Source organism: Xenopus tropicalis, chromosome 9, assembly GCF_000004195.4.
Source record: "Xenopus tropicalis strain Nigerian chromosome 9, UCB_Xtro_10.0, whole genome shotgun sequence".
NCBI classification, from domain to species: Eukaryota; Metazoa; Chordata; class Amphibia; order Anura; family Pipidae; genus Xenopus; species Xenopus tropicalis.
Genome location: NC_030685.2, coordinates 8,917,476 through 9,061,654, shown reverse-complemented (window position 1 = coordinate 9,061,654; position 144,179 = coordinate 8,917,476). Strand labels below are relative to the sequence as shown.

Genomic DNA, 144,179 nt, shown 5'->3' with positions numbered 1-144,179 from the left:
ACCAGTTGAAAACTGTCTCAGAATTTCAATATCTATATCATATTAAAAGTTTATACTGGGTGGTTCACAGTAATAAAGAATCTATGAATATTATAGGAACCCTCTTAATTCAGTGTGCAGATCCCTTCTTTGTCATCAGATTTCTCCTTCTCTCTAACTGGATTTACTCTCACTCTCTGCTTTTCTTCTAACTCTCTAACCTTTATTTGCATCTCCATCTCCTTTATTTGCATGTCTCGTTCATACAGAAACTTCAGCACTTTTATCTTTCTGTTCTCCCTCAGCGCCACTGGGTCCCCCATTCTCTCCATACGGAACTGGATCTCAGTCAGAACCTCAGAGAAAATCTTCAGCACATTCTCGTGCCTTCCTTTTGTCTTCACCTGATCTTCTTGGGTGAAATTTTCTAATGCAAAGATCTGCTCCGCTCCCATGTTCTCGAACTTTGTCATTACATCCAGAAAATTGCCGTGTGTCTTATGTGTGAGAACCACAACTGGGAATATTTCTGTTGAGAAATAAATATAAGTCTTTACATACTCTTCTAGGCTTTAAAGCAGTAGACATAGACCGTGCCAGCCTCCCCTACCTCCCTGGCACTTAGACAGTGATTAGTAATCAGTATAACATTCATATTGAGACACCCTATGGCATACCCTTGTCACTAACTGAATGTAATAAGATCTTATGTAAATTTGAACCAACTGGAAAGGGAACAGTATTTGCAACTGGTTTAAATGTACATGAACCAGTTAAAGGAACAGTAACACTAAAAAATGAAAGAGCTTTAAAGTAATAAAATTATAATGCACTGTTGCCCTGCACTGGTAAAACTGGTGTGTTTGCTACAGAAACCCTACTATAGTTTATATAATAAGCTGCTGTGTAGCCCCGGGGGCAGCCGTTCCTGCACTGGTACAGCTGGGGTGTTTGCTACAGAAACCCTACTATAGTTTATATAAATACCCCGCTGTGTAGCCCCGGGGGCAGCCGTTCCTGCACTGGTACAGCTGGGGTGTTTGCTACAGAAACCCTACTATAGTTTATATAAATACCCCGCTGTGTAGCCCCGGGGCAGCCATTCCTGCACTGGTACAGCTGGGGTGTTTGCTACAGAAACCCTACTATAGTTTATATAAATACCCCGCTGTGTAGCCCCGGGGGCAGCCATTCCTGCACTGGTACAGCTGGGGTGTTTGCTACAGAAACCCTACTATAGTTTATATAAATACCCCGCTGTGTAGCCCCGGGGGCAGCCATTCCTGCACTGGTACAGCTGGGGTGTTTGCTACAGAAACCCTACTATAGTTTATATAAATACCCCGCTGTGTAGCCCCGGGGGCAGCCATTCCTGCACCGGTACAGCTGGGGTGTTTGCTACAGAAACCCTACTATAGTTTATATAAATACCCCGCTGTGTAGCCCCGGGGGCAGCCGTTCCTGCACCGGTACAGCTGGGGTGTTTGCTACAGAAACCCTACTATAGTTTATATAAATACCCCGCTGTGTAGCCCCGGGGGCAGCCATTCCTGCACCGGTACAGCTGGGGTGTTTGCTACAGAAACCCTACTATAGTTTATATAAATACCCCGCTGTGTAGCCCCGGGGGCAGCCATTCCTGCACCGGTACAGCTGGGGTGTTTGCTACAGAAACCCTACTATAGTTTATATAAATACCCCGCTGTGTAGCCCCGGGGGCAGCCATTCCTGCACTGGTACAGCTGGGGTGTTTGCTACAGAAACCCTACTATAGTTTATATAAATACCCCGCTGTGTAGCCCCGGGGGCAGCCGTTCCTGCACCGGTACAGCTGGGGTGTTTGCTACAGAAACCCTACTATAGTTTATATAAATACCCCGCTGTGTAGCCCCGGGGGCAGCCGTTCCTGCACTGGTACAGCTGGGGTGTTTGCTACAGAAACCCTACTATAGTTTATATAAATACCCCGCTGTGTAGCCCCGGGGGCAGCCGTTCCTGTACTGGTACAGCTGGGGTGTTTGCTACAGAAACCCTACTATAGTTTATATAAATACCCCGCTGTGTAGCACCGGGGGCAGCCATTCCTGCACTGGTACAGCTGGGGTGTTTGCTACAGAAACCCTACTATAGTTTATATAAATACCCCGCTGTGTAGCCCCGGGGCAGCCGTTCCTGCACTGGTACAGCTGGGGTGTTTGCTACAGAAACCCTACTATAGTTTATATAAATACCCCGCTGTGTAGCCCCGGGGGCAGCCATTCCTGCACTGGTACAGCTGGGGTGTTTGCTACAGAAACCCTACTATAGTTTATATAAATACCCCGCTGTGTAGCCCCGGGGGCAGCCATTCCTGCACTGGTACAGCTGGGGTGTTTGCTACAGAAACCCTACTATAGTTTATATAAATACCCCGCTGTGTAGCCCCGGGGGCAGCCATTCCTGCACTGGTACAGCTGGGGTGTTTGCTACAGAAACCCTACTATAGTTTATATAAATACCCTGCTGTGTAGCCCCGGGGGCAGCCATTCCTGCACTGGTACAGCTGGGGTGTTTGCTACAGAAACCCTACTATAGTTTATATAAATACCCCGCTGTGTAGCCCCGGGGGCAGCCGTTCCTGCACTGGTACAGCTGGGGTGTTTGCTACAGAAACCCTACTATAGTTTATATAAATACCCCGCTGTGTAGCCCCGGGGGCAGCCGTTCCTGCACTGGTACAGCTGGGGTGTTTGCTACAGAAACCCTACTATAGTTTATATAAATACCCCGCTGTGTAGCCCCGGGGGCAGCCGTTCCTGCACTGGTACAGCTGGGGTGTTTGCTACAGAAACCCTACTATAGTTTATATAAATACCCCGCTGTGTAGCCCCGGGGGCAGCCATTCCTGCACTGGTACAGCTGGGGTGTTTGCTACAGAAACCCTACTATAGTTTATATAAATACCCCACTGTGTAGCCCCGGGGGCAGCCGTTCCTGCACTGGTACAGCTGGGGTGTTTGCTACAGAAACCCTACTATAGTTTATATAAATACCCCACTGTGTAGCCCCGGGGGCAGCCGTTCCTGCACTGGTACAGCTGGGGTGTTTGCTACAGAAACCCTACTATAGTTTATATAAATACCCCGCTGTGTAGCCCCGGGGGCAGCCGTTCCTGCACCGGTACAGCTGGGGTGTTTGCTACAGAAACCCTACTATAGTTTATATAAATACCCCGCTGTGTAGCCCCGGGGGCAGCCGTTCCTGCACTGGTACAGCTGGGGTGTTTGCTACAGAAACCCTACTATAATTTATATAATAAGCTGCGGTGTAGCCCCGGGGGCAGCCATTTAAGCTGGAAAAAAGGAGAAAAGGCACAGGTTACATAGCAGATAACGTTCTGTAGAATACAATGGTGTTTTATCTGTTATCTGCTATGTGCCTGTGCCTTTTCTCCTTTGAATGGCTGCCCCCATGGCTACATAGCAGCTTATTTATATAAATTATAGTAGACTTTCTGAAGTAAACACAAAACTTTTACCAGTGCAGGGCAGCAGCACATTATATTTTAGTTACTTTTATACACTTTCATTTTTTGGTGTTACTGTTCCTTTAATAAGATTTCATTGGTGAATAGGAAATGGTATATGTAAGGTATGGAGAGTTTTTGCTGCAAAAAACACCCATAGACTACAACATATTCTGCACAGAATAAGTCACTATGGAAAAAGTTGCTGCTAAAAAAAGTAGCTGCCCATAAACTCCAGTGTATTTTGCATGGATAAAATTATCCTGCAGATAAAGGACAGCAAAGGAGGTGGTTCCATAGCTGAATGTGGGAGGAGGTATGATAAGTAATGGGGAAGGTCCAGAGATATTGGCACAGATCAACAAGGAACGTGGTTGGTTAGTATGTGGGATAATGAAGAGACTAGAGCAGGAATGCTACAAAAATAAAGGCTGTCATTGGGGAAGATGCCTCTGGGGGAAGGGAATGTGAAACGGAATGGGAGGGTGCAGGGAGGCCAGTGGGCAGAGGATAAGAGGAGGATGGAGGAGAGGGGAAAGTGTGTAGGGTGGTGTTAACTTGTGCAAAGGTATGAGGGGCATTTGGGGAAAAGGAAAGAAGATGTGTGCGCCCAAAAGTGCTCTACAAAAGGAGGCTGCAGACACAGTGTACAATTTCCATAGGATGTCCTAAAATGTTCATAGTAGATTTAGAGATTCTCCATTATTCTGGATAATTATTATAAAGTGTTTGTGCCAGATCCTTACCAGTCAGATCTCGAGCAAATTCCAGCAACTTCTTGAGATCTGGTATCATCTCTCTGCTGAGCCCATACTTCACACTAAAAAAGATTAACTTAAAATATATTAAACAAGATTTCTTTTTCATCTAACAGGAAGAATTTCCAACATGTATGAATAACCAGATCCATTTTTCAATGTGTGACAAATTCCACTAAATAGCCAGGCGTGGGGGGTCCCTAGGGAAGCCCATTCCACCGGGGCCAGAGTCTGGCTGGAGTAAAGTGCATAAACTTTATATCTGCAAATCATAGAGTATCACTAAAAATCTAAAGATAATAGACGGCTCCTCCCATTAGTTTTTCTAAATAAGCTAATTGATATACTTTGCAGATTGTAAGCTCTTTTGGGCAGGGCTCTTTTTACCTCTTGTATCGGTTACTGATTGCTTTATATGTTACTCCTTGTAGAGTGTAAGCTCTTTTGGGCAGGGCTCCCTTCCCCTCTTGTATCGGTTACTGATTGCTTTATATGTTACTCCTTGTAGATTGTAAGCTCTTTTGGGCAGGGCTCTCTTCCCCTCTTGTATCGGTTATTGATTGCTTTATATGTTACTCCTTGTAGATTGTAAGCTCTTTTGGGCAGGGCTCCCTTCCCCTCCTGTATCGGTTATTGATTGCTTTATATGTTACTCCTTGTAGATTGTAAGCTCTTTTGGGCAGGGCTCTCTTCCCCTCCTGTATCGGTTATTGATTGCTTTATATGTTACTCCTTGTAGATTGTAAGCTCTTTTGGGCAGGGCTCTCTTCCCCTCCTGTATCGGTTATTGATTGCTTTATATGTTACTCCTTGTAGATTGTAAGCTCTTTTGGGCAGGGCTCTTTTTACCTCTTGTATCGGTTATTGATTGCTTTATATGTTACTCTGTATGTCCAATGTATGAAACCCACTTATTGTACAGCGCTGCGGAATATGTTGGCGCTTTATAAATAAATGTTCATAATAATAATAATAAGTACTGTTTTTCAGCTACAAAGCCCATATGTTCTCATTTTGTATTAATGTTTCTTGTTGCCGTTAGAGTTAGTAAAGCAATCAATAACCGATACAGGGCAAGGGCAAGCTTAGTTATTTATCTAGAAGTCTAAAACAGACACAGTGGGTAAAGGAGTCATCAAGTTGTTTTGAGAACTCAGCAACCCCATACTATTCCCACTATTCATTAATTTATCAGGATAGCACCTTTCTCTCTATATTTCAGCTTAACAACATACTAGAAAAGTCCCTCCTTAGGCTGGAGAAACGCACAAGCCATTCAAGATTGGAGAAGCAACCGGAGCTTATGTGATTCATTAAGAATTCTACTGCTTCAATATACACTCAGGGACTGAGTTTTACCTGCAACTTACTTGCTTTCAAGGTTAAAACCCCCTATGGTTGCCCTTTTATTGGCCCATTGGGATCACCTGACTGTAGCTGGGAAGGGTGGGAGCTACAACATGGAGCTGGCCATTGCCCCTGTATAAACTATTGCAAACAAAGGGAATGTTGTGCTCAATTAAACTAAATTTGAAACCATTAGGCGGGGGTGCAATGAGGCTGTGACCACAAAGTACATACAAACAACAACAAGAAATCCTCTGCCCTCCCCCATTATCAATATATATAAGACATTAAGACATTTAACCTTTCCTCCTTTCCACCATTCATTGTGCAAATAAACTCCCAATAAAGAGCACCGTGCATGTGTAGACACATGGTGGAACAGATTTGTATACACATGCCTTTTGCACTTTATTGGGAGTTAATTTGCACATTGAACAGTTTATAAATCAGTAAGATACATTGGGGAAATGGGGGATTTAACATGCCATAAGTCTGAAGCGCTTCCTTGTAGTTGGTATATACCGAGACACTGTTTTCGATTTTTTTTCAAGGACTTCACACCTCTCTGAAGGTTGCCACCTCTCTGAAGAGTTACACAGTGCCATTGTGATTGGATTAGTGGAAGAGTTACACAGTGCCATTGTGATTGGATTAGTGGAAGAGTTACAAAGTGCCATTGTGATTGGATTAGTGGAAGAGTTACAAAGTGCCAGTGTGATTGGATTAGTGGAAGAGTTACAAAGTGCCAGTGTGATTGGATTAGTGGAAGAGTTACAAAGTGCCAGTGTGATTGGATTAGTGGAAGAGTTACACAGTGCCAGTGTGATTGGATTAGTGGAAGAGTTACAAAGTGCCATTGTGATTGGATTAGTGGAAGAGTTACAAAGTGCCAGTGTGATTGGATTAGTGGAAGAGTTACACAGTGCCATTGTGATTGGATTAGTGGAAGAGTTACACAGTGCCATTGTGATTGGATTAGTGGAAGAGTTACATAGTGCCATTGTGATTGGATTAGTGGAAGAGTTACAAAGTGCCAGTGTGATTGGATTAGTGGAAGAGTTACACAGTGCCATTGTGATTGGATTAGTGGAAGAGTTACACAGTGCCATTGTGATTGGATTAGTGGAAGAGTTACATAGTGCCATTGTGATTGGATTAGTGGAAGAGTTACAAAGTGCCACTCAACTGCCTCATCCAGGGGCAATAAATTGGCTTGAGAAAAACCAAATGACAGTAAAATGATTTCAGTTAGACTTATAGTACATGTTGCCAGACATTACCCTAGTGCCAGTGTTGTTATACCCATAACAGTAGGTAGAGTGCCCAACACACTGTACCCACTGTATGTCATTATACCATTGCATAATGTTAATGGGCCTAATAGCTGGAAGATATAAAGGCATTTATATACAATGCTTAAACAGGGCAGTCTTGTTATTTATTTAAGTGATGTCCTACTGTCTGCTTATATTTACATTCGATTTTTTTTTTCAAGGACTTCACACCTCTGAGTTTCAGGTGCCACATCTCTGAAGAGTTACAAAGGGCCATTGTGATTGGATTAGTGGAAGAGTTACACAGTGCCAGTGTGATTGGATTAGTGGAAGAGTTACAAAGTGCCATTGTGATTGGATTAGTGGAAGAGTTACAAAGTGCCAGTGTGATTGGATTAGTGGAAGAGTTACAAAGTGCCAGTGTGATTGGATTAGTGGAAGAGTTACATAGTGCCATTGTGATTGGATTAGTGGAAGAGTTACAAAGTGCCAGTGTGATTGGATTAGTGGAAGAGTTACAAAGTGCCAGTGTGATTGGATTAGTGGAAGAGTTACATAGTGCCATTGTGATTGGATTAGTGGAAGAGTTACAAAGTGCCAGTGTGATTGGATTAGTGGAAGAGTTACATAGTGCCATTGTGATTGGATTAGTGGAAGAGTTACAAAGTGCCAGTGTGATTGGATTAGTGGAAGAGTTACAAAGTGCCAGTGTGATTGGATTAGTGGAAGAGTTACATAGTGCCATTGTGATTGGATTAGTGGAAGAGTTACAAAGTGCCAGTGTGATTGGATTAGTGGAAGAGTTACATAGTGCCATTGTGATTGGATTAGTGGAAGAGTTACAAAGTGCCAGTGTGATTGGATTAGTGGAAGAGTTACATAGTGCCATTGTGATTGGATTAGTGGAAGAGTTACAAAGTGCCATTGTGATTGGATTAGTGGAAGAGTTACAAAGTGCCATTGTGATTGGATTAGTGGAAGAGTTACATAGTGCCATTGTGATTGGATTAGTGGAAGAGTTACATAGTGCCATTGTGATTGGATTAGTGGAAGAGTTACAAAGTGCCATTGTGATTGGATTAGTGGAAGAGTTACAAAGTGCCATTGTGATTGGATTAGTGGAAGAGTTACATAGTGCCATTGTGATTGGATTAGTGGAAGAGTTACAAAGTGCCATTGTGATTGGATTAGTGGAAGTGAGCGGATCTTCACCCGATATCCTCCACCTACGGGTGGGTGATATTGGGTAACATGTAGGCGAATTTGATCATTTGGCCCTGGGGCCAAACGATCAAATTCTAACAGCGGCAATGGGGCAGTTGGTTCGGGGACCGCATCCGCTTGTTGATGCGGTCCCCGAACCTACTGCCCCATTGCCACCGTTAGAATTCCGACTGAATTTTCTAACCTAGCCGATTGATATCTGGCCAATTTCAGGCCAGATATCGGTCGGCCAGGCCCCTCGTTTCTGCCCCTACATGGGCCGATAAGCTGCCGAATCTGTCCAAGGGACCCATATCGGCAGCTACAATCTGCCCATGTATGGGGACCTTAAGACTGAAAATGATTCAGTGACTCTCACCTGAACACAAATATTGGGAAGATAAAGTCTGATGACTGAACTGTCTTCTCCGCTTCCACGATTCGTTCTTGAAGTCTAAATCCTTTGCTCCACTCAACTGCCTCATCCAGGGGCAATAAATTGGCTTGAGAAAAACCAAATGACAGTAAAATGATTTCAGTTAGACTTATAGTACATGTTGCCAGACATTACCCTAGTGCCAGTGTTGTTATACCCATAACAGTAGGTAGAGTGCCCAACACACTGTACCCACTGTATGTCATTATACCATTGCATAATGTTAATGGGCCTAATAGCTGGAAGATATAAAGGCATTTATATACAATGCTTAAACAGGGCAGTCTTGTTATTTATTTAAGTGATGTCCTACTGTCTGCTTATATTTACATTCGATTTTTTTTTTTCAAGGACTTCACACCTCTGAGTTTCAGGTGCCACATCTCTGAAGAGTTACAAAGGGCCATTGTGATTGGATTAGTGGAAGAGTTACAAAGTGCCAGTGTGATTGAATTAGTGGAAGAGTTACAAAGTGCCAGTGTGATTGGATTAGTGGAAGAGTTACAAAGTGCCAGTGTGATTGGATTAGTGGAAGAGTTACACAGTGCCAGTGTGATTGGATTAGTGGAAGAGTTACACAGTGCCATTGTGATTGGATTAGTGGAAGAGTTACACAGTGCCAGTGTGATTGGATTAGTGGAAGAGTTACACAGTGCCATTGTGATTGGATTAGTGGAAGAGTTACACAGTGCCATTGTGATTGGATTAGTGGAAGAGTTACAAAGTGCCAGTGTGATTGGATTAGTGGAAGAGTTACATAGTGCCATTGTGATTGGATTAGTGGAAGAGTTACAAAGTGCCATTGTGATTGGATTAGTGGAAGAGTTACATAGTGCCAGTGTGATTGGATTAGTGGAAGAATTACAAAGTGCCATTGTGATTGGATTAGTGGAAGAGTTACACAGTGCCAGTGTGATTGGATTAGTGGAAGAGTTACAAAGTGCCAGTGTGATTGGATTAGTGGAAGAGTTACACAGTGCCATTGTGATTGGATTAGTGGAAGAGTTACATAGTGCCAGTGTGATTGGATTAGTGGAAGAATTACAAAGTGCCATTGTGATTGGATTAGTGGAAGAGTTACACAGTGCCAGTGTGATTGGATTAGTGGAAGAGTTACAAAGTGCCAGTGTGATTGGATTAGTGGAAGAGTTACATAGTGCCAGTGTGATTGGATTAGTGGAAGAGTTACATAGTGCCAGTGTGATTGGATTAGTGGAAGAGTACATATGCTGAGGGCTTCCCATACCAGTCAGTTGAACTGAAGAAGCTGCTCGGATGAGTAGTGAAACGCCTTCAATGATTACTCAGCAAGTCCAGTTGCTTTACATTGATTTATACTAGATACTTCACTGATAACCCAGTCAGCTCTTTAGCACTTCTCAGATCTGATTACAGTCCGATATCAGTTAATAAAGTTGCACAGAACAAAAGAAAATAAACATTTGCTCGAGAAAAAAACAAATACAGTATCTTTACACAGCGCTCTCCAAAACAACCCCAAACAATCTTTTATTCATAAAGTGCAGCTGAGTTACAATACTGCATATAAAATATGCCAAATAATGACTTCTCTTAAAGGAAAACTGCTTTTATACCAAGCAAATAATATCAGAGGTGAATCTGACACTTACCAAGCTGAGCAAATATCTCTCCAGTTTCATAATCATTCATTGTGGGGCACCCGCGGTTATCTACCAGAATCAGGGTGTCAGTCAGAGGATATGATATTCTGGACACTGTACGAGCTCCACCATCACCCTCCTTGTCTGATCTGATATGGTTCCGGTACTCGCCATCTTCCAAGACGTACTTGCAGGTGTTGATGAAGGAGGATTTGCCGTGTCCCATAAACCCAAAGAGCTGGAGCAGCACCCGCTTGTACCCCTGATTGCCTCTGGGGCAGGAATCCACACTAAAACTTTTAATGCGACTTGTCATTTCCTCGATGGCTTCCATGTCTGACTTACAGTGTATGTGCCACGGGAGAATGAAACCAGGTGAGCAGAAGCTGTATTTATAGACCTCACAAACTGAAAGTAGAATATTCAGTCTATCAAAATACTTTTTGTTTCTGGGCGCAGAGGTTACATAGTTACATAGAGTTGAAAAAAGACCATCAGGTTCAACCTTTCCAAGTAAACCCAGAACCCACAACCTATACTTACCTATCTATCCACTCACATACATAAACTATATATACACCCACTAATACTAACTGTAGGTATTAGTATCACAATAGCCTTGGATATTCTGATTGATCAAGAACTCATCCAGACCCCTCTTATAGGCATTAACAGAATCTGCCATTACCACATCACTAGGAAGGGCATTCCATAACCTCACTGCCCTCACCGTGAGGAACCCCCTACCCAACATCCCCCGGCAGGGCATTCCCCAACCCCCTCACTGCCCTCACCGTGAGGAACCCCCTACCCAACATCCCCCGGCAGGGCATTCCCCAACCCCCTCACTGCCCTCACCGTGAGGAACCCCCTACCCAACATCCCCCGGCAGGGCATTCCCCAACCCCCTCACTGCCCTCACCGTGAGGAACCCCCTACCCAACATCCCCCGGCAGGGCATTCCCCAACCTCCTCACTGCCCTCACCGTGAGGAACCCCCTACCCAACATCCCCCGGCAGGGCATTCCCCAACCTCCTCACTGCCCTCACCGTGAGGAACCCCCTACCCAACATCCCCCGGCAGGGCATTCCCCAACCTCACTGCCCTCACCGTGAGGAACCCCCTACCCAACATCCCCCGGCAGGGCATTCCCCAACCTCCTCACTGCCCTCACCGTGAGGAACCCCCTACCCAACATCCCCCGGCAGGGCATTCCCCAACCTCCTCACTGCCCTCACCGTGAGGAACCCCCTACCCAACATCCCCCGGCAGGGCATTCCCCAACCTCACTGCCCTCACCGTGAGGAACCCCCTACCCAACATCCCCCGGCAGGGCATTCCCCAACCTCCTCACTGCCCTCACCGTGAGGAACCACCTACCCAACATCCCCCGGCAGGGCATTCCCCAACCTCCTCACTACCCTCACCGTGAGGAACCCCCTACCCAACATCCTCCGGCAGGGCATTCCGCAACCCCCATAGGCGGATTTTCCATAAGGCTAGAGGCTAAGCCTCCCCAAACCTGCTTGGCACATTAAAAAAAACAAAACAAAAAAAAAACCTTACTCCATTTCTGCACTGTCCTGGAAAGCTGTTCTTGCAAGTCCGTTTTGCTGTGCTCCGATTGGATCTTTCTTCTTGTGGATTCTCCAATCAGAGCACAGCTTTCTTGACAGACAGTAAAATTGACCAATCAGAGCACAGATGCACACAGGGATCGGGAGATTTTGCAAACTGGAAACAGAAATGAAGACTAAAAAGAAGCTGTAACTTTACCTAAGAACCAACTCTTAACTTTTGCTGCAGATTTCATCCCACAGGTACTATACCCAGGCACTATACCCAGGTACTATACCCAGGCACTATACCCAGGCACTATACCCAGGTACTATACCCAGGCACTATACACAGGTACTATACCCAGGCACTATACCCAGGTACTATACTGTATCCTTCCACTCCCACAGGCACTATACCCAGGCACTATACCCAGGCACTATACTGTATCCTTCCACTCCCGCAGGCACTATACCCAGGCACTATACCCAGGCACTATACTGTATCCTTCCACTCCCGCAGGCACTATACCCAGGCACTATACCCAGGCACTATACCCAGGCACTATACACAGGCACTATACTGTATCCTTCCACTCCCGCAGGCACTATACCCAGGCACTATACCCAGGCACTATACCCAGGCACTATACCCAGGCACTATACACAGGCACTATACCCAGGCACTATACTGTATCCTTCCACTCCCGCAGGCACTATACCCAGGCACTATACCCAGGCACTATACCCAGGCACTATACCCAGGCACTATACCCAGGCACTATACCCAGGCACTATACCCAGGCACTATACCCAGGCACTATACCCAGGCACTATACCCAGGTACTATACAGTTCTAAAGAATCACTAGCTGACATTAAATTGTTTTTTGCCTGACCTGACATCTATAATAATTTATAATCTATCCCCTACCCTAACACATGGAGGGTAAGTTAACTCTTTCCCTCTGAAAAAGCTCATTGTGTGTTTATATATGTGTTGTTGTTGTTTGCACTTACTATTTTTTTATACCATTTATAGTAAGTTACAGTGGAGCCAATGTTGTGTATCAGTGCCAGTGTTATAGTGCCAGGGCCTGAATATCTGCCATCAGTACCCACTGTATTTCACTGTATATAATGTGCTGGGTTTGTAAATACGGACTGCGTCTCACTGTATATAATGGGGAGTCAGTACCCACTGCCTTTCTTGCTATAAAACTAACATAAACACATGTAAAGGGGTGGTTCACTTTTAAGTTAACCTTTAGTATGTTATAAAATGGCCTATTCCTAGCAACTTTGCAATTGGTCTTCCTAATTAATTTTTTTGAATAATTTGCCTTTCTCTTCTGCCTCTTTCCAGATTTCAAATGGGGGCCAAAAATATTGCTCTGTGAGGCTACAATTTTATTATTATTATAATTTTGTATTACTTATTTTTCCAAGTAGGCCCCTTAACTATTCATATTCCCATCTCTTGTTTAAACCACTACCTGGTTGCTAGGGTAAATAAGACCCTAGCAACCAGATAGCTGCTGAAATACCAAATGGAGAGCTGCTAAATAAAACAAAAGCTAAATAACTGAAAAACCATTAAAAATAAAAGTGAATTCGAATGGGAACTAGCCCTTGAAGCTAACTGATCCCAAACACAAATGTTTGCAGATCCCCTAACAGAAGTGCGCGTATGAATTCTTTTTCATCCTAAACATTTTAGGGTAAAAAAAAGCACCCCCACCCGCACTTTTGTACAGTATCCCTGGGAGTCAGTGGGAACGGCAAGAGGTAGTTGGGAGGTTAATTTTTTACGCCAGCAGCGAATCCACTAAGTGTCACATTAGCTGTAGGTCAGTCTGTGTATGGGCCATCTTTAGCCTCCCCAAACAAAAAAGTCACCCTCCGCCTATGGCAACCCCCTCACTGCCCTCACCGTGAGGAACCCCTTACCCAACATCCCCCGGCAGGGCATTCCCCAACCCCCTCACTGCCCTCACCGTGAGGAACCCCCTACCCAACATCCCCCGGCAGGGCATTCCCCAACCCCCTCACTGCCCTCACCGTGAGGAACCCCCTACCCAACATCCCCCGGCAGGGCATTCCCCAACCCCCTCACTGCCCTCACCGTGAGGAACCCCCTACCCAACATCCCCCGGCAGGGCATTCCCCAACCCCCTCACTGCCCTCACCGTGAGGAACCCCCTACCCAACATCCCCCGGCAGGGCATTCCCCAACCCCCTCACTGCCCTCACCGTGAGGAACCCCCTACCCAACATCCCCCGGCAGGGCATTCCCCAACCCCCTCACTGCCCTCACCGTGAGGAACCCCCTACCCAACATCCCCCGGCAGGGCATTCCCCAACCCCCTCACTGCCCTCACCGTGAAAAACCACCTACCCAACATCCCCCGGCAGGGCATTCCCCAACCCCCTCACTGCCCTCACCGTGAGGAACCCCCTACCCAACATCCCCCGGCAGGGCATTCCCCAACCCCCTCACTGCCCTCACCGTGAGGAACCCCCTACCCAACATCCCCCGGCAGGGCATTCCCCAACCCCCTCACTGCCCTCACCGTGAGGAACCCCCTACCCAACATCCCCCGGCAGGGCATTCCCCAACCCCCTCACTGCCCTCACCGTGAGGAACCCCCTACCCAACATCCCCCGGCAGGGCATTCCCCAACCCACTCACTGCCCTCACCGTGAGGAACCCCCTACCCAACATCCCCCGGCAGGGCATTCCTCAACCCCCTCACTGCCCTCACCGTGAGGAACCCCCTACCCAACATCCCCCGGCAGGGCATTCCCCAACTCCCTCACTGCCCTCACCGTGAGGAACCCCCTACCCAACATCCCCCGGCAGGGCATTCCCCAACCCCCTCACTGCCCTCACCGTGAGGAACCCCCTTCCCAACATCCCCCGGCAGGGCATTCCTCAACCTCACTGCCCTCACCGTGAGGAACCCCCTACCCAACATCCCCCGGCAGGGCATTCCCCAACCCCCTCACTGCCCTCACCGTGAGGAACCCCCTACCCAACATCCCCCGGCAGGGCATTCCCCAACTCCCTCACTGCCCTCACCGTGAGGAACCCCCTACCCAACATCCCCCGGCAGGGCATTCCCCAACCCCCTCACTGCCCTCACCGTGAGGAACCCCCTACCCAACATCCCCTGGCAGGGCATTCCCCAACCCCCTCACTGCCCTCACCGTGAGGAACCACCTGCGCTGCTTCAAATGGAAACTCTGTTGCAGGAAATGTAGAAAATGTTCCATTTACCCCACTCTTTGTACTCTATCCTTCAGCCAGTTCTCTATCCAATTACAAATATTATGTTCTAGGCCAATATTCCTTAATTTGATCATTAACCTTCTGTGAGGTACTGTATCAAACGCTTTAGCAAAGTCCAAGTAGATGACATCAACTGCCATTCCAGCATCAAGGTTCCTGCTCACCTCCTCATAAAAGGCGACTAAATTAGTCTGGCAAGATCTGTTACGCATAAAACCATGCTGGCACAAACTAATAGTATTGTGAACTGCAATGTATTCAAGTACCCTATCCCTTATTACCCCTTCCAGAAGCTTTCCTACTTTTTGTATTCCATTAGGGCTAAGAAACATACTGTAGGTACTAAATTAAACAAGTGAAGCTGCTAACAGCAACCAGTCAGCAATTCATTCTGAGCAGTCTACCAAAAGTTGGAGAAATTAAAGGAGAAATAAAGCCTAACTAAAAAAGTAGGGCAGAAATGTTGTACATTATGTTATGAGCTTCTGTACCAGCTCAAGGCACCCACAGCCCTTTAGCAGGGAAGATCTGTGCCCCCCAGTAGCCCCCCATCTTCTCTTCTGCTGATTCCCTGCACATACTCTGTGCTGCTGGCACTTACCTGAGCTTAGGGGCCGACGCACAATATACTGTATGTATAGAATATAAATGGCACACTATACTGTATGTATAGAATATAAATGTCACACTATACTGTATATATAGAATATAAATGGCACACTATACTGTATATATAGAATATAAATGTCACACTATACTGTATATATAGAATATAAATGTCACACTATACTGTATATATAGAATATAAATGGCACAATATACTGTATATATAGAATATAAATGGCACAATATACTGTATATATAGAATATAAATGTCACACTATACTGTATATATAGAATATAAATGGCACAATATACTGTATATATAGAATATAAATGTCACAATATACTGTATATATAGAATATAAATGTCACACTATACTGTATATATAGAATATAAATGGCACAATATACTGTATATATAGAATATAAATGTCACAATATACTGTATATATAGAATATAAATGTCACACTATACTGTATATATAGAATATAAATGGCACAATATACTGTATATATAGAATATAAATGGCACAATATACTGTATATATAGAATATAAATGGCACAATATACTGTATATATAGAATATAAATGGCACATTATACTGTATGTATAGAATATAAATGTCACACTATACTGTATATATAGAATATAAATGGCACATTATACTGTATGTATAGAATATAAATGTCACACTATACTGTATATATAGAATATAAATGGCACAATATACTGTATGTATAGAATATAAATGTCACACTATACTGTATATATAGAATATAAATGGCACATTATACTGTATGTATAGAATATAAATGTCACACTATACTGTATATATAGAATATAAATGTCACACTATACTGTATATATAGAATATAAATGGCACATTATACTGTATATATAGAATATAAATGGCACAATATACTGTATGTATAGAATATAAATGTCACACTATACTGTATATATAGAATATAAATGGCACAATATACTGTATGTATAGAATATAAATGTCACACTATACTGTATATATAGAATATAAATGGCACACTATACTGTATATATAGAATATAAATGGCACAATATACTGTATGTATAGAATATAAATGTCACACTATACTGTATATATAGAATATAAATGGCACAATATACTGTATATATAGAATATAAATGTCACACTATACTGTATATATAGAATATAAATGTCACACTATACTGTATATATAGAATATAAATGGCACAATATACTGTATGTATAGAATATAAATGTCACACTATACTGTATATATAGAATATAAATGGCACAATATACTGTATATATAGAATATAAATGTCACACTATACTGTATATATAGAATATAAATGTCACACTATACTGTATATATAGAATATAAATGGCACAATATACTGTATATATAGAATATAAATGTCACAATATACTGTATATATAGAATATAAATGTCACACTATACTGTATATATAGAATATAAATGGCACAATATACTGTATATATAGAATATAAATGGCACAATATACTGTATATATAGAATATAAATGGCACAATATACTGTATATATAGAATATAAATGGCACAATATACTGTATATATAGAATATAAATGGCACACTATAAGGCTGATTAGCAACTTATTCAGGTTCACATTAAATGGCAGCTCAGAAACTAGTGCAATTAGCATCAATCTAAAGGAGGACTAAAGTCTAAAAATTTCCATAAAACTATATATATTTGGTATTGGCACGTTCAGGAGACATGGAACTTTCCAAATCAGTTGTATTTTTGTTTCTGGTATGAGTGTTTATATTATGGAAAATTTGATTTTTTCATTTTTAGACATTTAGGGGCCGATTCACTAAAGTGTGATAAAACATGAGCTATTTATAGCGTGCGGTAAAAATTTTATCGCGTCTAAATTTTCGCGACTTATCGCATGATTCACTATAAGCATACTTGCGCTATTTTACGCACGATATTGCATGCGTTATTTAACTCGCGAAGACTATTTCCATGCGGTGTTTGACGGTACATGCGCTGAATAACGCACGCAAATAGTCGCCACATTTAAATATTAGCATATAAATGGTAGCATATAAATAGTGCATATAAATAGGCACACATAGGCAGGGTAGGGAAGGCAGAGTATGGCACACACAGGCAGCATAGGGCATAATAAAACAGTACCTGTACTTGATCCCAACTAAGATATAATTACCCCTTATTGGGGCAGAACAGCCCTATTGGGTTTATTTAATGGTTAAATGATTCCCTTTTCTCTGTAATAATAAAACAGTACCTGTACTTGATCCCAACTAAGATATAATTACCCCTTATTGGGGCAGAACAGCCCTATTGGGTTTATTTAATGGTTAAATGATTCCCTTTTCTCTGTAATAATAAAACAGTACCTGTACTTGATCCCAACTAAGATATAATTACCCCTTATTGGGGGCAGAACAGCCCTATTGGGTTTATTTCATGGTTAAATGATTCCCTTTTCTCTGTAATAATAAAACAGTACCTGTACTTGATCCCAACTAAGATATAATTACCCCTTATTGGGGCAGAACAGTCCTATTGGGTTTATTTAATGGTTAAATGATTCCCTTTTCTCTGTAATAATAAAACAGTACCTGTACTTGATCCCAACTAAGATATAATTACCCCTTATTGGGGGCAGAACAGCCCTATTGGGTTTATTTAATGGTTAAATGATTCCCTTTTCTCTGTAATAATAAAACAGTACCTGTACTTGATCCCAACTAAGATATAATTACCCCTTATTGGGGGCAGAACAGTCCTATTGGGTTTATTTCATGGTTAAATGATTCCCTTAGGTACTTTGGGGCAGGTAGCGCTACCTGGGGAAAGAGCTCCGGGGAGGGGACTTTGGGGCAGGTAGCGCTACCTGGGGGAACTGAAAGAGCTCTGGGGAAGGGACTTTGGGGCAGGTAGCGCTACCTGGGGGAACTGAAAGAGCTCTGGGGAAGGGACTTTGGGGCAGGTAGCGCTACCTGGGGGAACTGAAAGAGCTCTGGGGAAGGGACTTTGGGGCAGGTAGCGCTACCTGGGGAAAGAGCTCTGGGGAAGGGACTTTGGGGCAGGTAGTGCTACCTGGGGAAAGAGCTCTGGGGAAGGGACTTTGGGGCAGGTAGCGCTACCTGGGGGAACTGAAAGAGCTCTGGGGAAGGGACTTTGGGGCAGGTAGCGCTACCTGGGGGAACTGAAAGAGCTCTGGGGAAGGGACTTTGGGGCAGGTAGCGCTACCTGGGGAAAGAGCTCTGGGGAAGGGACTTTGGGGCAGGTAGCGCTACCTGGGGAAAGAGCTCTGGGGAAGGGACTTTGGGGCAGGTAGTGCTACCTGGGGAAAGAGCTCTGGGGAAGGGACTTTGGGCCAGGTAGCGCTACCTGGGGAAAGAGCTCTGGGGAAGGGACTTTGGGGCAGGTAGCGCTACCTGGGGAAAGAGCTCTGGGGAAGGGACTTTGGGGCAGGTAGCGCTACCTGGGGAAACTGAAAGAGCTCCGGGGAAGGGACTTTGGGGCAGGTAGCGCTACCTGGGGAAAGAGCTCTGGGGAAGGGACTTTGGGGCAGGTAGCGCTACCTGGGGGAACTGAAAGAGCTCTGGGGAAGGGACTTTGGGGCAGGTAGCGCTACCTGGGGAAAGAGCTCTGGGGAAGGGACTTTGGGGCAGGTAGTGCTACCTGGGGAAAGAGCTCTGGGGAAGGGACTTTGGGGCAGGTAGCGCTACCTGGGGAAACTGAAAGAGCTCCGGGGAAGGGACTTTGGGGCAGGTAGCGCTACCTGGGGAAAGAGCTCTGGGGAAGGGACTTTGGGGCAGGTAGCGCTACCTGGGGAAAGAGCTCTGGGGAAGGGACTTTGGGGCAGGTAGCGCTACCTGGGAAAGAGCTCCGGGGAAGGGACTTTGGGGCAGGTAGCGCTACCTGGGGAAAGAGCTCTGGGGAAGGGACTTTGCCAGGACTGAACTGGGAAAGGGTATTTCCTCCAGGAGGGGAGTGTGGGACTGTGTCCCCAGAGAGACTGAGCCAGTAGTGACTAAACCCACACAGGTTTCCCATAGCAGTGTGTAGTGTTCAACAGCAACCCTGTTATAAGATGTTTGTTATGTTTTGTTAATGTTCAGTGCTATGCAACACTGCTGACATTAGAGGGCGCCCTTTCCAGCAAACCAGATAGTATCATAGTCACTATGGGATGACAGTCATGTGAGCCATTATGGTGTTACAGCCATGTGAGCAGAGCTGGCAGCCATACAGATTGTAAAATAAAGCCTACAGCAATAGCCTGTGTGTGTGTGTGTGTGTGGGTACAAACTTTACACAGCGTTAAAGGAGAACGAAAGTCAAAATTTATAAATCACACTCCTCAATAGTTCTACTGTTGTTCAGTGAAATCACTATTTTTGGATCGCATAATAAAAGATTTACTAAGTTACACCTACATCCTAATTTCTCTCCATTTTGTGAACGGCGCTGCCATCTTGAAAAAGGTATTCCCACTTCCTTTCCCTCTCTGCTCCACACTGCGCATGCATTTCATCCCCCCCACCCTGACCGCAGGCGCGCGTCCGTCCTTTCTCACAGTTTAATATATTCACTCAGCGCACAGAGTCGCACCTCGCTCGGCACCATGGCGGTTGACTGTGCAGACAAATGTAAGAAATTATTTTGCCCCTTGCTGAGCACCGCTTGCGCTATGTGGTGCCCCCGTAGCGCGTGTTGCTATGGTAACAGTGGTTCTGCTTCTGATTGGCTGGTGGGCATGTGTAACTCAGAACAGCAGACAGGATCAAGTTACACACATGCTCAGAGAATAGGAAAGCTGCCGCTGGCATCTACAGGAAGGGGAGAGAGATTTCAGTGATGTCACTGTAGGCTTCACACTGCTGTAGGCTGCCAGCACCATATCTCAGAGAAGCAAGCAGGGATCTGGGAATTTAGATATGCAGTAAGTACTTAAAAAGAATGTGTTTAGACTTACTTTTAATTTATATTCACCTTTCCTTGTCGTTTAAGGTATTTGCATCCTACAGTGACTGTGTTATATAAAGTTTATCTTTGCTGCAAAACTGTGTGTGATTATTTTCCTAGTCGAGTCCCCCTGAGGTGTGCTCCTCAGTGTCCACTAGGTGGCAACACTGCGCTGTAAATGTATATTTCATCAGTTACAGCATTACTGTCAGTCTTTACAGATTCACCTCCTTTCTACAGCTTTTGGAACAGTTTATGTACCATCTCTGTATCAGGAGGCTTGATTTCCCTACTCTATTGTTCCCTACTGTCAAAATCTAACTGTATTCCCCCAACCTATGTAAAACAATGGGAACAAGAGTTTAATCAAACACTTTAATCAAAAGCCTGGGAAAATATCTGGGAAGGAATACATAAATGTTCTATTAATCTAAGTCAAGTGGGAAAATGTTATCCCAATGGTACTTGGTCCCAAACATTTACACAAGATGTTCATCTCAATCAGCTTTATGTTTGAGGAAATCTGTGGAGGAGAAGGTACAATGGGACATATGGGGGTATTGTCAGATCTGCTCCATTAAAGGGGATATAAACCCTGCTGCACAGCGCGGCTCAACCAAATGTTACTCAGCTGTTGCTGGACTACAAATCCCAGAATAATGTAACATATAATGAAGGGTGAGGCATGCTGGGAGCTGTAGTCCAGCAACATCAGGGTTGTATTCTTAAAGCAATATTGCACAATAAAACTTTCCCAGCTCTCTAGGGCCCGCATTGGCAGCATTGAAATGCAAAAGAATCCTCCAATGAGAATCCCAGCTGATCTGTATAAATCTGACTCCCTGTTCTCTGTTCCTGCAATTGGAGTTGGGAGCATTAAGCACAGTTTCCCAGCACTGAACAAGTCTGTCCCTTTATCCCCATGTCTGATTCCTGTGCCATATAATGACGGGAAAATGCCATCATTATCTCTATATGTAAGGTACCAGCAAGGGGCCTGACACAGTGCTGGGAATCAGCATTCTCATTGGTCACTTCTCTTGCATCTATAATTAAGTTTTGGGTCAGTAGAATTCTCATTGGGGAATTGGTTTCCATGTGTAATTACGTTTTTCATCAACTTCAATAGAGAACTAGGGGGCGCAGTGGGACAGCTTTACGGTTGGGTTTAGTGTCCCTTCAAAGGGCCCTGATCAGTGAAAAATAGTTTTCCCCACTGGAAATGCAGGTTAATAGAGCCCACACTCTGGTTGGGGAAACATGGCCGCCCACACTGGGAGCCCCTCCTGTTGCTGGGGACATAGTGCCCGTTAGGAGCATTTTTTGCCCAAAATGGTATTGTTTCCCCCAACCAGAGTGTGGGCTCTATTAACCTGCACTTCTAGTGGGGTAAACAGCCCACAGATGATTTATTGTGGTCTGCAATCTGCAAGAGTTGCTTGGAAAGCCCAAAATAAAACTGCCTGTGGGCCATCTTTTCTAGGTGAGAAGACTTTAAGTTGTGTGGGTGTATGAACACTGGTCTGCCCCCGGACCTCAATCCCATTTCCTAGAATCCCTACATATACAAAAACATAGTAGCTGGGATAATTTTCCAGTTAGTAAAGTAGATAAAAGTCTGTGGTGGTGGTGGCGGACTGGATAACTTACACTAAGGGGCTGATTTACTAATCCATGAATCCGAATGAGAAAAATTCGGATTGGAAAACGAACATTTTGCGACTTTTTCTTATTTTTTGCGATTTTTTTCGTCGCCGTTACGACTTTTCCGTAAATTGTCGCGACTTTTTCGTAACCGTTACGACTTACACGAATTGTCGCGACTTTTTCATAGCCATTACAAATTTCGTGAATTGTCGCGACTTTTTCATTGCCATTATGACTTTCGTGAATTGTCGCGACTTTTTCATTGCCATTATGACTTTCGTGAATTGTCGCGACTTTTTCATTGCCATTATGACTTTCGTGAATTGTCGCGACTTTCGTATTGAGAGCTCGAAAAAGTTGCGACAATTTGCGAAAAAGTCGCAAAGTACCGATCATTACGAAAAAAACGCATTCAGACGCTTTTCGGACGTTCGTGGATTAGTAAATGTGCCCCTAAGACTAGACTTACATCTGTAAATTAATTTTCTCAAGCAATAAGGCAAAATAAAAAAGAGCAATTTCCCCTAATTGGCTCAGCCAAATCTTCACCTATGAGCATACCTTTGTATGTGAAACTTACTATAGGGCAGGGATCCCCAACCTTTTATACCCGTGAGCCACATTCAAATGGAAAAAGTGTTGGGGAGCAACACAAGCATGAAAAAGGTTCCTGGGGGTGCCAAGAAGAGCTATAAATTGGCTACTTAATAGCCCCTATGTGGACTGGCAGCCTAGAAAAGGCTCTGTTTGGCATTATACTGGGTTTTTATGCAGCCAAAACTTTCCCTTCTTACCAGGAATTCAAAAATGGACACCTGATTTGAGGCCATGGAGAGCAACACCCAAAGGGTTGGGGAGCAACATGTTGCTCACGAGCCACTGGTTGGGAATCACTGCTATAGGGTAACAAAGAGAGCAAATGATTTCAGAAACTTTTAGATCAGCTGCTACAATCCTATAATTGCATCACCATGGGCAAATGGGTAAAATCTTATGCGCCACAAAGCTCTGTATCTAAACATTCTACCGCAGGTAAACATATAGAGGAATATATGCACAAGGCACCAGAACCTTTAGAACCTCAACATTCAGACTCCTTTACCAGAAGTGGAAACAACATCGCATTTTGACCTGCAGCCCCACTCTAAAGAAGCTACTGTCTCGATTTAAACATAAACCAGGAGCAACGTCCTCAAAAATAACTAAATCTCAAACTAAAGCAGAACTGGGCCAATGCACAGACCTGATGCCATCACAGTTATAGATGGCCATAAGTCACATGTACTTGCTATTTAACGACAAATTGCAGATCTACAAGAACAAATGGAAGAAAAGAAAACCAATCAAGAAGAGATAATATTCGTATAAGGGGGCTTTTAGAAACCTATAAAGATTTGGAAAGAGACATTGTTGCACTGCTATCCTCACTCGTTCCACACTGATCTCTAGATAGGTTAGAACTTGACAGAGTTCTCTTGGCAAACCAGCACAAATCAGCTAATCACTAATCAACCTCAAGATATAATTGCAAAATTCCACTATTTCCAAATGAAAGAAATAATAATAAAGGCAGCCAGGAAAACAGACCCTCTACAATTTGAGGGACATCCTATCCAGATATTTGTGGGCCTTGCACCTCAAACTATCCAATGGAGATGTACCAGCACTGGCTATCCTTCCATCACATAACATCAAGTATCATTGATTATTCCCCTTACGTCTAAACTTCACTTACAGTATTCACCCTCTACAGTCGCGGACGGAATGGAAGTTATACAACATCTTCAACTCTGAGCCCCAGTCCCTCAGTCACCTACTGCCTCACAGAGTTCTTCTCAAATGATAACCCTGTCTCACATATGGGCCAAAACTCAGCACACCCCACGAGGCAAACGGTCTCCTGCAGAACAACCTCAAGATAAATATTCTAATAACTGACCTTTATAACTTTAATCTTTTAGGGCAGGGATCCTCAACCTTTTATACCCGTGAGCCACATTCAAATGGAAAAAGGGTTGGGGAGCAACACAAGCATAAAAATGGTTCCTGGGGGTGCCAATAAGAGCAATAATTGGCTATTTAATTGCCCCTATGTGCACTGTCAGCCTACAGAAGGCTCTGTTTGGCGTTATATTGGGTTTGTATGCAACCAAAACTTGCCTCCAAGCCAAGAATTCAACAATGAGCACCTACTTTGAGGCCACTGGGAGCAACATCCAAGGGGTTGGGGAGCAACATGTTGCTCACGAGCCACTGGTTAGGGGAAAATAAAGCCCAAAATAAAGGATATGCTTATGTCAGCACCGGAGTGAATGCATAGTTGCCCCCTTAAGAACAATAATATATATTAGCCAATTTATTTACTCCATATATTTCAAAAACAGGCAAAAAAAAGTAACCATTTGTTTTCCTATTTCCCTATATTTGTTGCACCGTTATAAGAATTCTGCATTACCCTATGGGAGGTTTTCTAACGACACATAACTGAATAAACAATGGTTTCTGATGTTACTGAATGTAATATTTTCCGCTTTACATACAGAAACCAGATAGGCCTGGAATGTGAAAAGGAAAGGTACCAGCCCACTCTTAACTGCCTTATCAATAAAGAGATGTAAGGCGCAAGGTTTGGCAAAAACCAGTTTATTTAGTAAGACCATGTTGTTACAAGTTTGTTGGAAAAAAAGTATTTATCTCTGTATATGTTCTAAAATCCCCAATAAACATTTTTATAAAATGGAAAAAAAAAAGTATGTAGTGTGAACTCATTCTTAATTGGAAGAAAAAGTCATTGGGTTTAGGATACATTGCAACCCTTATTCTGCTCCTGTATCTTTCTTTGCATTTCCTCCATTTCTCTCTTCATCCTTTGTTCCTTCATTTTCTGCAGTTCCAGCTCCTCCTCTCCCTTTTTAATTTCCCGCTCATGAATGAACTTGAGTAATTTTTTCTTCCTTTCTTGTCTCTTTTTCTCCGGATCCCCCATTCTGTCCAAGCGAAACTCTATATCTTTGATAATTTCGCAGAAGAACTTCAGCACCTCCTCGTGCCTCCCTCTGGTTTTGATGTGATCTTCTGGGGTGAAATTATCAAGGGCAAAGACTCGCTCCGCCCCTATGTTTTCAAACGTGTCCTTCATTTCTCTCAGATTCCCACAGGTCTTATGGGTCAGAACCACAACAGGAAAGATCTCTGTGAAGAAGAAAAGACTTATAAGAGTTATATGACAATATTGGGTTGATAAATATAGGGTACAGCAAAAGTTTCAGGGTAGGATGTAAAGAATCTCCGAATTTATATATTTTTAATTAGTAGATTCAGGAGGAAGCTGGAAGTGGCGAAACGCGTCAGCGGTGAGAGAGGACACAGAGGAGGAGCACTATACAGGGCAGGACTGCTGAACCCAGGAGCGACACTGCAGGTCTTGATCAGGGAAAGGAAAATGAGCAGCCCCCTGATCCATCCCAGTGACTCTTGATACGCACACCCTATACTCTGTTTGTGAGTGTATTTGGAAGTTTTATTTGTATTAAAGTCATTAAGTTTTTAAAACACATATGGCATATGCATTTATCCCACCGTAAGTGCACAGAAAGGAAAGGGAAACGGAAAAGTCGTGGAATTAACCTAAAGTTGCTAACGTTGGAAATGTACCTAAGTGAAGTGGTTCCTAACACTGCCTGAAACTAAGAGGTGGGAAAGCAGAGAGTCGTGAGCTACAAGCGAACCAATTGGATGCCATGTAAACCCAAGGGGGTCTTATTTCCCCATAAGACCTCATCACTAAGTCTAAAGCAGAAGACGGCACTTTGGAGTATTTTATTGAACCGTATTTGACCTGGGACACAAGGTATCTGAAGTGAGGAGCATACACTGAAACTTGCACTTATATATATTTGTAAAAGTTCTTTATCCCCATGTCTGATTCCTGTGCCATATAATGACGGGAAAATGACATCATTATCTCTATATGTAAGGTACCAGCAAGGGGCCTGACACAGTGCTGGGAATCAGCATTCTCATTGGTCACTTCTCTTGCATCTATAATGAAAAAAAGTTTTGGGTCAGTAGAATTCTCATTGGGGAATCGGTTTCCATGTGTAATTACGTTTTTCATCAACTTCTATAGAGAACTAGGGGGCGCAGTGGGGCAGCTTTACAGTTGGGTTTAGTGTCCCTTTAAGGACTAGGACTCCAAGGCACATTGTTGATGTAGAGGGGGATGGGAAAACTGGCACATGTGGGCCTGATTCCTCCCAGCCGCTCCCATCTTGGCCTTGGTATTGTGTTGCTGGATATTGTGTGTATTATTAACACTTTATCTACATTTGAGAATGAGTTTGCTAATATTATAGTAGAATAACATGGATGAATAGAAATGGAGCACACACAGTACTGTACCTGTCAGGTCTCTGGCTGTTTCAAGCAACATTTTGATCTCTGGAATTTCTTCATCAGAAATGTTTTTCGTTACACTAGAAATATAAAAAAAAAAAAAAAAGAAAAAGGCACTTAGTAAGAAAAAAAGAGTCACTGTGTGTCACTTATTTTACTCTGCCCCTTCCTCTCTATTATAATAATACTATATAAGGGAACTTTAATGCATTGCAAATTACACAAGTTTGTGTTGGTGCCAACATGGTTTTATGAGTAATAGATCTAATTTACGGGTAGACTGTCTGCCTGGCAGGGAATAGAGGCAACTTGTCTTGGGCCAACACTGAATGTGCCCATGTACAGGGCCACCCTTGGCACCGGCCCTAAATGCTCCTCCATGTTGTAGAAGTGGCGTCACATGTATGGCTGCATGTTAAAGTAAAATGACTCTAAACTGCCTCCAGAATTACCTACCTTTGTCCCAGCATTGTGTCTGACCTGATTCCTCAGTTAGAAGATGATTTTTTCCTTTGCTTCCTTTTGCAGAGTGAAGCCACGCCCCCACTTCCTGTTCAGTTCTCTCATCACTTCGACTACTGTAGTCAAAGTGGAGAGCCTTCTGCACATGCCTGGAGGCAGCAGGAGCCAGTCTGTGCATTAGCAGGGTTTTTTTTTGGATGAGAGACCTGAACAGGAAGTGGGGGTGGGGCTTCACTCTGCACAAGGAAGCAAAGGAAACGATCAACTTCTAACTGAGGAGCCAGGTCAGACACAATGCTGGGACAAAGGTAGGTAATTCTGGAGGCTGTTTAGAGTCATTTTGCTGATAGAAAAAAAAAGTTTACTTATTTTTTAAAATCACTTCCGCTGGAATTGACCTTCACCTCTCCCACCCAGCTCTGCCGCCAGATTTGCCCAGGTATAATCTGATGGCATTTTAGAAGGTTTTATGTTTTTTTTTTTTTAAATGATATTGCCGAGTGATACATATAGTGTGAGTGTATAGATTGGTAGGTGTGGGTTAAGTGTGCTGGGTTTACTTGGATGGGTTGAACTTGATGGACACTGGTCTTTTTTCAACCCTATGTAACTATGTAACTATATGTAACTATAGTTACTGTAATCTGTATAATGCTCAGTCTTAGAAATTCTTACCTGTAGACAAAAATAGGGAATATAAAGTCAGATGATTTTACAAATTTCTCAGCCTCCACAATTCTTTCTGCGAGTCCAAATCCTCTGCTCCACTCCACTCCCTGATCCAGGGGCAATAAATTGGCTAGAAATAAAATTAAGTTAAATCATTATTTTTATCTTTATATATGTATGTGTATACTTATATATATATATGTGTGTGTGTGGACAGGGAGGAAAACTACCCTTTACTATACAGGTCAGCTGTCCCAGGTGCAGGTAAAAAGTAATTATAAACCAAAAATGGTACTGCACTTGTTTTGTATTGTCAGTTAGTACAAATGTTGTTTGGTTCTAGGAAGTAACTAGTGATAAGCGAATCTGTCCCATTTCGCTTCAACAAAAAAATTGTGAAACGTTGAAAATGTTGCACGTCAAAAAATTTTGTTGTGTGTGTCAAGAGAATGACGCCCACGACAATTTTTTTAATTTTGCCTTTTTTTAACCCAGCCTTCCTGGCAGTGAAGAGCTAGGTATAAGAGGTGGCTGAGAGACTTAAGGTCCCCATACACGGGCCGACTATAGCTGCCGATATGGGTCCCTTGGACCGATTCGGCAGCTAATCGGCCCGTGTATGGGGAGAGCAGAGCGGCCTGGCCTACCGATATCTGGCCTGAAATTGTCCAGATCTCGATCGGCCAGGTTAGAAAATCCGGTCGGATCGGGGACCGCATCGCTCATTGATGCGGTCCCCGATCCGACTGCCCCATTGCTGCCCACATAATCCGATCGTTTGGCCCCAGGGCCAAACGATCTGATTATTTTTTTTTTACCTAAATGCTCCCCGATATCGCCCACCCGTAGGTGGGGATATCGGGGGAAGATCCGCTCGCTTGGCGACATCGCCAAGCGAGCGGATCTGCTCGTGTATGGCCACCTTTAGTAGGTGAAGAAGGAGACACAAGCTGAGGTAATATCCAAGATTCCACAAGATTGATGAATGATAAACATAGTTGTTAAACTGAACTCTAGATTTCAAAATGATATAGTTAGCGTAGATATAGTTGGCGTAGTCGGCAGGATGGAAGGCTCTGCCACCAGAATCTTAGGTACAACTGCAGGCCTGTTACCCGTGAGTGCTGTAAATAAACCCAAGTTCAATAAAGCCAAGGATGAGGTTGTTGCCCATTTGGAGGGGTTGCATGGGGAGGTCGCTGTGGCCACAGACTAAATTATTTACCTGAATCCAAAGGGAGAGCCTGATACTCCCTCAGTTTGTGATGGAGCTGGAACCTCTGGAATGAATTGATTGAGATGAACAGTCAGGGCCTAGCCATGGGGATTGAACCTGAGAGCTTCCGGACCTTTTGTTGCTGGCTTGTGACACTGAACGTACCCGTAGCCAGCAAGTTACCTTGGCCCTAATTTGAAGAGTTGGCACTGGGGGCACCAGGACACCTGGCTCACACATGTCTCAGCTAAGAGAAGGGCCCAACTAGAAAGGACTCGAATTAGAGGGACCCGTAGTTAAAGGGAAGCCACTCTAGTCTGGAAGAAAAATGGGTCCCTCAAATTCTAAATAGGCCACCACTATGATACATACCCACCACCCCAACTGATGCTAGTTTGCAAGGGCTGGGCACTGTGTTGGCTCAGGTGCAAAAAGGAACCGAGAAGGTCATGGCAAATGCCAGCTGCACATACACAAGGAACCATGCAAATTCAAACTGGCCTTATTGGCTATTGTTTGGGCAGTCACAGAAAAGTTTTCTGAGTATCTTGTGGGGCGCCATGTGGACATTATACAGATAACAACCTTCTGGTCTGTTTAGCATCTGCATGCTGGGCACCTTGTTCAGCCGGCCAGGTTTGACTACACTATTTATAATAATCCCAGCAAGTACCACCAGAATGCAGGTGCTCGAGAACACCAAGAGGCACCTGTCAGGCAGTTGGATGATGGAAGGGGTTTGAAATTCCCACCCCAGAAAGTGTGAGTACAGGATGGCTGCTGTTGGGGGGCAGGAACTATTCCCCCAAGGTGCACAACAGTCTGATCCAGCTATACAGCAGGCACTCAATTGGATAAGGCAAGGGGAATTTCCCTCAGGTTAGGGGAGGGCCGGCCACTGTAGCCCAATTGTTGCCTCGGGGGTGGGACTGTAGAAAGCAAGAGAGTGTGTCGCCAAAGTAAGTGGCAGTGAGAGACTGAGCAACTCGTTTGCCGGTATTTCTTTGCCTCTGGCTTTCACAAAAAGCTATTGAGCCAAAAGTATTAGTAGTGTACAACTGACTAAAACTGCTAATCTCAGAAACCACTAAAACTAGAAAATGAATGCAAATTACAAAAGTTCTCAAAGAATCGTGCCAAATAAGTTTACATCAAATCATTTTTTTTGGTTTAGATCACCTTTAACTATTTCCTGTCCCTTTATTTGTGCTAGGGGTTGACATGTGGGTGGTGAATTGAAACTTGATACCAGGGTTGCAAGGGAACAAAGAGCAATAGGAAGGCTGGTAGTTTTTCTAGAAAAGCCAAGGCAGAATTTTGGCCACAGCTTTGAGCCAACTGGTCAGAGAATTTTTTCATCTTGACTGAGCACTACTAGCACTACTACACTCTCTTTCATCTGATTCATTAAGAATTCCAGTACTTTAATATATATTTTTATAGGGACTACATATTGCATGGAACTTGCTTTCCAAATGTAAAACTCTCAAATGGTTTAGGACAGGACAGGCCAGGGATGGCTGACGTACCTTGAATATGCTGACACACAATCACTGTTGCCTGGAGAAGGCATTACTTTTACAGCCATGGACTTACCAAGCTGAGCAAATACTTCCGCTGTCTCATAATCGTTCATCACTGAGCAGCCGCGGTTGTCCACCAGCGTCAGGGTGTTGGTCAGCGGATACGTTACTCTGGTTTTAGTGTCGCCGCCTTCTGATTTTTTGGAGTCTGTATAGTTCTGGTAGTCGCCATCTTCCAAGACGTACTTGCAGGTGTTGATGAAGGAGGATTTGCCGTGTCCCAAGAACCCAAAGAGCTGGAGGAGGACCCGGTCGTAGACCTGGTTGCCCTTTGGAGTGGGACAGTCATTAAGGCTGTAGTTATTAATATAACAAGTCAGCTCAGGGATTGTATTCATTTTCCTTCCCGGTGACCTGACTCCCTGTCTGTGCCCCGAGGTGAATAATCACTGATGGAGATGGATGTTTTATAAGGATCAAATGTGAAAGTAAAAGTAATTTCTTCACCAAACACTACTTACATTCAGGAGCAACAACGTCACATCAAATGAGTTACATGTTAAACCAATTCAAGTTAGGTATTAAATACTGTATAATAGGCAGCTGTCTATATTCAGCTATAGGCAATAGAATACACGAGCTGTCTCCGAGAGTGAAGTTCTGCTACATGTATGTGAGTTTAAATACAATGTCCTGGAGCCAAATAGTAACATGGATCTCTGTTTTCTTATCTGGGTATATATTAAAGGAGAACTAAAGTCTAAAATAGAAAATCATTAGAAATGCTGTATTTTGTATACTGAACATAAACATAAACATTCTGAACTTACTGCACAAGCCCAGAGGTTGAGAAGCCTAATTAAAGTAATGATTTATGCTTTCAAAGTTGTCCACAGGGGGCTGCCATCTTGTTACTTTGTTATACCATCTTCTATAAGATCTGGCTCCTGCACATGCTCAGTTTGCCCTGGGCTGCTGTTGGGAGGCGGAGCTTAGGGAACGTAGTAAATTATCAAAACAACAGCACAAAGCCAGTGGCTGCATAAATATGCAAAAGAATCCTCCAATGAGAATCCCAGCTGATCTGTATAAATCTGGCTCCCTGTTCTCTGTTCCTGCAATTGGAGTTGGGAGCATTAAGCACAGTTTCCCAGCACTGAACAAGTCTGTCCCTTTATCCCCATGTCTGATTCCTGTGCCATATAATGACGGGAAAATGACATCATTATCTCTATATGTAAGATAATATCAAAATGGCTGATATAGTGCTGGGAATCTAATTAGCATTCTCATTGGTCAATGCTCTTGTGTATATATTTTTTCCTTCAACCTCCATAGAGAACTAGGTGGAACCTACAAATGATCCCATTGGCACAGAGACACAGGTGCATCATGGGTACAGGTACATATAAACTAGCGCTGCCCTATTATACACATTGTATTACAAAATATAACTAAAAAAAAAAAAGTTTTAGCTTAGTATTTAGACATAACTTGTTTATAACAGACTCCCAAATATTCCCATATCCCCATCCCCCAAAATATCAGCTCAGAAGATAATTGTGGCTTTTTCTAAGCAAAACACATTCTGAATTCTATCCTTCTACAAATGACTCTCTCTAACACTTGCATTACACTGACCAAAGCAAAGGGTTGCTGAGCAGCCTGGGGGTTCCATACACAGCCTGTTTATAATAGTGAGAGCCCAAACTCTGAGCTCAGTGTCAGTCACTTTGCATCCTGGGAAGGAACATAGTGTTTGTGCAGAGGTTCCCCTGTACATATCATGTTGTTCTGCCTATACACCTACTGGCACAGTTTGGCCTCTCCCCGTGTGTAATGCACACAAACCCCCATGCAACTGCTTCATAAACACTTTGAAAGATGTGATTTGACTGTTGTGTGGTTGTATATATAAAAGCAAAAAAAAAAAAAAATAGCCCCAGTGCTAACGCTAGTAATACTCTGTACCTTAGCCATGGGGGGGAGTGTAAGGTGCATATACAGTCACTGTATTACATACAGACAAACCTTTCCAATGGGGCAGTTTATTCCCAGAGGGGCTGTTGGGTAATAGCAAAGTGACTGAAACTTTTGTCACAGCTTCTGCCTCTGTTTCCAACCTTTGTAACTTATATTTGTTACACAGCTCAGTATTTGGAATCATTACAAGGTGGAAAGAAAAGCCCCACTAAGGATTCAGCTAAAGTCTCGCCCCAAGCTGAAAAAGACTTCAGTTATTTAGAGAGCAGCCAGACAGGACTGTGATTGGTTGGCCTGTATGCATGTTTAATAGTGACCAGACCAAGCAGGCAGGGGAAAGAAGAATATTGTGAGTCGATCCCTAAGCTCAGGTCACTGACATCAGCCAAGAGCAGACTGAGCATGTGCAGTAGTTGGGCAAGGCAAAAGATGGAGAGCTACTGTGGGCATCTTCAGGGGAATGGGGCTTTATTTCTATAGAGCTTTGGTGGCTTTGGGCTGGTACAAGGGCTCAAAACACATAGCTAAACATTTCTAGCCATATTCATGTTTAGGGTTTAGTTGTCCTTTAAAGTCAATGAGATCCCTTATTGGGCTAGCTTAGGGGCCTAACTGTGTATAAGAGAGCCCCAGCCCTCCAGGGCCAATTAATATTCAAAATAATCCTCCAATAAAAATCCCAGCTGACTATCAGCCCAACTGATTGGTGCCTTTTAATTACACATGGAAACCAATTCATTAATGAGCATTCTACTGACCCAAAACTAATTAAAAATGCAAGAGAGCTGTCCAACACTGTTTCCCAATACTTTGACAGCTATCTTGCTTTTATCATACATATAGAGAGTATTCTGTGTTATTTTTTTCCTTTATTATATGGCACAGGAATCAGACATGGGGATAAAGGGACAGACTTGTTCAGTGCTGGGAAACTGTGCTTAATGCTCCCAACTCCAATTGCAGGAACAGAGAACAGGGAGCCAGATTTATACAGATCAGCTGGGATTCTCATTGGAGGATTATTCTGCATATTAATTGGCCCTGGGGGGCTGGGTCTCACACACAGGCACATAATGAGCAAACTGGGGCACTAAGTACCATTTGCATGTTAGTGACACAACATGGCCGCCCACACTGGGAGCCCCTCCTGTTGCTGGGGGCATAGTGCCCGTTAGGAGCATTTTTTGCACAAAATGGTATTGTTTCCCCCAACCAGAGTGTGGGCTCTATTAATCTGCACTTCCAGTGGGGTAAACCATTTTCCATTAATAGGTGCTCTTTAAGCTCAATGCCCATCACATTTTGGAATCCTCTCTTACAGTTCTAGGTAACAACATTTAGCTTGAGAAAAAACATAAATGTTCTAAAACCCTTCTATTATTATGACCTTGTGATGAATTATCTTTTAATACATTACCCAGCAACGAAAGCATTATATGGGAACAGCGATACCAGTTACAGATAACAAGACCTTTAGCCCCATATTCACTATAAAGTTTTTCCCACAGAGCATTTTTTTTCTCCACTACAACCACATGTGTAAAAACTGAGGTAGACAAGAAAAACGCATGTGGTTATAGTTAAATATAAAGGGGTTTTTTTTGTATATCATTATAAGAGATGAAAAAGTACTGCAATTAAAGTGGCAAAACATCTTTATATGGCTTGGGCGTATTCAATTTGGATGCAGAATGGCTAATTGGGAGGCTGCACATTTATCAAAAAATCCAAACTGAAAAAGCTCGTGCGGGAAAAAACGCAGAAAAGTCACCAAACTTTGACTCTTTCAAATTGTTGCACCAAAACCGCAACTTTTTCAAACTGTCACAAAGAAAGATCTTCCAGGGAAGGGACATCTGCCATTGACTTCTACTTGACGTCGGCTAGCTTTAGCTGTCGAATTGCCGTATTCAGATTTTTAATCATTTTGATGCGTCGTAAATCTTGGAAAAGTCACAACTTTTTTTTTAGCAAATTGAGAAAAAAAATCGAACCATTGGTAAATGGCCCCCTAAAAGATAGCTGCTGAGGTCCAGGGGAGTACCTCTAACCCCACTAGGGAAATAAGTGTTGCAAATGAGTTCAGGCCGTGGGCTGAAGGTGGGCTCCATCTGGGAGCTGTAGTCCAGCAACATCAGGGTTGTATTCTTAAAGCAATATTGCCCAATAAAACTTTCCCAGCTCTCTAGGGCCCGCATTGGCAGCATTGAAATGCAAAAGAATCCTCCAATGAGAATCCCAGCTGATCTGTATAAATCCGGCTCCCTGTTCTCTGTTCCTGCAATTGGAGTTGGGAGCATTAAGCACAGTTTCCCAGCACTGAACAAGTCTGTCCCTTTATCCCCATGTCTGATTCCTGTGCCATATAATGACGGGAAAATGCCATCATTATCTCTATATGTAAGGTACCAGCAAGGGGCCTGACACAGTGCTGGGAATCAGCATTCTCATTGGTCACTTCTCTTGCATCTATAATTAAGTTTTGGGTCAGTAGAATTCTCATTGGGGAATTGGTTTCCATGTGTAATTACGTTTCTTATCAACTTCTATAGAGAACTAGGGGGCGCAGTGGGGCAGCTTTACGGTTGGGTTTAGTGTCCCTTTAAAGAGAGAGAACCAATTACGAAAAGGAACAATCCATTAACAGACTAAAAGATGACAATCATAAAGGACTACTCTCCAACTACAGACAGGAGGGATATGTGCCTAGAGCTGGGGTCCTATTACCCCCTTACCATTGTGCCCTACGCACGTGCCTCTTCCCTCCCCGGGGCCATACTTTTTTGTCTTTTGGTTTAATCACAAATTGTTTCTTAAGCTAAACCGGACAAACTGGGAAAATAAATCTACTCCATGTTTGGTCGGTTTGTACACACTAAAGGGCTGATTCACTAAAGTGCGTTAAAATGAGCGCTATTTATAGCATGCGTTTAAAAGGTTATCGTGTCTAATTTTTTCAGCGCCTTAATGCACGATTCACTAAAAGTATATTTGCGTTAATTTACACCCAATGCTGTTTGCACTATTTAAGTCTCGAAGACATGTTAGCCATACACGCCATTACTTGCAGAAAATAACTGTATCAAAAATGCCCATTTCCCTGCAAACTGGCGGCTGCCCACTCTGGGGCCAACACAGACTGAATAAATCCCACTGCAAAGTCCGTATTGTGTTGCCAAAAGCTCATTAACTGTACTTTTCTATAATTACCGTCAGCCCCTAGTAGGGGTTAATTTTCGCACAGACTAATGCGATATTTAGCGCGTCTATGGGGCGTATTTATTATGCTGTGTAAAACTAATTCGCCGAGAAAACGGAATAAAAAGAACGCCGGATATTACGCCGTTATTTTCCATAAGTTCCGGTGGAATAAAAAACGTGTAAAAAAATTTCGCCAATTTTATGCTGATTTTACGCCGTTTTTACACGGCGAAGCCTGGCGATGTGTGGCGAATTTTCTCAACGTTTTTTACACAGCATAATAAATATGCCCCTATGTGTTTGTGAATGATGCGTTAGTGTTATTTCTGCGCGCTAATTAACACGATGCAGTTGCGCTATTTAACGCACGCGATATGCGACTTAACGCATGCGATAATACTATAGCGAATTGCGCGTTTTTTCCGCATCTATTTTTCCGCAAAAAAGCATGCGATATGCGCTATCGCACTTTAGTGAATCAACCCTTAAATGTTATTATTTGAATAGATGACTATGAATAATGTAAATCTATGTACTTTGCCCCTATGCTAGTATATACTCAGAATGAAAGTGAAATTAGTTTGGTTAAAATTAATCCAAAGTGCGTGAGTAATAAACCAGCAAGTGCCAATCCCGTTTGGGGATCTAATCTGGAAAAGTGTTTGTGTCAAGTTCTAAAAAAGGAAAAACAAGCAATTAAGCAATTAACACTAATTATACTTTGGGGGGGTGAGTAAGAGCCTAATAAAGAATATCAGGCAGTTTAGTTGGTAACAAGACAAGAATCATTCCAGCCGGAGGGCTACCAACCTAATGAGCAGAATGGTGTTCAACTGACCAACCCATCCAAACCCACTTACACGGGTATCTCCTGTCAGAAATAAGCTTGATACAAATGTTTTATGGTCATGTACTCATCTAAATATAGAAATGGGATTTAAAATTTATTGAAAATTTCTGCAAAATCCATGCTAGCCCCGCCCATCTGTTCCACTTCCTGCTGCCTCCTTTCTCAGGCTGTGCAGGGGGGGCGGCGGCACTGTAGGATAGGAACCAATCAGCAGCAATAAAACAATATTTATTGGCTCAAAATTAAACAAACAATTCAACAAAAAACAAACATATTAGACATACTATACCAAACAATGGATAGGTAAAACCCAGTGCCTCATGGTACCCACTCTCCTAACACGTTTCGCACCATTGGGTGCTTCATCAGAGGAGGTGTGGCATGTTTGTGTCATTTCCTTTATATACCCAAATGACACAAACATGCCACACCTCCTCTGATGAAGCACCCAATGGTGCGAAACGCATGAGGACAGTGGGTACCTAAAGGGCACTGTGCCCCCAGCAACAGGAGGGGCTCCCAGTGTGGGTGGCCATGTTGTGTCACTAACATGCAAATGGTACTTAGTCCCCCAGTTTGCTCATTATGTGCCTGTGTATGTGACCCAGCCCTCCAGGGCCAATTAATATGCAAAAGAATCCTCCAATGAGAATCCCAGCTGATCTGTATAAATCCGGCTCCCTGTTCTCTGTTCCTGCAATTGGAGTTGGGAGCATTAAGCACAGTTTCCCAGCACTGAACAAGTCTGTCCCTTTATCCCCATGTCTGATTCCTGTGCCATATAATGACGGGAAAATGCCATCATTATCTCTATATGTAAGGTACCAGCAAGGGGCCTGACACAGTGCTGGGAATCAGCATTCTCATTGGTCACTTCTCTTGCATCTATAATTAAGTTTTGGGTCAGTAGAATTCTTCTAGAATTCTTTTTAGTGCCTGTAAGAGCATTTTTTGCACAAAATGGTAGTGCTGTTTAAGAGCCCATCCCTATTAAAGCTATAGGATGCCTTTAATGTCCAGTCCTTATTATATTCACACCGGTAGCAGAGACTGTAATCCCATAAAGGGATGGTAGCACTGACGGGGTTAAACCAGCAGTTGCAGCAAATAGTCAGAAGGAAAGTGAAAGGAGCAGAACAGGAAAGCAGGTCAATAACAGGAAATCATGTAATAAAAACTGCCAGTGTGCGGTCTAACCCACACGGTAACTGTGACCAGAAATATGTGCTTAGATTTATGTAGAATTACATACAGAATTACTTAGAAAGCAAATAGAGTTGAAGGAGAGCTAAAGCCTTAAAAAGGTTATGGGTAAATGCTGTACCTTATATTTGGGGTTTTTGTACCAGTTCAGAGCCCCAAAGCCCTAGAGAAATAAAGCCCCATGCCCTGAGGGTGCCCACAGTAACTCTCCATCTTCTTTCTTACCTCTGGCCTGAGCTTAGGGAGCGACAATTATCATCAGCCCCCAGTAAAGTTAAACCTGAGGCCATATTGTCAACTTGCCTTATGGCTAACATGCTCCTGTTTGTATCCATTGTAATGCTTTTGTGTTCTTAAATGAGCCCTATGTAAAGAGATGTGATAAGGATAAAATAAAGAATATGTAACAGGGTAGATAGAGAGATACACGTAGATAGATAGATAGATAGAGAGAGAGAGAGAGAGAGAGATAGATAGATAGATAGATAGATAGATTGATTGAGAGATGATAGATAGATAGATAGATAGATAGATAGATAGATAGATAGATAGATAGTGATATATAATGATAGATAGATAGATAGATAGATAGATAGATAGATAGATAGATGGATGGATGGATGGATGGATAGATAGATAGATAGATAGATAAATAGATAGATAGTGATATATAATGATAGATAGATGATAGATAGATAGATAGATGATAGATAGATGATAGATAGATAGATAGATAGATAGATAGATAGATAGAGATAGACAGACAGGCAGACAGACAGACAGACAGACAGACAGACAGACAGACAGACAGATAGATAGATAGATAGATAGATAGATAGATAGATAGATAAATAGATAGATAGTGATATATAATGATAGATAGATAGATAGATAGATAGATAGATAATTAAATAGATAGATAGTGATATATAATGATAGATAGATGATAGATAGATAGATAGATAGATAGAGATAGATAGATAGATAGATAGATAGATAGATAGATAGATGATAGATAGATAGATAGATAGATAGATATAGATAGACAGACAGATAGATAGATAAATAGATAGATAGTGATATATAATGATAGATAGATAGATAGATAGATAGATAGTGATATATAATGATAGATAGATAGATGATAGATAGATAGATAGATAGATAGATAGATAAATAGATAGATAGATAAATAGATAGATAGATGATAGATAGATAGATAGATAGATAGATAGATAGATAGATAGATAGTGATATATAATGATAGATAGATGGATGGATGGATAGATAGACAGACAGACAGATAGATGATATAAAGGATATGGAAACTAGAGAGGGGAATGATGTCCATCACAGACTAATGACATACCGAGTATATCAGGCGGAAATCACCGAGTACTCTCAGGAGGAGCCATGGCAATGTTCCAGCAGTCAGATATATATATGTATAACTCTCACAGAGGGGGGAGACTTTATACTTCTGTTTCAATTTAAGAATCAACAGAGAAGAAGGCAGTGAAACACTGAGTCGGGGTAAGAGGCACATTCTCACTTCTAACTATATCCCCTTCCTCCACTTTCTATCTTGGCTCTTTCCTATTCATTAACAGTGAGCAGATACATTGTATTTTGTGATTGTGCTAAGAAATACTGAAACAAAATGCCTTTCCTGTTCTTGTGTGTTTTTTTTTTTTTTTTTTTTGCTCAATGCGTTGTCTTTTATTAAACAATTCAGCAAGGTACATACATTCATGCAGTGCGTAATTTACAGTGGTATGGGTAGGCATATAATAGTACAAGTTACATGCAATTACGTTGTTACCCTGGTAGGTGTTGCGTTTTGGGAGATTTCCCCTTTGAGGTGGGACTTAGCCTGTTTTGGGTTAGGTTGCGTGGGTCTTGCTACATGGGGGACTGGTTATTGTTGGGTACCATCTGCCCAGTGACGCCAGATTTGTAGGAATTTTAGCATCTGGCCTTTTTTGTCCAGTATTGTTCTTTCAAGTGTTGCCAAGTCCTCCATCGCTTTCCTCCATTCATGTATGGAGGGAGGTTCAGTGTCCTTCCAATGCAGGGTTAATATCCTCTTGGCTTGGAACAGTGTCTTTGCGATAAATATCTTTGTATGTAGGTCCAGTGAGGGATTGAGGTCAAGTGCCAGGAGACATTTTCTGGCGTCACCGGGGCCCCATTCTGGAATTTTATTCATTAACCAGTCGCAGACCCCATCCCAGTAGGCTTTGAGATGTGTACATCCCCATAGTGTGTGTACCAATGTGGCTATTTCGGTTTTACATCTATGGCAGTAGGGAGAACTTACTACTTTCATTACATGCAGTCTTTGAACTGTGTAGTAGGCCCTATGTATTGTGTAGAGTTGTAGTAGCTTATGCCTTTGGGAGAATGATACTATCTTTGGGGTTTCAAGGACCCAGTCCCATTGGTCATCTGAAATTGACCCTAGTTCCTCTTCCCACCGGGCTCTAGACCCTAGTTCGGTGTTGCTATACACTGGTTTACTGAGCAGTTTATACAGGGTAGACATCTTGCCTTTTTGAGTAGGGTTTAGCAGACTCTCTAGTACCTGGGAGTTATTTACCTCGAGGTCTGTACCAGGCCAGCGTGTTGTTAAGGCTGTTTTGAGCTTGTGGTACGTTAGCCATTGGTTGGTTGGCAGATGCCTGTCTTTTTGCAGGGTAGAAAACGGTATAGTTTGGCCGTTTTCCCATACATCTCCCAAGGTGGTTATGCCAAGGGTTTGCCAAACTTTAGAGGGGTTACATTGTGCCATTTTGGGGAGGATAGCGTTTTGCCATATTGGCATTTGTGGCGGGTAGCCTGTATATTTTATCAGTTTGTGTGCAGTGGACAGCACCGCGCATTGTAGTGCCGTAATTGGAAGGTGCTCATTGTTTATGTGCTTGATTAGCAGGGCATGCCAGGGTGTTTCCATGCCGTTGGTTGCTTGTGACCACAGCTGGAAGAGTGGGGGTGAGAGCTCATTGTGGATCATAGGGGAGATATGAGTTAGCTGTGCCGCTAGGTAGTACATATACATGTCTGGCAGGGCTAGTCCACCTTTGTCCCTGGGTCTCATTAGGGTGCTGAGGCGGAGCCTTGCTCTCGAGGTTCCCCAGATAAATTTGGTAAATTGTGAGTGTATTTTGGTAAAAGTTTTCTTGGGGATTCGGATCGGAGAGTGCCATAGGATGTATAGCATTTTAGGTTGTATAAACATTTTTATCAGATGTATTCTCCCTGTTGGACCTAGTGGTAGCGTTTCCCATGTTCTGAATTTCTCCTGAACCCACAAGAGCAGGGGGTTTAGATTAAGCTCTGTGTATTTTGCAATGTGTAGTGCTACCTGGATGCCAAGGTAAGTAAATTTGGTGGTGACTTGTAGGGGGCAGGGCTCCCCGGGGTTGCCTCTATATTTATCATCTACTAGGAATAGTGTTGACTTGGACATGTTCGTGTTTAGCCCTGAGATTAGGCCAAACTTGCCCGTGAGTTCTGTCAAAGCTGTTAGCGATTGGCCCGTGTCTCCCAGGTATACTAAGGTGTCATCAGCGTATAGCTGGATTATTTCAATTGTGCCTTTTAGTTCGTAGCCCCGTATCCGTGGGTGCTTACGTACTGCCTGAGCAAAGGGCTCGATGGCCAAGGCGAAGAGTAGGGGGGATAGTGGGCAGCCTTGCCTTGTGCCCCTGGAGAGTGTGAAGTTGGAGGTACAGAGTGAGTTGATACGCAGGGTGGCCCTTGGGGATTTGTATAGTAGCTGGACCATATTTATGAACCTTGGACCAAAGCCTAGCTGTTTCAAGACACACCATAAGTATGACCATTCCACCGTGTCGAACGCCTTAGCTATGTCTAAGGCTGCTATTGCTCTGTTGCCTGTGTTGCTAGGTGTGAGTGATAGGTTCAAGTAGAGCCTTCTGGTGTTCAGGGCAGTTGTTTTGGTAGGTATGAACCCTATTTGGTCTGGGTTGACTAGTGTTTTTATTACTCTGGCCAGTCTACGTGCTAAGATCTTTGCGTATATTTTGACATCTGTGGTTAGTAGGGATATAGGTCTAAATGACTCACAGAGCTGCGGATCTTTACCAGGTTTGGGTAGTAATATTATAGCTGCCTCGTACATTGATTCAGGGAAAGTACCTGTTGATATAGCTTCCCCATACATTTTGGTAAGGAGTGGTGTTAGGGATTTGGCGTGTTTCTTGTAGAGTTCTATTGGGATTCCATCGGAGCCTGCTGCTTTCCCTTGTGGGAAGGAGTCTATGGCTTCTTGAGTTTCTATGTCTGTGATCTTGGCTTCTAGGAATTCCCTATACTCTTGAGGTAAGGATGGTAGGTTCAGTGGTTCTAGGAAGGCTCTTATGTCATCTGTTAGGACCTGTGATTTAGCAGAGTAGAGGTCAGTGTAGTATGCGACTAGCAGGTTTTCAATCTCCCCTGGGTCTGTGCATAGTGTGCCATTGCTGTCCTTTAGAGCAGGGATAGGGGGAGGGGTGGTATGTGCCTTGGCCAGGTGGGCTAGCATTTTACCTGAGCGTTCCCCGTGCTCGTAGATATTAATTTTTGAGAAGTAGTGTTTATGTTGGGCTCTTTGTCTGAGGCTGTCTGCATATTTTTCTTGTGCCTCGCGTAGCGCAGCTAGGGTTTCAGGGGTTTGGAGGTTGGCTGCCTGTATGTCTAGTTGGGATACCTGGTGTTCTAGCTCTGTATGTGCGGCTTTCGCTTGCTGTTTGTATGCTGATATTTCAGCTGATATAGAGTTGCGGAGATACACCTTTAGAGCGTCCCAAAAGGGAAGTATCTGGTTTACGCTCTGGTTTAGCATCATAAATTCTTTAATGCTGGCTTCTACTGTAGCAAAATTATCGAGTATATTCAGCCATGTAGGGTTAATGGCTGGTCTGGAGTTCTTAATTCTATAGGGGAGTTGCCATTGAAGTTGTACTGGTGCGTGATCTGAGATTCCTCTCGGGAGGTAGGTTACCTTCTTAATGTAGGGAATCATTGCAGCGTTAACTAGTACTAAGTCAATTCTAGAAAGGGATAGATGGGATGTTGAGAAGAAGGAGAATTGGCGAGTGTTGGGGTTGGCTATTTTCCAGGGGTCTAACAGTGCCAGTGACTTTATCACCTGTGCAAATTGGGTTGTTTTGGGGGGTACCTTGTCTGGTTGTCTCCATGTCCTATCGATGCTGGGAGTAAGGACTTCATTGAAGTCTCCTGCTATTATACACAGTGCGTGTGGGAATTTGGACATTTCGTCCGCAAGTACCTGCAGTACCTCTGGGTCATATGGTGGAGGTATGTAGATATTTGCCAGTATGAGTTCACATGCATATAGGTAACAGTGTAAAAATAGATATCTGCCTTTGGGGTCTGACTTCAAGGATTCATACCTGAAGGGGACTTTTTTCCCTATGAGGATAGCTACACCGGAGGAGTGTGTGGAGTACGTAGCGTGGTAGGACCAACCAACCCAGGGCCTTTTAAGGGCTAGTATTTTAGATCCAGTCAGGTGTGTTTCTTGCAGAAATGCAATAGAGGTATTGTGCTTTTTCAGGAAATCTAGAACTAGTCTGCGTTTAATGGGGCAGTTTAGGCCCCTAACGTTCCAGCTAGTCAACTGGATAGCCATAGTCTCTCCGGGTTGGGTAGTACCACGCACCTACTGTTGGCCATTTTCCTTGGGTTTTCCCTACGGACCATTTACCATAAAGCATTGAGCATATAACATTGAGCATTTAACATTGAATATAACACAATAACAGGATTGTCAGAACTGCTTTGCTGTACTTAAACGGCGTACAGGTAAGTACACATTCCCAACCGTTGCCCCCCTCCCCTTCCACCCATTCCCCAATTTTGGGTAGAATTGGTCCCATAAGTAAACTTGTAAAAACTTTTAGTAGCTTCTTTGGGGGTGAGTCGTGGCGCCCTGTTCGGCACAGTGCTTTCCCAGGTTACCGGGAACTAGTGGCTTGTGGCTCGTGCGGAGAAGAGCTGGAGCCGCTGGGGTGTCACCCGGGATGGGATGGGTTCTCTATCACTGGGGTGGTGATGGGCTAGCAGTGTACGCACTGCTCGTAGCTTAGGCCGCATGGTAAGTGTCGTATCGCAGTGCATGGCAGGTGCCTGGGAGCCCTTAGCTGGTGTAAGGTATAGGGAACAGGTTCGTTTCTTTGGCAGCGGGCGGGAGTTAGGGAGTGTAGAGTACTTACGGACCCTTAGGGTGTTTCTGGGTCTTTGAAGCGGCTTGCCCAGGTGTTATGGTGGTATTCCTCTGGCGTCCATCCAGGTTAGTAATTCCTGGGGTGCCGTGAAGAAGTGCGATTTACCATCCGCTTGGACTCTTAATCGAGCTGGATACATCATGGCGTAGGTTAGGCCTGCGGCACGTAAGCGGTTTTTCCCACTCTGGAAGCCTGCTCGTTGTCGTTGAATTTCGGCAGAGTAATCCGCATAAATTGATATGCTTGCAGCTTGATATCGCAGTTGGCCTTGCGTCCTCGCGAGTGTTAGAATTTTGTCGCGGTCTCTGGCGTTGAGCAGCTTAGCGATCAGCGGTCTAGGCGGTGCCCCTGGGGGTGCTTGTCTGGTGGGGACTCTGTGAGCCCTTTCTATTGCAAAGGTGTTGGAGAGCTGGTCTGTTCCAAACGCTTCTTTTAGCCATGATTCTAGGAAGGATTCTGGCGCACTCCCTTCCGACTGCTCCGGGAAGCCGACAAATCTTAAATTGCTGCGTCGTAGGCGATTCTCCAGGTCGTCCGATTTGCGTTGGCATTCCGTTACCAGTTTTTGTACTGATTGGCACTGCTCAGGGAGGTTTCTGCAGGAGTCTTCAAGGTTGCTCACCCTGGCTTCGACCGCAGTAGTTCTCTCCCGTAGTTTCTGCAAGTCGCCTTTTATTATTGACAGGTCGATTTTGATTTCTTCCGTTTTGTTATTTATCAATGTCGTGCATGCGCTGTTTGCCGAGCGTATCTCTACCAGTACATCATGGAGGGTAGGCTCAGTGACCGTTGGTATTTCGGCTTGTCGTTGGTTTGCAGTTCCCGCTGCCGGTTGCTCGCTGTGTTTAGTAGGGGATCCTGGGGTAGAGGCAGGCCTTTCTGCCGCGCCGCCATTTTGGACAGTCTCGCGAGCAAACTTTTCTAGTCGTGCTGCTGCTTCCGTGGCCCTTTTTTGTGCCCTGTTTTGCCCCATTAGTTCCCTCTGTGGTAAGGGGTCCCAGCTGGGATCGTCGGGCTCCGTATTTAAGTAGTGTAGGGAGTTAGTTCAGGATATTTTCCCGGGTGTTGCAGCGGAGCTCCAGTTTGTGCGTGTGCTCACATCAGCGTCAGACCACGCCCCCCGTTCTTGTGTGTTTTACTTGTATCCAAGTTACATAGAATCTTTTAAAGGAACAGTTCGGGGTAAAAATGAAACTGGGTACAATAGACAGACTGCGCAAAATAAACATTTGTAATATAGTAGAGTTCTGGCTATTATAGCATGTATTGAAAATTATGAGTTAATTGGTATCACTGAGACCTGGTGGGATGAAATATGCGACTGGGCTGTGAATTAAAAAGGGGGGAGGGGTTTGTCTTTATGTAAAGTCAGATTTAAAGCCATGTAATAAAGACATTACCAATGAAAACGTCAAATCTCTTTGGGTAGAAATTTCAGTAGGGCTGAAGGTCACAAAGAAAATGATCATTGGTGTATGTTATAAACCCCCCATATAGATGAGGGGGATGAGGCCCAGCTATTGTTGCAAATGGAGGAGGCTTCAAAACTGGGTCAAGTTGTTATTATGGGGGACTTTAATTATCCGGACATTGACTGGAGTAATGGGGTGGCTAAGTCAGAAAAAGCTAGTAGGTTTGTAAATATGCTAAATGACAACTTTTTATTTCAGGCAGTTCAAGAACCCACTAGGAATGACGCTATTTTGGACCTGGTGATTTCTAATAATAATGAACTCATCTCTAACATTTGTGTGGGTGAGCATTTGGGGAACAGTGATCACAACATGGTCTCCTTTGAGATAATGCTGCAGAGACAGCGCTATAAGGGAGGAACTAAAACGCTCAATTTTAGACGTGCAGACTTTGCCAGTATAAGGGCATCTCTGCAATGTGTCAACTGGGAAAGGCTTTTCATGGGGTTAGACACAGAAGGGAAATGGAACATCTTTAAAACATTGCTTTGCAGGTATACACAGCAGTATATTCCCCTTGTAAGCAAGGAGAGGCATCGCAAAGCAAAACCTTTATGGCTGAATAAAAGAGTTAGGGTCGAGGTTGGTAATAAAAAACCTGCTTGTAAAGCATTCAAGTTAGCTGGGGCAGCTGGGGCTTTCATCAGGTACAAAATTATTTTTTAATTATGTGAATAGTAAAAAAAATGAAGCAAGAAGGGGTGGGAACCTTATTATCACAGGGGGGTAAGTTGGTTGATGAGAACGGGGAAAAAGCAGAAATTTTGAACTCTTAGTTTTCATCTGTCTATACATCTGAGGAGCCAGATAATGAAGGCTTCCCTTTTAATATACCCAGTGCTAGTAATTTAGAAAACTATAGGCCTGTTAGTTTGACGTCAGTAGTAGGAAAACTTTTGGAAGGGGTAATTAGGGATAGGGTACTTGAATACATTGCAGTTCACAATACTATTAGTTTGTGCCAGCATGGTTTTATGCGTAACAGATCTTGCCAGACTAATTTAGTCGCCTTTTATGAGGAGGTGAGCAGGAACCTTGATGCTGGAATGGCAGTGGATGGGATCTACTTGGACTTTGCTAAAGCGTTTGATACAGTACCTCACAGAAGGTTAATGATCAAATTAAGGAATATTGGCCTAGAACATAATATTTGTAATTGGATAGAGAACTGGCTGAAGGATAGAGTACAAAGAGTGGGGGTAAATGGAACATTTTCTAATTGGACCAGTGTGGTTAGTGGGTACCGCAGGGGTCAGTCCTTGGGCCTTTGCTTTTTAACTTTATTTATTAATGACCTGGAGGTGGGCATAGACAGTACTGTTTCTATTTTTGCTGATGACACAAAATTGTGCAAAACTATAAGTTCCATGCAGGATGCTGCCGCTTTGCAGAGCGATTTGACAAAATTAGAAAACTGGGCAGCAAACTGGAAAATGAGGTTCAATGTTGATAAGTGCAAAGTTATGCACTTTGGTAGAAATAATATAAATGCGAACTATCTACTGAATGGTAGTGAGTTGGGGGCATCCTTAATGGAGAAGGATCTGGGGGTTTTAGTAGATCACAAGTTGTCTAATTCCAGGCAGTGTCATTCTGTGGCTATTACAGCAAATAAAGTGCTGTCTTGTATAAAAAAGGGCATTGACTCAAGGGATGAAAACATAATTTTACCCCTTTATAGGTCCCTGGTAAGGCCTCACCTTGAGTATGGGGGGCAGTTTTGGGCTCCAGTCCTTAAGAGGGATATTAATGAGCTGGAGAGAGTGCAGAGACTGCAACTAAACTGGTAAAGGGGAGGGAAGGGTTAAACTATGAGGTGAGACTGTCGAGGTTGGGGTTGTTTTCTCTGGAAAAGAGGCGCTTGCGAGGGGACATGATTACTCTGTACAAGTACATTAGAGGGGATTATAGGCAGAAAGGGGGGGTTATTTTTTCCCATAAAAACAATCAACGCACCAGAGGCCCCCCCTTTAGATTAGAGGAACGGAGTTTCCATTTGAAGCAGCGTAGGGGAGTTTTTACAGTGAGGGCAGTGAGCTATTGTGATACTAATACCTACAGTTAGTATTACTGGTTGTATATATAGTTTATGTATGTGAGTGTATAGATTGGTAGGTGTGGGTTGTGGGTGCTGGGTTTACTTGGATGGGTTGAACTTGATGGACTCTTTTTTCAACCCTATGTAACTATGTAACTATTATGTTAGACATCTGCCCACTCCAGCCTTTATAGATGACATATTTGCCTAACTAACTATACTGATTTTTTTTTTATTTTACACCATTACCCAGTTTCAGTTTTACACTGAACTGCTCCTTTAAGCACAGTTTCCCAGCACTGAACAAGTCTGTCCCTTTATCCCCATGTCTGATTCCTGTGCCATATATTGACGGGAAAATGACATCATTATCTCTATATGTAAGGTACCAGCAAGGGGCCTGACACAGTGCTGGGAATCAGCATTCTCATTGGTCACTTCTCTTGCACTTAAAATTAGGTTTTTGGTCAATAAAATTCTCATTGGTGAATTTTTTTCTGTGTTTTTCATGGAAAGCAGGAGGGGAACCCAAGGCACCATGGAGACATCAATGGACAAATTACTTTCCAAAGTGGATTCTGAAAAATGCGTGGGCATCGAAATATCCAACAAGAGTAGTTCTATCATCTTATCGTGTCCAAGGTAAACTATATGTGGAACAATCTGTGTATATCAGTGTGGTACATCATAGCACAACATATCACAGCATTTATTACAATGGAAGAATGTGTGAGAATAATCTAGTTCTTTTGTATTTAACCTGCCCCTAAACTGCCCCAGGTCAGTGATACTTACCCCCTACTGATATTCAGCTAGCAATGTAGTGTAGGGACCCATAGGGTTAAGCTCCCTATGGCTTTATCCCTTACCTCTTCACAATATTTACTGTTATTGGGCAGAGCCCTTATACTCAGGTTTCAGTTATGTAACTGTATCCCTTATAGGTTTCACAGGTTGACCACCCCCCTGCAGACTGATATAGAGCCTAGCAAGGAGGAGTGGCTTCCTCTTTGGCTGCAGGCTGTGTCCCAAGCAGAGCTCCAACTGAGCCTGGGTGCAGACTGTAGGCCCCAGAAGCAATTGTACCCTAGGGGACCATTTACCCTAGTGAAAGTCGGGGACAGGGCCCTGTGAATGAGAACAAGTCAGCACAGAAGATTATTTAATAGCACTCTCTAGGAGAAGTGAGCTTAGTCAGTCTAGCTAGAAAGGGCAGCCTTTAGCCTCACCAAAGGAGACTCTAAGGGTTTAGCCTACCCCAGGTTCTGTATGCCTTGCTGTAGGGACCACAGTTAAGACAAAGGCTCAGGCAGTACTTACCCCTGAATCACCGTTGGCTGGAGGGATCCGTTCCAGTAAAGGGCATCCATCTTGGGCTCTCAGCTAATACCTCTGCATGTCTCCACTGTGGGCAATACTGTCTCTGAAGGTCACAACTGCGATTTACACTGTGACATTCTATACCAACTGCTGTGAGTATATGATTACCCTGCTTAACACCTGTGGGTGCAAATTTTAATTGCACATAGCACACTTTTAAAGGGGATATAAACCCCGCTGCACAGCGCGGCTCAACCAAACGTTACTCAGCTGTTGCTGGACTACAAATCCCAGAATAATGTAACATATAATGAAGGGTGAGGCATGCTGGGAGCTGTAGTCCAGCAACATCAGGGCTGTATTCTTAAAGCAATATTGCACAATAAAACTTTCCCAGCTCTCTAGGGCCCGCATTGGCAGCATTGAAATGCAAAAGAATCCTCCAATGAGAATCCCAGCTGATCTGTATAAATCTGGCTCCCTGTTCTCTGTTCCTGCAATTGGAGTTGGGAGCATTAAGCACAGTTTCCCAGCACTGAACAAGTCTGTCCCTTTATCCCCACGTCTGATTCCTGTGCCATATAATGACGGGAAAATGACATCATTATCTCTATATGTAAGGTACCAGCAAGGGGCCTGACACAGTGCTGGGAATCAGCATTCTCATTGGTCAATTCTCTTGCATCATTAATGAAGTTTTGGGTCAGTAGAATTCTTTTTGGTTGGGTTTAGTGTCCTGTCACGGAAACACCACTCCGAGACGAGACGCGCCTGACACCGGGACGGGGAACAAGGGGTTACACGCAGTCACCTTTAATCCAGGTTAGACTAACCTCAAGCACCCCCAAACAAACCACCGCCCCAAATACCATCTGCCACCATCTATCATTAACAGGCGATAGAAACCTGATTACTGAAATATATTGCACACAAACTTTCTTACTGCAGTTAGGGTTAGTTCTCACTAATTTAACAGCACACTAGCAGCCACAGGGTTAAAATTACAGTCAAACCCACCCCCCTGCTAGCAGCCCACTAGTTAATTAGCATCTACACAAAATCTGCCCTCTACCCAATACACAAACACACACCAAACAGTTAATACACCTAGGCCTGAGCAGTCATACGAGGTACGTGGGAATTGCTATAGAGCCGAAGGACTAAACTTATTAAATTTTGTATTTAATATTCCAAAGTGGACAGTGCATATGTTATATAAAAACAGTGAATGTTACAAACAGACATACATGTTGCAGAACAGTTATAAAAATAAATGGGGATAAAAACCCAGAGAAATCCTAAGTACGTTACCGAATATCCTGTGCCCTCTAAGGCAAGAGGTTGAAAGTCCTGAGCCCATCCCCCAACATTATATGCATAAGTTACGGCCTCCAGAATGAGCTAAAGAATACCTTGGCATGCGTGCTTTTATTCCCCACTGGGCCCCTCCCTCATTACCATATACATGAGGAGGGAGTGCCCAGGAACTGGTCACATTACCCCTTTGGGTGGTCCCCACCCACCCTCTTTAGAGAGCTGTACTTCTCATGCCAGTTTCTTTTCATATAATATTGGTACGTGCCAGTACTCAATATTATTATGAAAGTAGGGAATTGTTTTAACCCGTATGGGGGCGATCAAAATGATACCAAACATGAGGGGGGTCTCATGTCCCAGTCCCCCAGAACCCATTTCTCCTAACTGGAGGGTAAAGGCCGCCACTGTTTGGTATCATTGGGAAGCCTGGGGCCTCCTCATAAATCCTATGTGATTTATGAGGATGTGGACCTTAAAGCAGCGGAGATATGGATCCATTTCTATAATCCATATTTTCTGTATGCTGTCCCCCCCCTGCTGTTCCTAGGCCCACACTTTGCCTCTCTTTGATCAACAGATCAAAGACCCCAGCTTCCTGCCCCAACAGGCTGGTCCCGCATTGTCTGATGAAGTTGACACCTTCTTGCAGTCCTGGGTGCATATTTAATTAAGGGTCTCTGCGGGAGCCCGAAACCAGATGTTGATAATGTGTATTGGGTTAATTATGGGTGTCTGGTAGACACAACGCAAATGCTGCCATTTTACCTTGTTACAATGCCCGGGCAATATGGCCTGGCATGACATGTCCCTTTAAGATGTGCTTGAAGGTGGTTTGAACTTTTGGAACAAACATAACTTTTTCTTATAGAAATTTTATTACATACTCTGTGCACTGGTGCAAACTGTCAAGCCCCCCACTGCATAGCACACTGCCTCCTTGTGGCTGTGATGAGGGGGTTGCAGCACAGTTGCCTGGAGGGAGTGGGCCTGGATTGGCAGGGGCTACAGGGCCCATCAGGTTTTTTCCTGGTGCCCTGCTGGCCATTCCGACCCTGCTCTGAGATAATGCTACATCTACAGAAAGCTTTGAGGTCGGACTATGACATTAGACAAGTTACAGAGCCTTACTATCATTTCTTCTCAGTATTCTCTTTAATTTCTGATTGGTTTGGTTTATTTTTTGAGAGAATAAAATATATATAAAATATATATAGCCCCATAAGGCTGTTCTTTTTGTCCTAATAAATTATATTTTGATTTTTATTTTTCACTAACTTTTCAATTATTGATGGCTGTTTGCAGCTCAGTAGATGTATGTTTTCTGAGCCCTAGTTTTTTGGCTCCAGACTGATTCTAGCTCTTTTCAATATATAACCTAGCACAGAGCAACAAAACCAATAATGAATGTGTGATTAACTATGATGCAGTTATAATTACTGTAAAAGTGACACTACTTCAATTAATATTGCAGCACCTACTGTGACAGTGGCCGTGTACATTCCCAACCCAGCCCCAGCATCTTGCCTGGCACCGTGGACCGTTGCGTATTTGTGAGAACACCGTCAGCAGCCCGTGGCAGCGTGGGAGTCCTCACTTACCAATTATCTGGAAACTACACCTTAGCAATCTTCTTTTCTAACCCTTACAGTTATGTGTTACATAAAGTACATTTGGGTCTGTGGATCTATGCTGGCACTGATAAACCCATCAAAAATGTTTACAAAGAGATGAAAGATAACCGTGTTTCCAGCCGTTTCTACAAACACTGTGATATTGGCAATGAGACACAGACCTTAGAAGTTTCAAATGACAATGTAAGGGTTTTAGCTACAATGACAAATACCAAAAAGGCTGTTTTAAGAGTACATATTCTAAATAACAATGCGGGTTAAAGGTGACGATTGCGCTAGGCACAGCTCTTTGCCTCTATAATCCAGCTTGCAGTACAACACTCAAAGCTAAGGGGCAGATTTATCAGTGAGAGATTAGAGCTCACTACAGAAAAATACACCCACTTCCTATTCATTCCTATGGGGTTTTAAGAAGCGTATTCATCAGTGGGTGAAAGTCAGAGTTCACCATTTGATAAAAACACTTCTAAAAATCCCACAGGAACGAATAGGAAGTGGGTGAATTAATCTCACACTTTGCTAAATCTGCCCCTAACTGTTGGTTTGGGGTTGTAACTTACTTTGAGATATTTGTAATTCGCTAGAAACTGTTTCTTTTATTTCCAAGGGTAGTCACTCACTATGACATGCCCAATGCTTTACATGAATCACATTGGAATTTCATTTAACTTTAATTGCAACATGAGTTTAATAAAACAGGATAATGCTGAACATAATTTTTGTCTAGTGTTTTAAATAGTAATAAAAATAATAATTTGTAATAATGCTTCCCTTAACAAGGGCTGTAGCTGGTGTAAGGGAGGGGTTCGTTTATACAGAGTCTTTCTTTGTGAGCTGGCGATTTGTATTAAACAACTCTTAAGAACCTGGGAAACAGAATTGGCTCACTTTCAGTTTCAGTTTTTGACATGTTAAATTAAAAAAAATAAATTTTTGGTTAAAACAATAGGCACAATATAAGATCAGCACAAGCCCTGTTTATTAAACTAATATTAAAAAAACAGGTTTACTGCCCATTTAATACTTGTCACAGTGGTAACTATAAATCTATATATTATTATTTGTTTCTCATGCTGAATATGGCTTGTCATTTATATAATAAATATAATTTCACAGCTGCTTGTATTTCTGATTTTCAAATAAAATATTATCCCCTGCAAACTCTCCTTAGTTTTATTACTTTATTTCAGACCTTTGGTTACATGCCCTGTAGAAGGGGAACACAGGTTTGATAGTTACTTATCTCTGAGTGATACTGATATCTGCACATCTGATTTCTCACTGCTGGCAATACCTCAGAGGTTTGTTTGCTAAATGTCAGAATTTGTATGAAAAGAAAAGCAGGGCTTAAATAGAAAAGCTGAACCAATGGGGACTCCAATTTATATCTGGTACATTGTTTCAAAAGTCAGAACCAGCAGTGCAGAGCATAAAAAGGAGACAATATAAATACTGCTTTCTATTGCGGGTAAAGAGACAAATTACTGTTAGCCCACTTACAAAATGAGAGTCCCCTGGCAGTTCTGTTATTGACCAGGGGTGTCTGTTTGGACCCCACTTGCTGGGGGAGGTGGATGGTGCTGCAGACTCTATGATAGGAAGCCATGTAGGAGTAGTCAGTGTGAGGTTAGATCTGGTAATAGTTTACTATTTAGGGTAGTAAGCGGAGGAGCTACAGGCTCCCTGAGAAGAGCAGGAAAGGTTAGTACCCTGGGTGTCACCAACCGGAGAAGGGCCTCAAGCAGTCAGGCTCAGGAACAGATCCCTAGAGGAGCACCACTGTGGGAAACCCTCTAACACTGGGGACAGGTTCACCTGTAAGTAAGTACTACCATCTGGTTGTTACTAATGCCCTGTCTGTACCTAATTCAGGTAAGGGAAGTGCTGTATCAATTTAAAATATACAAAGTAACATCTGAGATTAAATAAATGGTTAAATTATAGTAACATCTGCTCAGTATGTGTGTTCAGTATGGTTACCCTTCATAATATGTTACTGGAGGGAACCCAAGATTTGGGCCCCTTAGGCTGGGTTCCCCAGTGGGTGGCCATGTGGGATATGGGATAAGGTGGTCCTAACTGTGTATGTATACTTTTCTGCAGGGCCGGAACTAGGGGTAGGCAGAAGAGGCAGCTGCCTAGGGCGCAACGATTGAGGGGCGCCAGGCAGGAGCCTCTCCTGCCTACCCCTAGTGCTACTTTGTCATTGCCTCCGCCGCTTGTCATTAGCGGCGGAGGCAATGACTGATCTAATTGCCCCCCCCCCCGCACCGCCTCCTGTGCTTTGGCGCGCATGCGCCATTCGGGGGAGCGGGGAGGTGGGCGGAGTTGGCGCCCACCGGTCGGCTTGGCCCACCCCTGCTTTTCTGGTATAAAGGGAGTTTCCCTGTAGTTTCACTAGGAGGTGGTGTACTGCAATATAAAAGAGGATGACTCACAAGAGTTGAGGTCTTTGGTCCTGGGACCCCCTCTGTCAGACGTTAGCTACAGGATTCAGCTAGAGAAATCAGCTAGACTGTTTATAGTCACTCTAGGAGTGAAAGGATAGACAGGGTATCTAGTAAGGGCAGTCTCAAAGCCCCTCCAAGGAGATTATTGAGGTTATTACCTCCTGGCATTACAGGCCGTAGTTCATGTACATTAAGTGGCCAGCTCAGGTGGTAGCTAGGGACCATAAAAGGGAGATTGCCTACGCGAGAGGGTCTTCTGGCGTGAGTACCGGGAGAGCCCTAAGGGAGTGTCTCTTGGAGTGAGTACCAGGGAGTAGTTAGAGGGTCTCCTAGAGGAAGTAAGGAGCAAAGTGCCTGAACCTGCATGTTATAATACTGGATACTGTGTGGATATAATAAAGAAGTTTATTTGGTTAATCAGCACTTCCAGTCTCCTGGTCAATTCTTCTCAGATTGGATCCTGAACTGCCTGGTAAGCACCCACCCCAAGGGGACAAGGTCCCGGGAGTTGCAGGGAGTCCCTACATTTAGAGGACTGCACAGATTAATCCCTTCTTAGGGAGGGGTGTTACAGTTCAACCTGTCCCTACCCTGGGTGGAGGCACCTGCTCCCCCATATAAGTGGGGGCACAGGGCTCCTGTAGTGCCACACACATACAATTGCATGCTAGATCTCATGCAGTAGCAGAGGAAGTATGTTCCCACTGCTTTTACTTAATATTCAGAGTAAAGGTGCAAATCTGTTTCTATGAAAAACATAAATCTAATCATGGCATTTCCATAGTTAAAACACATACAGATACATTATATTTCACAGCCATTATTTTTATTTGCCCAGGACATATATGTAGGTGAAAAGTGAGTGAGGTGTGGGGGATGAAAAGGGAGGCCATTTTACAAACTGGCTATGGATTCAATAGAGTGGGGGTGTGGCCTTAAATGTCCTGCTTTTAGAACACTGGGAGGAATAAGTTGCAACAAATTAAATCTGTGTTATTCTATTAAACTTATTGCGCAGTTTAAACATTGAGTTTGTGGAGTTAATATGTTTCTTCTCATTGGTGCTGATGAGAATGAGGTCACTGGCCCATTTCCCAATGCTTCCTTGGCTCCCCAGAATCCTTTGCTTCTCCTCAGGGCCACTGTCTTCCAGGTCATCCACCACCACCAGGACTCTGTCCTTCCCTGGAATATGGGCAAATGCAACACACAGAGGGGAACATGTCAGATAATCACATTCATAGGTCTCAGTGCAACTGCACCAACTCTTTTACTGCAGCAATGTGATGGATTTATAGACTTTCCCCATATATAATAAAAGACACTAAGTTTGCCCAGGAGCAGTAACCCATAGCGACCAATAAGATATTTGCTTTTAAACAGGCCATTTCTCCAAAACTCAGGAAGTTTAAACAGATGTTTATTTCCATGAATCCTCTTTATTTTACACGAACAGGAAGTGCTCCAGCAGCCATTTTAGGAGCATTGGCATCCATTTTCACATTTTACTTACTTGCATCTTGGAAAAACAATAATGTGCTTAAGTTGTCCTTGAATGTGTGTGAAATAGAAAACAATTATGTGAATAACTTCCCCTTGAAAATGTGTCAAGAACAGGCTGTCACTGTCTATTCTATATCTTCAGTTTTTTACAGTAAAACTCTTAAAATCTGAGTATTAAAAGCCTCCATAGGACATAAACTTGGCGTGTTTTTTGTCAGTCTAAAAAAGTTACATAAAGTTTTATAAATCTCGAACATTCGTGGTTTTTAATCATATACTGCCAAAAAACAAATACGTAAATCCTGAAAAAACATATAGAAAGATTTGAACTTTTCTTTAGAGAAGGAGTAAATGGGCCCCTTAGTGTCTTTTCTTACATAACCCCATAAATTGCTAATTTGTTGTTTATCTCTATCTCTGGTTTAATGTTATGTGATTAGATGATTCTGTGAATAAGAAATGAAAAAAAGAATGAAACCGAGGATTTGTCAGTAAGTCCCTCACTGTGGGAGTGTGAGAGGGAGCCCAGTAACTTACCCAGCTGATTGGCTAAATACTGCAGCTCCTCATCATACAGAGAGCCCGGCACATCAGTGACGTTAATCCTCCCTCTGTTCTTGGTGTGATACAGAATCCCGACCGAGCAGCGAGACACCTCCTCCCAGAACTGACTCCTCCCACTGTTAGAGATGTGACAGGGTCTGACCTCCTCAACATGGCCGCTAAACTCTGATATAAGGAACCTGCGCAGCCACCGGTAATCATCTTCTGCTGATCTGGAGAATATCCCGACCTTCTGCTTCTCTTTAGTTGGTTGCACTATTTCACTGCTAAAGCTGCCCTGTTTGAATATAAACAGCGTGTAACTATGCAAATAAATGCCGCTGAGTATTCCTTTATCCTGCATGACACACAATTTATGAAAAAATTAAAGGGGCACTAAACCCTGCTGCACAGCGCTGCTCAACCAAATGTTACTCAGCTGTTGCTGCACTACAAATCCCAGAATAATGTAACATATAATGAAGGGTGAGGCATGCTGGGAGCTGTAGTCCAGCAACATCAGGGTTGTATTCTTAAAGCAATATTGCACAATAAAACTTTCCCAGCTCTCTAGGGCCCGCATTGGCAGCATTGAAATGCAAAAGAATCCTCCAATGAGAATCCCAGCTGATCTGTATAAATCTGGCTCCCTGTTCTCTGTTCCTGCAATTGGAGTTGGGAGCATTAAGCACAGTTTCCCAGCACTGAACAAGTCTGTCCCTTTATCCCCATGTCTGATTCCTGTGCCATATAATGACGGGAAAATGCCATCATTATCTCTATATGTAAGGTACCAGCAAGGGGCCTGACACAGTGCTGGGAATCAGCATTCTCATTGGGCTTTTTTTTGATTAGTTAGAGTTCTTAGTGGCAAATTTTTTAGATTAATTTTTTTTTAAGTAAAATTCTATAGATCACTAGGGGACATAGTGGGACAGTGTTGCAGTTGGGTTTACAACCCTTTCAAAGGGTATGTAAATCGAACCTTAACACTGTCCAACTGCTTCCCACCAATGAGAATTCTACTGATGAAAAACCTCATTAAAAATGCAAAAAAATTGACGAATGAGAATGCTGATTCCCAGCACTGTGTCAGGCCCCTTGCTGGTACCTTACATATAGAGATAATGATGGCATTTTCCCGTCATTATATGGCACAGGAATCAGACATGGGGATAAAGGGACAGACTTGTTCAGTGCTGGGAAACTGTGCTTAATGCTCCCAACTCCAATTGCAGGAACAGAGAACAGGGAGCCAGATTTATACAGATCAGCTGGGATTCTCATTGGAGGATTCTTTTGCATTTCAATGCTGCCAATGCGGGCCCTAGAGAGCTGGGAAAGTTTTATTGTGCAATATTGCTTTAAGAATACAACCCTGATGTTGCTGGACTACAGCTCCCAGCATGCCTCACCCTTCATTATATGTTACATTATTCTGGGATTTGTAGTCCAGCAACAGCTGAGTAAAGTTTGGTTGAGCCGCGCTGTGCAGCAGGGTTTAGTATCCCTTTAATATCAGTGAGTTGCTGTGGCTTTATACTTACCCAACTGTTCCATAGTTTTGCTGTCCAGGAACTTTTTCTCTGGTTGCCATCTATTAAATAGAAAGAAAAAAACATTTACAAATAACTAGTTAAAATTTTCAGGTGAAATATAAGTGTGTAGAAGGGACGTCAAGCACAGACTACTTGACAGCAAAAAAGAACAAATTAAAAATACAGTGATAAGACTAAAGGGAGCACATTCAGTGTAGGTGGGTGCTTATTATATACAAGAATGATGAGGATACTCAGGCACATCACAGGCTTATAGGTGTGATATAAGCATTACCCCACTGGTATCACTATGCTATGTACAGAATGTGATTATTGTATGACTTAACCCTGCTATAACATACCTCCCAACATTTGAAAAATGAAAAGAGGGACAAAAAGATGTGGTGCGCGCGCAGTGCGGCAAATTTTTTGCCCATGCCCACTTTTGTGGCCACGCCCCAATTACCACACCCCATTTTTTTTAAAAATACTCCTTTTATATAGATGAAATGGCGGGATCAGACGCAAATGTGCTATACCCTCATACTGTACTACCTAAGGAAAACAATATAGCAACTCCTAGTAGCCCCCCCATACACAGTAGCCCCACCATACACAGTGTTCCCCCCATACACAGTAGCCCCCATACACAGGTGCCCCCCCATACACAGGTGGCCCCCATACAGAGTAGCCCCCCATACACATTAGCCCCCCCCACAGTGTCCCCCATACACATTAGCCCCCCCATGTAGTATCCCCCATACACAGTGCCTCCATACATGCTTCTGCTTCTTCTTCAGCGTCTCCTCTCTATATGCGACTCCTTGTTCGGCGGAGCCAGGCCATTATAAGGTTGTGCCCGTGCGTGCGTGTGACGTCAATACGCACGGGCGCAACCATATAAAAGGGCCTGGCTCCGCCGAACAAGGAGCAGCATATAGAGAGAGGCAACTGAAGAAGAGGAACGCCTGACTGCAGCCAGCGCATCCCGCTGTCAGGGATGCCTCTGAAAAATTTGTTGCCCTGAATTTTTTTTGTTGCACATCAAATTGGGCGCAGTTGCGTCAAAAAGGGGCGTGTTGCGTCAAAAAAGGCCCGGTCACATCTAAAAAGCAAGGGCGACAAAAAAATTGATGCAGGTGACAAAAAAATTTGCGCGACAAATGTGTTTCGGGAATTTTCCCTGTTTTGCGCATTTTATGGCAAAGCGAAATGGGACAGATATGCTCATCACTATGTTTAATCACTAGTCTTTTTCAGGGGGTACATCAGTGGATGGATACAGCACCTTGCTTGTGAGATGTTTGCTGTTGTACACTAAGTCGCCTCTGACCCTGTGTCCCACTCCCAGCAGCTTTCTCATTTCTTCTGTGTTGTTCAGCCATACAGGGAGCTAGTTCTCTGTTATTCACATTTGCGCCTACAGGGAATGGAACCAATCAAGGTTAGTGTTACATTAAAACATTGTTGTATCAGTCATTGTGTCTAGGATAAGAAATAAATGTTCACCCAGATCCCTCCTTACTAGATTCCTCCCAAATCTCCTACCTGGCCTTCAACTCCCAGTCACCACTCTAGGTCCCAAAGCAGCCAAAGACTTAGGGGCACATTTACTAAAATTCATTTTTTTTCTGGCCTTATAAACTCGAATAGTTTGTGCAAAAATTTCCAGTTTACATTAGAAAATCCCAAATTTTTTGAGTTGAAAGTATTGTAAAAACTTGAGCTTAAAGTCCAGATTTAGCCCCTCCCATTTAGGTTTGGGGCCACCCAAATGCTGCTGTCCTGGGCATGCTCAGTTTAGTGCCAGGGATCTTCCTTCAGATAAACATTCTATAGACTCATAGAGAAGCACTTCTATCAAGAGACATAAGAGTTGTTTTTGTGCCGGTGCTACTGTACCTTGCTGATATCCAGGCTCTGGGAAATTTGTTTTTCTCTCCTTTATGTTGTAATTGCTGTTGATTTTGAGTTTTGTTGCTGTGTTTATTCTTTGTTTGATGCTCCCCAGCTTCTCCCTCAGCCGGCCTTGGTCTTTCTTATCTGCTTGTGTGAGGAACACCTGGTCACAGGCGTATTCCCCAATATTGTGCTCTGTGGGGCCCTCTATACCATCAGCAACCACAATCACATTCTCCCTCCCTGGGAACAGAGAAAACAAAAGATAGAACAAAACATGGCGATTTAGCAACTGGAGTATAGAATAACGTGGGCAAACTGCAGAGATTAAGGCACCGTGCTATGTGTTCCACCCTCAGCCCTATAGTGTTTCATCATTCCATCTTTATTTGACACACCTTTGTTTGACAGCACTGATACAGCTTTTGCATCCCACTTTAAATTTGTGCAAATCATACAGTTTTGGGGATTGTAATAGGGGTTTTCTCTAAAAATTCCCATTTGCACAACATTCAAATCATGAAGCACTAATGTGTCTGAATCCTTACTCACCAATGCAAACCAAATGTTGGAAGAAAGGATTCAAACATAATTTACCAGTTAAAGGGGGTGTAAACCCAACCATTTCCCACTGCGTCCCCTAGATTTGTTATAGAAGTTGCTGAAAAACATAATTATAATAAATAATAATGCAAAAGAATTGACCAATGAGAAAGCTGATTCCGAGCACTGTGTCAGGCCCCTTGCTGGTACCTTACATATAGAGATAATGATGGCATTTTCCCGTCATTATATGGCACAGGAATCAGACATGGGGATAAAGGGACAGACTTGTTCAGTGCTGGGAAACTGTGCTTAATGCTCCCAACTCCAATTGCAGGAACAGAGAACAGGGAGCCAGATTTATACAGATCAGCTGGGATTCTCATTGGAGGATTCTTTTGCATTTCAATGCTGCCAATGCGGGCCCTAGAGAGCTGGGAAAGTTTTATTGTGCAATATTGCTTTAAGAATACAGCCCTGATGTTGCTGGACTACAGCTCCCAGCATGCCTCACCCTTCATTATATGTTACATTATTCTGGGATTTGTAGTCCAGCAACAGCTGAGTAAAGTGTAGTTGAGGGTTTAGTGTCCCTTTAACGTCAAACTAAGGAGTCTAGCACTAAATGGCCTTTGTTACCCTAAAATAAGAGTGTGTAAAAGAACCTGCTGTCATGGCCCAACGGGCCTTACCAGAAATTAAAGTAAAAAGGAAGCAGAAATATAGGCAGACAGAAATAATCCAGAATGTGGTGTCCAAGGGTTAAAAGGGCCAAGGTCAAGATTCAGGCACAAGTCAGGGCAGGCAGCAATCAACAAAGTCAGAATCAGATCAGAATAGTCTGAAACCAGAGAATCAATCAAAATGGCCACTTAGGAGCACCCAAGAACTATACTCGGGTAATGAACTTGGGCCCTTGGCCTCCTTTTATTTTGTATTTTGCACCAATTCACAATGAGATGAGATCATGTGTTGGCGCATCGACGCATAGAATAATTAATTAATAGAAAAAATTAATTGACAAAACCGGCACTAAATAAATGCACAAGTTGTGTATAAAGCAGGGGGTTTCACCTTAATAAGTGCCCAGTTGTACCACATGGAGAGTTAGCATGAAATCTGGATACAGTGAGCATAATAAGCTCCTCATACCTATACAGGATGGTACAGCCGTACTGCCCTTTGTAACCATTTCTCTAGCGTCCAAAATGTTCCTTACCCAGTACTCCAGACATAAGTTTTAGGTCATCATTGGGATTGTAAGTGATGTTTTCCCTCCCTCTATTCATGTGATACAGGATCCCGAATGTGCACTGAAACTTCAAGAACTCTTTGTGCTCAATGTTAGAGATGTTACAGGGTCGAACTTCATAAACCGGAGCCCTGAATTCTGATTTAAGGAGATTTAGCAGCCACTGGTAATCACTCTCTGCCGATCTGGAGAAGATTCCGATTCTCTGGGGTTCTGTAAGCTGGGCACAAAGTACAAACTCCCACATTAAACAATTAAAAAATAATGTTATCCAAAAATGGGAAATAACATGAAAACAAAAAATAAATATGAGCTTCATCCAATTCAAACAAGAAACATTGAAAAATAATAATAAATATTGTGTACTATTTCTAAAATAATCACATTACTCTTCCCTGTTCCCTATCAGCTTTCAGCTCTAATAATTTATGTAACCACATGCAGCACAGACTAATGATGTGTAACAAAAATAAAGCTCTTATACTCAGCCTAAAAGAAGAGCGCTATATGAATGGGATGAGGAGTAACTTGACTTTTTCAGGTATGGAACCTCATTGAATACATTTAGCAAAGATAATGAAAGTGCTCAAACCTGTACAGCAAATCGCCTGACAAGCACATATAATTCACTACAGAAGAGCAACAATTGTTGAAAAAAGCTAACTTTTGCCTTGCAAACTGTACTTACAGTGAAAGCAGTGGGGATAATAACCTTTGGGAAGGGACTGGGGCTGTGGGATAGCAGGTATAGTAGGGAGAGATGGTGCCTATAGTAGCAGTGGGGGGATAATAGCCTCTGGGAAGGGACTGGGGCTGTGGGATAGCAGGTATAGTAGGGAGAGATGGTGCCTATAGTAGCAGTGGGGGGATAATAGCCTCTGGGAAGGGACTGGGGCTGTGGGATAGCAGGTATAGTAGGGAGAGATGGTGCCTATAGTAGCAGTGGGGGGATAATAGCCTCTGGGAAGGGACTGGGGCTGTGGGACAGCAGGTATAGTAGGGGGAGATGGTGCCTATAGTAGCAGTGGGGGGGGGGGGATTATAGCCTCTGGGAAGGGACTGAGGCTGTGGGATAGCAGGTATAGTAGGGAGATATGGTGCCTATAGTAGCAGTGGGGGATAATAGCCTCTGGGAAGGGACTGGGGCTGTGGGATAGCAGGTATAGTAGGGAGAGATGGTGCCTATAGTAGCAGTGGGGGGATAATAGCCTCTGGGAAGGGACTGGGGCTGTGGGATAGCAGGTATAGTAGGGAGAGATGGTGCCTATAGTAGCAGTGGGGGGATAATAGCCTCTGGGAAGGGACTGGGGCTGTGGGATAGCAGGTATAGTAGGGAGAGATGGTGCCTATAGTAGCAGTGGGGGGATAATAGCCTCTGGGAAGGGACTGTGGCTGTGGGATAGGAGGTATATTAGGGAGAGATGGTACCTATAGTAGCAGTGGGGGATAAAAGCCTCTGGGAAGGGACTGGGGCTGTGGGATAGCAGGTATAGTAGGGAGAGATGGTGCCTATAGTAGCAGTGGGGGATAATAGCCTCTGGGAAGGGACTGGGGCTGTGGGATAGCAGGTATAGTAGGGAGAGATGGTGCCTATAGTAGCAGTGGGGGGATAATAGCCTCTGGGAAGGGACTGGGGCTGTGGGATAGCAGGTATAGTAGGGAGAGATGGTGCCTATAGTAGCAGTGGGGGGATAATAGCCTCTGGGAAGGGACTGGGGCTGTGGGATAGCAGGTATAGTAGGGAGAGATGGTGCCTATAGTAGCAGTGGGGGGATAATAGCCTCTGGGAAGGGACTGGGGCTGTGGGATAGCAGGTATAGTAGGGAGAGATTGTGCCTATAGTAGCAGTGGGATAATAGCCTCTGGGAAGGGACTGGGGCTGTGGGATAGCAGGTATAGTAGGGAGAGATTGTGCCTATAGTAGCAGTGGGGGGATAATAGCCTCTGGGAAGGGACTGGGGCTGTGGGATAGCAGGTATAGTAGGGAGAGATGGTGCCTATAGTAACAGTGGGGGGATAATAGCCTCTGGGAAGGGACTGGGGCTGTGGGATAGCAGGTATAGTAGGGAGAGATGGTGCCTATAGTAGCAGTGGGGGGGGATAATAGCCTCTGGGAAGGGACTGGGGCTGTGGGATAGCAGCTATAGTAGGTAGAGATGGTGCCTATAGTAGCAGTGGGGGGATAATAGCCTCTGGGAAGGGACTGGGGCTGTGGGATAGCAGGTATAGTAGGGAGAGATGGTGCCTATAGTAGCAGTGGGGGGATAATAGCCTCTGGGAAGGGACTGGGGCTGTGGGATAGCAGGTATAGTAGGGAGAGATGGTGCCTATAGTAGCAGTGGGGGGATAATAGCCTCTGGGAAGGGACTGGGGCTGTGGGATAGCAGGTATAGTAGGGAGAGATGGTGCCTATAGTAGCAGTGGGGGGATAATAGCCTCTGGGAAGGGACTGGGGCTGTGGGATAGCAGGTATAGTAGGGAGAGATGGTGCCTATAGTAGCAGTGGGGGGATAATAGCCTCTGGGAAGGGACTGGGGCTGTGGGATAGCAGGTATAGTAGGGAGAGATGGTGCCTATAGTAACAGTGGGATAATAGCCTCTGGGAAGGGACTGGGGCTGTGGAATAGCAGGTATAGTAGGGAGAGATGGTGCCTATAGTAGCAGTGGGGGGATAATAGCCTCTGGGAAGGGACTGGGGCTGTGGGATAGCAGGTATAGTAGGGAGAGATGGTGCCTATAGTAGCAGTGGGATAATAGCCTCTGGGAAGGGACTGGGGCTGTGGGATAGCAGGTATAGTAGGGAGAGATGGTGATGAAAGTAATGCTTTATATGACTTATGGGGCCCTGCTACTACTAAATATATCCCTCCCTGTTCTATTTGCTGAACTGTAAGTATGACAGAAGCTAGAAAGGATTTTGTTACTTACCAGTTCCGGTTCTGCAGCTTCTTCTTTTGTTTTAATACCTGAAATATGTAGAGAAAGGTTGTGATTACTTTTTTGGTTGGGGTGGGGCTGGGTTTATGTTTTCTGGCAAACAAATGTGCAAATATATGTGTATTTAAATTTTACTAAGAAATGATGTTTTTTATATTTATTGCATGTAAAGCTGGCCCTACACCTTAAAGGAGAACTAAAGTCTAAAATAGAAAATCATTAGAAATGCTGTATTTTGTATACTGAACATAAACATAAACATTCTGAACTTACTGCACAAGCCCAGAGATTGAGAAGCCTCATTAAAGTAATGATTTATGCTTTCAAAGTTGTCCACAGGGGGCTGCCATCTTGTTACTATGTTAGACCATCTTCTATAAGATCTGGCTCCTGCACATGCTCAGTTTGCTCTGGGCTGCTGTTGGGAGGCGGAGCTTAGGGAACATAGTAAATTATCAAAACAACAGCACAAAGCCAGTGGCAGCATTGAAATGCAAAAGAATCCTCCAATGAGAATCCCAGCTGATCTGTATAAATCTGGCTCCCTGTTCTCTGTTCCTGCAATTGGAGTTGGGAGCATTAAGCACAGTTTCCCAGCACTGAACAAGTCTGTCCCTTTATCCCCATGTCTGATTCCTGTGCCATATAATGACGGGAAAATGACATCATTATCTCTATATGTAAGATAATATCACAATGGCTGATATAGTGCTGGGAACCTAAGTAGCATTCTCATTGGTCAATGCTCTTGTGTATATTTTTTAGAGAACTAGGTGGAACCTAAAAATGATCCCATTGGCACAGAGACACAGGTGCATCATGGGTACAGGTACATATAAACTAGCGCTGCCCTATTATACACATTTTATTACAGGATATCAATAAAAACAAGCTTTAGCTCAGTATTTAGACATAACTTGTTTACAACAGACTCCCAAATATTCCCATATCCCCATCCCCCAAAATATCAGCTCAGAAGATAATTGTGGCTTTTTCTAATATAAACACATTCTGAATTCTATCCTTCTACAAATGACTCTCTCTAACACTTGCATTACACTGACCAAAGCAAAGGGTTGCTGAGCAGCCTGGGGGTTCCATACACAGCCTGTTTATAATAGTGAGAGCCCAAACTCTGAGCTCAGTGTCAGTCACTTTGCATCCTGGGAAGGAACATAGTGTTTGTGCAGAGGTTCCCCTGTACATATCATGTTGTTCTGCCTATACACCTACTGGCACAGTTTGGCCTCTCCCCGTGTGTAATGCACACAAACCCCCATGCAACTGCTTCATAAACACTTTGAGAGAAGTTATTGGTCTGTTGTGTGGTTGTATATAAAAGTAAAAAAAAAACCAAAAAAAAAAACCTTTCCAATGGGAAAGTTTATTCCCAGAGGGGCTGTTGGGTAATAGCAAAGTGACTGAAACTTTTGTCACAGCTTCTGCCTCTGTTTCCAACCTTTGTAACTTATATTTGTTACACAGCTCAGTATTTGGAATCATTACAAGGTGGAAAGAAAAGCTCCACTAAGGATTCAGCTAAAGTCTCGCCCCAAGCTCAAAGTGCCAGAGCAGGACTTCAGTTTTTTAGAGAGCAGCCAGACAGGACTGTGATTGGTTGGCTAGTATGCATGTTTAATAAGGACCAGACCAAGCAGGCAGGGGAAAGAAGAATATTGTGAGTCGATCACTAAGCTCAGGTCACTGACATCAGCCAAGAGCAGACTGAGCATGTGCAGTAGTTGGGCAAGGCAAAAGATGGAGAGCTACTGTGGGCATCTTCAGGGGCATGGGGCTTTATTTCTATAGAGCTTTGGTGACTTTGGGCTGGTACAAGGGCCCAAACACATAGCTAAACATTTCCTTTTTAGGCTTTAGTTGTCCTTTAAAGCAATATTGCGCAATAAAACTTTCCCAGCTCTCTAGGGCCCGCATTGGCAGCATTGAAATGCAAAAGAATCCTCCAATGAGAATCCCAGCTGATCTGTATAAATCTGGCTCCCTGTTCTCTGTTCCTGCAATTGGAGTTGGGAGCATTAAGCACAGTTTCCCAGCACTGAACAAGTCTGTCCCTTTATCCCCATGTCTGATTCCTGTGCCATATAATGACGGGAAAATGACATCATTATCTCTATATGTAAGGTACCAGCAAGGGGCCTGACACAGTGCTGGGAATCAGCATTCTCATTGGTCACTTCTCTTGCATCTATAATTAAGTTTTGGGTCAGTAGAATTCTCATTGGGGAATTGGTTTCCATGTGTAATTACGTTTTTCAACAACTTCTATAGAGAACTAGGGGTCGCAGTCGGGCAGCTTTATGTTTGGGTTTAGTGGCATAAATTCTCTAGTGAATGTCCCCCACCACAACTGAATGTGGACAAAGCACATTGGTAAGTGTATGCAAGGAAATTATTCCAGCAACATTTTGGCACGTTATGTTCTCAATGTTTTAAATATAATTTTTAAGTAAATACCCATATTTATATTTTTTACTATGTCACTAGGAAAAAAGTGATGTATTGATGCAAAAAAACATTTTTAAAGGAGCTTGTTTTCATCTGAAAGAGATTTTCCGTGAAACAATACACAGTACAGTATCAGTTGGGTGACAATTTCTGAGGAAAACACGACAAAGGATTCTTAATAGGCAATTTGAAGGGTATTTTCTTTTATACAACTCCTCAGGAATGGTAAATTGGCCAGGAAAAGTAAGCCAAAGAACAAAGAAGGCTATTTGATCATATTTACCAGTTTTCTGAACTATTTGGCCAACAACAGTGCCAAAGTCAATTGATTTTGCCCGCTCAAGAAGATTTTCCAAATATAGTGTTGCATTTCCAGTACTTTTAACATGATTATCTTCATCCTCTCTCTTAGTTGGCTGCACATAAGGACTTGTGACTTGAAGAGCAGATCTAATGCTCCCCAGCTTTCCCTCCAGTCGGACATTGTCTCCCTTATCTGCTTGTGTGAGTAGCACCAGATCGCAGGCGTATTCCCCAATACTGCGCTGTTGTACTAGGATTCTGTCTTTCTGTACCGTGCTACTGTCCCCCAGGTCATCAGCAACCACAATCACATTCTTCTTCCCTGGGAACACATTAAAGTAAATATGTGAGTTATAAAAACAAATCCAGTCTGCGGATCCAATTTATTAAAGATGATATATACCCTGCTGCACTGCTCAACCAAACCTTAGTTGTTGCTGGACTACAAATCCCAGAATAATGTAACATATAATGAAGGGTGAGGCATGCTGGGAGCTGTAGTCCAGCAACATCAGGGTTGTATTCTTAAAGCAATATTGCACAATAAAACTTTCCCAGCTCTCTAGGGCCCGCATTGGCAGCATTGAAATGCAAAAGAATCCTCCAATGAGAATCCCAGCTGATCTGTATAAATCTGGCTCCCTGTTCTCTGTTCCTGCAATTGGAGTTGGGAGCATTAAGCACAGTTTCCCAGCACTGAACAAGTCTGTCCCTTTATCCCCATGTCTGATTCCTGTGCCATATAATGACGGGAAAATGACATCATTATCTCTATATGTAAGGTACCAGCAAGGGGCCTGACACAGTGCTGGGAATCAGCATTCTCATTGGTCAATTATTTTGCATTTATAATTATATCTATCAGTAGAATTTTCATTAGTGAATTTTCTTGCATCTATAATTATGTTTTCAAGCAAAACTGGGGGGCACAGGTGGACAGTGTTGCAGTTGGATAAAAACAAGCGGAAAGAAATACCAAAATACCAACACCAGGTGGTGCACACTCTATGGTGTTTTCTACTGTGTTTTGCTGGCAAGTCTTTGCACTCTAGCACCACCTAGAGGCAGGATTTAACACTCAAAAATGGTGTCTGGACATTGTGAGACAAAATGTGAAAAATTGCTGGCTGCATCTGTATCTACCTCACAAGAATCAAACATTAAGATCTCTTCAGTGCTTGTTACTGGAATATGGCATTTGGAAGTAGTAAACAGGGCCAGAACTAGGGGTAGTCAGAAGAGGCATCTGCCTAGGGTGCAACAATGGGGGGGCGCCAGGCAGGAGCCTCTCCTGCCTACCCCTAGTCATCGTCCTCTGTCATTGCCCATGCCGCTTGTCATTAGTGGTGGAGGCAATGACCGTTCGGATCGCACCCCCCCCTCGCATCTCTCCCCCCCCTCGCTTGTGCTTTGGCGCGCATGCGCCGTTCGGGGGGGAGTGGCCGACCGGGTTGCCTAGGACGCCTGGTCAGCTTGACCCACCCCTGGTAGTAAAGCCTTTTTTTACTAATGTCTATTTTGCATTATACATACCTAGCACATCAGCCATATATTTCAGTTCTTCATCATACAGAGAGTCAGTCACATCGGTGATATTCAGCCTCCCTCTCCTCATAGTGTGATACAGGATCCCGAATGTGCATTGAGAGACATTATCCCAGAACTGCCGCCGTCCGTTGTTAGAGATGTAATAGGGTCTGACTTTTGCCACCAAATCACTGAATTCTGTTTTGAGGGACCTTTGTAACCAATCGTAATCACTTTCTGCCGATCTGGAGAAAATTCCAATTTTATGGCGCTTCCTGATAAACTAAGCATGGAAAACAGAATGAATGAGCAGGATCATAGTGAAAGACCCAAACAAAGTATATTGTATGTAGGGACCCATAGGGTTAAGCTCCCTATGGTGTTATCCCTTATCTTTTCCTTATCTGTACTGTTATAGGGCAAAGCCCTCTACACTCAGGTTACAGTTATTAGGCTACCCCTAATAGGTTTAGCCCAGGTTGACCACTCCCCTTGGCAGACTATATAGTGTCTTGCACAAGGAAGTGGCTTCCTCTCTGGCTGCTGTTGTCTCAGGATTCACGTCATTGAGCCTGGAGGCATAAGGCCCCAGTAAAGAGGAACATCTTTATATTAAGTCGGGGACAGGGCCCCGTGAACGAGGTAAAGCCAGCACAGTCAGTTCTATATAATAGCACCCTCTAGAAGTGGTGAGTACAGTTTGTCTATTTAGAAAGGGCAGTTAATAGCCCCAACCAGGAGTTGTAAAAGGGTTTAGCCTACCCCGGCTCTGTTGTCGTTCTTTAGGGATCGGTTTTATTAGACACCAGTGTTAGGAGCTCTCCCCTGGACCATAGTCGGCCGGAACACTCCCTTCTGAAAGGTCTTCATCTTGGGTATCAGCTAATCCTCTGTGCATCCTCCAAGTGGGATATTCTGTTCCTAAGTGTCATATCTGCTATAATCCACTGTGACCAATTCCTATACTGCTGTGTCTGTGAGTATAATCCCTGCTGCACTATTAAGTTGTGCCTTGTCCAATAAACTTGTACTATAGTTCATCAGCAAGAACCTTTCTGGCGTCCATTATTCTATCTGCACCACACAAGCTACTAATCTAGTTGTAGTTCAACTACACCCTCAGCTCCATTACTACCTCCCATATAGCGGAGGCCCACTCCTGTGCATTAAGGTCGCATGTAACACATGCTCTGTACCTATTACTAGCCTGGGTTATGCCATATATAAGCCAAACAAGTGTTACATGTACTACATAAAGGGGGACACATATGGGCTCATTTAGAAGTTGCAAGCCCAATTGTGGTCAGGCAAGATAAAGCACATTGGCTCTAATGTCGTAAGCCGCTCTTTCAACTTCCGTATCACTGTCATTGGTGCTGTTTGGTCCATACCACCTTCTGTTACAAATTAAAGGAACACTGAACCCAACCGTAAAACTGTCCCACTGCTAGCTCTCTAAAGAAGCTGATGAAAACTATAATTACACATGGAAAATAATTCACCAATTCTGATAAAAAAAATTTAATTACAAATGCAAGAGAAGTGACCAATGAGAATGCTGATTCCCAGCACTGTGTCAGGCCCCTTGCTGGTACCTTACATATAGAGATAATGATGTCATTTTCCCGTCATTATATGGCACAGGAATCAGACATGGGGATAAAGGGACAGACTTGTTCAGTGCTGGGAAACTGTGCTTAATGCTCCCAACTCCAATTGCAGGAACAGAGAACAGGGAGCCAGATTTATACAGATCAGCTGGGATTCTCATTGGAGGATTCTTTTGCATTTCAATGCTGCCAATGCGGGCCCTAGAGAGCTGGGAAAGTTTTATTGTGCAATATTGCTTTAAGAATACAACCCTGATGTTGCTGAACTACAGCTCCCAGCATGCCTCACCCTTCATTATATGTTACATTATTCTGGGATTTGTAGTCCAGCAACAGCTGAGTAACGTTTGGTTGAGCCGCGCTGTGCAGCAGGGTAATGCTGTGCAATAGGAGAATGCTGCATAGTGCATGGAATCAGCATTCTCATTGGTCAATTCTTTTGTATCTATAATTAAGTTTTCAGTTAGTAGACTTCTCATTGGTGAATTGGTTTCCATGTGTAATTATGTTTTTCATCAACTTCTATAGAGAACTAGGGGGCGCAGTGGGGCAGCTTTACGGTTGGGTTTAGTGTCGATTTAATGGCTCTTTTATAAAAGCAACTTTCCTTATTTTGTCACAAGAGGTTAGAATTCCATTTTAATTAAAAATAATAGTGTGTATATACCTTTTTTCTGCCATCTTTTTTGTTGTCTAATTTCATTTCCCCAAGATCTAAAAAGCAACAAAAAAAAGAATTCATACACCGATGAACCATACATCAGCAATCAAGATGTACTGTTTACAAAAACATTTTTACATGCATGTTGGAAGTGGCAGTTATATAGCGATAATAACAGTTCTGACTTATGTAACTTTAGTATACTGTAGATGTGAATAAAAAGAAATTCTTTGCCAAGGACTTGGGGGGGGGGGGGGCAGGTATAAACAGCAATACCCATGCAGTCCCTTACACTTTATCTCTATTTAATATGGGGAAAAAGGAGTAATTTGTCCCTAGCAGGTTGCTGGTCTGTCTAAAGATGAGTCCTGCTATACTGTCAACTGTCTGTGCATATATGGCTCCCTGTCCCGCAATGTACATTGCTCAACACTGGGCAAATTTGCCCATGGGCAGTAACCCATAGCAACCAATCAGTGACTGGCTTTTTTCAGCCAGCTGCAGGTATCTCCATACCTTAGGGCTGATTCACTAAAGTGCGCTAAAACGTGTGCTATTTATAGCGTGTGTTAAAAATTTTATCGCGTCTAAATTTTCGCCACTTAACGCTTGATTCACTATAAGCATACTTGCGTTAATTTATGCGTGATGCTGCATGCAGCATTTACCGCATGCGCGCTAATTAACGCCTATTATTATGTGCGCTAATAGTCACCGCGTATAAATAGTAGCATATAAATAGCAGCATATATATATAGTAGCATATAAATAGTAGCATATAAATAGTAGCCGCATATAAATAGTGCATATAAATAGTAGCCACATGTAAATAGTAGCTGCATATAAATAGTAGCCGCATATAAATAGTGCATATAAATAGTAGCCGCATATAAATAGTACATATAAATAGTAGCCACATATAAATAGCATATAAATAGTAGCCGCATATAAATAGTGCATATAAATAGTAGCCACATATAAATAGTAGCATATAAATAGTAGCCGCATATAAATAGTAGCCACATATAAATAGTAGCCGCATATAAATAGTAGCCACATATAAAATAGTGCATATAAATAGTAGCCACATATAAATAGTGCATATAAATAGTAGCCACATATAAATAGTAGCCACATATAAATAGTAGCCACATATAAATAGTAGCATATAAATAGTAGTATATAAATAGTAGCCGCATATAAATATTTATATGCTACTATTTATATGTGGCTACTATTTATATGCGGCTACTATTTATATGCTACTATTTATATGCCCTATTTATATGTGGCTACTATTTATATGCTACTATTTATATGCACTATTTATATGTGGCTACTAAATATTTATATGCTACTATTTATATGCCCTATTTATATGTGGCTACTATTTATATGTGGCTGCTATTTATATGTGGCTACTATTTATATGCACTATTTATATATGGCTACTATTTATATGCTACTATTTATATGCACTATTTATATGTGGCTACTATTTATATGCACTATTTATATATGGCTACTATTTATATGCTACTATTTATATGCACTATTTATATGTGGCTACTATTTATATGCTACTATTTATATGCGGCAAACTGGCGGCTACGTTACTCTAGGGCCAACACAGATTTGAATAAATAACACTGCAAAGTCCATATTTTATTGCCAAAAGCTCATTAACTGTACTTTTCTATAATTACCGCCTGCCTCAAGTAGGTGTTAATTTTCGCATAGTCTAATGCGATATTTAGTACGTCTAAGTGTTTGTGAATCATACGTTAGTATTCTTTTCTGCGCGCTAATTAACGCATGCGGGATGCGCGCAAATTAATGCATGCTATAATACTGTAGTGAATCGTGCGCTAATTGTCGCGTCTATTTTAACGCAAAAAAGCGTGCAATAAAAATTAACGGACTTTAGTGAATCAACCCTCTTGTCTGCTAAAAAAAAATTAAATTCAATTAGAAATTAAATAAATCCAATAGGATTGTTTTTCCACGATAAGGATTTATTTAGCCCACTTACCATCAATTACAAGGTGCTGTTTTATTATTAAAAAGAAAAAGGAAATCATTTTTAAAAATATTAATTTTTTCATTAAAATGGAGTCTATGGGGATTGGCTTTCTGTAATTTGAAGCTTTTTGGATAACAGTTTTCCAAAATCAGGATAAAGGATCCATTATCTGTACCTGTATCTGTAAAGCTGGCCTGTGTATGTGTACCATAAGTTAAAGGACATGTAAACCCTTCATTTTCCTACCATGTACATTAGTTGGGCACATCTCTCCCACCCAAATGGCATCATTAGTACTGCATATATCTCCTCCATTTGCCAGCACTGTTTGCTAAAACAAATAGCCACTTTAACCCGGTGGCCAATTCCCTTCTTATATTTTTTCAAAGTAAAGTTAATGCAATGAAGAATGCAAGCTTACACAGGCAGAACTTACTTTGATAAAAAGCCTGCTTGAATTGAGAACTGTATTGGGGTAAGCTGAGCTCAGGAGAGGAGGTTAGGAGAAAAAATAGGAGCAGAAAGCTAGAGCAGAGTTGCTATGGGAACCAGCAATGCCATCTCTTCATTGGCTGCTAGACTGGAGGGCGGGTTTAGTAATCTGAGCTAGGAAGAACTGAGCATGCCCAGAAGCAAACAGCCAAAGCAAATTCCTGAGAGAGGGGGCCACGTGAGTTAGAGGGGGAGAAAGAAATCTAAGTGATTAAGGGTTGCTGCAGCCTTACTATTAACCTTCAGCCTTACTATTAAGCTTCAGGACACCTTTGTGCCGGTGCTACTGTACCTTGCTCATGTGCAGGATCGGAATACTTTTTCTTTTTCTCCTCTTTTTTGTCATCACTCATTATTTTGCGTTTTGTTGCTGTCTTTATTCTCTGTTTGATGTTCCCCAGCTTCTCCCTCAGCCGGCCTTGGTCTCCCTTATCTGCTTGTGTGAGGAGCACCAGGTCACAGGCGTATTCCCCAATATTGTGCTCTGTGGGGCCCTCTATACCATCAGCAACCACAATCACATTCTCCTTCCCTGGGAACAGAAAAAAAGGTTAGAAGTGTGGTAATAAAGAACACATGAGGAGGAGGAATATATATATTTGGGCCTCTGTGTACTTGAAATGCCACAGCCCATGTTGCATCCCATTCCAGACCCGGGTTCAGATCCAATGCAATAAAAAAAAGTGAAACATGATCAAAGTCTGTAAAGGGGAAGGGGTAGGGAACAGATGGCAGCAATGGGTGAGCAGCAAGTCAAGAGAATGTGGGCGTGGGACATACTATAGTGGACATGCAGGTGTCAGTAAATGAGGGACTAATAGAAGGTGGAACTAAGAACAAGCATGAGGAAGGAAGCATTGATGGAGGACACAGGCAGAAGCCAGCAAAGGAGAATGCATGACTTCTAATATCCTTATCATTTACAGTAGGGGGTACATTATCCCTTATAATACACGAGTGATACTCAGAGTTCCCTGTATAACTCAGCCTGCAGCCTTGTGCCTTTATATGGGCACAGAACCCCTCAGTGACTGCTAATATCCTTATCATTTACAGTAGGGGGTACATTATCCCTTATAATACATGAGTGATACTCAGAGTTCCCTGTATAACTCAGCCTGCAGCCTTGTGCCTTTATATGGGCACAGAACCCCTCAGTGACTGCTAATATCCATATCATTTACAGTAGGGGGTACATTATCCCTTATAATACATGAGTGATACTCAGAGTTCCCTGTATAACTCAGCCTGCAGCCTTGTGCCTTTATATGGGCACAGAACCCCTCAGTGACTGCTAATATCCTTATCATTTACAGTAGGGGGTACATTATCCCTTATAATACATGAGTGATACTCAGAGTTCCCTGTATAACTCAGCCTGCAGCCTTGTGCCTTTATATGGGCACAGAACCCCTCAGTGACTGCTAATATCCTTATCATTTACAGTAGGGGGTACATTATCCCTTATAATACATGAGTGATACTCAGAGTTCCCTGTATAACTCAGCCTGCAGCCTTGTGCCTTTATATGGGCACAGAACCCCTCAGTGACTGCTAATATCCTTATCATTTACAGTAGGGGGTACATTATCCCTTATAATACATGAGTGATACTCAGAGTTCCCTGTATAACTCAGCCTGCAGCCTTGTGCCTTTATATGGGCACAGAACCCCTCAGTGACTGCTAATATCCTTATCATTTACAGTAGGGGGTACATTATTCCTTATAATACATGAGTGATACTCAGAGTTCCCTGTATAACTCAGCCTGCAGCCTTGTGCCTTTATATGGGCACAGAACCCCTCAGTGACTGCTAATATCCTTATCATTTACAGTAGGGGGTACATTATCCCTTATAATACATGAGTGGTACTCAGAGTTCCCTGTATAACTCAGCCTGCAGCCTTGTGCCTTTATATGGGCACAGAACCCCTCAGTGACTGCTAATATCCTTATCATTTACAGTAGGGGGTACATTATCCCTTATAATACATGAGTGATACTCAGAGTTCCCTCTATAACTCAGCCTGCAGCCTTGTGCCTTTATATGGGCACAGAACCCCTCAGTGACTGCTAATATCCTTATCATTTACAGTAGGGGGTACATTATCCCTTATAATACATGAGTGATACTCAGAGTTCCCTGTATAACGCAGCCTTGTGCCTTTATATGGTCACAGAACCCCTCTAGGGACAGATTTATCAAAATATGACATTGGAGCTCACCACAGAAAAATTCACCCACTTTCTACTCATTCCTATGGGACTTTTAAAAGTGAATTTAGCAAATGGTGAACTCTTAAGATTCACCCACAGGCAAAAGTCCCATAGGAAAGAATAGAAAGTGGGTAAATTTTTTGTGGTGAGCTCTGAACTCACATTTTCATCAATCTGATGTCCTTATAATTTACAATACAGGATGGTACAGCTGTACTGCCCTTTGTAACCATTTCTCTAGTGTCCAAAAATGTTCCTTACCCAGTACTTTAGACATAAGTTTCAGGTCATCATTGGGATCATAAGTGATTTTTTCCCTCCCTCTATTCATGCAGTGATACAGGATCCCGAATGTGCACTGAGACACTTCCTCCCAGAACTCTTTGTGTTCATTGTTAGAGATGTTACAGGGTCGAACTTCATGAACCGGAGCCCTGAATTCTGATTTAAGGAGCTTTAGCAGCCACTGGTAATCACTCTCTGCCGATCTGGAGAAGATTCCGATTCTCTGGGGTTCTGTAAGCTGGGCACAAATACAAACTCCCACATTAAACAAATATAACAATATAATATTCCCAAGAGGGGAACTAACATGATAAACTAAATTTAACATGAGCTTCACCCAATGTAAATAAAGAACTTTAAAATAAATAAATAAAATATTTCTACTGTGTCTGACATAATCAAGTTACTTTTTGCTGTCGCACTGACTGAAATTGTCTCTCTTTGTGCAGCTTTGTGTTGGAGGTAATTGTTTTGTAAGATGACTTGCTCTAATAACTAAGTGAATGGAGCACAGATTACTGGTGTGTAAAATAAAAACAACCTTACACACAAACTAAAGGTAAAGAGATATATTACTGTGAAAGAAATGTTACCAAACTGATTACATTTATAAAGTAAATACAAGTGGTCGAACCAGTACCACAAAGTGCCGGACAAGCACATGTCACTGTCCCTCGTTGTCAGTTAATTCTCTGAACCTTTCACTCACTCTAGAAGATTAACAGTTGTAGGCAGAGAAGCAAAAATGTGCTATAGTAGCAGTGGGAGGATAATAGCCTCTGGGAAGGGACTGGGGCTGTGGGATAGCAGGTATAGTAGGGAGAGATGGTGCCTATAGTAGCAGTGGGGGGATAATAGCCTCTGGGAAGGGACTGGGGCTGTGGGATAGCAGGTATAGTAGGGAGAGATGGTGCCTATAGTAGCAGTGGGGGGATAATAGCCTCTGGGAAGGGACTGGGGCTGTGGGATAGCAGGTATAGTAGGGAGAGATGGTGCCTATAGTAGCAGTGGGGGGATAATAGCCTCTGGGAAGGGACTGGGGCTGTGGGATAGCAGGTATAGTAGGGAGAGATGGTGCCTATAGTAGCAGTGGGAGGATAATAGCCTCTGGGAAGGGACTGGGGCTGTGGGATAGCAGGTATAGTAGGGAGAGATGGTGCCTATAGTAGCAGTGGGGGGATAATAGCCTCTGGGAAGGGACTGGGGCTGTGGGATAGCAGGTATAGTAGGGAGAGATGGTGCCTATAGTAGCAGTGGGGGGATAATAGCCTCTGGGAAGGGACTGGGGCTGTGGGATAGCAGGTATAGTAGGGAGAGATGGTGCCTATATTAGCAGTGGGGGGATAATAGCCTCTGGGAAGGGACTGGGGCTGTGGGATAGCAGGTATAGTAGGGAGAGATGGTGCCTATAGTAGCAGTGGGGGGATAATAGCCTCTGGGAAGGGACTGGGGCTGTGGGATAGCAGGTATAGTAGGGAGAAATGGTGCCTATAGTAGCAGTGGGGGGATAATAGCCTCTGGGAAGGGACTGGGGCTGTGGGATAGCAGGTATAGTAGGGAGAGATGGTGCCTATAGTAGCATTGGGGGGATAATAGCCTCTGGGAAGGGACTGGGGCTGTGGGATAGCAGGTATAGTAGGGAGAGATGGTGCCTATAGTAACAGTGGGGGGATAATAGCCTCTGGGAAGGGACTGGGGCTGTGGGATAGCAGGTATAGTAGGGAGAGATGGTGCCTATAGTAGCAGTGGGGGGATAATAGCCTCTGGGAAGGGACTGGGGCTGTGGGATAGCAGGTATAGTAGGGAGAGATGGTGCCTATAGTAGCAGTGGGGGGATAATAGCCTCTGGGAAGGGACTGGGGCTGTGGGATAGCAGGTATAGTAGGGAGAGATGGTGCCTATAGTAGCAGTGGGGGGATAATAGCCTCTGGGAAGGGACTGGGGCTGTGGGATAGCAGGTATAGTAGGGAGAGATGGTGCCTATAGTAGCAGTGGGAGGATAATAGCCTCTGGGAAGGGACTGGGGCTGTGGGATAGCAGGTATAGTAGGGAGAGATGGTGCCTATAGTAGCAGTGGGGGGATAATAGCCTCTGGGAAGGGACTGGGGCTGTGGGATAGCAGGTATAGTAGGGAGAGATGGTGCCTATAGTAGCAGTGGGGGATAATAGCCTCTGGGAAGGGACTGGGGCTGTGGGATAGCAGGTATAGTAGGGAGAGATGGTGCCTATAGTAGCAGTGGGATAATAGCCTCTGGGAAGGGACTGGGGCTGTGGGATAGCAGGTATAGTAGGGAGAGATGGTGCCTATAGTAGCAGTGGGGGGATAATAGCCTCTGGGAAGGGACTGGGGCTGTGGGATAGCAGGTATAGTAGGGAGAAATGGTGCCTATAGTAGCAGTGGGAGGATAATAGCCTCTGGGAAGGGACTGGGGCTGTGGGATAGCAGGTATAGTAGGGAGAGATGGTGCCTATAGTAGCATTGGGGGGATAATAGCCTCTGGGAAGGGACTGGGGCTGTGGGATAGCAGGTATAGTAGGGAGAGATGGTGCCTATAGTAACAGTGGGGGGATAATAGCCTCTGGGAAGGGACTGGGGCTGTGGGATAGCAGGTATAGTAGGGAGAGATGGTGCCTATAGTAACAGTGGGGGGATAATAGCCTCTGGGAAGGGACTGGGGCTGTGGGATAGCAGGTATAGTAGGGAGAGATGGTGCCTATAGTAGCAGTGGGGGGATAATAGCCTCTGGGAAGGGACTGGGCTGTGGGATAGCAGGTATAGTAGGAAGAGATGGTGCCTATAGTAGCAGTGGGGGGATAATAGCCTCTGGGAAGGGACTGGGCTGTGGGATAGCAGGTATAGTAGGGAGAGATGGTGCCTATAGTAGCAGTGGGGGATAATAGCCTCTGGGAAGGGACTGGGGCTGTGGGATAGCAGGTATAGTAGGGAGAGATGGTGCCTATAGTAGCAGTGGGGGGATAATAGCCTCTGGGAAGGGACTGGGGCTGTGGGATAGCAGGTATAGTAGGGAGAGATGGTGCCTATAGTAGCAGTGGGGGGATAATAGCCTCTGGGAAGGGACTGGGGCTGTGGGATAGCTGGTATAGTAGGGAGAGATGGTGCCTATAGTAGCAGTGGGAGGATAATAGCCTTTGGGAAGGGACTGGGGCTGTGGGATAGCAGGTATAGTAGGGAGAGATGGTGCCTATAGTAGCAGTGGGAGGATAATAGCCTTTGGGAAGGGACTGGGGCTGTGGGATAGCAGGTATAGTAGGGAGAGATGGTGCCTATAGTAGCAGTGGGAGGATAATAGCCTTTGGGAAGGGACTGGGGCTGTGGGATAGCAGGTATAGTAGGGAGAGATGGTGCCTATAGTAGCAGTGGGGGGATAATAGCCTCTGGGAAGGGACTGGGGCTGTGGGATAGCAGGTATAGTAGGGAGAGATGGTGCCTATAGTAACAGTGGGGGGATAATAGCCTCTGGGAAGGGACTGTGGCTGTGGGATAGCAGGTATAGTAGGGAGAGATGGTGCCTATAGTAGCAGTGGGATAATAGCCTCTGGGAAGGGACTAGGGCTGTGGGATAGCAGGTATAGTAGGGAGAGATGGTGCCTATAGTAGCAGTGGGATAATAGCCTCTGGGAAGGGACTGGGGCTGTGGGATAGCAGGTATAGTAGGGAGAGATGGTGCCTATAGTAGCAGTGGGGGGATAATAGCCTCTGGGAAGGGACTGGGGCTGTGGGATAGCAGGTATAGTAGGGAGAGATGGTGCCTATAGTAACAGTGGGGGGATAATAGCCTCTGGGAAGGGACTGGGGCTGTGGGATAGCAGGTATAGTAGGGAGAGATGGTGCCTATAGTAACAGTGGGGGGATAATAGCCTCTGGGAAGGGACTGGGGCTGTGGGATAGCAGGTATAGTAGGGAGAGATGATGAAAGTAATGTTTTATATGACTTATGGGGCCCTGTTACCACTAAATATATCCCTCCCTGTTCTACTTGCTAAGTTGTAATTTTGACAGATGCTTGAAAGGATTTTGTTACTTACTAGTTCCAGTTCTGTAGCTTTTTCTTTTGTTTTAATACCTGAAATATGGAGAGAAAGGTTGTGATTATTTATTTGGTTGGGGGGGCTGGGTTTATGTTCTCTGGTAAACAAATGTGCAAATATATGTGTATTTAAATTTTGCTAAGAAATTATGTTTTTTATATTTATTGCATGTAAAGCTGGCCCTACACCTTAAGATCATAATAAATGTCAATGCAGGTTATTGAGAGAGGTCTTCTCCCCAACAGGATTTTGCAACCTGTCTGATAAATATCTGGTCAATTTTCTTTGAGGCAAAAGTAGAGGAGGGTCCATATACGGTGCAGAACAGGTAAAGACTCAATCAAGACTCAAGAGGACAAATTGGCAGCTTAAATAAATTATCTCTGAGTTAACTTTTTGTATGATGCAGAGAGTAATATTCTGAGACAATTTGCAATGGGTCTTCCTTTTTTATTACTTGTAGGTTTTTAATTATTTCAATAATCATTAAGCAACTCTCTGGTTTGGTTGCTAGGGTCCAAATTATCTTGGCAACCAGGGAGTGGTTTCAAAGAGATTCTAAGTTCAATTTTGGATGAAAATCATTGTGGTTTTGAAGCATAATGCAGTATTTTCCCCCATCAGTTGTAGCATTCCTGTGTCTGCAAGTTGTGTCAAAATGGACACAACAGAACTTGTGTATTGGGTGCAGGTTGTGTATAGCATTTTCAGTGTGGGTGTTGCATCGCGGGGTTCAAAACAGCGCACTTTTTGACTTGCGTTATTACGGCACTCCATTGCGGGTGTATTCAAAATGACCCTGGTCTGTAGTACCAGCCAGGAACGTATATTAACATTTTTTAACCAGAAGTAGGGGTCCATGGGGACCCCGCACTATGTATATATTAGAAGCATACTGTTTTTTATGGGATAGTTTTTATTATTACATGACACTGTTTACATAGCAAATAATTCAAAAAATCATGGAAAACCATGATTTTTTCAAAACCCATCAAATAGAGCTTCTCCAGCAGAATGCTGCATTGCAATCTGTTTTTCAAAAACACAAACAGATTTTTTTTATATTTAATTTTGAAATGTCCCATGGGGCTAGTCATATTCTTCATTTCCCAGGGTGCCACAGCCATGTGACCTGTGCTCAGATAACTTCAGTCACTCTTTACTGCTGCGCTGCAAGTTGGAGTGATATCCCACCTCCCCCCCAGCAGCCGATCAGCAGAACAATGGGAAGGGAGCAAGATAGCAGCTCCCAGTAGGTATCAGAATAGCACTCAATAGTAAGAAATCCAAGTCCGGCTTGGGACTCCTCCAGTTACATGGGAGTAGGAGAAACAATAGGTTAGCTGAAAGCAGTTCTAATGTGTAGCGCTGGCTGAAAGCTCAGACTCAGGCACAAGGCACTGAGATGGCGCCTACACACCAATATTACAGCTACAAATACATTTGTTAGTTCAAGAATAAAAGGTTAAATGGCAGAGGGAATTATTTGCTGTGTAACAGTGTCATTTAGAAATAAAATGCACACCATAAAAATCATGACAGTATCACTTTTTGATGATATATATTCCCCTCAGGTTTTGAAAAAAAATAAACATAATTACCTTTATTTATACTTGGTAACATATTTCCTTCTTGCTTTGTGCAGAGCAGCAGGCTGCAGGCTTTATATGGGCTCTGATCCCAGTTACGTTTCATCTGTTCTGCATACAGCGAGTCTTCCAGCTCTGTTACAATCACCATTATATTGGAGGGGCCTATAAAGGTATATATCATGTTAGAGCTGGCTATTTGTACTATATTCCCATACATGTGCCTTTATTTCTTAACCCACTATGTGCCGCTCTCTCATCAGCAGTGAATACTTTGGCACAAAGCGTCTGTGGGTACAAATGGGCCGATTCATATAAAGGTGACCAGTTCTCCATCGAGCCATTGGGAAACTCCTTACCTGAGTGTTGTGGGAATTCTGGCAAAATTATCTTGAACATAAGTGTTAAAAATAAAGGCAAGAAATTCTCTCTCTCCTTTTGTGTATGTCACATGTGTTTAATACATTTAACTTTTATTTTATTTTTCTCTGCAGCTCTGCAGTCTGGCATTAAAGGGGATGTAAACCTAACTATAATGCTGTCCCACTGCACCCCCTTGTTTTGCTATAGAAGTTGCTGAAAACATAATTTTAGATGCAGGAAAAATCGCCAATGAGAATTCTACTGACCAAAAACCTAATTTTAAATGCAAGAGAAGTGACCAATGAGAATGCTGATTCCCAGCAGGCCCCTTGCTGGTACCTTACATATAGAGATAATGATGTCATTTTCCCGTCATTATATGGCACAGGAATCAGACATGGGGATAAAGGGACAGACTTGTTCAGTGCTGGGAAACTGTGCTTAATGCTCCCAACTCCAATTGCAGGAACAGAGAACAGGGAGCCAGATTTATACAGATCAGCTGGGATTCTCATTGGAGGATTCTTTTGCATTATAAAGCAGTCGCTGACCGTAGAGGTTTGAAGAAAAGCTTTGGAATTCTGGTCCCACAGCAAACGTTGCTCTCTGTGCCAACAGGAACCATTCTATTGCCATGTAACCAGCTGCCCATATGTGTAACCCTACTCAGTGCATAGCATACATATTCTGCCACTTACTGTGGATTTCCATACAGAATTTCAGGTAGGATTCCCCCTCTTCTATGTATTCTTCTGATTCCATAGAATGATAGAGTATGATATAAGGGGCTTTCCTTGCTGCGCATTTCCATTCATCCTCAGTGGTGTGACAAAGTAGAATGTACGACGCATCCTTGATTGGGAATGACCAGCGTTCCTTAACCTTTGCTTCCAGAAACTTCGGATCAGGGAGTGTATCCCAGAACATTACTGTCACACTGCATCCTGGGGTCGGGCCCATCAAAGCTTCACTGTAACCAGAAACAAACACACAAAAATGATAAAAATTCTAACTTTTATTCCCCACTTCCAAATGTGTGCCTATTCCATGTATAACTGTGCTTTTCTCCCCTTCACTCACTCAGCTTTCTAGCCAGCTATAAGCATAGCCACTGCTGAGCTCCCCAGAATTATAGGGGTGAGACTGAGAGATACATAATTACAATAAATGTAGTACATCTTTTTTTGGGGGGAATGACGTTGGTCATACAAAAATGTAAATATGGAACCATTGAAATCTACTTGCACCACTTGGCAAATATACAGTAGGAACATCCTGCTATATAGGGTTAAAAATTAATGGGGTTAATCCTGATAATTGGGCTGTCAATAGCAATGGGGGTGGGTGGTGACTTCAGTGGGGTGGGTGACATCAGGGAGGGGTTATGACATGGCAATTGGCCCATCTCCGTGCTAATCTAATAGAGTCCTGTCCGTTTTTTGCTAATTTGGCAAACTGGGCAAGCAGTTTTGACACAGACAGCCTCCAAAAGAATGGGCAGGTGGCCCCCCTAGTGGAGGGCACAATTACCTTTCCCAGACCTTACTGCTTAAAGGTAATAAACAATATGGAGGGTGACGAGTGCTCTGCCACATTATCTCTCTGCTGCTACCAGCCTTTCCACTCCTTAAAGGGACACTAAACCCAAATGTAAAGCTGTCCCACTGTGCCCCCTAGAGAAGACAATGCTGATTCCCAGCACTGTGTCAGGCCCCTTGCTGGTACCTTACATATAGAGATAATGATGTCATTTTCCCGTCATTATATGGCACAGGAATCAGACATGGGGATAAAGGGACAGACTTGTTCAGTGCTGGGAAACTGTGCTTAATGCTCCCAACTCCAATTGCAGGAACAGAGAACAGGGAGGGGAGAGAGGAGAAAACTGTGCAGACTCTGAGAGAGGAAATCGGACACTGGAATATCATGTTTACAAAAAAAGAGAGCCAGAAATGCTGTTTTTTTTTTTTGATAGAGGACTCAGCAGCATTACTGTAATTGCTTATGGCTGTATTTACATAGACCTTTCTGATAAAGCTTACTGAGTTTTTACCTTTCCTTCTCCTTTAAGGTACAGAGAACCAAATCATAGAAAGATCCCTTATCTGGAAAATGCCAGACCCCTAGCATTCTGGATAACAGGTCCCATGTCTGTATATATACGATATAAGATATGTTCCATGATCCTAAGAATGAGACTTACCCCACAGCAGAGTCGACAACATTGTTCCCAGTGGTTCCCTGGTTTGGGGGTTCTGATCTACTGATGGTTAGAGCGGTGTCCTGAGAGCCAACTCCAGCTTGCCCCCCCTGCGGCTCACTCCGGCTTCCCCCCCCCCCCAGTGACTTCATCCACCTCCCCCGGGGGGGGGAATGCGCACAACAAACTCGGGGAACCGGAGTAAGCCGCTGGGGCGGGGGAAGCCGGAGTGAGCCGCAGGGGGGACAAGCTGGAGGGAGCCGCAGGGGGGGGAGCTGGAGGGAGCCGCAGGGGAACCGGAGTAAGCCGCTGGGGGGGGTGCACACAACAAACTCGTTCCATCCGAGGGTTAGCTTTTCAGCACATTTTTGGTGCTGAAAAACTCGACTTATACTCGAGTATATACGGTATTTTCTTATAATGGAGTCTATGGGAGATGGACTTTCTGGATAATGGATCCCATACCTTTATGGTTGGTGTCATTTCCAGCAGTTGAAGTCAGAATGATGTGTGATTATTTAGGTACAAGTGCGCTGATTGAGGTCACTTGTGGGGGAAATGTTCTGGCCGCAACAGCACTTGCAGTTTTAAATGACCCCTATGAATTTTCTTATAAGGGGACATAAATTGCCATATGTAATAAATGGCACTAAGTTTGCCCAGGAGCAGTAACCCACAGCAACCAATAAGATGTTTGCTTTCAAAGTGGTAACTAGTAAATTCTGCCTTCTGACTGGCTGCTATGGGTTACTGCTCCTGGGCAAACTTAGTGTCTTTTATTACATACCCCCATACACTAAAGCCAACCATAAAGCTGTCCCACTGCGACCCCTAGTTCTCTATAGAAGTTGATTATAAAATGTAATTATACATTGAAAACAATTTACCAATGAAAATTCTACTGAACCAAAACTTAATTATAGAAGAGAACTTATGTAACCTAATGTAATCAATGATATACAATGATACACAATATACTGTATGATGCCAGACTGAGCTTAAAAGGTTTAAAATTACTTGGTAAAATGTGGCAAATCACAGCTCTGCTTTTACCATGGGAAAGCCAAATTGCAGTTCCCTCTTAGGTCTGCCCTAGCTGCTAATTGGCTGGCATTCTGTACTACAAATACTGGGGGTAGCCAGCTCTACTGAACAAACTTGGGAAGCAGCCAGTGGAACTGTTGGGCAGTACTAGGAATGTTTTTGGGAAATTTGCAATAAAGTACAAAAGGCAACATTTTTTTAGTAGTATATACTGCAAGAAATAGTTCTTAGCACTGTATGTGTCTTTTAAATGCATCTTTCAGCAGGCTGCACATATTTTAAGCTTGGCAATTACTACACATTATTAGAATTAATCTTACCCTGTGTTATTGCCAAACTCTGGGTTTCCATTAGTCCCTCTATGTATATCCAATGCGGTCAATGACTGGTTAGGGATTAGAGAAGCACCAGTCGCAGGGTCCCTAGATTCCTCTGGTTCAGAAGTTTTGCTTGACGTCAGTTCCTTGTTGTCTTCAGCTAAACTTAAACTCTCTGTCTGTTTCCTTAATTCTTCCTGTTGCCCAACTGTATCTGTGTGTCCAGAATCTTCAGGCTTCAGTGCCTGGGTAACTATACACCTGGCCCCCAGGGCAGCAGACAGACTAGTGAGAGTGTCCTGGTACTTATCTGCACGTGGGTCAGTCATGGCTACTATTGTTGTTTTTGTGTTTCCTCCCAGGAACTGGTTGAGAAGCCAAGAAAGCAAAGTGTCTCTCCGATCCACACAATTATATGTTATTGCCCTTGGTGGTTTTGATGGATTTATGTCCATTTTTGGGTCTTCTATGCTTGAATGCCCATGTCCAGCCACAGATGTTCTCTCACAACCTTCTAGATCCACAAAGCTGATCTTGCTGCAAAGCTCACTAGAAGCACTTGACCCATTAGTATAAGTTATTGTTAGTGTAAATACAGCCCATGGCTGGCTGGCTTGCCCATCTATAGTAGGGTTGGCACTGGTAGTCCCAGTCCTAACTTTATTTCCTGCTGTTAGCATTTGCTTAATATCCTCATATATACCGACACTATGGTGGGACAATCCCTTAGCATAAGGTCCTGATGGATCATATGTACACATCTTAACTGATCTCTGCAGCCCATTGGGTGCTAAAAGATCCCTAATTTCTCCATTATATAGTTCCACAAAAGAGACACTAACCCTTAAGACCTTTAATCCACAGTGCTCCCCGCTAAACAAACCAGAGCAGAAGAATGAGAGCAGACTTGGCTGTTCTTGGATCTCCAGCAATGAGAAAGGTTTCCCTGATCCTGTTTGTCCAAAGGCAACAATACAAGAGTTGTACCCCTGTGAGACATTCTGCCAGATTTCCTTCAGAAGATTCTGGAAAGTCTCTTCCGGTGACAGTTTCTCATCTATAAAACATACAGATACTTGTGTGGGTTCTGCCTGGTTAGCAGAAGACGGTCCCCCACCCACTTCCATTGTGCTGTTCAGATAAACACTCCCGGCACAGTCAGAAAGCAGCTCGGTTTTATAAAAATTGATTCCTCATTTTACCCGACGGTATTTGATGACCAGAATCCCATCCGGCTGCAGCTCTCCCTGCTCTCAGCCTGTGCTACACCCTATGTGGCTTTCACAATATGGCTCAGTTATGCACCATTAGTTTCACTTTCACTTTATAGTTACACACACAGCTTACTGACTAAAGGGTAAGTCACACACACTGTCTGAATTTATTTTCTTCTCTGACTCTCTGTCATTTCTACCCCAGGAATCTATACCTCCCATAATGAGAGTAAACAAACGGACTGGTTCTGTGGGGCCCCAGGCTGCTGCCCAAACCTGTTTATCTGTAAAGCACAGTAGTCTTTGCCCTGTATAAGGTATTATAGATACACACTGCTGGGGGTCATACAGTGACACTTCCTTGTGCAGTATAGATACACGCCGCTCCATTACATAGCTGGTACAGAGAATTCTGAGCTCTGCACATCAGGGAAGCCACACCAGAACTAGACAGGTAATAGTGACAAATTCAAAGAACTGTCATTTCCCCGGCACAGCCCCCTGGAGTGTGAGATCTTAGTGATACCGAGCAGAATTACTTGCCCACCATAACAGCCCATTTCCCAGGGCTTTTTTTGCAAGAAAGAGACTGCCCATAGGGCTAGTTTGGCCAGAGACTGTGGCCCTCATCTGAAGTTCCACCCGAAGGGCAGCCTGGCCCAGAGGTGGGCCAAGCCGGCTGGGCGCCCTATAGGGTGGCCACCTCTGTTGGCGTTTGTCATCGCAGCATCATTCTCAGTGAGTCCTGCCAGTTTTCCTAATTTGGAAAACCGGGCAGAAGGTTTTGACCCAGACAGCTCTTCCGAAACCCTGGCTGTCTGGGTCATAAATGGACAGGTAGCAACCCTAGTGCTCTAGTAACCTGGCCATTCCCAAACCCTATACCCCACATGCACAGTGACGTTGTGGGGGGTATCACGCAATAAAAAGCTGCGGCGGGGGCAAGAGAGCATGGATTAGGGGTAGCAAAAGATTTATGTGTCCAGTTCCCCCCATCATTGCACCCTAGGTAGGTGCCTCTTCTGCCCACCCCTAGTTCTGGCCCTGGTCTGGCCTTGTCCTACTCTCCCGACACATACTAATAAGCTGTACTACTCTTACACTATTTCTATAACTAATATACAGTATTCTACATCATATTTAGCAGTCACTTGGACCCCCTCTTACTAACTGAATAAGCTAAACAGCAGTTCAGTACCGAGAGAGAGTTAAAGGAGTTGTAAACCCAACCATGATGCTGTCCCACTGTGCCCCCTAGTTCTGCTATAGAAGTTGCCAAAAAACATAATGATAGATTCAAGAAAAATCACCAATGAGAATTCTACTGATAAAAAAACTTCAGTATAAATGCAAAAGAACTGCCCAATGAGAATGCTGATTCCCAGCACTGTGTCAGGCCCCTTGCTGGTACCTTACATATAGAGATAATGATGTCATTTTCCCGTCATTATATGGCACAGGAATCAGACATGGGGATAAAGGGACAGACTTGTTCAGTGCTGGGAAACTGTGCTTAATGCTCCCAACTCCAATTGCAGGAACAGAGAACAGGGAGCCGGATTTACACAGATCAGCTGGGATTCTCATTGGAGGATCCTTTCGCGTTTTAAAGCAGTCGCTGGCTGGGAAGATTTGGGGAAAAGTTTAGGAAAAGTTTCATTTCCAGTTGTTGCTGGACTACAGCTCCCAGCATGCCTCATCCTTCATTATATGTTACATTATTCTGGGATTTGTAGTTCAGCAATAGCTGAGCAACGTTTGGTTGAGCCGCGCTGTGCAGCAGGGTTTACATCCCCTTTAAGGCAGCAGGAAGGGATCCAGTCACATGAAAAGCAAAACAGGTAGATTATCAGATTACTGCAGACATAAAGAACAAGACTGAGGCACAGGATGTGGTGTGGGTGTCACACAGGGAGGCACAGGAACCACAGATATTGCTACTTTATACACAGCATGAAAATAGAAATATCCATAGCAAACAGGGTCTAATGGGGGAGGGGGGTTATACTCCTAAAGCAATATTGCTAATCAAAACTTCTACCCAGCATCCCAGAGCCAGTAGCTGCATTAATATGCAAAAGAACCCTCCAATGAGAATCCCAGCTGATCTGTATAAATCTGGCTCCCTGTTCTCTGTTCCTGCAATTGGAGTTGGGAGCATTAAGCACAGTTTCCCAGCACTGAACAAGTCTGTCCATTTATTCTACTTCTACAACGTACTAGGGGGGCACAGTGGGGCAGGCACAAGGTATTACAAATGGCTAGAATAACCCTGCCGTAAGCACTGCTGGAGAAACTGTAATTCCCCGTTCCAAAGACCTGCATGCACGTTAGCACTGACAGGGTTAAAGCAGCTGCTGCTGATCGGAGTCAGAATGAAACCGAAAGGAGCAGATCCAGGAATGCGACCCAACCCCACAGATCTCATGGTGCTTACAGTATGTGTCTGGCAGCCCAGCAACAAGGGGGGAGAAAGAGATTAAACCGGAGCTCTGTTTATACAGCAGTTTTAAAGGACAAGTAAAGGCCAAATGTTTCCTATGAAACTGCAGTCCTACTCTGGCACTTTGGCCCTGTGTTCACGCTGTAATCCAGTATGTGGGGCCACAGGCAAACTACGTAACTATCCTCTGTACCTTGTAATGAGCAACGGGGATTTCTGTTTTACCCTATTGGCATCTGCACATAGTACACTAAGCCTGGAAAGCGCTGAAATGCCTAAAGAAAGCGCTGAGGGACTGGGGAGCCGAGCTACATAGGATTTCCCTCCAGCTAACAAGGAGTTAATGAGGTCAGCTTACTGGGCGGGAAAGAAAGCAGCTTTTACTCACCCCTTCCCTTCTGCTTGCCAGTTTTCTCTGCAGGGGTCACACAGCAGGCACGGAGCTGCATCTCCCTCCCTCCCTCCCTGTTTAAGAGCAAATAGCTACACCCATTGGTCGGCATAATCTGTTATTTGCATGCTTTAAATAATTTTATTTGCAGGCTTTCCAAAAAAAAAAAAAAAAAAAAAGTTTTCTTTGTATAATTTACATTTCGGTTTGTCACAGCAAATGGCGGGGGACAGTCCTTGGCCATTTATTTTCTGGTGGTGTTTTGAGGGTTTTTCACATGCCCACTGCTTTGCAGTGGCCGGCATTCGTTTAAAACAGTTAAATAAAAAAAATGTTGTTGCGATGTTTGGAAAAGTTGTATTACATGGCAAGGACTGTTTTGTTCTATGTTATGAAATAAAGCTGTGGCCGAACTCCACCCACATAAAGAAAAGCCCTGGTGTCATAGTGTTTTTTCTTGGTTAGGCATTGTAGGAAAAAGGGGTCAATTCTGGTGGGGAGGGAATAAGTCTCCACAGTCTATGGAGACTGCTGCTGTGGGAGCCCTGGAGCTGACACCACATGTCAAAACTATACCCCAGAATGAATACGTAACCAGCAGCTAGTGTATATTATGTTAAGTAACCTATTAAAGAATCTCCCCAAACTGGAATATATATATCAGTAAATATTGCCCTTTTACATCCTTTCCCTTCAGCCTCCATTTTGTGCTGGGCTGTGTGCTCCCTCAGAGATCAGCTGACAGGAAGTGATGCAGAACTCTGTTCATTAAATGGCTGATGGGGCCCAGCACAGACCCTTATGGATGACAAATACAAGTTACATTTCAGCCCTATGGCACCTTGTCAGGCAGTGACATTTAGTCCTGTACTGGTTCTGCTGTTACATTCAGCCATTACTGTCCTTGTTATCTCTCCCCTACTCTGGGGCATCAGACTGGGGCAAGTTCCACTGCAAAGCCCCAGAGGTGGGGGCACTAGGGAGACTATATTATTACGTATTCATGGGTACAGATACATTAGTGGAGGAAATGTAAGGGAAACATCTGTTGCTGCACAATATAACAATATAATAAGATCCGTATTTACACAAGGAGTGCCTGAACAGCCTTATAAAGGACTGAAAATATTTCCCAGCATGCAAAAGGGTTTTTTTGCCCACAGTTTTAGTGCGTCTAGTAACAAACCTGTAATCATTTTATAATGTTGTGTATGATTGGATTGATCTGTAGGATTCTTAGTGCTAATTCTCTTTATAAAATGGAATTGTTAACTTTGTATAAATCAGCAGGGAGCACTTACTGACCCCCTGTTTCAACAAGACATTGAAGGAAAAGGAAAGGGATGATCACTGGGGGGGTGCCAAAATGTTAGGTACCCCCCAGTAATTGTAATCACTTACCTGATACCCTGGGTCGGTTCTCCTGTGAAAAAGTGATCCTCTTAGTAGTCTAGGCACGATAGTGAGGCCAGTTAGTAGAGGGTAACAGTCTAGGATGGATAGTGAGGCCAGTTAGTAGCAGGTTACAATATTCTAGGTGGGATAGGGAGGCCAGTTATTAGCAGGTTAAAGTAGTCTAGGCAGGATAGTGAGGCCAGTTAGTAGCGGGTAACAGTCTAGGCTGGATAGTGAGGCTAGTTAGTAGCAGGTTACAATATTCTAGGCAGGATAGCGAGGCCAGTTAGTAGCATGTTAAAGTAGTCTAGGCAGGATAGTGAGGCCAGTTAGTAGCAGGTTACAGTAGTCTAAGCGGAATAAGGAGGCCAGTTAGTGGCAGGCTACAGTAGTCTAGGCAGGATAGCTAGGCCGGTTAGTAGCAGGTTACAGTCGTCTAGGCGGGATAGTGAGGCCAGTTAGTAGCAGGTTACTGTAGTCTAGATGGGATAGGTGAGGCCAGTTAGTAGCTGGTTACAGTATTCTAGGCAGAATAGTAAGGGCAGTTAGTAGCAGGTTACAATAGTCTAGGTAGGATAATGAGGCTAGTTAGTAGCAGGTTGCAGTAGTCTATAGTTCCATGACCAGTATGAAAGCAGTTCCAGTCTTGTGAAAAGTCACTTATCCTTATATTTTACAATAGGGCACACTATTCCACAAATATGGGGATTCCCCAACAAGCTCTGCTATATCACACATTAATGTGTAACAGGGGTTTCGGAGTAGTAAAGTGGCCTTTTTATTTCAACTATATGAACATATCGGCCTCTGGTAAACCAGTATATGTATATATTTGACCATGACCATGTCGATTTCAATTCTCAATTGTTTTCCATTTGAATAACATTAAAAAAACAAACATTTCAGATAAGTATAACTTTTATTGGCATCCGTAGAGCATAAAGTGTGTATTTCACCTAATATTTACATTTTGTCATTTTTCATGCAGATAATGTCTGAACCATCAACATTTCCCTTCATCACAAGTCATACTTGATGCTCCACAGAGTGGACGAAATATAAATACTGTATGGTGACCCATTGGCAAGTAGGGTCTGTATTTGGTTTAATGGCCCCTAGCCGGGAGAGAGCCACAGAGTGGCCGACATTATATACTTTATGGATCATCACCTTTAAGATGGTCCAAAGTGGAAGATGAAGTATCTATTGATCGTTCTGATGCTTTCTTGTCTTCAGCTGAAAATTTATGGTTAAGTTGACTGCATCGTTGGTTTCCTTGGCTTCATTGGTGGGGAAGGAAAAGCACATTGGATAAAGCTGATCCGCTTCTAATTTTGGTCACAGGTCACTTTAGCATGGTCAATTTATCTGTTGGGAATCTGGAATATAAGCATTGTATATATTAGTTGTACATTTATGTTTTGATGCAAAGCAAATCCTGAACTGAAATCCCACATGTGCTCCATGTATCCGAGTCCGGATTTGTAAATGTGGCCCATTTGTGCCTGTTCTTGACTATTCCTGATCACTGACTGTCTTAAGCTGGGTCAAGGGTTGCCACCTTTTTAGTGAAACAATACCGGCCAGGGCAGGGGGGAGGACTGCAAGGGGGAGGGTTGTGCTGCAAATGGGGGTGGAGTAATGACATCAAGGGGCAGAGCCAACCAACAACCATGGAATCGTGAAGGGTTTGGTAGGTATTCAAGCTAGGAATGGAAGAGAGAGGAGGATTCGAGATGGACTGGGCGGATTTTCCTTGTTATTTCTCAACTTTCTCCTAAGTTATGGTTTGTGGCCCTGACATTGGGTTCCACAGGGAGTGAAGTTGTTTCACTTACATACCTATTTATATGTTCAGCACTTTAGTTCTAGATGAGTGTTGCACGAGAGGAGATACAGCTCTATAAAACACAGTGGTTCCCCTGAAATCTACAGGAAAAGTAAGGCTGATGCCCCAGGAAAAGGTTTATTGATGACATATTTTCTTCTGTTTCAATGAGCTGAGAGTCAGGTTTATCTGAAAACTATAACTGTAATTACCTTTATTTGAACTTCTGAACTTGTCCATTTCTTCCATTGTGATTAGTTGCAGGCTGCATGCTGTATATGAGCTCTGATCCCAGTTACCCTTCATCTCTTCCATACACAGGGACCCTTCCAGGTCCGTTACTATCACCATGATTTTGGAGGGATCTAAATAGGAATATTTCAGGTTACAGCAGGATACTGATCTACTATTCATTATTTTTTGTTGCTTTTATTTCTTTAACCAGTATTTATAGCTTTCTCATCATTAGATCCTTCCATAGGCTGGAGTACAAATGGAACCAGTGCCAACTCTCAGAAGTAGCCCTAGGCTAGGGGTGGCACTTTTGAAAGATAAAAATATGGTGCCTTTTCATAATACCAAATGTTCCTATGGATTTTCATAGTACGATGTGTGCAGAGAATACATTTTCTGGATCTTACCTTGGGTTTCCATACAGAATTCCAGATAAGGTGGTCCATCTTCTATAAATTTTCCTGATTCCATAGAATGATAGAGTATGATATAAGTGGCTTTCTTTGCTGCACATTTCCATTCATCCTCGGTGGTGCGACAAAGCGGAATGTACAACACTTCCCTGACATTCACCGACCAATGCTCCTTAACCTTGGCTTCCAAAAACTGCAGATCAGGGGGTATATCCCAGAATATTACTGTCACTTGTTCCCCTGGGGCCTGGGCTCTCAAAGCATCACTGCAACCAGATACAAACAAAGACAAAAACAAAGAGGTTAGGGCTGCAAAACCGGTAGCCATCTTTGGCCTTAGCAATAACTGGACAAGAGGGTGGGCAAATGCCATCTGCAGAAGGCCGATGATATTGGAGGGTGCCATCAGAGACAGGTATTGGGCGGACCTTTGGTCAGGTTTAACAATGCTGTACCTTAACCCCCATAAAGGTAATGTCAACCCTAGTCATGCTGGTAAATGAGCCCTTGTATATTTAATCAGCTGAATGCCCAATCCTAGTGCTGCAGGAAGTTGAAATGCAGCCTGGGAACCTCCAGAAGGAAGTGGGAGGTGGGAAGTCTGGCAAGGCAAGGCAGAAAGATGTGGGCATTTGGCACTTTTCATTACAATTACCTGCATCCAAACACACTTCTTGTAGATCCCTATACTTGTGCTCAGCACAATTGTGTCCGTCCTGTTGTGCACAAGAATCATGTCAATGCGGTTTTAATTCTCACAATGGATGCCATCCCCACTTTGAAATCACTAGCCACAAGTTGCATCCAGTTTGGACTATTTGAGCACCAGCATTTATGCGACAATTATGGGGAAAACACTGCATTGTGGGTAAAAATAATGGCATTTGGCATCTCAAAGTGCACTTTGCACATTGCACTGTTGTAAATGACTCCTTATATGCCTCTTTAAAGGGGATGTAAACCCAGCCACGATGTTGTCCCACTGCGCCCCCTAGTTTTGCTATAGAAGTTGATGAAAAACATAATTATAGATTCAAGAAAATTCACCAATTAGAATTCTACTGATAACTTAATTATAAATGCAAAATAATGGACCAATGAGAATGCTGATTCCCAGCACTGTGTCAGGCCCCTTGCTGGTACCTTACATATAGAGATAATGATGTCATTTTCCCGTCATTATATGGCACAGGAATCAGACATGGGGATAAAGGGACAGACTTGTTCAGTGCTGGGAAACTGTGCTTAATGCTCCCAACTACAATTGCAGGAACAGAGAACAGGGAGCCAGATTTATACAGATCAGCTGGGATTCTCATTGGAGGATTCTTTTGCATTTCAATGCTGCCAATGCGGGCCCTAGAGAGCTGGGAAAGTTTTACTGTGCAATATTGCTTTAAGAATACAGCCCTGGTGTTGCTGGACTACAGCTCCCAGCATGCCTCACCCTTCATTATATGTTACATTATTCTGGGATCTGTAGTCCAGCAACAGCTGAGTAACGTTTGGTTGAGCCGCGCTGTGCAGCAGGGTTTATATCCCCTTTAAATGCATTTGTCAGCAGGCTGCATACAGATTGCCAATGATTTCGTAGGAATTGCACTCACCCTATAAAACAGCCAGATACCTGTGTGGATTCTGCCTGGTTCACAGGACACAATCTCTCCCCCACTTGCATTGTGCTGTTCCTACAAACATTCCCTGTACAGCAAGAAAGGATCTCAGTGTTAGGGAAATCATCTGAAGCCTCTGCCTCCATATTACTCACTGTATCCAGGAAGCCAGTGTCCCAGCCGGCAGCTACAGCCTCCACTGCCAGCTCACAAGCTCCGCCCTCTATGGCTGCATTACTGGCTCACTGATTCACTGCTTGCGTTGCTACACGGAGCTTACTGACAAATGTAGAAGTTAAGCAAACAGTGTAAATATGATACATGCTGTTTTGGGTTCCTAATAAGCAGTTAGCTGATAGCAGTCTCCTAATGATGTGCTCAGCTATAGTTCAACTACTTCGTTATAAGTGTAGCCATATATTTCAGACACTCCTGAAACTTGGGACTGATTGTGTGCAAACTCTCTCTAATACAATGTTACTTTATGAGCAGTCACATGGTGATAACAGATATAGGAATGTAATGCAGTCACTCCTGAGTCCAAGGCTGATTATGTCTATGTAGCACAAAGGCCAAAGACTAGAAGCGTAATATATATATATATTTATTATTGTAAATATGCCCACTAGCAAGTAGTACAATAAATACAGAGCATGTACTGTTGGTTAAAGGGGATGTAAACCCTGCTGCACAGCACTGCTCTTTACTCAGTTGTTGCTATACTACAAATCCCAGAATAATGTAACATATAATGAAGAGTGAGGCATGCTGGGAGCTGTAGTCCAGCAACATCAGGGTTGTATTCTTAAGCACAGTTTCCCAGCACTGAACAAGTCTGTCCCTTTATCCCCATGTCTGATTCCTGTGCCATATAATGAAGGGAAAATGACAATTATCTCTATATGTAAGTGTAACACCTATTTGGCTATGATATGGCCAACCCAGGCTAGTAGCGTGCTGTAGAGCATGTGTTACATGCGACCTTAATACACAGGAGTGGGCCTCCGCTAAGTGGGATGTATAATATGGAGCTGAGGGTGTTGTTGAACTACAACTATCTATAGTAGTGTGGTGCACTAGATAGAAATGGACGCCAGAGGATTCTTATGAATGAACTAGAAAAAGGTTTATTTGTCCAAGACAATAGTATGCAGGGTATATCAATACTCACTTAATAGATGTTACTCAGTATGCAGTTATACAATTGATGTAATTCGGATTAATAGCAGAAATATGATGCTCCCCTGGATATCCCTTCTCATCAAGAGGTTTGGGCAGGTAGAACAACAACAGTGTGTTAGGTAGGAAAGCTCACCGGCATAGTCCCATGCTCTTGTGGAGGTTAGGGCAAGGCATATTTGCTAACCTATTTCCCTAGCACTTCTGTGTCCCTAAACTAAGGCCATTAATGCCTGTTAGGAAGACTACTCCTTTGCTATTATCCTTGATGGAGCAAATGGCTGCTCTTTCTATATAATTCTGTCTGAACTCACCACTTCTAGAGGGTGCTATGAAATATGCTGCTATACTGTCTTCTCCTCATTCACGGGGCCCTGTCCCCGACTTAAGATGGTACAGGTAGCTTTTACTGAGACCGTGTGTCTCAGGCTCAGTGACGTGAAGCCTTGAGACAACAGCAGCCAAAGAGGAAAACACTTCCTTGTGCAAGACACTATATAGTCTGCCAATGTTCCTACATAAGGTACCAGCAAGGGGCCTGACACAGTGCTGGGAATCAGCATTCTCATTGGTCACTTCTATTGCATTTGTAATGAAGTTTTTTTTTTTTATCAGTAGGGCCCTTAAGGGCTCTGGCACACGGGGAAGATTAGTCGCCCGCGATTAACTCCCTGTTCGCGGGCGACTAATCTCCCCGAGTTGCCTAGCCCTGCCATCCCACCGGCGAACATGTAAGTCGCCGGCGGGATGGCAGACGCGGCGGCGCGATTTCGCGCAAATCGCCGAAAAAGACTCGCGAGTCTTTTTCGGCGACTTCCGGAAATCGCCCCGCCGCGTCTGCCATCCCGCCGGCGACTTACATGTTCGCCGGTGGGATGGCAGGGCTAGGCAACTCGGGGAGATTAGTCGCCCGCGAACAGGGAGTTAATCGCGGGCGACTAATCTTCCCCGTGTGCCAGAGCCCTAACTGTTAGTCAGCTGGGATTTTTATTGGAGGATTATTGCTTGTGTGTGTAAACAGGGCAGGAAGGGTTGTGTTGTGTCCATGGCATATAGAGTAACACACAGACAAGGAGCTGCTGGAGTAATTCTGTAATGCTCAACAGGAAGCTACTTGTAACTCCATAACACGGTAAGGGTAGAAAAATAGCAGAGGAAACATAACAGCAGACATGAAGCCTTATACATAAGACTCTAGTCCTAGAACAGCATCAGCTGATTCAACAGGAAACGCAATAACTTTATCTCGTATTCAACAGGTTGGTGCAGAGCGGAAAGTGAAACTAAACTGAGAACAAAAATAATATAGAGACGGGGGGGGGGGGAGAAGAACAAGAAAGAAGTAGAAGAAGGAGCAGCTCTAGTGAAGGAGAAGCAGAGAATATCCCTTTCCTACCGAGGGACCCGCTAGGTGAGTCTTTAACCCCCTAAGGAATGGTTTCTGGGTGAGGCTTAGTGCCCCGGGGCCCCACAGTACCTTTATTAGTATCCCTCCTCATACAGCTTTGTGCTAATGCCTTTGGTGCCTGCGACACAGGGAGAATTAGTGTTTTGCTCATAGATTTCATTATTTAACAAAGTAGTTATTACCGGGAATGGATTCCCTGAGTCCTGTGGTTTAATCACTTCCATTTCTATCTCTTTTTTTAATGTTTGGTGCTGGACTACAACTCCCAGCATCCTCCAGTGCATGTTCTAGGGTTAAACCATGCTGGGGGTTGTTGTGCAGTAAGATCTGGGCACCCAGTAAGGAATCCCCTCCTGCCGAGGTAGTGTTTAACCCTTTAGAGCACACAGTAACAGTGACCAGATTGGTTTCATCCCTGTTATTCATACTACGCACATTGAAAAAAAGTCTCAAGTACTGAATAAAGTTGGTATTTTTGGAACATTGTGGCCTTTAACTGCCAAGGGTTGATGGGAGTTGTAGATAAATAATAACTGAAGGGCCATAGGTTTTCCCCCAGGCTTTGCCACCGGTACAGATAGCCCTATTTATATGCCGCATAGACTGTGTGCCGTAGCCCCGGAGGGCCCCCTCTTGCCAGCGTCTGGTTGCCTTACCCAAAGTAAACATAAAGGGAATATTTATCAAACATTGAAAGGGGTGAACAAAATGCTTCCAAAGCCTAATAATAATTCATTTTAATTAACTTTATGTTTTTTAAAAATCAATTTGTCTGTATGGTACTAGAAATGCCATGGACATGGGGTGAGAATAATGGCAGGGGGGAAACAAACCACAATATGGGCAACCTTTGGCACATGCAGAGTTTATGTCCCCTGTAATCCTGTACTGGTTCTGCTGTTATCTCTCTCCTGCTGCCATGCTCTGGGCATCAGACTGGGGCAAGTTCTACTGCAAAGCCCCAGAGGCAGTCGCACTAGGGAGCCTAAATATGGGTCTGTTGAATATAGATTTAAGGGAACACTGAACCCAAACCATAAAGCTGTCCCACTGCGCCCCCTAGTTCTCTATAAAAGTTGATGAAAAATGTAATTACACATGGAAACCAATTCACCAATGAGAATTCTACTGACCCAAAACTTAATTATAGATGCAAGAGAAGTGACCAATGAGAATTTACATATAGAGATAATTATGTTATTTTCCCTTCATTATATGGCACAGGAATCAGACATGGGGATAAAGGGACAGACTTACTACTACCCTTCTATACCTGCTATCCCACAGCCCCAGCCCCTTCCCAGAGGCTATTATCCCCCCACTGCTACTATAGGCACCATCTCTCCCTACTATACCTGCTATCCCACAGCCCCAGTCCCTTCCCAGAGGCTATTATCCCCCCACTGCTACTATAGGCACAATCTCTCCCTACTATACCTGCTATCCCACAGCCCCAGTCCCTTCCCAGAGGCTATTATCCCCTCACTGCTACTATAGGCACCATCTCTCCCTACTATACCTGCTATCTCACAGCCCCAGTCCCTTCCCAGAGGCTATTATCCCCCCACTGCTACTATAGGCACCATCTCTCCCTACTATACCTGCTATCCCACAGCCACAGTCCCTTCCCAGAGGCTATTATCCCACTGCTACTATAGGCACCATCTCTCCCTACTATACCTGCTATCCCACAGCCACAGTCCCTTCCCAGAGGCTATTATCCCCCCACTGCTACTATAGGCACCATCTCTCCCTACTATACCTGCTATCCCACAGCCCTAGTCCCTTCCCAGAGGCTATTATCCCCCTACTGCTACTATAGGCACCATCTCTCCCTACTATACCTGCTATCCCACAGCCCCAGTCCCTTCCCAGAGGCTATTATCCCACTGCTACTATAAGCACCATCTCTCCCTACTATACCTGCTATCCCACAGCCCCAGTCCTTTCCCAGAGGCTATTATCCCACTGCTACTATAAGCACCATCTCTCCCTACTATACCTGCTATCCCACAGCCCCAGTCCCTTCCCAGAGGCTATTATCCCACTGCTACTATAGGCACCATCTCTCCCTACTATACCTGCTATCCCACAGCCCCAGTCCCTTCCCAGAGGCTATTATCCCCCACTGCTACTATAGGCACCATCTCTCCCTACTATACCTGCTATCCCACAGCCCCAGTCCCTTCCCAGAGGCTATTATCCCCCCACTGCTACTATAGGCACCATCTCTCCCTACTATACCTGCTATCCCACAGCCCCAGTCCCTTCCCAGAGGCTATTATCCCCCCACTGCTACTATAGGCACCATCTCTCCCTACTATACCTGCTATCCCACAGCCCCAGTCCCTTCCCAGAGGGAACCATTTCACCCTACTGTACATTTTTCTATTTACAGAAAAGAAGACATTCCAGACTTCATTTATTTATGAAGGAGACAATGCAAGAAGACCATTATTAGCTGAAGAGCATCTACAGGAAAAAGTTTTCCTATGCTCAGGGAACTCAAGGCTGCGGCTTTTCAGTAGTCAGGAGAGTGTATATGAACAGTATAAATATAGAGCTGCAGGAACTTAGCAGAATGGAGTCAGACCAAGGGGCATCCCAGCTTTTAGCTGTTGGTAAGAGTATGAGAAACTTTCGGGAGTATTTTGACAATATTAAACCTTAAGACATTAATAATAATATGATATGGAAGCCAATGTGCAGCTTTAACCTTGTGTTTATGTTGTTTTTTGTTGCACTGATATTATTAACTACATTTATTGCATTTAAACTTTTTATGTTTTTATTATAACTTACAAAACAAACATTGGAACATGTAGTGTTTAACACAGGTAGGGTTGCCACCTTTCTGTGGCCCTAGATCCAGGTGGGGATGTGATCCTAGTGGGTGGGGTTTGCTGTCATGAGGGCAGGGACATGATATCATGGGGGCGAGGCTATGACATGGCGATCAGCCAATCACTCACCAATTCAGGAGAGTCCTGCCCGGTTTTCCAGGCAGGGCAGACAGTTTTGACCCAGTCAGCCCTTCCAAAAACCAGGCTGTCTGGGTCAAAACTGGACAGGCCGAAACCCTAAGCACAGGCCCTATTCATTGCACTGATATTGAACAAGGGGGTGCACTGTCCATTTAAGAAACAGATTCACTTTAATATTAATGTTTAGTAAGGTGTAGACTTTGTCATGCAACTCTTGTCCACTTTCATGATTTATTAATGTTCTCTGCAGAGCTCATTAATAGAGTAACATAATAAAAGTCATGTTTCCGCTAGGCCTAGTAAGTCACAGCAGCCAATCAGCAGGTAGCACCTACTGGCTCTCTGTTTGGTTGCTAGTCATAGTTAGGGAAACACCCCAATCAATATATGCATTTTACCTTCTAATCTTATTTTTCATGCCACAGGAAATCAAGAAACAAGTGACGCTCCAGAATCCACATCTTCAGAGCCTGGTATTGAAGATGGTGAACCCTACGTAGTGGTCCATGAAACAGGTGAGATTCTCTTTTAGTTACATGATGTTGCACTGAATGCCAGATACAGAGAGTAAAATAGCCGACTCAGTCAGCCAAAAACAAGATGGTGATGCTCACTGGGAGACCAGATCTACCCCCTATAGGGAAAACAAAGCCCAGGGTTACAAGGTTCCTCCTATAGGCAAAATACACTATATAAATAATACATGAGATAATTAGAAAAACACCACTGGAACCCCACCAAACCAATTTCTCAAAGTGTGGGTGCCGCTACCCCTAGAGGGTCCAACATAGGTGAACGCAGGGAAAAGTCTGAAGACTAATGAGTAATGAATATAAAATTTAAGATGCCAAGAAACCCAACCATAACCATGTCCTACTGCACCCCCTAGTTTTGCTGAAAATAGTAATTATAGATGCAAGAAAAATCACCTATAAGAATTCTACTGATCAAAAACCTCATTATAAATGCAAAAGAACTGACCAATGAGAATGCTGATTCCCAGCACTGTGTCAGGCCCCTTGCTGGTACCTTACATATAGAGATAATGATGTCATTTTCCCGTCATTATATGGCACAGGAATCAGACATGGGGATAAAGGGACAGACTTGTTCAGTGCTGGGAAACTGTGCTTAATGCTCCCAACTCCAATTGCAGGAACAGAGAACAGGGAGCCAGATTTATACAGATCAGCTGGGATTCTCATTGGAGGATTCTTTTGCATTTCAATGCTGCCAATGCGGGCCCTAGAGAGCTGGGAAAGTTTTATTGTGCAATATTGCTTTAAGAATACAACAGTGGTGTTGTATAGATCCACTCTGGTCCCTGTCTATGTTTCAGATGAGGGGTGGGCATGCCCAACAGTCTGTACCAGAAGCACAGTAGGAGGAAGATAGACATTCACAGCCTTGCAGGCACAAAAGGAAAGACAGGCTTCAGTTCCCTATCAAAATTTCTGTAATTTGGGAGGGGGGGGGGGGTGTAATTTGGGGGAAAAGACTTCCCCTGTATGGATAACCTGTTGAGTGTTACATTTTCTTCATTAGAACATTAAAAAAAATTACATATTTTTCTCTTTTTTACAAAGGGGGTTGTTGTGACTATGTACAAAATGAAGCCCAGGCTCTGCGTACTTATTATCTACCTGGTCCTCTAGGTAAGACAGCAATCATTTTTCAAAGCTAATCAATCCTTATTAAGCACCGCCTTATCATACTGTGGGTATAACATAATTACTGACAGATCATTTTTCACCTTTAAGACCAGTTCTGCTATACCTCTACTCCAGCTTCATGAGCTCAGAATGGGGGGAATTTAAATACATAAAGGGTAACTTGTTTGTAGACTTGGATTGCAAAACTGCAGATGCAGCCAAGTTCCTTTAGCATGTTGTCACAATATATCTCTTCCAGTTAACACAGGAATAAAAAAATACCAAATTCACCATTAGGCAGCGCATGGTCTATAGAGTTTCTATTGGGTTTTGCTGGAAAATCTTTGCATTTTAGCACCATCTAGAGGCAGGATTTTACATAGTGTCTAGACATGGTGAGACAAAATCTGTAAACTTGCTGGCTGCATTTGTACATATTATAAATGCATAATATATATACTCCAAATGGAATGCTTGCCCAGCAGAGAAAACACCAGAAGCTGGCCTACCTGCCATGCCAGAGCAATAGGCAAGTGGGAGCAGACAATGACAATCCCTCCATTCAGGGGACACTTGTCTGAAGAGACCGTCACCAACCGTATCACACTTGTGGTTAAATCTAGGGCATAGCCCCCCACCTCTGGCAAGCATTCCTCCACCAGCTGTAACAAAACAAACCTGATGCCCCTTTTCCCTCCTGCCACCTCATCGATTAACCATTCACTGCCCAAAATTCTTTTCAATCCCCCAGCCTACCCCTTCATCCCTTTATCAATATAGTCCAAGGCCCCAGTCACTCCGCTTAATTAATGCAATATTATTATCTGTTTTCAGGCTTCAGAAAGTTTGAATGATCTCTCTAGCACAAAATTCTGCCAGAAAATTCAAATTTTCGATAACTATACTCTTAAAAATGATTAATATTATCAGAAAATGGGTTATTTGTGGGAAATCATTTCCCTGTTTTTACAGAAAACCTAATTTCCTTTGGGCATTGGATTGAATGGATGTCCGCAGCTCTGAGTTATTACACATCTTGGGTAAGTATCCTAAGCACTTTAGCAGTGTGTGCTCTGGGTATAAAGGCTACATCTAAACTTATAGTGGTACATTTTAGTGTCTCTCTGATACTGAGCAGTTTACAGGACATCTCAAGGTGAATTGTAAACTGCTCAGTATCAGAGAGACACTAAAATATACCACTATCAGTTTAGATGTAGCCTTTATGAGTACAAATGATATTCCTTGTACAATCACAACAACAGCATAATCAGAAAAAAAACCCACAAAGGGAATTTTGCTGGTGAAGTGCATACCCTTCCTACCCAGATAATTTTACAGCCTGTTTCATTGATAAACTCATAATCAGGTCCCTCAATGGAGAATAATTCTTTAACCCAAAACTAAGTTTTAGCTGCTCTGCAAATAAAGCTACACTATGAGCCTCTATCTTAGCTGGATAATGGATTCAAATCAGGATTATGAATGAGGTCCTTAACCCCATTGTTTATGATTTCCCTTTTAACTGCTCTATGTTTTGTTACATCTGCTTTTCTTTTGTTCAGTCTTTCAGACAATCCTTCACTGTCGGGATACTGATCTTTTCAGAGAAGGACGAGTGCAAATGGTTGGAACACTTACTGAGGTCGGATGTCCGTGTAGATAAAGTACAAGTTATTTGCTTCTCTGGAGATGTAGAAGGGCTTAAAGAAAAACTAACACAGTGTTCCTATATAATTGTTTACCACCGAGGCAGATTTGGACCCGAAATGACTGATTCTATGATTGCCAGCACCGTGAGACAGAGCACTTCCAAACTTGGTAAACGTTCAGCCATAATTGCTCTTGATCTTATACAGAAAAGTGTAATGGATGAAAGTTGCAATGTGATGCAAGGGATATTTTCCTAGACTAAATCAATAGTTTAATTTTTACTTGATTTGAACAGAAATGCACTGGACCAACTCAGGAGGATTATATCTCTGCCCCCCCCCCCAGCCCAATGGTCAAAGTCCCTTTGGGAGAGGTGTGGGTCAGTGCGCTGAGTCAGTTCTTTTTTTGTAAATTGCTATATATATATATATATATATATGCCAAATTGTAGCCCAGATATCAGGCAGTCATGGGCCAGGCTGTCTCATTACAGGGCAAAAAGATGCCGACTCGGTTTGGAGAGACTGAACTAGCAACTTTTCTTTCCACTTGTGTATGGCCTCCCTAAAGGAGAAGCTAGGTCTGCCCACATGACAGAGCAAGGGTCATTCTTATAGGAATGAATGGAATGCAAAAAACTCAGCTAATACATCATTTGTGAATCTTTCTGTCATAGAGATTGCAAGAGACTGGCACCTCTTTTATGTAAGCTAGATAGACTGACCCTTTAGTGCTCATTCAGATAGAATTATTACTCCCATCAGGGAGATCTGTGCCTCATAGAGAATACAAACATCTTTTGAGAGGGGCAGACCACAGTGCCAAGGGCCAAGGGCCTGTCCTGTCCTTACCACTTGCCGTAGGGCAGTAAGTACAGGGGCCTGTTTGTGTCCTGCAATGTAGGGTGGGGAGAGGGACACCTACATACCTCTACCTACCTCCTCCTCATGAATAAAGCCAAATGCAAACAGCATTGCCTTCATGTGGGCAACCACTGATCTCTTCTCTCCAAAACTGAATGCAGAAACCAGCAGCAAGTCTCCAAACGCGCTGTGTCTGCTTTTTATACTTTGCATTTTGCCTTTTTATAGTAAATGGCCCCTACTATGCAAACTTCTTATATGAGTATAGATAATAACTAGTATCAGTGTGAGAATGCACCAAATGGGAAGATATCATTAAATCAGATTATGTTTATTTCAGAAGGCTGCCCAAAATCATTCTCAATCCATTTATCCAAGCCGGGCCCTGCCTATTGTAGACATACTTGTATATTACATGTTTTTGTGGTTCTTATACCCCAGAAGAGAAGAAGAACATGCTGATTGCTTTGGGGCATCTTGAACACAAAACACATGAGGACAGGATGAAGGAGAAACTGCAGGAGAGAATTGGAAGAGAGTGTAACCAACTGTTCTTCACAAAAGGAGAAATCAGGCGATATGAATACCTTTATGCCTTATATCCAAAGACGAAATTGGATGCAATACGGGCAGCATTATCTACTGCTTCCCCAGGTACAGAAATACTAATGCATTTACCTGTCTGACAGGTAACAGAAATACATTTCATATTAGGGACACATCCCAACTTGAATTTCATACAATCCGTGGTATAGGATGCTGCTAGTTCTTGGCCAGTAGCCCCATGTAAGGTGCTTATGATACAGAGAGGTGGGAAAGAGGTTCTGTACATTAAAGGGGATATAAACCCTGCTGCACAGCGCTGCTTTACTTACCAAACTTTACTCAGATCTTGCTGGACAAGTCTGTCCTTTATCCCCATGTCTGATTCCTGTGCCATATAATGACGGGAAAATGACATCATTATCTCTATATGTAATGTACCAGCAAGGGGCCTGACACATCAGCATTCTCATTGGTGGATTCTTTTGCATTCATAATGTAGTTTTTGATCAGTAGAATTTTCTTGCATCTATAATTACGTTGTTCAACTTCTATAGCAAAAGTAGGACAGTATTATGGTTGGGTTTACAACCCCTTTTAAGTTTGGGAGAAATGATTGGGAGTAAGTACTAAAAGGTCAATATGAGTATTACAAAATCAATAATATTTAGTTGTTTTTTTTAACCAAATGAAACAATTTATTATCTACTTAGGAACTTTATTAAAGCTTTTAGCTATAATCTTTTATGTTTCACTGAGATGACAAAGAATAAAGTCACAGTACAACGTAGGGGGCAGTTAGGCATCTTCCATGTCCACCCCTAAATGCCCTTCATGTTGAGCCCCCCCCCAGCCATTGTTAAAGCCTCACTGTTTGAGAATTGCATTTCTAATTGTATTTCTAACCTTTTTTTTCTTCTAGGACAAGTTTACGGTTTTTCGGTAAGAGACTGTTTATGTGCCTTTATAAACCAGTCTTGCCCCTCTTCTTTTTTTTTTTTTTTTTAAATAGGCAAATGTGTGAGAGAAGAAGCTAATAGTAACAGTATACAAGAGTATAACTGTACAGAGCTGATAAGCTGTTGATTATGTCAAAGTAAATTCATCTACAGAATCCCCAACTATTAGTTTACAGACTCTAAAAGGGGCTCTTATTTCCTAGGATAGTTTGGAGAGGAAGTGCTTGGGGGTTTTTAAGCCCTTTATATTTCTCTGGGTGGGCTTCTGACCATTCCTGTCTTTCATTTTAGCACTGGTAACACTCTTTCAAGCACCTGTGAGCTCTAATGGCTGTCTAGAGGGAGTCAGGTAGAGGTACCCTATAGGGGTCAGGTTACAGACTAAAAAGATATACCTGTGTAGGGAAGACACCTGCAAGACTATACAGGGCAGGTCAGGGCATTAACTCTTACGAAGATGACAGTTTTGTGTCAGTTACACTTCTCAAGTTATAATATTAAGAAAATTCATATATTAAATATGGAATCATCCTAAACAGTGTTCTGGTTGGGCTTTATTACAGGCAAACAAGTAATCCTTTGACCACTGTCTTGGGTTCCTAAAGAGGCTTCTGCCCCATAGTTTAGGGACCTTTATAATTGGGGATGCCACGTCATGACTTAAAGGGTACCTATTGGTGAAAAGCACGGATTAATAGAGCCCACACTCTGGTTGGGGGACACAATACCATTTTGTGCAAAAAATGCTCATAAAGGGGGCAGCAACAGGAGGGAGCTTCCAATGCAGGCTCTCCAGGGCCAGAAGCTGCATTAACATGCAAAAGAATCCCCCAATGAGAATCCCAGCTCATTTGTATAAATCTGGCTCCCTGTTCTCTGTTCCTGCAATTGGAGTTGGGAGCATTAAGCACAGTTTCCCAGCACTGAACAAGTCTGTCCCTTTATCCCCATGTCTGATTCCTGTGCCATATAATGACGGGAAAATGACATCATTATCTCTATATGTAAGGTACCAGCAAGGGGCCTGACACAGTGCTGGGAATCAGCATTCTCATTGGTCAATTCTCTTGCATCTATAATTAAGACCTACTCCCACCAATCCCTGACAGTGGACCTAAAGCGGCAGTTACACCATCAAGGGACGTTGGCAGATGAACGATTCTTTTTTATTGCATCCACTTTGTCTCATCAATAGGTCATTCCCAAAAATGTAACATTTAAGGACATACATAATTGTGGACTATTGTGCTAAAGCACTAAGAGGTGCAAAACTGGAGCACGGCAGATTTAGGTTGAACACAAGATGCAAAGAGAAGCCCTGTACACAATGGCTGCCAAGCAGCATGCAGCGAATAAGCCCCACTGTGCTCTGAGCCTTTGCCAGAGTGAGTAAGGGCCAGGATGGGGAATGCCTACAACCCAGCCCACTCCTTATGAATACAGTGCTGCTGAATACAGTGCTGCTGAATGCAGGTCCATCTGGGAGGTGCTTCTCAGAGCTCAGTGAGTGGCAGGGTACAGTTGGCTTTCTGCCTCGCTTGGTGTAAATGAGCCCCTAATATATTTGCTTGTGCTCTGTCCCTTTCTGTTGTAAATGCAATTATATAATAATTTCTTTTTTCTAGCCAATCAAACATACCGTTGGAATCGTTTCACGGTCGGCAGAGAGTGATTATAAGTGGCTAGACCAGTACCTCAAAGACTCATTTCAGATCGAGGTCAGACCCATGTACATCTCTAACAGCGGGAAACTGAAGTTCTGGGAAGATGTCTCTCATTGCACATTTGCTATCCTGTACCATACCAAGAGACGAGGGAGGATAAACATCACCGACGTCACCGACTCTCTCTATGATGAAGAAATTAAACATTTAGCCTCTGCACTGGGTAGGGAACATGCTTTATATGGTCAGAAAGTGTCTAACCATGCTTGGTATGCTGGGAGCTGTAGTCCAGCAACATCAGGGTTGTATTCTTAAAGCAATATTGAACAATAAAACTTTTCGTAAACTTTTCTAAACTATGGATCTCCTCGGGGACTTATGATATCCCTATATGTTACAATAGGGGGCACTTTATTCACTATATATTATAAGGAACTCCTCTGGGGCTTATGATATCCCTATATGTTACAATAGGGGGCACTTTATTCACTATATATTATAAGGAACTCCTCTGGGGCTTATGATATCCCTATATGTTACAATAGGGGGCACTTTATTCACTATATATTATAAGGAACTCCTCGGGGGCTTATAATATCCCTATATGTTACAATAGGGGGTACTTTATTCACTATATATTATAAGGAACTCCTCTGTGACTTATAATATCCCTATATGTTACAATAGGGGGCACTTTAGTCACTATATATTATAAGGAACTCCTCTGTGACTTATAATATCCCTATATGTTACAATAGGGGGCACTTTATTCACTATATATTATAAGGAACTCCTCTGTGACTTATAATATCCCTATATGTTACAATAGGGGGCACTTTATTCACTATATATTATAAGGAACTCCTTAGGGACTTATAATATCCCTATATTTTACAATAGGGGGTACTTTATTCACTAAATATTATAAGGAACTCCTCTGTGACTTATAATATCCCTATATGTTACAATAGGGGGCACTTTATTCACTATATATTATAAGGAACTCCTTAGGGACTTATAATATCCCTATATTTTACAATAGGGGGTACTTTATTCACTATATATTATAAGGAACTCCTCGGGGACTTATAATATCCCTATATGTTACAATAGGGGGCACTTTATTCACTATATATTATAAGGAACTCCTCGGGGGCTTATAATATCCCTATATGTTACAATAGGGGGTACTTTATTCACTATATATTATAAGGAACTCCTCGGGGACTTATAATATCCCTATATGTTACAATAGGGGGCACTTTATTCACTATATATTATAAGGAACTCCTCGGGGGCTTATAATATCCCTATATGTTACAATAGGGGGTACTTTATTCACTATATATTATATAATAATAAGCCCACCTAAATACAAGAAATAACCTTTTGTCCCCAACTTTAGGGAAAGACAACGTGATTGTCGTAGCGGATGATCTTGATAGCAGCAGCATTGAGGAGAGAGAGAGGATCTTGCAGAGCCAACCCAGCATTGGCCTCTATGCCAAAGATTTGATCCTTTTCACCAAGAAGGAGACAGATCCTAATTACGAGAGACTCGTTACCCAGCAGGAACAGGAAGATGAAAGGAGTCTAAATGAAAAACTGGAAACCTTAAGAAATATAATAGGAAAGGGTAAGGCTTTTTGTAAATGTTACTCTATGCGCCAGTCAGTAACCTCATTAGAAATGTTTTCATTCCTCTGAGCCTCTAGTTAAGCGGGTTCACACAGGCAAGCGGGTTCACACAGGCAAGCGGGTTCACACAGGCAAGCGGATTCACACAGGCAAGCGGGTTCACACAGGCAAGCGGATTTACACAGGCAAGTGGGTTCACACAGGCAAGCGGGTTCACACAGGCAAGCAGATTTACACAGGCAAGCGGGTTCACACAGGCAAGCAGATTTACACAGGCAAGCGGGTTCACACAGGCAAGCAGATTTACACAGGCAAGTGGATTTACACAGGCAAGCGGGTTCACACAGGCAAGCAGATTTACACAGGCAAGTGGATTTACACAGGCAAGCGGGTTCACACAGGCAAGCAGATTTACACAGGCAAGCGGGTTCACACAGGCAAGCAGATTTACACAGGCAAGCAGATTTACACAGGCAAGCGGATTTACACAGGCAAGCAGATTTACACAGGCAAGCGGATTTACACAGGCAAGCAGATTTACACAGGCAAGCAGATTTACACAGGCAAGCGGGTTCACACAGGCAAGCAGATTTACACAGGCAAGCGGATTTACACAGGCAAGCGGATTTACATAGGCAAGCAGATTTACACAGGCAAGCAGATTTACACAGGCAAGCAGATTTACACAGGCAAGCGGATTTACACAGGCAAGCAGATTTACACAGGCAAGCGGGTTCACACAGGCAAGTAGATTTACACAGGCAAGCAGATTTACACAGGCAAGTGGATTTACACAGGCAAGCGGGTTCACACAGGCAAGCAGATTTACACAGGCAAGCGGGTTCACACAGGCAAGCAGATTTACACAGGCAAGCGGATTTACACAGGCATGCAGATTTACACAGGCAAGCAGATTTACACAGGCATGCAAATTTACACAGACAAACTATTTTATGGTGCAGAGTAAATGATGATCAAGCTTTGTCAGTCCTTAACATTTTTTAGTATTTATTTTCTAGCAAAATCTACCATGATGAGCGGAGCAGCAGATACCGCAAACGTCCACAGACAAGAGGAACCTTCAAATACCCCCCCATCTGAGACAAATGAAGCAAATGAAATAGTATAGGGTGATGGCTTCTTCATGGTTTCAACTAAGTGGCATGTGTTAAAAATATTATGATGGCAGAGATCTGGAACGTTTTGCAACCGCTAAAGTAGGGAAATGGGCTATCAATGGCAACATATGGGATCATTGGGGTGAGGGGCAAAAAATATTGGCCTTTCTCCTTCTTGGTCTCATCAACTAACAATGAGCAAGTTTGCCCAGTATTACTAAATATGCTTTTAAGGTTCTCCCCTATTAAAGGGATACTGCCACGTGCAATATAGTTACATATTTGCTAAAGCTGAAAATGGAAGAATGTCAAAATTGTGTCCAATTGGAAAAGCTTGTGGCTGTGTCAGGTTTCCTCAGCATGGAGGGGAATCCTACCTTAATAAAGGGCAATAACATTTAATAAGAATGAAAATGTCTATGTGATTGTGTATGTATTTATAGTAAGTTGGCCGGCCACTTTATAACTGTGGTGTAATAAATTCAGTAAGTGCTAATGTATTACGTTTGTTATTGACTTTTTTATATTTCTTAAAACAGAGGTCAAACCCTGCTTCCCCTTAGGGACCAATCTCCTTCTCTGTTTAAAGGCAAACTATACACTGCAGGTCTCTATAAAAATATATCACATAAAACAGTAATTCATATAAATAAACCATTTTCTTAAACATATAGTTTTCTAGTAGAAGGTGCTATTGGGTAATCCTAAATAGAAAACTGCCATTTTAAGTACTAAGGGCCGCCCCCTGGGATCATAGGAGTCACAGTGCACACAAACAAGCCAAGGCACACATACATGCTAGGCCCCATCAGCCAATGAATGGGCAGAGTTCTGCCTTTTGCTCCCACACTACTTCCTGTTACAGTTACAGCTGCATCACTTCCTGTCAGCTGATCTCTGAGGGAGCACACAGCCCATCACTAAATGGCGGCTCAAGGGAAAGGATGTAAAAGGGCAATATTTACTGGTACAGTTTCCTCTTTAAGAAACAAGTAGCAATATCTGGTTAACAATAGAAAGGGCTCCTTGAAATAGAGATGGTGTGTTCTTTCTATGAAGGGGGGAAAAAAAAGTGGTGGGAACATGAAATATTATGTTGGGCATCTTGCTGGTACCTTACATATAGAGATAATGATGTCATTTTCCCGTCATTATATGGCACAGGAATCAGACATGGGGATAAAGGGACAGACTTGTTCAGTGCTGGGAAACTGTGCTTAATGCTCCCAACTCCAATTGCAGGAACAGAGAACAGGGAGCCAGATTTATACAGATCAGCTGGGATTCTCATTGGAGGATTCTTTTGCATTTCAATGCTGCCAATGCGGGCCCTAGAGAGCTGGGAAAGTTTTATTGTGCAATATTGCTTTAAGAATACAACCCTGATGTTGCTGGACTACAGTTCCCAGCATGCCTCACCCTTCATTATATGTTACATTATTCTGGGATTTGTAGTCCAGGAACAGCTGAGTAAAGTTTGGTTGAGCTGCGCTGTGCAGCAGGGTTTAAAACAGACTTTTATTAATAACATGACTGAACAAATGCTAAAAGAATCCGATTAAAAATGAGAAAACCTTGAATTTCTCCTTTTCGAAGGAATTTTCAAATGAACGCATCTAAAAAAACCTGTAAACCTTAAAAAACCAAGAAGCAAAGAAAGATTTTCCATTGACTTCTACAGGACGTCAACAGGTTTTAGAATGGCAAAGTTTTCCAATACTTTTTGATGATGTCTTACTAAGTGCTTGGAACGAGCAGATTAAAGTGAATTTTTATCTTTGAATTAAAATGCCGGTAAATAAAAAAATAAATTGTTATTGTAACTTCTCCTTCTAGAGTCATTTCCTATTAACCCCCAGCTACGGAGTTGTGTGCAGTTCAGCAGTTTTATTGCGGTAACTATCAGCCCGGTTTCAGTTCCTGAAACCCCCACATTACATATGTGCCATTATGGAACTCATAATAATATAATCTTTCATTTTCTATATCTGCCCAATGTGCTTTGCAAGATCGGTAACACGTTTAAGCCTCCCACAGTCTCATATAAACACTACATTGTAGTTCCATTAATAGAAGAAGTAGAAGTAGCTCCCATTTTGTCGTGCGAATGTGGTGAAGGTTTTGGTGATATGAAAAGAGAAACAGATATTTGGGAAATTCCACATTGAAAAACAGTTGAACTGATGCTGAACTGATGTTCTGGACAAAGGATTAAGGGGGCAAATAGGTGCTGCTCGCCCTGGGCCCTTACTATAGTGTGGCCCCTCAGAGTGGCAAAAATGTGTAGCACCAATTGGGCGCAGAAAGTTTAGAAGGGCAAGAGGCAGACAGTAGGGCAAGATGGTTATACCTGATCAATAGAGTGACAGTAGGGCAATATGGCAAAATCAGGAAAAGTAAGACAATATGGTGACAGTAGGACAAGATGGCAACATCAGGGAAAGTAAGACAGTATGGTGACAGTAGGACAAGATGGCAACATCAGGGAAAGTAAGACAGTATGGTGACAGTAGGACAGTATGGTGACAGTAGGACAAGATGGCAACATCAGGGAAAGTAAGACAGTATGGTGACAGTAGGACAGTATGGTGACAGTAGGACAAGATGGCAACATCAGGGAAAGTAAGACAGTATGGTGACAGTAGGACAAGATGGCAACATTAGGGAAAGTAAGACAGTATGGTGACAGTAGGACAAGATGGCAACATTAGGGAAAGTAAGACAGTATGGTGACAGTAGGACAAGATGGCAACATTAGGGAAAGTAAGACAGTATGGTGACAGTAGGACAAGATGGCAACATTAGGGAAAGTAAGACAGTATGGTGACAGTAGGACAAGATGGCAACATTAGGGAAAGTAAGACAGTATGGTGACAGTAGGACAAGATGGCAACATCAGGGAAGGTAAGACAATATGGTGACACTAGGACAAGATGGCAACATTAGGGAAAGTATAACAGTATGGCAACAATAGGGCAATATGACAATGTTACGGTAAGTATGGCAGTATGGCGACAGCAGGACAACGAAAGACAGTAATTTTAAAGACAAATTCTAGTGTTTCTGGTTGCAAGAATTTAGATGACATTTTTGCAAGTATGTAGCTGTGGGAACGGAACACTGAAGGTGCACGACAGGAAAAAAGAGATGAAGAAGAGTCTGCACCTGAGGTTATATTGTGACTGGATGTGGTCAGCAGGGAGCCCTGACAGGTTATGGGAAAATGAGAGGTATAAAAGTAACTGCAGGGAAGTGCTATAATGCAAACACCGGCTAATAAAACACATAATATTTTCACACATAAATAACAGGTTAATTATTAGCTCCACTGATCTTCTTTAGAGGTGTCAGGCAAACCCACATCTCCATCAGCATCAGTTTGGTAATATGGTAACATAGGAACATTTTGTTTTGCAGCAGAAAGAATAACAGGTATAATGCTGATTCTACTGTGGTTTATTGTACTGTGTTCTTGAAACAGAATATTTCCATATACTGTACAGCACATGTGTGTATAGGGGGGATGGAGGCACCTACACTTACCTCAATGTATCCCAGGCAATGTAAGCATAAAGTCTGCCTCTGCTTCTTCTCTTATTTTATTCTTCTCTGCCAGGCTGCCATGAACTTGTGTAGGATCTCTTGCAGCTCCTCATGAAGCTGAAAAGAGCAGTCAGGGAGGGTGTCAAGCTGAAGGACTACTTATTGGACTCAATTACAGCCCAAGTAGAAGCAGAGAAAGCCCAGTTGGAGAAATGTCACATGGAAGAAGCACCAATGTACCAGTGTAATAGGGCTGATACAAAAATGATGACTACTTTGCTTTTTACACATACTGGGGTCTCTTAGAGCCTCAGTTATAGGTAGGATGGATGGGGCATAGCAAGCCTAGTAGGGCAAGATGGTAACAGGAAGGTAGGATAAGCAAAATGACAGTGGGGCAAGACAGGGGCAGAAAGAGAAAATTGGGGATGCCAGCTAGGTCCTGTGGTTCTAGGTTGGGCCCATAACTTTGGCGAAAAAGGGATAGAACATGAGGGACAACATATGATCGGAAAAAATGTGTGTTTATGAAGGACAAAGAATGGACATTGTGGAGGGTAGAGGGATGGTACAGATAAGGAAAAAAAACATGGAGGTAAGAACAGAAGACAAGATGGCAACATTAGGGAAAGTAAGACAGTATGGTGACAGTAGGACAAGATGGCAACATCAGGGAAAGTAAGACAGTATGGTGACAGTAGGACAAGATGGCAACATTAGGGAAGGTAAGACAGTATGGTGACAGTAGGACAAGATGGCAACATCAGGGAAAGTAAGACAGTATGGTGACAGTAGGACAAGATGGCAACATCAGGGAAAGTAAGACAGTATGGTGACAGTAGGCAGTAGGACAAAATGGCAACATCAGGGAAAGTAAGACAGTATGGTGACAGTAGGACAAGATGGCAACATCAGGGAAAGTAAGACAGTATGGTGACAGTAGGACAAGATGGCAACATCAGGGAAAGTAAGACAGTATGGTGACAGTAGGACAAGATGGCAACATCAGGGAAAGTAAGACAGTATGGTGACAGTAGGACAAGATGGCAACATCAGGGAAAGTAAGACAGTATGGTGACAGTAGGACAAGATGGCAACATCAGGGAAAGTAAGACAGTATGGTGACAGTAGGACAAGATGGCAACATCAGGGAAAGTAAGACAGTATGGTGACAGTAGGACAAGATGGCAACATTAGGGAAAGTAAGACAGTATGGTGACAGTAGGACAAGATGGCAACATCAGGGAAAGTAAGACAGTATGGTGACAGTAGGACAGTATGGTGACAGTAGGACAAGATGGCAACATCAGGGAAAGTAAGACAGTATGGTGACAGTAGGACAAGATGGCAACATTAGGGAAAGTAAGACAGTATGGTGACAGTAGGACAAGATGGCAACATCAGGGAAAGTAAGACAGTATGGTGACAGTAGGACAAGATGGCAACATCAGGGAAAGTAAGACAGTATGGTGACAGTAGGACAAGATGGCAACATCAGGGAAAGTAAGACAGTATGGTGACAGTAGGACAAGATGGCAACAAAATAAGAACAAGCCATGGTTTTATGGTTGCATTTAGACTCTGGGTGGTGGCAAACAGCAGTTAGTTGGGTTCACAGACATTTTATATGAAAATCAGTGGTAAAAATGCTGTGGTTGCATTATGGGTTACTGTAGCATCAAGTTCAATCTGATCTCACCATCCTTCCCCAACTCCCATGGTATTGCAGCTCCTTATGAGGTTGGCTTAGGTGGAGATCCAACCAGAAGAGCATAAGAGTAATGGCAATGATAATCATCACTGTCACAGTGGAAGGAGCCCACCCCCCAAAGAGAGGGAACCAAGATGAAGGAGATGAATGTTGACAAGTGGTTATGACTGGAAGATTAATAAAGGGACGGCCACTGACACTGTCAAACCCGTTGGGCTGCTTCGATAAATGTGCCAATGTCTTGTGCGGAAAGGCCGATTTATCCGTTTTCGAGCTAGAGTTTTTCCAAAGTTCTGTGACAAGTAAACTGCCCCCCCTAGTTTTCTATAGAAGTTGATGAAAAATGTAATTACACATGGAAACCAATTCCCCAATGAGAATTCTACTGACCCAAAACTTAATTATAGATGCAAGAGAATTGACCAATGAGAATGCTGATTCCCAGCACTGTGTCAGGCATCTTGATTTTATCTTACATATAGATATATTTGCCATTTTTATTATATGATTATATGATTTTAAAAATGCCATTTTATGCATTTTATGCAAACGGCAAATATTTATGAACTGAAATCTGCCCAGCACTAGTTAGAAGTAGATAAACAATGAAACATTTTTATTTGATTAATGCTCTTTAAATTTAGGTTGTAGTACCTTGGACAAAATTCTGCCCCCCTTCCCAACTTGCTCTACTGTCCCCATCTTGCCCTACTGTCCCCATCTTGCTCTACTGTCCCCATCTTGCCCTACTGTCCCCATCTTGCCCTACTATCCCCATCTTGCTCTACTGTCCCCATCTTGCTCTACTGTCCCCATCTTGCCCTACTGTCTCCATCTTGCTCTACTGTCTCCATCTTGTCCTACTGTCCCCATCTTGCTCTACTGTCCCCATCTTGCCCTACTGTCCCCATCTTGCTCTACTGTCCCCATCTTGCCCTACTGTCCCCATCTTGCCCTACTGTCTCCATCTTGTCCTACTGTCCCCATCTTCTCTACTGTCCCCATCTTGCCCTACTGTCCCCACCTTGCTCTACTGTCCCCATCTTGCCCTACTGTCCCCATTTTCTCTACTGTCCCCATCTTGCCCTACTGTCCCCATCTTGCTCTACTGTCCCCATCTTGCCCTACTGTCCCCATCTTGCTCTACTGTCCCCATCTTGCTCTACTGTCCCCATCTTGCCCTACTGTCCCCATCTTGCTCTACTGTCCCCATCTTGCCCTACTGTCCCCATCTTGCCCTACTGTCTCCATCTTGTCCTACTGTCCCCATCTTGCTCTACTGTCTCCATCTTGCCCTACTGTCCCCATCTTGCTCTACTGTCCCCATCTTGCCCTACTGTCCCCATCTTGCTCTACTGTCCCCATCTTGCCCTACTGTCCCCATCTTGCTCTACTGTCTCCATCTTGCCCTGTCTTAATCTTGCCATACTGTCTCCATCTCGCCCTACTGTCTCCATCTCAAAATTCTGCCCCCCTTCCCAACTTGCCCTACTGTCTCCATCTTGCCCTACTGTCTCCATCTTGCTCTACTGTCCCCATTTTGCCCTACTGTCCCCATCTTGCCCTACTGTCTCCATCTTGCCCTACTATCCCAATCTTGCCCTGTCTTAATCTTGCCATACTATCTCCATCTCGCCCTACTGTCTCCATCTCGCCCTACTGTCTCCCTCTCGCCCTACTGTCTCCATCTTGCCCTACTGTCCCCATCTTGCCCTACTGTCCCCATCTTGCCCTACTGTCTCCATCTTGTCCTACTGTCTCCATCTTGCTCTACTGTCCCCATCTTGCCCTACTGTCTCCATCTTGCCCTACTATCCCCATCTTCCCCTGTCTTCATCTTGCCATACTGTCTCGATCTTGCCCTACTGTCCCCATCTTGCCCTACTGTCCCCATCTTGCCCTACTGTCTCCATCTTGTCCTACTGTCTCCATCTTGCTCTACTGTCCCCATCTTGCCCTACTGTCTCCATCTTGCCCTACTATCCCCATCTTCCCCTGTCTTCATCTTGCCATACTGTCTCGATCTTGCCCTACTGTCTCTATTTCGTCCTACTGTTTCCCTCTCGCTCTACTGTCTCCCTCCCCCCTACTGTCTCCATCTTGCCATACTATCCCCATCTTGCCCTACTGTCTCCATCTTGCCATACTATCCCCATCTCGCCCTACTTTCTTCATCTCGCCATACTGTCTCCCTCTCGCCCTACTGTCTCCATCTTGCCCTACTGTCTCCATCTTGCCATACTATCCCCATCTTGCCCTACTGTCTCCATCTTGCCCTGCTATCCCCATCTTGCCCTACTGTCTCCATCTTGTCCTACTGTCTCCATCTTGCCCTACTGCCCCCATCTTGCCCTACTGCCCCCATCTTGCCCTACTGTCTCCAACTTGCCTTACTTTCTCCATCTTGCCCTACTGCCCCCATCTTGCCCTACTGTCTCCATCTTGCCCTACTGTCCCATCTTGCCTCTCTATGACTTACCTCTCTTTCCCCCTCTCTCTAAACTTCTCTCTGTCTTAATTAATTTGCCAATCTTATGTAATCTGAAATGTAATAAAAAAGTTATAAAAAAATATAAAGTTAAGGTGGGGCTACCAGTGGAATATTTAATGGCGATACTTGGCCAAAATAATGTGCATTGTCCCTTTCAGGAAACATCTCCTGTTAGTTCCAAGGAGGGGCCACAGCGGCTGCCCAATAAATTGTTTAGAGCTCTCTCTCTCTCTCTCAGAGGAAATGAGTAAAGACTTCTGTTTCTCACTAAAAGCAGCAAAGAGAGGCAGCCAGGCAGCAGTATAAAAGGCAGCAGCGTTTTATGAAGGCAGGTAAGAGCCATTATCCACAACTAAATTAATCTGATTTGTTTATAGTTCAGGGGGGTAGATGAATACACATTTGCTATTCTCTGAACTATTTTGTTTATTGTAGGTGGGTGCTTAGCTGTACCCAGTACTCAAGATCAGCTTATACTTTGGCTAACGTCTCCTATGTCGGGGCCTCTATTATATTGGTATTGCCCTGTTATATATCGTTGCTAATTTCCTTTATTCCTCTCTCATTTTGTCCAGCAGGACAATATATAACTTCTTATACTTTCCTAATGTCTATAACAGGCACATCCCAGCTGTGCAAATTAATCCAAAGACTCTTAGCATCTAGGATACAAAATTCTTTAAAGGGATACTGTCATGATTTTTACACAGCAAATAATTCCCTCTGCCATTTAACCTTTTATTCTTGAACCAACAAATGTATTTGTAGCTGTAATATTGGTGTGTAGGTGCCATCTCAGTGCATTGTGCCTGAGTCTGAGCTTTCAGCCAGCGCTACACATTAGAACTGCTTTCAGCTAACCTATTGTTTCTCCTACTCCCATGTAACTGGAGGAGTCCCAAGCCGGACTTGGATTTCTTACTATTGAGTGCTATTCTGATACCTACTGGGAGCTGCTATCTTGCTCCCTTCCCATTGTTCTGCTGATCGGCTGCTGGGGGTGAGGGGGGGGATATCACTCCAACTTGCAGCGCAGCAGTAAAGTGTGCCTGAGTCTGAGCTTTCAGCCAGCGCTACACATTAGAACTGCTTTCAGCTAACCTATTGTTTCTCCTACTCCCATGTAACTGGAGGAGTCCCAAGCCGGACTTGGATTTCTTACTATTGAGTGCTATTCTGATACCTACTGGGAGCTGCTATCTTGCTCCCTTCCCATTGTTCTGCTGATCGGCTGCTGGGGGTGAGGGGGGGGGATATCACTCCAACTTGCAGCGCAGCAGTAAAGTGAGACTGAAGTTTATCAGAGCACAGGTCACATGGTTGTGGCACCCTGGGAAATGAAGAATATGGCTAGCCCCATGTGAAAAACAGATTACAATGCAGGATTCTGCTGGAGAAGCTCTATTAACTGATGGGTTTTAAAAAAAAACATGTTTTCCCATGAAAGTATCCCATTAAGGTGAGTTACTTTAGGTGGCTGCAGGTGGAATACATTTTTTATATTACAGCTTTGTAAAGGGATATTGTCATCACATAATTATTCCCTTTTATTATAGTGCCAATTGTATCTCTACCCATAGACATAAAGCAGGATAGCAGGGCTACTGTCGTTTGCCAGAAAGGAAACAGAAAGTCACATGAGTACCAGAAAATAGATTCTGCTGTATAACTGTAAACAATGATAATGTTTTTTGTACAGACTAACCCTCAAGGCACCATGCAGGCATCAATGGTCGAAATACTGTCCAAAGTGGATGTAGGAAGATGCGTGGGCATCGAAATATCCAACAAGACCAAATCTGTTACTTTATCCTCTCCAAGGTAAAGCCACTGTCTTAATATATCTTTAAAGGGGAACTAAACCCTGCTGCACAGCGCGGCTCAACCAAACGTTACTCAGCTGTTGCTGGACTACAAATCCCAGAATAATGTAACATATAATGAAGGGTGAGGCATGCTGGGAGCTGTAGTCCAGCAACATCAGGGTTGTATTCTTAAAGCAATATTGCCCAATAAAACTTTCCCAGCTCTCTAGGGCCCGCATTGGCAGCATTGAAATGCAAAAGAATCCTCCAATGAGAATCCCAGCTGATCTGTATAAATCTGGCTCCCTGTTCTCTGTTCCTGCAATTGGAGTTGGGAGCATTAAGCACAGTTTCCCAGCACTGAACAAGTCTGTCCCTTTATCCCCATGTCTGATTCCTGTGCCATATAATGACGGGAAAATGACATCATTATCTCTATATGTAAGGTACCAGCAAGGGGCCTGACACAGTGCTGGGAATCAGCATTCTCATTGGTCACTTCTCTTGCATCTATAATTAAGTTTTGGATCAGTAGAATTCTCATTGGTGAATTGGTGTTTTCTGTTCAGCAAATGATTTATACATTCCTTCCAATACTTACATTTTAGGTCACTTCCTTTTTCCACGGCAGCTTTGGCCAATTACCTACCCAGATGTCCACCAGTTCCCTTGCCCAATCTCAAGCTTTTATAGATATATTAGTACCACTGTTGCTAATGAATTGTTACAGGGTTAGGAGGACTCCCCAAACATTCCTGTGGCATCTAGCACCCATTGCTGATATTAGCACCCATTGGGGACTGTAGGAACATAACCCCAAGCCTCCATAAAACAGCCAAATTGCTCCTCATTGTTGATAGGGTTAGCTTTAAAGGGGACCTGTCACCCAGACATAAAAAGCTGTATAATAAAAGTCCTTTTCAAGTTGAAACCCAAATTCTTATTTTTATTAACACATCCATACCCATTATACAGGCATTTAAAAATCCCAGCTGTCAATCATATATTGCCTGTCCCGCCTCTATGTCTAAAGGTGGCCATACACGGGCCGATTGTAGCTGCCGATTTGGGTCCCTTGGACCGAGTCAGCAGCTTATCAGCCCATGTAGAGGCAGGAATGAGGGGCCTGCCCGACCGATATCTGGCCTGAAATTGGGCAGATATCGATCGGGCAGGTTAAAAGATTCAGTCGTATCGGGGACCGCTTCGACTCGTTGATGCGGTCCCCGAACTGACTGCCCCATTGCCGCCAATATAATTTGATCGTTTGGCCCCAGGGCCAAACATTCGAATTAGCCTACATTTTCCCCGATATCGCCCACCCATAGGTGGGGATATCGGGAAAGATCCGCTCGCTTGGCGAGGTCACCAAGCGAGCAGATCTTCACATGTATGGCCACCTTTAGGCATATAGGTGGGGCAGACAATTACTTTTACTTTTCATTCAGCACTCACTTTCCCTCTCCCTCCCTCATCTACTTGTGTAGCCAGTGCATGGTTATGGGTATCAGGTCCCCCATTCTGGCACATAAACAAGATTTTGGCATGATACAAAGCTTGTCTTAATAACAGTGCCCACAAAATGGCGCCTGCCCACTTACTGTGATTGCGTAATTCCAAGACTGAAGGAAACAAGATTTATATTATTTATATAGTGTAAGTGAAGTTTATTTTGCTTTAGAAACACAATAGAAAACAATTTGGAATTATTTCTTAGGCTGACAGGTCCCATTTAACAAATTTATGGAGGGAGTGGAACACCATGATCTAGAACAGTGGTTCTCAACCTGTGGCTCGGGACCCCTTTGGGGGTCAAAATACCCTTTCACAGGGATCGCCTAAGACCATAGGAAAACACATATTTCCAATGGGCTTAGGAATAATTTTATGGTTGGGGGTCACCACAACATGAGGAACTGTATTAGGAAGGTTGAGAACCACTGGTCTAGATGAATAGTGGCTCCGACTATTCACTCAACCACTTTGTCTTCTTTTGCCTATACCATGGCCATTCTAATTTTTTCACTGAGGAAGAAGAGAAGAAACAGGGGGAATTAGATTAGAACAGAATATCAGATAAAACAGCATATCAGAGCAGCAAATCAAAGAAAGAAAGAAGGCGGGATCATGGGCAGAGGCCCTGTCTGTGTGGTGGGATCATGGGCAGAGGTCCTCTCTGTGTGGTGGGATCATGGGCAGAGGTCCTCTCTGTGTGGTGGGATCATGGGCAGAGGTCCTCTCTGTGTGGTGGGATCATGGGCAGAGGTCCTCTCTGTGTGGTGGGATCATGGGCAGAGGTCCTCTCTGTGTGGTGGGATCATGGGCAGAGGTCCTCTCTGTGTGGTGGGATCATGGGCAGAGGTCCTCTCTGTGTGGTGGGATTATGGGCAGAAGTTCTCTCTGTGTGGTGGGATCATGGGCAGAGGTCCTCTCTGTGTGGTGGGATCATGGGCAGAGGTCCTCTCTGTGTGGTGGGATCATGGGCAGAGGTCCTCTCTGTGTGGTGGGATCATGGGCAGAGGTCCTCTCTGTGTGGTGGGATCATGGGCAGAGGTCCTCTCTGTGTGGTGGGATCATGGGCAGAGGTCCTCTCTGTGTGGTGGGATCATGGCCAGAGGTCCTCTCTGTGTGGTGGGATCATGGGCAGAAGTCCTCTCTGTGTGGTGGGATTATGGGCAGAGGTCCTCTCTGTGTGGTGGGATTATGGGCAGAGGTCCTCTCTGTGTGGTGGGATCATGGGCAGAGGTCCTCTCTGTGTGGGCACTAACTGGAAAGCACTCGTATATGATTGTAAATGGTTATTCTAATATTTACTGTCGAAGTGACCATGTTTCTATTCCCTTTGCAGCACATACTGTGGAAGTGGCCATGTCCATTCCCCACCCCCTCCCACCATCGCTCCTAATGCCACGGACTGCTGTGTGTTTGTGAAGAACGGACTAATGGCCCGAGGCAGCGTGGGAGTCCTCACCTACCAGTGCTCTGAATCAAGCACCATAGCCATTCTGTTTTCAAACCCTTTCGACTATAACTTATACAACATACAGTTCGGGGTGTGGCTCACCGATCATATCCGTAAGGCCGATGATACCCTCTACAATGAGATGTACAACAACCGGCAACATTCTTCTGAATTTAAATGCGCCGATGTCAAAAAACACGCTCAGGCCTTAGAGGTCTCTCGCGGCAACCTGAAAGTTTCAGCCACTATGTCGAATGACTACAAGGCCATCTTAAAATTAGAGATCTTAGATGTTGAATAGATTGCCTGTAGGCATCAATCATATGGCAGAATGCCAATCAATGGTGAAGGGGCTTATTAAACTACAAAATAGCACCAGTCTAGTTACCAATAGCAACCACTGAGAGCTTTGCTTTTATTTTCTACCTTATAGCATGCAATTCTGATATGCTGGTTGGTTGGACCAGGTAACTACAATTTAGCCTGTTCCTCATGTTGTGGTGACCCCCAACCATAAAATTATTCCAAAGACCATCGGAAATATGTGTTTTCCGATGGTCTTAGGTGACCCCTGTGAAAGGGTTGTTCCACCCCCAAAGGGTTCCCGAGCCACAGGTTGAGAACTGCTGCTGTATAGCTAAGGCTTTTTCTCCTAGAAACATGTTTTTGAATTTCCTAAGGGGACATTTTAGGACTGTGTAAAAGTCAATGAAAGTAACCTACAGCTTTCTCTAGTGCCACTAACCTGGCAGCCACGGTTCCCTGAGTGACACTTATTAGCCTATGGATAAAATTATACATCAACCATATAGGCATTGGGCAATACTATTGGCCAGTGTCACCAATGACCATGACCCTTCCTACAACCCAAGGTTCACCTCCATTTTCTTCTATGCCATGCAGCCCTACAAAAACCACTGGATGTTACCAAGTGATTTATGAATGGACATTATGGTTTGCTGTGACACAATAGCGCCATCGAGGAACTAGGCTGGGTATTTAGTATTTAGGTCCATCCCAACAATGCTTCTAGTCTTCCTTTGCTTACAATAAATATAACTAATATTTCAACTATTTCAGATATTGAGAAAATGTCATAAAAGTCAGCAGGTCTAGTTACACATAGCAACTAATGAGCAGATGGCACTTGGCTTTGACCTTCACAAAATGCAGTTGACTAACTTCTTGTTTTTCTGTTGAATAAAGTGACTTTTTGGGCAAACTCTGTATTGTTTTTCTAAGGTCCATATCATGGACAGAAATGCACCTCTGAGGAACATGACTATGAAGATTTTCATTCATCCAGTTCATGGTATGTCTAGTATAAATAAATCTAAAGCAACTGGACTTGTTAAGTAATCATTGAAGACGTTTCACTACTCATCTGAGAAGCTTCTTCAGTTCAACTGACTATACATATGTACTACCACTAATCCAATCATAATGGCACTTTGTAACTCTTCAGAGACGTGCCATTGTGATTGGATTAGTGGAAGAGTACATATGCTGAGGACTTCCCATACCAGTCAGTTGAACTGAAGAAGCTTCTCAGATGAGTAGTTGCTGGAAAGTCTTCAATGATTACTCAGCAAGTCCAGTTGCTCTAGCTTTACTTATACTAGATATAAGAGTTACAAAGTGCCAGTCTGATTGGATTAGTGGAAGAGTTACAAAGTGCCATTGTGATTGGATTAGTGGAAGAGTTACAAAGTGCCATTGTGATTGGATTAGTGGAAGAGTTACAAAGTGCCATTGTGATTGGATTAGTGGAAGAGTTACACAGTGCCATTGTGATTGGATTAGTGGAAGAGTTACAAAGTGCCATTGTGATTGGATTAGTGGAAGAGTATATATGCTGAGGACTTCCCATACCAGTCAGTTGAACTAAAGAAGCTGCTCGGATGAGTAGTGAAACGTCTTCAATGATTACTCAGCAAGTCCAGTTGCTTTAGATTTATTTATACTAGATATACCTCTGAGGAACGTTTCAATACGTGTTCATTTAACCTTTGCAGTGGTTTTCACATTGTTTATAAATGTAGCTCGAAGGGATAACAATCTAGATTGCAGAGAGCGTGAGAGGGGAAAAACAGAAACTAAAAAGGCAAATGGGGTTAGAGAAGGTGCGGGGAAGAGTAAAGGGGAAACAGAGAAATTAGGAAGTGAGATAAAGAACATAGGAAGGCTGTCTGATAGACAAGGTCAAACAGAGAGCAAAGGGGAGATAAAGAAAGGGAAATGCCATTTTGCTTTAATCAGTACAGTACCTGTACTTGATCCCAACTAAGATATAATTACCCCTTATTGGGGCAGAACAGCCCTATTGGGTTTATTTAATGGTTAAATGATTCCCTTTTCTCTGTAATAATAAAACAGTACCTGTACTTGATCCCAACTAAGATATAATTACCCCTTATTGGGGGCAGAACAGCCCTATTGGTAATTATATCTTAGTTGGGATCAAGTACAGGTACTGTTTTATTATTACAGAGAAAAGGGAATCAGTTAACCATGAAATAAACCCAATAGGACTGTTCTGCCCCCAATAAGGGGTAATTATATCTTAGTTGGGATCAAGTACAGGTACTGTTTTATTATTACAGAGAAAAGGGAATCATTTAACCATGAAATAAACCCAATAGGGCTGTTCTGCCCCCAATAAGGGGTAAATATATCTTAGTTGGGATCAAGTACAGGTACTGTTTTATTATTACAGAGAAAAGGGAATCATTTAACCATGAAATAAACCCAATAGGGCTGTTCTGCCCCAATAAGGGGTAATTATATCTTAGTTGGGATCAAGTACAGGTACTGTTTTATTATTACAGAGAAAAGGGAATCATTTAACCATGAAATAAACCCAATAGGGCTGTTCTGCCCCCAATAAGGGGTAATTATATCTTAGTTGGGATCAAGTACAGGTACTGTTTTATTATTACAGAGAAAAGGGAATCATTTAACCATTAAATAAACCCAATAGGGCTGTTCTGCCCCCAATAAGGGGTAATTATATCTTAGTTGGGATCAAGTACAGGTACTGTTTTATTATTACAGAGAAAAAGGGAATCATTTTTATAAATTAGAATTATTTGCTTATAATTGAGTCAATGGGAGATGGCCTTCCCATAATTCGGAATTTTCCGGATAACAGATCCTATACCTATATCATCTCTATTGGGTAATTTGTTTTAATGACAATAACAATAAAATTGTAGCCTCACAGAGCAACAGTTTATTGTCTGCCGGGGTCAGTGACCTCCATTTGGAAGATTTATATTAAGGCACCCGAGGTGTGCCTTTATATTCATTTTTAATTTTAAAAGAAAAAAAAGCTCAGTGGTTAAAGCTACAGATGCAGCCAAGTGCCTTTACCATGTTCTCATGTTATGTCTCTTCCAATTAGCGCAGGGTGGAACAAATTCTAAACTTCACCACCAGGTGGCGCATGGTGTATGGCACTTTCTATTGTGTTTTGCTGGCAAATCTTTGCACTCTATCACCATCTAGAGGCAGGATATAAGACTCCAAAAATAGTCTAGACATGAATAAATCCTTAGGGTTGAGGAGACACCCTCACACAGATATGAATTAACAAAAGGTGGGTGAGCTTTAGCCTATAGGATAGACCCATGTAAATGGAATTTTTTTGGAGCTTATTTGGAATTCATTCCCAGAATTCCTTTCATTTATTTGTAATTCAGCCAGAGAAATAACTGCTAAAAACATACATCTGGTGTCTTATAGGCCTGTCTGATCTATCCTCAAGAGACAGATCCATCCATTTGCGGAATGTTTCCATGTATTATACGGGAAAATGTACCCCCTACTGTAAATGATAAGGATATTAGCAGTCACTGGGGAGTTCTGTGCCCATATAAAGGCACAAGGCTACAGGCTGAGTTATACAGGGAACTCTGAGTATCACTCATGTATTATAAGGGATAATGTACCCCCTACTGTAAATGATAAGGATATTAGCAGTCACTGAGGGGTTCTGTGCCCATATAAAGGCACAAGGCTGCAGGCTGAGTTATACAGGGAACTCTGAGTATCACTCATGTATTATAAGGGATAATGTACCCCCTACTGTAAATGATAAGGATATTAGCAGTCACTGAGGGGTTCTGTGCCCATATAAAGGCACAAGGCTGCAGGCTGAGTTATACAGGGAACTCTGAGTATCACTCATGTATTATAAGGGATACTGTACCCCCTACTGTAAATGATAAGGATATTAGCAGTCACTGAGGGGTTCTGTGCCCCCCATATAAAGGCACAAGGCTGCAGGCTGAGTTATACAGGGAACTCTGAGTATCACTCATGTATTATAAGGGATAATGTACCCCCTACTGTAAATGATAAGGATATTAGCAGTCACTGAGGGGTTCTGTGCCCATATAAAGGCACAAGGCTGCAGGCTGAGTTATACAGGGAACTCTGAGTATCACTCATGTAATATAAGGGATAATGTACCCCCTACTGTAAATGATAAGGATATTAGCAGTCACTGAGGGGTCCTGTGCCCATATAAAGGCACAAGGCTGCAGGCTGAGTTATACAGGGAACTCTGAGTATCACTCATGTATTATAAGGGATAATGTACCCCCTACTGTAAATGATAAGGATATTAGCAGTCACTGAGGGGTTCTGTGCCCATATAAAGGCACAAGGCTGCAGGCTGAGTTATACAGGGAACTCTGAGTATCACTCATGTAATATAAGGGATAATGTACCCCCTACTGTAAATGATAAGGATATTAGCAGTCACTGAGGGGTCCTGTGCCCATATAAAGGCACAAGGCTGCAGGCTGAGTTATACAGGGAACTCTGAGTATCACTCATGTAATATAAGGGATAATGTACCCCCTACTGTAAATGATAAGGATATTAGCAGTCACTGAGGGGTCCTGTGCCCATATAAAGGCACAAGGCTGCAGGCTGAGTTATACAGGGAACTCTGAGTATCACTCATGTAATATAAGGGATAATGTACCCCCTACTGTAAATGATAAGGATATTAGCAGTCACTGAGGGGTTCTGTGCCCATATAAAGGCACAAGGCTGCAGGCTGAGTTATACAGGGAACTCTGAGTATCACTCATGTATTATAAGGGATAATGTACCCCCTACTGTAAATGATAAGGATATTAGCAGTCACTGAGGGGTTCTGTGCCCATATAAAGGCACAAGGCTGCAGGCTGAGTTATACAGGGAACTCTGAGTATCACTCATGTATTATAAGGGATAATGTACCCCCTACTGTAAATGATAAGGATATTAGCAGTCACTGAGGGGTTCTGTGCCCATATAAAGGCACAAGGCTGCAGGCTGAGTTATACAGGGAACTCTGAGTATCACTATGTTTTATAAGGGATAATAAATAAACATATCAATAACCCCCAGTTTTAGTGCCTGGGACTCCAGGAATAAGGAATCTGTTACAGGAAAGCGCTCTCTGCACTGCGGCACTGACTAGAAAACCAGTTTCGGTTTCATTGAAATCACTGGCTTAACTCTCAGCCCAGTCATCTCCCTGGGGAATAGGAGGAAGGTTTGAGCAACGGACAGCATGATGGGATGTAGTCATATAAAAACGGCAGGTTAAGCAAAGGGAGCCCAGTCGTACATCTCCGGAGTGGATCGAGCGGCTCGGTTCTGCTGTGGATTATATTAGGTAATCTGCATGGGCAGCCAAGAAAGTAGGGGGATTATTTAAGAAAAACAAGGATTTCTGGGCAGTTTAATTGCCCTTTACTCATGGACGTTACTACTGCTTTCCTGCAATTTATCTTAATCTCAAACCAAGGTTGGTGGACTGCAACCCCCAGTATTTGAGGATTAAATCATACTGGGAGTTGTAGTTTAAGAACAAGTGGGGGCACCTACACAGAGGCTGCCGACATGACCCTCTGGGGTCCCTCCAGGGCGGTGCCCCCCAGCTGCAGGGTGTGTCAGGGTGGGGTACAATGGAACTGGGAGAGAGCAGGGTGGTACCATGAGAAGGTGCTTGTGTATTTGGCACAGAATGGTCTCAAATGCAGAAGGAATGTATTGTATTGTATGTTCTGCCATGAATGTCCAGTTTAATCTGCGTTCTGTACTGGTAGAGGAAGAGGAGACCCGGATAACTTAACTCCTGCGCTGCCGTGCTGCAGAACCCACCACGTTGGAGTACAGGTAATTGCATGTTTGTAAAATACGGGTGTGGGATCTGTTATCTGGAAACCTGAAATCCAGGAAGCTCCTGGATAATAAAACAGTACCTGTACTTGATCCCAACTAAGATATAATTACCCCTTATTGGGGGCAGAACAGCCCTATTGGGTTTATTTCATGGTTAAATGATTCCCTTTTCTCTGTAATAATAAAACAGTACCTGTACTTGATCCCAACTAAGATATAATTACCCCTTATTGGGGGCAGAACAGCCCTATTGGGTTTATTTAATGGTTAAATGATTCCCTTTTCTCTGTAATAATAAAACAGTACCTGTACTTGATCCCAACTAAGATATAATTACCCCTTATTGGGGCAGAACAGCCCTATTGGGTTTATGTCATGGTTAAATGATTCCCTTTTCTCTGTAATAATAAAACAGTACCTGTACTTGATCCCAACTAAGATATAATTACCCCTTATTGGGGGCAGAACAGCCCTATTGGGTTTATTTCATGGTTAAATGATTCCCTTTTCTCTGTAATAATAAAACAGTACCTGTACTTGATCCCAACTAAGATATAATTACCCCTTATTGGGGCAGAACAGCCCTATTGGGTTTATTTAATGGTTAAATGATTCCCTTTTCTCTGTAATAATAAAACAGTACCTGTACTTGATCCCAACTAAGATATAATTACCCCTTATTGGGGGCAGAACAGCCCTATTGGGTTTATTTCATGGTTAAATGATTCCCTTTTCTCTGTAATAATAAAACAGTACCTGTACTTGATCCCAACTAAGATATAATTACCCCTTATTGGGGGCAGAACAGCCCTATTGGGTTTATTTAATGGTTAAATGATTCCCTTTTCTCTGTAATAATAAAACAGTACCTGTACTTGATCCCAACTAAGATATAATTACCCTTATTGGGGCAGAACAGCCCTATTGGGTTTATTTAATGGTTAAATGATTCCCTTTTCTCTGTAATAATAAAACAGTACCTGTACTTGATCCCAACTAAGATATAATTACCCCTTATTGGGGGCAGAACAGCCCTATTGGGTTTACTTCATGGTTAAATGATTCCCTTTTCTCTGTAATAATAAAACAGTACCTGTACTTGATCCCAACTAAGATATAATTACCCCTTATTGGGGCAGAACAGCCCTATTGGGTTTATTTAATGGTTAAATGATTCCCTTTTCTCTGTAATAATAAAACAGTACCTGTACTTGATCCCAACTAAGATATAATTACCCCTTATTGGGGGCAGAACAGCCCTATTGGGTTTATTTCATGGTTAAATGATTCCCTTTTCTCTGTAATAATAAAACAGTATTTTTTGCGAAAAAGGGAAAGGTTATTAAATCAAAAGCCAACATAAGGCATTTACATTACCGCTTTATGACCACATATTCAGCCACAGGTACAGGTACAGGTACAGGTACAGGTACAGGTATGCCCACCATAGAGCAGTGTATGTAGGGGAAACAAAGCCCTGGGACAGTTAAATGATAAGAGGACTTGTCTTTAGAAATATAATAATTTATGTTTTGGGGTTTTTTTTTCAGGAAATTACTATTTCCTATTAGTTCGAAACAGGAACCACAGTGATTTCTACAAGAATAAATACTTCTGTTTTGTCTCCTAATCAACACATACAGAAATCAGATAAACACCAGTGTATAACAAGGCACGGTAAGAGTCACATTTACCCTTTAATACAAATTACCTATTTAACCGATTATGATTTTCACGCAAGTCCAGTTGCTTTAGATTTACTTATACTAGATATACCTACTTAACATTCTACTGAGTTATTTTCATTAGATAAAGAGATAGATATATAGATAGATAGATAGATAGATAAATAGATAGATGATAGATAGATAGATAGATAGATAGATAAATAGATAATAGATAGATAGATAGATCAATAATAGATAGATGATAGACAGACAGACAGACAGATAAATAGATAGATAGATAGATAGATATAGATATATACAGTAGATAGATAGATCAATAAAAGATAGATGATAGATATAGATAGATAGATAGATAGATGATAGATAGATAAATAGATAGGTGATAGATAGATAGATAGATAGATAGATAGATAGATAATAGATAGATAGATAGATAGATAGATAGATACATAGATAGATCAATAATAGATAGATGATAGAGAGACAGACAGACAGATAGATAGATAGATAGATAGATAGATAATAGATAGATAGATAGATAGATGATAGATAGATAGATAGATAGATAGATCAATAATAGATAGATGATAGAGAGACAGACAGACAGACAGATAGATAGATAGATAGATAGATAGATCAATAATAGATAGATAGATAGATAGATGATAGATAGATCAATAATAGATAGATGATAGACAGACAGACAGACAGACAGATAGATAGATAGATAGATCAATAATACATAGATAGATAGATAGATAGATGATAGATAGATCAATAATAGATAGATGATAGACAGACAGACAGACAGATAAATAGATAGATAGATAGATAGATAGATCAATAATAAATAGATAGATAGATATAGAAATATACAGTAGATAGATAGATCAATAAAAGATAGATGATAGATATAGATAGATAGATAGATAGATAGATAGATGATAGATAGATAGATATAGATAGATAGATAGATAGATGATAGATAGATAGATAGATAGATATAGATAGATAGATAGATAGATAGATAGATAGATGATAGATAGATAGATAGATAGATGATAGATAGATAGATAGATAGATAGATAGATATGAGAATCTATGACAACTTCATTCAAATTCATTTGTAAGCTCTCACTATCCTCTCTGTAGGTTATGATGAGCTTTTGGGCATTGATTACTGATAATAATAGCTGGAGAGCTGCTGGTTGACAACTGTAACCTAATGGTAATGTATAGGGAATATTGTGTTTGTAATTGTAGGTTGTGCCGAGGTCACCACCAAGAAGGTAGAACTCCGGCGGGAGGAGGCCGTAAGTCACCATGCAGCCACTGGTTGAACTGGTTTCCAAAGTGGACACAGGAAGATGTGTGTGCATTGAAATAGCCAACAAGACCAGTTCTATCACCTTATCTTCTCCAAGGTAAACTATAGATACATTTATAAATATAAATCAAGTTAACCAACCAAGTTAAAATCCTTCAAAACTATATATAGATTATATAGAATATAAAGTGCAATGTCTAGTGCAGAATGAGACAGGTGAGGATGGTAGATGAAGATGAATTTGGGAGTGGGCCAGGGCACTGGAGGGTCTGGTTGCAGGGGGCCTAATTTGCACACAAAGGACAGAGGGTGCTAGTCTGGAGGGACCCATGGCACCCGACTCGAGTATAAGCCGAGGGTGACTTTTTCAGCACATTTTGGGTGCTGAAAAACTAGGCTTATACTCGAGTATATACAATACCTGGTTTGGGGGCACTGAGAGCAACATCCAAGGGGTCTACCTGGTCTACCATGACCTAGAGATGATAGTCAATTACCAACCATTAAGTCGTCTCTACCTGTAGAATGACCCCAGTAAACGATAAGAAGAGAAATAGGGGAAAGTAGTGACAGACTGGGCGAGCACAATATACAGGTAGAAATAAAAATAGGTGGATGTATGGACTAGTCAAACAAGGATGTTGCAGAAGAGCTTCATCATATATTTTTGTTACAATTAAATATATTCTTTATGAATTCCAATAAAAACTTCTGGCAGGCTATCTAGTCTAGTTTTGCAAAGATTGTACTTCTTGTACAGGGAAATGCAGACCTGATAATAACAGATCCTTATGGTGGAAAACCCTTTGAGTACTATTAACGTGAGGGTAGAGATGGGGGCATTGTACTTATTACTGTGAAAGTTCCATCATGTTTATTGTTATTGCAGCTCCTACTGTAAAAGCGGCTTTGTGTATTGCCCGCCCCCTCCCACCATCTCTCCTGGTAACGTGGACCACTGTATGTTTGTGAAAACGCCATCGACGGCCTGTGGCAGCGTGGGAGTCCTCACCTATCACTACTCTGAAACCCACACCATCGCAATCCTCTTTTCTAACCCTTTTGATTACAACATACACAGCATATATTTCGGTGCGCTGATCACCGATGAAGTCCGTAAGGCCGACCAGGCTCTTTACAACGAGATGTACCACTATGACGGCCAAAGTGATCATCAGAAACTAATTGAGGTCACTAGAAACGGGGAGTCCTTGGGCGTTCATCTTGGCCACGTGAAAGTTTTAGCCACAATGTCCAATGACAAAAAGGCTATCTTGAGAGTAGAGATTTTAGAGACAGGGGCATAGGCTACTGAGAGCCGTCATTCCAACCCAATGGACCATTGACTGATTTAGTAATATAGGTGCTAAAATACTCTAGTACAGTTACCCACCACTCAGGTCATTTTCTACTTTGTAACATAGGATCTAATTGGTTACAAGTAGTAACTGCAATGGAGTAACTTAACATCTATGTAAGATGGGGGCTAATTTGCCAATTATTTATTGTGTCGTTATACTGGATATCACTTGGCTATCATATTCATAAATGCCATCACAACTGCTTACACTGCCTTTCAAATAAAGTATTAACATGTGCAAATGCTGAGTAGCTTTTGACTTCGTTTCAGGTCCATGTCATAGGTCCTGTAGCAGTTCGCCATATTGTTCTTTGGTTTCTGTGGCTCCCAGTGGCATAACTAGATGTTACTGGGCCCCACAGCCCCAATATATTGGTAAGTTGAATTTTTCTACTATGATATATTGAAATTGCTCATTAATTAGGGGCTCACTGGGCCCTCTACACTCCTGGCCCCCCTTGCAACCACACTCAACTCATGGTGCTCACCACACAAAGAGCAATGTGTAGGGTAGACTTTGGCCATTTGGAAAATATGCTAGTAATTAATATCTATACCTGTATATATAGACATGGACTGAGCGCCAACCTGAATGTGCTCCCCTTATGACAGCTACATAGTTTTATTTTTATTTTTATTTGAACTTATAGCTTCTTAAATAAAAAGGAAAGGTCCTCTATCAAAATAAACACATTATTTTCTTCTTTTGTGTACACATTTTCTTCTGTGTCAGACTTCCTGCTCTCAGAAAAATCCTTCAGGGCACGAGCGGGAGTCTGCTCAGTTTGCTTCTCTCTCCCCCTCCCTTCTCCTGCTCCCCCTCCCATCTCTGTGTAATCTGAGCTTCCAGCAGCCAGAGCTGCAGCACGGAAGCTACTGAGACTGAGCTAAAATGGCAGCTGTATCTTAACACAGGGAGCTTATAGGGTTGATTACTCAGGTATGGTAAAGCTTTCTGCAGAATAAATATAGTTTTATAGCTTGCACTATTGTGGCTAAAACAGTACCTGTACTTGATCCCAACTAAGATATAATTACCATTTATTGGGGGCAGAACAGCCCTATTGGGTTTATTTAATGGTTAAATGATTGCCTTTTCGGTGTAATAATAAAACAGTACCTGTACTTGATCCCAACTAAGATATAATTACCATTTATTGGGGGCAGAACAGCCCTATTGGGTTTATTTAATGATTAAATGATTGCCTTTTCAGTGTAATAATAAAACAGTACCTGTACTTGATCCCAACTAAGATATAATTACCCCTTATTGGGGCAGAACAGCCCTATTGGGTTTATTTCATGGTTAAATGATTCCCTTTTCTCTGTAATAATAAAACAGTACCTGAACTTGATCCTAACTAAGATATAATTACCCCTTATTGGGGGCAGAACAGCCCTATTGGGTTTATTTAATGGTTAAATGATTCCCTTTTCTCTGTAATAATAAAACAGTACCTGTACTTGATCCCAACTAAGATATAATTACCCCTTATTGGGGGCAGAACAGCCCTATTGGGTTTATTTCATGGTTAAATGATTCCCTTTTCTCTGTAATAATAAAACAGTACCTGTACTTGATCCCAACTAAGATATAATTACCCCTTATTGGGGGCAGAACAGCCCTATTGGGTTTATTTCATGGTTAAATGATTCCCTTTTCTCTGTAATAATAAAACAGTACCTGTACTTGATCCCAACTAAGATATAATTACCCCTTATTGGGGCAGAACAGCCCTATTGGGTTTATTTCATGGTTAAATGATTCCCTTTTCTCTGTAATAATAAAACAGTACCTGTACTTGATCCCAACTAAGATATAATTACCCCTTATTGGGGGCAGAACAGCCCTATTGGGTTTATTTAATGGTTAAATAATTCCCTTTTCTCTGTAATAATAAAACAGTACCTGTACTTGATGGTAACTAAGCTCCACAAATCTATATTGGTGGCAACACAATCCTGTTGGGTTTATTGTAGGGTTAAAGCTAACATATAGGATCTTGTAGGCAGTTATGAATAATATACGGTGCTGGTTTCCCTTTGGGCTAAACATTAACCCTATCTGTAACAATGACCCCTTTATTGGAGCTCCCTATAGATCCTCTCAGATTCCTGTCTGTTTTTTAATTGATGGCTGGACATGTCCTAGAAGTCCAACAGTGCAGTTTGCCCCCCTGCACAGCCTGGGAAAGGAAGCAGAAGGAAGTGGAAAAAATGGGCGGGAATAGTGGGTTTTTTAAAGCTCATTCCTTCTATATTTAGATGAGTAGAATTCATTGGCACGATATTGTTTTTCACACAATATGCCCCCTCTGGATAACAGGTCCCATACCTGTACTTAAACTAGGCATCATTAATATACCATCGTACCATGCATTTACTGACTGTCGGCCAGGACATGTAGTGATTTTTCCCTTTCAATTTTCTCAGGGAGTGTCGCTCTGGCGGGAGTACCGGGGAGAGGCCTCAGGGAGTGTCGCTCTGGTGGGAGTACCGGGGAGAGGCCTCAGGGAGTGTTGCTCTGGCGGGAGTACCGGGGAGAGGCCTAAGAGAGGGTCTTCTGGCGGGAGTACTGGGGGGAGCTCCCAAAGAGGGTCTTCTGGCGGGAGTACCGGGGAGAGGCCTCAGGGAGTGTCGCTCTGGCGGGAGTACCGGGGAGAGGCCTCAGGGAGTGTCGCTCTGGGGGGAGTACCGGGGAGAGGCCTCAGGGAGTGTCGCTCTGGCGGGAGTACCGGGGAGAGGCCTCAGGGAGTGTCGCTCTGGTGGGAGTACCGGGGTGAGCCCTAAGAGAGGGTCTTCTGGCGGGAGTACTGGGGGACTCCCAGAGGAAGTAAGAGGATAATACCTGAATTGCATGTTATACTCCTGGATGTCCTGTGTGCATCAAATAAACAAGTTGTTTGGTTATTCAGCACATGCAGTCTCCTGGTCTATTCCTTCCAGAGTGGATCCTCAACAGCCACCCCAAGGGGGGCAAGGTACTGGGAGTTGCAGGGAGTCCCTGTCCAAGGAGGACAGTATAGAGTTTCCCAGGGAGGGGTGTTACAGTTCAACCTGTCCCTACCCTGGGTGGAGGCACTACAGCAATATTATACTTACCCCCCATAGTAAGAGGGGACACTAAAGTGGGCTACATTACTTTGAAACCCAGTTATCCCTGGAATTTGTGAATTAGTGTATTAGCAACATCTGCTATCAGGGTTATTGACAGAAAACTCAATCTTTTGGTCTTTGCAGAAATCTATCCTGTTGTGGTTCTAACCTACAAGACCCACGGGAATATGAGACAGGTAAAGGAACGGTTTGAAGACATGGGGGTGGAGCGAGTCTTTGTTCTGGAAAATTTCACCCCAGAAGATCACATCAAAACCAGAGGGAGGCACGAGGAGGTGCTGAAGTTCTTCTGCGATATCATCAAAGATATAGAGTTCCGCTTGGAGAGAATGGGGGATCCAGAGGGAAAAAGGACAGAGCGGAAGAAAAAGATGCTCAACTACATCCATTACAGGGAAATGCAGAAGAGAGAGGAGCAACTGGAACGGCAGAAAATGGTGAAAGAGAAGAAAAAAAGAAGCGATAAGGAAGGCTGCCCTATGTCTTAAACTTCTACATACGTTCCCACCACGTTGGACCAATTCAGTTTGCCTGAGAAATGAAACGTTTTTGAAATACATTTTTGTATTCTTCTTTTTATATAACTTCTACAATTGATTAAACCTTACAATTCTATAGAGGTAAAACCTCACGATCATGTCATGACCCGGATGAATGAAAATCTTGATAGACACTTTGCAGGTCTTCTTTAAGAACTTCCTTGGCCAGTTGGACATGTGAATCCATAAAGTTGGATGTACAATGTGAGCTCTAAAAGATAGGATCAGGGAACATATTAATTAAATGTATTTTACTCGATAGTTATGTAATTATGGATTATTTGTATACTACGACTAACCCTGTGATATGTATTTTTCATAAACTCTTGACTGAATTCTAGTCCTACTAGACATGGTTATATATATATATATATATATATATATGCAAGTGATTCTTTTTCCAGTTGGAGCCTATGATTAAGTGCTGGGTAAGCATGAAATGCATTAGGCTATATACATGGGGTATAAGTAGTTTTTAATGGACTGCAATAAATAAAATTTTTTAAGTAAAGTATTAGCACAGAATTATATTTAATGGTAGTTTTCCTTTTTGGCCACTAAAGGATATTTTGCACTGATGTATGACACGGATTTACAGAATATATCATAATATATATGTTATGCTTTTTCCATGGACTGGGCTTTATTAATTATGAGGTACAATGTGCCACAGCATCCTCCAAATTCTTACTTCATTGGTTGTGGGGTGGTTTTCAATCCGATCAACCAAGGGTCTTTCTCAAATGTGGTTCTTTCCAACACTGGGCAAGTGCGGAGGTCAGATGTTCACTATGTGGTGATGTAGGGCACACTAGAAAGGAATGTGATGATGTGTAACATAGTAACATAGTAAGTTAGGTTGAAAAAAGACATACGTCCATCAAGTTCAACCATAATGCCTATATATAACCTGCCTAACTGCTAGTTGATCCAGAGGAAGGCAAAAAAGCCCATCTGAAGCCTCTCTAATTTGCCCCAGAGGGGATAAAATTCCTTCCTGACTCAAAGATGGCAATCGGATCGGTCCCAGGGGCAACTTGTACTAAGAGCTATCTCCCATAACCCTGTATTCCCTCACTTGCTAAGAATCCATCCAGCCCCTATATAAAGCTATATAATGTATCAGCCAGTACGACTGATTCGGGGAGGGAATCCCACAACCTCACAGCTCTCACTGTTACAAATCCTTTCCGAATGTTTAAACGGAACCTCCCTTCTTCTAAACGGAGTGGGTGCCCTTGTGTCCATTGGAAGGCCCTACTGGTAAATAAAACATTAGAAAGGTTATTATATGATCCCCTTATATATTTATACATAGTTATCATGTCACCTCTTAAGCGCCTCTTCCCCAGTGTAAACAGACCCAACTTGGCCAGTCTTTCCCCATAACTGAGACTTTCCATACCCTTTACCAGCTTAGTTGCCCTTCTCTGGACCCTCTCTAACTCAATAATGTCCCGTTTGAGCACTGGAGACCAAAACTGAACAGCATATTCTAGATGGGGCCTTACCAGCGCTCTGTAAAGGGGAAGAATAACACTTTCTTAACACTTTCACTTGTGTGAAAGCTATGGCCACTTGCACAGGGCTTGTCCGGAGGCTCTTCATAACATAAAAGATAGATGTCCGCAGTTGGAGGAAGAGATGGCAAAGGATATGTTGGAATAGATAAGGGAGGAGATAAATAATTTCCAGTCTGCTTCTCAACCTTTGCTCATTCCCTCTTTCCAACCTCAAGATACAGCAAAAGACTCATTTCCCCTACTCTTTGTCTCAGGTAGAAAATAGAGAGTCAGCAGTGTTTATAACAGGGGTCCCCTTCATCCAGCCCTTGGAAAGGCAGCCTCTTCCCCAGCACTAAAAACCACATACACAGTTAAGAAAGGAAAACTGTAAACCAGCAGATAAGGCAAATTTGCCAGAAAGGCCAAGTAAAGGTGCCCAAACACGGGCCAATTTCAGATCATTTAGACCGATTCGCCAGCTTATCCGTGTATGGGCACCACTGACAAGCCTCCCCAACTGACATCCTCAGATTCTTCAGATTCCAGAAAAAATCCACCTGCAAACTCCATCTTGTCACCACAGACCATCACCTGCTGCAATGTTGTTTAGTAACTAGTGATGAGCGCATCTGTCCCATTTCGCTTCGCCAATAAATTCGCGAATCTTTCAAAAGATTCGCGAAACAGCAAAGACGAAAATACGGCGAAAATATTGTGCGAAAAAAAATTGTCGCCTGCGACTAATCTTGCGACAATTTTGCCTGCGCGACTATTCCTTTGATGCCCCCGACTATTCTTGTGACAATTTTGCCTGCGCGACTATTCCTTTGACGCCTGCGACTATTCTTGCAACAATTTTGCCTGCGCGACTATTCCTTTGATGCCCGCGACTATTCTTGTGACAATTTTGCCTGCGCGACTATTCCTTTGATGCCCGCGACTATTCTTGCGACAATTTTGCCTGCGTGACTATTCCTTTGACTCCTGCGACTATTCTTGTGACAATTTTGCCTGCGCGACTATTCCTTTGATGCCCGCGACTATTCTTGTGACAATTTTGCCTGCGCGACTATTCCTTTGATGCCCGCGACTATTCTTGCGACAATTTTGCCTGCGTGACTATTCCTTTGACTCCTGCGACTATTCTTGCGACAATTTTGCCTACGCGACTATTCCTTTGATGCCCACGACTATTCTTGCAACAATTTTTGGACACGCGACTATTCTTGGGACAATTTTGGATGCTCGACAATTCTATTGACGCCCGCGACTATTCTTGCGACAATTTTTGGACGCACGACTATTCTTGCGACAATTTTTGGAGTTCAGGATTTGGATGGTTCCCAGGTTCCCTGCTGCCTGCCCCTGAAGCTGGTAGCCCAAGCATACAATGACTCGGTTGTCATCTCTCGCCATGAAGAGGATAAAAAGTTGAGTAATGTTGATGTGGATCGGAAGTTACTCAGAGGCTTCAGGCTCTCGGGTAAATGCTGATAAGTTGGAAGCTTTCTGGACCTTGGATGGTGAGCTGGACCTTTTTCCCCCGATTTCCTTTCTTATAGGGAAGGGGGGGGTCTTTATGGACAGAGGTTGGACATTGGAATCTGACTATCCTATGGAGGGAGGATTGGGTGGATTTGATGTGGATCAGGGTTTTTGTAATCTATTTAAATAAAAATTCCTACCTGATACCTATTGTAAGCAGCAGTCCTGCCCTATCTACCTATCTATCTATCTACAGTATCTATCTATCTATCTATCTATCTATCTATCTATCTATCTATCTATCTACAGTATGTATCTATCTATCTATCTATCTATCTACAGTATCTATCTATCTATCTATCTATCTATCTATCATCTATCTATCTATCTATCTATCCATCCATTATCTATCTATCTATCTATCTATCTATCCATCCATCCATCATCTATCTATCTATCTATCTATCTACAGTATCTATCTATCTATCTATCTATCTATCTACAGTATCTATCTATCTATCTATCTATCTATCTATCTATCTATCTATCTATCTATCTATCATCTATCTATCTATCTATCTATCTATCCATCCATTATCTATCTATCTATCTATCCATCCATCCATCATCTATCTATCTATCTATCTATCTATCTATCTATCATCTATCTATCTATCTATCTATCTATCCATCCATCCATCTATCTATCTATCTATCTATCTATCTATCTATCTATCTATCTATCATCTATCTATCTATCTATCTATCCATCCATCTATCTATCTATCTATCATCTATCTATCTATCTATCTATCTATCTATCTATCTATCTATCATCCATCATCTATCTATCTATCTATCTATCTATCTATCTATCTATCTATCTATCTATCTATCTATCTATCTATCTATCTATCTATATCATTAAATATATGTTAGTCACAGCACCAAATCATGTCTTTGCCTTTCTTGCTGTGTCAGTGCTGTGTGGGGGTTTCATGTGTTTGTGTTACTTTTACTTTCACATTCCCTATATATAAAGGCACCGTCTCTCTCAGCTCAGCTTCTATTCACCTCGGGGCACAGAGTCCGGTTACTGGGAAGGAAAATGGATGAAATCACTCGATTGACAGATTTGATAAAAAACTTCAGCTTTGCTGACTGCGCCGCAGGGAATCTGGGCTACGACCGGGTCCTCCTCCAGTTCTTTGGGTTCTTGGGACACGGCAAATCCTCCTTCATCAACACCTGCAAGTACGTCTTGGAAGATGGCAAGTACCAGAACTATACAGACTCCAAAAATTCAGAAGGCGGCGACACTAAAGACAGAATAACGTATCCGCTGACCGACACCCTGACGCTGGTGGACAACCGCGGCTGCTCAGTGATGAACGATTATGAGACGGCAGAAATATTTGCTCAGCTTGGTAAGTCCATGGCTGAATCTATACATTATACACAGGCAATAGGCACATATATATATATATATACTGACTGGCCAATGGGTCCATATGTGACTGGTTCCATACTCATCTTGTCCAACCAATTCTTCATTCTCCTACATCCCCCCCCAAGTAATGGATAGTTCAATCCACTGCCCTGTAATCCAGTGATCCACTCAATACATAATGAGGTTCCTAGACGTTCTCCTATCACATCATATGTCAGGGCTGTCCAAATTTTTACAAGCCATTTGCCCATTATATCTCATACAATGTATTTGTATTAGATTATATTAAAATGAAAATGCCATACAGGTATAGGATCCCTTATCCAGAATTTTTAGGACTTGGGCTTTTCCTGAAAAGGGATCTTTCCATAATTTGAGTATTCATACTTTAAGCCTACTAAAAAATTAATCAAACCCAATAGGGCTGTTCTGCCCCAATAAGGGGTAATTATATCTTAGTTGGGATCAAGTACAGGTACTGTTTTATTATTACAGAGAAAAGGGAATCATTTAACCATTAAATAAACCCAATAGGGCTGTTCTGCCCCAATAAGGGGTAATTATATCTTAGTTGGGATCAAGTACAGGTACTGTTTTATTATTACAGAGAAAAGGGAATCATTTAACCATTAAATAAACCCAATAGTGCTGTTCTGCCCCCAATAAGGGGTAATTATATCTGAGTTGGGATCAAGTACAGGTACTGTTTTATTATTACAGAGAAAATGGAATCATTTAACCATTAAATAAACCCAATAGGATTGTTCTGCCCCCAATAAGGGGTAATTATATCTTAGTTGGGATCAAGTACAGGTACTGTTTTATTATTACAGAGAAAATGGAATCATTTAACCATTAAATAAACCCAATAGGGCTGTTCTGCCCCAATAAGGGGTAATTATATCTTAGTTGGGATCAAGTACAGGTACTGTTTTATTATTACAGAGAAAAAGTGTAGTAGTGAGTTGTAGCAAAGGAAGGGCTAATTTGGAAAAGATGAAGAAAGACTGACATGCAAGGTGGGGGGCTTATTAGCAGTTATCCTACAACCTAACCCATCCCAGGCAAAATGTATCCCTACCCATTCTCATTCCCTGCAATGATGCATCATATCCCCCCCATTGTACTCCCCTCCTTCCCTCAGTAATTTGCTGTCTCTACCCAATACAGCTTTTTCTCCCCCCCCCCCAGAACTGCAATGCGTCTGTCTGCTTGGCAGTTATCCAGCAATTTAACCCATCCCATGCCAAATGTAACCCAAACCTTTCTCTTTCCCTGCAGTAATGCCTCATCTTCCTACCCCCCCATTGTACTCCCCCCTTCCCTCAGTAATGCATTGTCTTCTACCCAATACAGCTTTTTCTCCCCCCCCCAGAACTGCAATGCGTCTATCTGCTGGGCCATGCCAAATGTAACCCAACCCTTTCTTTTTCCCTGCAGTGATGCATCATATCCCCCCATTGTACTTGCCCCCCTTCCCTTAAGTAATGCATTGTCTCTATGCTTATACCCCCCGCCCAGCACCGCAATGGGTCTATGTGCTGAGCATCCTATCCCACATTGCACTCTCTCTCTGCTTGCCCACTAAACAAACCAAACCCCCTTATTATACCCCCTACTCTAAATGATAAGGATATTAGAAGTCACTGAGTATCACTCATGTATTATATGGGAGGAGGCAGATTAATACCTTTATCGAACTCAAGAGACTCTAAACTGACATTCTTTTACATATATATATAAAATGTGTTTCTAATATGCTGAACATGATACAGCTCAGGCTAAAGCCAAATAACTGTTTTCTTTGATGTGTTTTTTTTTCCAGCCAACTTGTTGCCCCTGGATAAGGGAGTGGAGTGGAGCAAAAAATTTGAACTCACAGAGAGAATTGTAGAGGCTGAGCCAATTGTAAATTCATCTGACTTTATCTACCCCATTTTTGTGTTCAGGTAATCAGCCTTTATATTATAAGGATTACAGTACCATTCTGTTCTCAACCTTCCTATGTAAATACAGCTGTATCAAAACAAACACAGGATTTCGTGTCTCCTTTTTTGCAAACATGTTCTTCAGTATCTGACGTCCTCTCTCAGAAAAATCCTTCATTCTCGGGGCCAGAGTCTGTGCAGTTCTCTCCTCTCTCCCCTCTCCTGCTCCCCCCTCCCATAAGAATTCATAAAACTCACTCCCCCCTCCCTTAGGAATGTGTAATCTGAGCTAGCAACGGCTAGAGCTACAGCAGGAAGCTATGATGAC

General features: G+C 43.0%; 6 protein-coding genes across 8 annotated transcripts; 4 read left to right on the top strand and 2 right to left on the bottom strand.

The window, feature by feature from the left end:
- Positions 1-24,848: 24,848 nt before the first annotated feature.
- LOC116407759 lies at positions 24,849-30,926 on the bottom strand. The gene is made up of 4 exons (XM_031893741.1): positions 30,560-30,926; positions 27,754-27,877; positions 26,623-26,696; positions 24,849-25,413 (listed from the first exon to the last, which is right to left on the bottom strand). Exons 1-4 carry the CDS (start codon positions 30,882-30,884, stop codon positions 25,019-25,021), a joined length of 918 nt encoding a protein of 305 aa, XP_031749601.1. The 5' UTR covers positions 30,885-30,926; the 3' UTR covers positions 24,849-25,018.
- A 17,083-nt stretch (positions 30,927-48,009) lies between these two features.
- LOC116407760 (DELTA-thalatoxin-Avl1b-like) lies at positions 48,010-52,161 on the top strand. Its single transcript, XM_031893744.1, has 2 exons — positions 48,010-48,126; positions 51,593-52,161. Exons 1-2 carry the CDS (start codon positions 48,023-48,025, stop codon positions 52,011-52,013), a joined length of 525 nt encoding a protein of 174 aa, XP_031749604.1. The 5' UTR covers positions 48,010-48,022; the 3' UTR covers positions 52,014-52,161.
- Positions 52,162-55,009: 2,848 nt separating this feature from the next.
- LOC108648901 lies at positions 55,010-87,262 on the bottom strand. The gene is made up of 16 exons (XM_031893731.1): positions 85,569-87,262; positions 82,703-82,974; positions 81,654-81,806; positions 80,050-80,087; positions 75,979-76,240; positions 73,792-74,031; positions 70,991-71,037; positions 68,720-68,996; positions 67,167-67,508; positions 64,409-64,446; positions 61,448-61,700; positions 59,689-59,928; positions 59,075-59,206; positions 57,796-57,845; positions 56,243-56,546; positions 55,010-55,387 (listed from the first exon to the last, which is right to left on the bottom strand). The coding sequence occupies exons 1-16, from the start codon at positions 86,690-86,692 to the stop codon at positions 55,185-55,187; spliced, it is 3,975 nt and encodes a 1,324-aa protein (XP_031749591.1). The 5' UTR covers positions 86,693-87,262; the 3' UTR covers positions 55,010-55,184.
- A 9,988-nt stretch (positions 87,263-97,250) lies between these two features.
- Positions 97,251-111,257, top strand: LOC116407757. Of its 2 annotated transcripts, none has more exons than XM_031893737.1 (11): positions 97,251-97,686; positions 100,082-100,304; positions 101,093-101,182; positions 102,254-102,322; positions 103,292-103,359; positions 103,885-104,140; positions 105,277-105,489; positions 106,301-106,320; positions 107,963-108,224; positions 109,407-109,637; positions 110,659-111,257. In XM_031893737.1, the coding sequence occupies exons 2-11, from the start codon at positions 100,226-100,228 to the stop codon at positions 110,766-110,768; spliced, it is 1,398 nt and encodes a 465-aa protein (XP_031749597.1). In that variant the 5' UTR covers positions 97,251-97,686; positions 100,082-100,225; the 3' UTR covers positions 110,769-111,257. The 2 variants fall into 2 exon arrangements, with proteins under 2 accessions (XP_031749597.1, XP_031749598.1); XM_031893738.1 differs by having other exon boundaries at positions 97,252-97,686; positions 105,280-105,489.
- Positions 111,258-118,744: 7,487 nt separating this feature from the next.
- Positions 118,745-124,491, top strand: LOC116407761 (DELTA-thalatoxin-Avl1a-like). Its single transcript, XM_031893745.1, has 3 exons — positions 118,745-118,834; positions 120,202-120,323; positions 123,156-124,491. The coding sequence occupies exons 2-3, from the start codon at positions 120,220-120,222 to the stop codon at positions 123,568-123,570; spliced, it is 519 nt and encodes a 172-aa protein (XP_031749605.1). The 5' UTR covers positions 118,745-118,834; positions 120,202-120,219; the 3' UTR covers positions 123,571-124,491.
- Positions 124,492-128,790: 4,299 nt separating this feature from the next.
- On the top strand, positions 128,791-134,069 carry LOC116407762 (DELTA-thalatoxin-Avl1a-like). 2 transcript variants are annotated; one of them, XM_031893746.1, is made up of 5 exons: positions 128,791-128,943; positions 129,377-129,446; positions 131,096-131,129; positions 132,404-132,564; positions 133,357-134,069. In XM_031893746.1, the coding sequence occupies exons 4-5, from the start codon at positions 132,464-132,466 to the stop codon at positions 133,772-133,774; spliced, it is 519 nt and encodes a 172-aa protein (XP_031749606.1). In that variant the 5' UTR covers positions 128,791-128,943; positions 129,377-129,446; positions 131,096-131,129; positions 132,404-132,463; the 3' UTR covers positions 133,775-134,069. The 2 variants fall into 2 exon arrangements, with proteins under 2 accessions (XP_031749606.1, XP_031749607.1); XM_031893747.1 differs by lacking the exons at positions 128,791-128,943; positions 129,377-129,446 and having other exon boundaries at positions 131,045-131,129.
- The last annotated feature ends 10,110 nt before the right edge of the window (positions 134,070-144,179 follow it).

What these genes read in the sequence shown, in the direction of transcription:
- LOC116407759 (XM_031893741.1), bottom strand. Translation starts at nt 30,884, where the DNA reads ATGAATACAATCCCTGAGCTGACTTGTTATATTAATAACTACAGCCTT. An exon ending in GGAAGTATTTGCTCAGCTTG is followed by an intron (nt 27,878 to 30,559) that starts GTAAGTCCATGG and finishes TTTTATTTCTAG; the next exon opens with CCAATTTATTGCCCCTGGAT. An exon ending in TTCCCTATTTTTGTCTACAG is followed by an intron (nt 26,697 to 27,753) that starts GTAAGAATTTCT and finishes TTATATTTCTAG; the next exon opens with TGTAACGAAAAACATTTCTG.
- LOC116407760 (XM_031893744.1), top strand. Translation starts at nt 48,023, where the DNA reads ATGGAGACATCAATGGACAAATTACTTTCCAAAGTGGATTCTGAAAAA. An exon ending in ATCATCTTATCGTGTCCAAG is followed by an intron (nt 48,127 to 51,592) that starts GTAAACTATATG and finishes TTAATATTGCAG; the next exon opens with CACCTACTGTGACAGTGGCC.
- LOC108648901 (XM_031893731.1), bottom strand. Translation starts at nt 86,692, where the DNA reads ATGGAAGTGGGTGGGGGACCGTCTTCTGCTAACCAGGCAGAACCCACA. An exon ending in AAGCTACAGAACTGGAACTA is followed by an intron (nt 76,241 to 80,049) that starts GTAAGTAACAAA and finishes ATTTGTGCCCAG; the next exon opens with CTTACAGAACCCCAGAGAAT. An exon ending in CGATCCTGCACATGAGCAAG is followed by an intron (nt 71,038 to 73,791) that starts GTACAGTAGCAC and finishes GTTGCTTTTTAG; the next exon opens with ATCTTGGGGAAATGAAATTA.
- LOC116407757 (XM_031893737.1), top strand. Translation starts at nt 100,226, where the DNA reads ATGAACAGTATAAATATAGAGCTGCAGGAACTTAGCAGAATGGAGTCA. An exon ending in TGAGTTATTACACATCTTGG is followed by an intron (nt 103,360 to 103,884) that starts GTAAGTATCCTA and finishes TCTTTTGTTCAG; the next exon opens with TCTTTCAGACAATCCTTCAC. An exon ending in AAGAAATATAATAGGAAAGG is followed by an intron (nt 109,638 to 110,658) that starts GTAAGGCTTTTT and finishes TTTATTTTCTAG; the next exon opens with CAAAATCTACCATGATGAGC.
- LOC116407761 (XM_031893745.1), top strand. Translation starts at nt 120,220, where the DNA reads ATGCAGGCATCAATGGTCGAAATACTGTCCAAAGTGGATGTAGGAAGA. An exon ending in GTTACTTTATCCTCTCCAAG is followed by an intron (nt 120,324 to 123,155) that starts GTAAAGCCACTG and finishes TTCCCTTTGCAG; the next exon opens with CACATACTGTGGAAGTGGCC.
- LOC116407762 (XM_031893746.1), top strand. Translation starts at nt 132,464, where the DNA reads ATGCAGCCACTGGTTGAACTGGTTTCCAAAGTGGACACAGGAAGATGT. An exon ending in ATCACCTTATCTTCTCCAAG is followed by an intron (nt 132,565 to 133,356) that starts GTAAACTATAGA and finishes TTGTTATTGCAG; the next exon opens with CTCCTACTGTAAAAGCGGCT.